This window comes from Nelumbo nucifera, chromosome 1 (assembly GCF_055504915.1).
Source record: "Nelumbo nucifera cultivar China Antique chromosome 1, China Antique-T2T, whole genome shotgun sequence".
In the NCBI taxonomy this organism is placed as follows: Eukaryota; Viridiplantae; Streptophyta; class Magnoliopsida; order Proteales; family Nelumbonaceae; genus Nelumbo; species Nelumbo nucifera.
In genome coordinates this window covers 56,616,483-56,735,276 of record NC_142649.1, presented here as the reverse complement: position 1 = coordinate 56,735,276, position 118,794 = coordinate 56,616,483, and the positions used below count along the sequence as shown (strand labels likewise).

Genomic DNA, 118,794 nt, shown 5'->3' with positions numbered 1-118,794 from the left:
CTTTAAAGAAAATTTATACATCACGTGGTGTCACGTGTGTACGAAGACTTAAGGATACCGCAAGACAATGGCTAAACAGTAAGGGTACCATGTGTCAATTTCGTGAATAGTAGGGGTAGTTAAGAGGTTTACCCTTATTAAAATTCATGGGGGGCATGTTTGATTTGTCAAAGTTCTTCCAGTATATGGTAAGATATAATATCTTACATATATATGGTATAATATATTAATATATACATAATGTTTTCTATTTTTTATAAGTTGATTATAAAATTAAATTAAAACTCTAATTAGTAAAAATCATAATTTTATCAATTAACATGGGCAAACCCAGATGTCCTACCCAGGCCTAGACATATGTTATTAGACTTAGAGTGTAGTTTGGATCAGGCCCGAACAGCCCTAAATATTGTTAATATTAGGCTCAGAGTGAAGCCAGCACATAATGCAGTTTGGGCCCAAGCCAACCAAGTCCTAGACCCAAACAACCTTTCCTGGCCCTCCATTATCAAGAAAATTTGGCAAAAGTTTTAGTGCCAACTACCAAACTAGGGGTAGCCACAAGCCGAGCTTTTCACGAGCTAGAGACCAATTTATAAGTTCATTTGCTAATGGAGCTGAGCTCGAGCCTAATAATGCTTGGCTCATGAGGCTCCCGATCCTAATCGAACTTCTATATATATGTATACATACATACATACATACATACATACATACATACATACATACATACATACATACATACATACATACATACATACATACATACATACATACATAAATATAAAAATATTATACATATATAAATAATATATATAATAAAAATGTTATATATATAATATTTTTATTTTTATATATAATAATAACTAATTATTATAATTCTTATTTTTTAAATATCAAATAAAAATTAATTTTTGTACATAATTTATTATTTTTATAAAACATTTGGCTCACAGTCGAGTTCGACCCAAGCTAAGCTCAAGCTTACAACTACAAGCTTTTGACTCAAGCCAAACTCGACCTCTAGTCTCTAGCTTGAACCAAGATCGAGCCTCATGCTTTCTTAGCAAGCCAAATATCGGCTTAGCTCGAACCCCTATACCAAACTAACACTAAGAATGGCAATGGGGCGGGGTGGGACCGGATTTTACATGCCTTGACCCCAACTCCAAACTCAAATGCCCCACCCCGAACCCCACCAGGTCTAGAAATCCCAACCCCATTCCCATCCCTACTTGCTTCGCTGATTTGTGATGGCTCTGAGCCCATCACATGTTCGTGATGTCTTTGAGCTCGTTGTAGGTTCACGGTGTTTCTGAGTTCATCGTAGGTTCGCAATGGCTCTAAGCTCATCGCAAGCTCGCGATGGCTTTGGGCTCATCGCAGGTCCGTGGCGACCTCGAGTTCGTCATCGGTAGTGTGGCTTTGAGTACATTATAGGTCTGTAGTGACCTTGAGCTCATTGCGAGCTCGTGCATGCTTTGAGCTCATCGCAAGTCTGTGTAGGCTTTGAGCTCATTGCAAATATGTGCCAAGTTGTGAACTCATCAAGGGTGTCTCTGTAGCATTGGTTTAGCACCTTTTGTGCTATTGTAGTCGTGATGGACAACATGTACATACAATTCGCTCCCTTGCTTATTGGTAAGTGTGAGCTTGTCAATAAGCATTTGTGTCGTTGGTTCGTTTTGGGGGTCTGTAGCAGGGTAAGGGATATGTTTTGAGTTGGGGGATTATTGCGCTTGTTAGGGTCATTGTTTCAAGGCTAGAGGATTGGTGTGGAGAATCATGAGTATCGTGGTTTCTTGTTTTTGTGACCCTTCACGATTTCCTACAAGGGGTTTCCTAGTTGGGAATGTATGCTCACTTGGTTGGGCCCTATGAGTGTTCTTGTTCCTGATTGAGGTGCGTAGCGGATTGTGCGTATATTTAATTTTTAATTTGGGTAGATTGTTAACCCCCCTGGTTATTGTTAAGTGTGAGTTTATCGATAAGTATTTCTATCTTTGGTGTATTTTTGTGCTATTTGGGTGACATGTGGGGGCAGTTGTTTTGAGTCTGTCTCCATTGGTTGTTGATTTTATCTTTGAGATTTGGCATTGGCTATTTTGATTATTGGGGTCGATTGCTTTGATATACGTAGCCTCCTGTCTTTTGACAGAGTGCTTTCTGTTGAGGAGCATTTCAATATAATGATCATTTGGCGAAGTTCTCAGCCCCATGCTTCTCGATAGGAAGTAGTTTGTCAAAAGACAATTTCTAGCTAGTGTTTTGATTTCCAGTCCCCTATTTCTCTTGATAGGAAATGTTTTGCCAAAGACAATTTTGGCTATGGTTTGATTTTCAACCCCCTGTCTTTTGGCAGGGCATTTCTATTGAAAAACACTTTAGGCATTTCGATTGTCTAGGTAGAATTTTCAGCCCCCTATGTGTTGGTAAGCATGCTTGGCTTCATGGGAGGACTGCTAGAGGGTAGCCTATATCTTCCTCTTCTTTTGTTATGTTATGGCAGATGGCTGACCATTATGTGTGTGGCATCTTCTTCATCATGCCTCACGTATAACTATCGATTTGCATTCATGTGTAATGGGTCGCGTGTGCATCAGGATTGGAGGTTATCTAATTGAGTTGGCAGCTACACGATGTGGCACTGATTTAAATTTGTTTATCAGGTGTCCTGCCCTATCTTAAGGGCAATAGTGTAATTGTAACAGCCAATTTTTTGGTTGTGCAACGGTGGGTGATTGGTAATCATGTCATTCAGTTTAACACGGCGTCGTTTGGGCTGCTAGGCCCATGTGACGTTTCTAAAAAAGGACATTGTTCGGTCCCTTGTTATGCTTGCCTTTTCATTCTTGTTTGAATCCTGTTAGTGCCTTTGTTTACATTCATTTTCACCTTCTATTTTCTTGTTCCCCTTCATTTTCTTCCACACATCTATATTTGCTAGTAATGGCTCCTCGTAGACAGAAGAAGACCGTCAAGTCAGGATGTCCTTTCCTTGATTTCATAAGGAACGTTGACATGGCCAAGTTGCTTTCAAAGTATGAGTCTACAAAAATGGCTGATGGTGGGAGAGGTTTCTGGCCTTCGATGCCAGTATCTTGAGGGAAGGACGATGAATATGACACCATGGAAGCGAAGGAGCTGATGTGCTTGTATGTTCGTGTGGAGCACACCGTGTCCTTTAAGTGCCACGAACCAAAAATAGATGCCTCCAAGTCACTAGTAAACTACTCAGCGTGGGCACATTTTATACTGGAGAACCCCATGTATTGTTGTTTGCTCCACAACACTGGGCTTCTTCGGTTCATGGATTGCTTTTTGGACCTCCCAGTCCCCAGCAGAGGAGTCAATTACATGATGCTGCTCCTCTTCCACTAGTGCTGTCAAACACATACCTTTGTTGGTGCCTTCGGCGAGTTTGGCATCACTGTGGAAGATGTCACTACTTCCGAGCTATTTGCGGAGTTGGCGGAGGAGATTAGTATTTTCAAGGCACAAGTTGATGAGTCTACTACTCATGGGAAGTGACCTCTTGATGTCTGGATTGCTTTCTAGTTTGAAGGCAAGAGTTCGATTGATGTTATGGTTTGAAAGGCCGACAGCCAATGCCACCTTGAAGCTTTTATCCTCTACATTGTATCACGGTTTTTGTTCCCTGGAAATCCCGACTATGGTCTTTGTATGGTTCTAGCTCCTCTCTCTGTTTTGGCGGCCGACGGTCATCAGCTGCCTTTGGCATCCATGTTCCTCAATTATCTCTACAACCAAATGGATGACATAGTTCACCAGATCATGGACCCAAGCTGCAAGTGCCGCTCATCTTACATCTTTGCCCCATTCTTATTTATGTATCTTTGTGAACGCTTTCAGTTGAGCAGTTAAGCATCACTCCCCACCGATTGTCCTGCCTATTTGTCAGCATGGTGACTCTGGAGGGTGACCGAACAGAGGATGTGTCTCTCAACATTTGTCGTGGGAAGCAGTGGCTCGATGCCAAGAGGTGGAAGCAGTTTGGGATCATCAAGGTTAAACTTAGATTTTCTTCTTTGGATGGTTTTGTTCTACGCTTGTATGCTCATCAAGTCCATTACGCTATGTCGTTCTGCATTGGGGTTAATGTTCCCAAGGGTGGTAACTAGTAGTGTGTTGTGGATGTTGAGAACCCTGTCGTTTGTGTTACGTGCCTAATTTTATGGCCTGGTGTGGTCGCTTATCTTGATTTTGTCGGAGAAGGACAAGTTACAACGTATCACCCTGATCGTCTCTTTCGTCAATTTGGATACAGTAACATGGGTTCGCAATTTTTGAAGTTAGGGTGAAGATGTTTTCTGGCAGCGCCATCACGGCCTGGCATTCCATGGAATTACTCATTTTTTGTAGGCCAGTTTTAAGCATGTAGAGGTTCACGGTTCCATTCACCTGGGCTATTCGAGTGCCCTTCTTGGCGAGCTATAGATGTTCATGGTGACCAAGCCCCGCCTCGGACATGTAATGGCCCCACCACCAAGCCACGCAACTAGGCAAGGTGGAGAGGCCCTTTCGAAAGCTGGTGGTCCCCGTGTAGCCCAGGTGACTATGGAAGAGCAGGGGCCTCTAGGCACCGACCAAGGCCTGCCGGTGATCCGATGGCCATATCTAATGCCATAGCGCCCCAAGCAGAAGAAGAACATGTTGTTGCTGATGAAGGTGTTTCATGGGAACATTCTGGAGATGATGCTCAGGATCTCCTAGATCCTTCGCCTGAAGTGGGGGAGAAGACTGACATGGAGTCGGTACAGTCAGCGGTTCCAGTCCCTCCTGCTACTATTGTCATAGTTCCCATCACCAATGGATAGGTGAAGAAAATGGCTCCCCGTGTTCAAAGAAAGGAGTCGCGGGTTTCTAAATTGGTAAGTGTGCTTGATATTTGATTCAGTATGTGTTTTGATTAGTATTTTCTTTTCTTCTTGGACTAAATGTGCAATTGTAGGCTTTTGTTTTGAAACAGGTGGAAGTCAGGGAAGATTTCCCTGAGTCTGTCACCACTCAAGCACCATCTGAAAGTGTTGTAAATAAAGAGGTGTGTGTAAGTAAGTTGTATGTTTAATCCTTTGATATGTTGTTTTTGCTTGTGTTCATGATGCCCTGTTCATTTTGCCACAGGGAGTGTGTGATGTCGATTTGGCTACCGTGCTTGTGACGCTTGTGGTTAGGTGTTTAATGGAGGATTTGAAATCTCTTCAGCCTCCTGGCGAAGGGAGAGAGTCACCCAAAGAGCAATCATCCAACATAGGTGATACAGTCATTGGCTCAAATGTCAATCTGGGAGGCATTGCTCATGACAGGGATGTCGTACTTGCTGATTGTGAGGGGATATTCACGAAGATGTTCCAGTTGTAAAACTCTCATCGTCTGAAGTTGTAGTGGAGCGTCCTGACCATCCAGAGGTTGCGTCTAAACCAGTTCAAGTGGAGGTTACTGAGTTAGCTGCATAGCTAGGGGATTATTTATCTCATGCCAATGAACTTGCAATAATGCGCCAAGAGTTGAAGGATTAATATGAGAGGGAGGAGCTTGTGCTTGTTGGCTTCTCGGTGTCTGACCTAGTCATGGTTCAAGGGGCGGTTTCCTACTGCTGAGTTCCCGCCTGTGGTCATGAGTGCTTCCTTGAATATAGTGGCAGGTTAGATGAACACCATCATGTCCCAATCTATAGACGAGCTCTCATGGCCTCTGTTTGTGCGATGGTTGAAGACATGTTCATCCTTTGTTGCAATGGGCTTCAAGATGGACTGAATTGAGGAACTGCTAGTTCATATGGAACATGTCTTCCAAAAGGCAGGGTATAAAGAATCCAGCTCGCTGATTGCATAGGCCTCCAATGATCTCTGCAAGAACCTGAAGGTTGTCTAGGCATGTATCACCAAGACTGAAGAGAAGCTAGAGGCTTTAATTGATGAGACTGCTCGGTAGCAGAGTGGTTCGACGAGTAGAATGTTTGTACATTTATATTGTAAAAACAATTGATTTAATGAAAAGAATGATATTCATACTTTTTTGTGAGCATCCTTTGTTATTCAGTAGAAGTATTTTGGTTATTTTTCCCTTTATTTTGATTTTGTGATGGTTGTTGCCCTCTTAGGTTGTATGTGATGGGTTTCGGCTTGAGCCCCCATTGGCCTACCTTAGGTAGTTATTTGTGATTGAGAGACAAAAAACCTACAACTACTGGTTGCCGCCAGTTTAGTTATTTATATTAACTTAATATAAAAGGAATGGGAGATTACAAGTATGCCCCTGGCGGCATTCCCTAAAAACAAACTAATAAGAAAGAAAGAAAATAACTGATTGACAGCATCTTAACACTAACAACAACTATAAAATAACAATTAAATAATCCTCACAACACTCCCCCTCAAGTTGGATTGAATATGTCTATCATGCCCAGCTTGTCACATAACTCATTGTGTCGCGAGTATGGAAGCCCTTTTGTGAGGACATCAACAAGTTGTTCCTTGGAGTTGACATAAGGGATGCAAATTAACCATTTTTCCAATTTTTTCCTTATGAAGTGTTTGTCCACCTCAATGTGCTTGGTCCTCTCATGTAGGATAGGGTTGCTGGCGATGTCTATGGGTGCCTTGTTGTCACAGTAAAGAGACATAAGATTATGAACAACAACTCCAAGCTCCCCTAGAAGAATTTTTAGCCAAAGAACTTCAGCCACCCCATGTGCCATAGCTCTATATTCAGTTCCAGCACTTGACCTTGCAACCACACTTTGTTTCTTGCTTTTCCAGGTCACTAGGTTTCCTCCCACAAATGTGCAATACCCACTCGTGGACTTTCTATCATCCACAACACCTGCCCAATCAGCATCTGTAAAGACTTCCACCTTTAGGTGATTATGTTTACTGAATAGTATACCTGTTCTAGGATACTTTTTCAAGTATCTAAGAACTCTCTCTTCTACCTCCATGTGTGGTTTCTTAGGAGAGTGCATGAATTGGCTTAGAACCCCAACTGAATAGGCAATGTCTGGACAAGTCATGGACAAATAAATCAGCTTTCCCACTAACTTTTGGAACTGTTTCACATCTTTTAGAGGTTCACCATCACAGTCACCTAACTTGTGGTCAACATCCATGGGAGTATCTACTGGCCTTGCACTTAATTTGTCTGTGTCTTGTAATAGATCAAGGGTGAATTTTCCTTTGAGAAATGAAGATACCCCTTTCTGAGCGGGTGACTTCAATTCCAAGGAAATACTTCAGGGGACCTAAATCTTTCACTTCAAATTTAGATGCAAGGAATTGTTTCAATTTTTGTATTTTTGAACTCCAATTTCCTGTAATGATGATATCATCCACATACACTATTAATATAGTAACATGTTCCTGACATCTCTTCACAAAGAGTGTATGATCAGACTGACATTGTTTGAAGCCTACCTGCTGAACTTCCATGTGAAACTTACTGAACCAAGCTTTGGGAGATTGTTTTAAACCATAAAGAGACTTTCTCAGCTTGCGCACCTTATTTTCACTTTCCTTGGCACAAAATTCAGGGGGTTGAACCATGTATACTTCCTCCTCTAGGTCACCATTTAAAAAGGCATTCTTTATGTCCAGTTGATGCAATTCCCAATCAAGGTTAGCAGCTAATGACAGGAGAACCCTAATTGAGTTCATCTTAGCTACTGGAGCAAAAGTCTGATCATAGTCAACCCCGTACACTTGTGTGTACCCTTTGGCTACTAATCTTGCTTTGTACCTTTCAACTGTCCCGTCTGCCTTGTGTTTAACTGTAAACACCCACTTACACCCCACGGGGTCTTTCCCCTTTGGAAGATCCACCAATTCCCAAGTTTGATTTTTATAAAGAGCATTAATCTCCTCCTTTATGGCATATGTCCATTCGGGGCATTTTAAGGCTTCTACAACATTTCTGGGAACAGAGATGCAATCAACTGCGGATAGAAAGGCTCGGTATGAGGGGGAATGTGATCATAGGAGACATATTGGGTAATGGGGTGTTTGGTAGTGCATGACCTGACTCCCTTTCTTTGAGCAATAGGAATGTAAAGGTCATCCACAATAGGAGTAGGGGTATCAGTAGGTGCAATAGGGATTGGACTTACCTTCTGGGAGTCTAACGGTGTCAGTTGCTCAATGTTTGCCTACTCCACATCTCTATCACATTGCTGATCTCTACGGCGTGTGTGTTGGAAGACACGAAAGGGAGCAAGGTTTGGAATAGAAGGAAGAGATACTTGGCGAACCTGAACCTACTTCTCCTCTTCCACACTACTACTCTCCCCCTGAGGAGAAGCAGGGAAGAATGGCTCAGACTCAAAGGACACATCCATAGACACAAAAAACTTATGACCAACAGGATCAAAGCACTGATACCCTTTTTGAGAGGAAGGATACCCAGGAAGATACAAAGAATGGACCGAGGGTCTAACTTACCTCAAGACGGAGACAGATCATGGACAAAGGCACGACAACCAAAAACTTTCATGGGAATGGAAAATAAAGGGGACTGAGGGAACAACAACTAATGAGGGGCCATGTAGTTCAGCACTCTGGAGGGCATGCGATTGATGACATAAGCAGCTGCTAGTATAGCATCCATCCAAAACCTTTTTGGAACATTCATGGAGAGAGAGAGAGAGAGAGACGAGAGACGAGAGAGAAAGAGAACAAGAGGAAGATATGATTGAGAGACAAAAAACCTACAACTACTGGCTGCCGCCAGTTTAGTTATTTATATTAACTTAATATAAAAGGAATGGGAGATTACAAGTATGCCCCTTATGGCACTTCCTAGAAACAAACTAATAAGAAAAAACGAAAATAACTGACTGACAGCATCTTAACACTAACAACAACTATAAAATAACAATTAAATAATCCTCACAACAACAGGCTTGTCATTAGTAGTTGCTATGTTTCCGCCTGCACTGTTAACAATTAGTGCCAAGGTCATTCTTGAGTGTACCACGGTGTGTAAATTGCTCATCGCAATTACAGGTGTGCCTGTTGTATTAGTTTGTTTCATCGCACTTGAGAATACCAAGTTCTATGCTATATACCATCATTCTTGGTGTCGCCATGGAATGTGTCATCGCATCTGGGGTTTCCAAAGTCCTTTTCAAACTGTTGCAGCCTTCATGGGTTTGCCAGGTTATGTCATCGCACTTGGGGATACCTAGCTTTATGCTATATACCATCATTCCTGGTGTCTCCATGGAATGTGTCATCACATCTTGGGTTGTCAGAGCCCTTCTCAGGCTGTTGCAACCTTCTTGGGTTTGCCAAGTTATGTCATCGCACTTGGGGTTGTCAAGGTCTTCCTAGGGTTGCCAGGGTGTGCAGTCGCATTTGGGATTGCCAAGGCCTTTTCCCTGGGGTTGCCAGGGTATGCCATCACACTTGGGGTTGCCAAGGCCTTCCTGGGTTTTCTAGGGTATGTAATCACACTTGGGGTTGCCAAGGCCTTCCTAGGGTTGCCAAGGTATGCCATTGTTCCTGGGGTTACTACGGCCTACCTGGGGTTTTCAGGGCATATGGCATTGCCCCTGGGGTTGCTAGGGTCTTCCTGGGGTTGCCAAGGCATATGGCATCGCTCCTAGGGTTGGCATGGCCTTCCTAGGGTTGTCGGAGCATATGGCATGGTTAGTAGATCAAGATAAATCAAACAATAATTGCATAGTTGCAAAAGGAACATTGTATAATTCATTTATTTGAAATCAATCATATATACAAAAGGAACATAATATGATTCATCGACTTCATATACAAAGGATCACAGTATAATCAGACAAAAATTACATGTATCATTGATTGTACAATTTCAACCAATGACCATTCACTGTTTCATCTTGTTCATTTGTGTTTACATCATTTAATACATAGTACCCTGTTGAGTGAGCTTCTTGGATGACATATGGTCCGACCCAATTAGGAGTGAACTTTCCAACTGACCTTCCTTGTCTTACGTGGAGTGCTATCCTTAGTACCATGTCGCCTTCTTTGAATTTTCAAGGCTTTACTAGTTTATTGAAGTTGGAAGCCATGAGTTGTTTGTATTTAATTTTCTTCTGAAGTGATTTTTCTCAGGCTTCCTCTATGCATTCCAATTTATCGCTAAGAATATGGTTCCTCTTATCCATCTGAAAACGCTTTTCCATCGCGTAAGCTACTCTCGCGGACATTGTTTGTATTTCTACCAGTAGGACTGCTTCCTGGTCATATACTAAAGAGTATTGAGTCTCCCGTGTGCTTTTCCTGATTGTTGTGTGATAAGCCCAAAGTGTTTCAAACAACTTACTAGCCCAATCCTTTTGGTTCTCGGCTACCATCTTCCTTAACATCTTCAACAAGGTTTTATTGGTTGCCTCTACTTGCCCATTCCCTTGTGGGTAATAAGTTGTTGATGTTCCTAGATGTGCCCCATACTGTCCCAATAAGTCTTAGACTTCCTGGTTCTTGATAGATAACATATTGTCTGTGAGTATCCTCATCGAGACTCCAAACCGATGGATTATGTATTGCCTTAAGAAATTCGCAACGCTCTCTACACAAATTCCTCTCAATGGTATGGCCTCCGCCCATTTTGTAAAGTAATTTGTGGCCACAATGATGAAGCAATAACCTCTAGAGGGTGGGTGTATCTTGTTTATCAAGTTTACCCCCTAGGTGTGAAAAGGCCATGCTGTGATGATAGGGTGGAGGTCATTGGCTAGTCAGTGTATCCGCTCGCCATGTACTTGGCATTTGTGGCACCTACACACATGTTTTTGGGTATCCTCCAGTATGGTTGACCAGTAGAAACCTAATTGCAGGATATGATTATATAAGGTTATTTGTCCTTGGTGTGGGGCAGGTTCAGAGCTGCATCCAATGCTTCTTCTATTTCCTCACCGGCTAGGCAACGTAGAGGTTTCCCTGTGTAGGAATTTCTATATAGAATTCCATCTTGCATGTATAATCTTTTGGCTTTGGTTAGGAGTGTCCTTCACAAAGTCGGGTCGACTAGCGCAATGCCATTCTGGATGTAATCTATGTACATGTCTCGCCAATCCACATCACTCACTATAAGGCATTCAATTTTATCTACATCTAGTATACATCTCTCACAGTCATTATGTATCTTGGCCGAGTCTGCTTTCATCTCTGGCCAATAGTATCCCAACCTTTGCAGCTTCCTATAAAGTGTTGTTGTCACATCTCCACAATAGGTTTTGTGATTTTCATTCAGGACCACTGATGCTTCCTTAAGCCCTACGCACCTTGCCCTTACTCCATTTGCCATTATCTGATATAATACCCCTTTCACCAATTGGAACCTTAGAAGGATCTTGCATCGTCACCATCGGGTTACTTAATTTTTGTATTATATTGTATCTCCAGTCTTCTTCTTTAGCATCATCCTTTGTCTCAACCTAGTGCCCCATTCTTTCTGTTGATGGCTCACACTGCATCTGAATTGTTATGGTGATTGGGCTCTCACTCGGTTGTATTTTAGATCCCAGGGTGGCTAGTGTGTCGGCATACCTATTTTTGTCTCTATTCTGGTGCTCATAGGTTATCTCTAAGTCTCTGGTCAACCTCTGGATCAATGTTCTATATGGCAGAATTGTCAACTCTTTCACTGTTGTGCTGCCCTCCATTTGTTCAATCACTAGTTTGGAATCTCCTATTACTTTTACCTTCTTTGCCCCGAAGTCCCTTGCTACCGCCAGACCTAGACCTAGTGCCTCATACTCTATGATGTTGTGCGAGTAGGTGAACTATAATTTAAATGAGTTGGTTCACATTTCTTTGGTAGGCGAAATCAATGTGACTCCGGCTCCTATAGAGGAATTTGTACTACTTCCGTCAAATGTCAAGGTTCATTCTACATCTTCTACTGCAATAAGTGGAAGTTCTCTGAATACCTCTTTAGAGATGAAGAAATTATCATTAGTGGGGAAGGCAGCTAGGAGATCTATGACTGTTTGGCATTTAATTGCTTTTGGCTAGGTATACTCGATGTTGTATTCACTCAACCGCATCATCCATTTCACAAGTCTCCTAGAGAGTGGGGGTTTGTCAATGAAGTATTTAATTGGATTGCTTCTTGAGATCAACTTCACCTTCTGGCCTAGGATGTAGTGTCTGAACTTTTATGTAGCGAAGACTAATGCTAGACACTGTTGTTCCATGTGTGCATAATTCTTTTCCGTCGGCTTCAGAGTTCTACTAGCATAATAAATTGGACATTTAACGCCCTCATCATTCTCCTAGGCTAACAAACATCCTATGGCTTCTGAGTTTGATGCTATGTACACCCTAAATTCTTAGCCATTCTTTGGAGGGGACATGGTTAGGGCTTCAACCAGTGTTTGCTTCAATTGGTCAAAAGCATGTTGACGTTGTGTTGACCGTTTATATTATGTGGACTTCTTGGTCAACTTAAGTAAAGGATTGCTGCGTATGCTAGACCAAGATGAACCTTCTAAGGTAGGAGACTTTCCCTAATAAGGTTTTTAACTGTGACTCATTGCTCGATGGAGGTAAGTCCAGGACTGCTTTAACTTTTATCTCATCTGGGTGGATCCCTATATGGTCAACTCGGTACCCCAAAGACTTTCCTAATTGTACTCCAAACGCACACTTTAGTGGGTTGAGCCTTAAGTTGAAGGCCCTACATCTGGTGAATACTTTTCTCAACACATCAGAGTGGTCTTCTCTTCTCTTCACCTTCACCACTATACAATCCACATAGTACTCAATCTCTGTGTGCATCATGTCATAAAAGATGCTTATCATCACTCTCTAGTATGTGGCTCTAGCAAACTTCAGACCAAAGGACATCATTTTGTAATAAAAGTTCCCAATTGGTGTTTTGAACGTTGTGTGGGGTGCATCTATAGGGTCTATGTATATCTAATTGTATCCACTGTATGCATCTAAGAAAGAAAACAATTGGTTCTCGGCCATTGAATCAATAAGGATGTCAATGTTCGACAATGGGAATTCATCTTTGGGAAAAGCCCTGTTCAGGTCCTTGAAGTCTACACAACACTTAGGATCAGGGTGGGAAGTGTTAGTGCACAATTCCTTTACTGATAGTCATGAGCTAATGTGTTAGGATCGGGGTACTAACCTTAGTTGGCCATTTTTCTTTTTGATTGGGACCACGTTGGCTAACCACTTCAGGGGTCATTCGACCTCCTCTTTGATCTTCAAGGCTATTTTTAACAAAATCCTCTGTGGTTGCTTAAAAGGATTGAACTTTGGATCGATGCAGAGCAAGTGTTTGACTAGTGCTAAGTCCAATCTGGACATCTGGTCGTACGACCAGGCAAAGACATTCTAGAATTCAGTCGATATGAGAGAAAACACAGTTTAGTTTTACTCGTCATGTATTCTAACTTTGCGATTAGGAAAGAGAAGGTTTCTGTACCTCTCAAGAGATCCAACAACTTTTGTCATTCTTCAGGTTCTAATTTGGCCGAGATGTATAGCGGCCTTTTCTCTACTCCTTCAATGGCCATATTAATTTCATCTAGGGATTCTTCCACAACACCATTATGGTCTTGCATGTGCCTAGGGTGAACATGGACTTCATCGTAATATTTCATTGTATCTTTGTTGTTCTCCTGTTATTGATGTAATTTCAGTATTTTTCTTGTTGCTAATTCTATGTTTAAGTATGTTATGTTGTACCTTTAAGTCTGTTGAGTTTTGTTTTGTCTGTTTAGAGTCCGCTTGTGATGAGATCATCATGATACCCTTGTACGGAGATGGCATGGTGTAATAGTTTTGATTGAGGTAAAATTTAGAACATGTATACTTTTTCTTTTCTTTTGTGGAGACATATAAATTACAATGATTATTCAATTTTTGAGAGATATATCATGTAATAACAAAATAACTCATACTTCTGGGATGACCTTTTTGGTGGCTGGCATGTCAGCATCCTCATATTCCTTCACGATCGTGTAGTAGCTCTCCGCATTCTCATCAGTCACCCGTACACATCTAGACCACTTCTTCCTTTTTGCGGCTGATGGAGGCTCACTCGCTAGGCTGGGATTCTGACAATGCGCCCTCTATGCTTAGCCTTTATGCATTGGTGATATGTGTAATGGACCAGCGCCAAACTGTGTATCAGTGATCACCCCAACAAGTTGTCATATGTTATTTTACCAGAAACCACTTGGAATTTCGGGTTGATGGAGAACGGGCTAATAGCCACCGACAGCTCAATTGACCCCTCTGTGATGGATGCATAATCGTTAAAGTCTGTAAGTTCCATGGGCAGCCCTTTAACGGTTTCCTTCTGTATGCTCATCAGCTTCAGGGTGTGGAGGGAGATCAGGTTTACAGAGCTTCCTTGATCGATCAACGAGCGCCACATCTCATATCCCCCTATTTTGGTCGTGATGTATAGAGGCCAGTTGTGATGGGGGTCTGTGGGTAGCATATCATCTGGGGTGAACTTCCACATGGGACTTGTCCATGAAATGAGGTTCAAGCATCCGCCGGAATGCCTCTGTTAGTGCCTTGATGGCAAGTCGCCACGTCGCAGCACTAACTCCTTGCTTACTAAGGAATTGCTACAGATCTGGACTTTGCTCGAACTGTTGGATCAGCATATCCGGATGATCGCCTCTTGATGTTCCTACTACATTGATGTTGCCTCCTTGGGGATGTGCGGGGAGGGGGTTGGCTTCTACTTGGGTCAACTAACAAAATCATCTAGTTTCATTTTCTACACAAACAGTCGTGGAGGGTAAAATAGTCCATCAGATCGTGGTTCAGTGACTGGTGGTAGTTGCACCACCTCCTCCCATGCCTTTCCTGCTCAGGGTCAACTCTGGGTGGTGGTGGTGGTAAACTAATTACATGATCTTCCTCCAGCTTATTCACGATCATGATGACTTCACTTTTGTTGCAGACAAAAAGGGGAAGGGGCTGGTGGTAGAAGGCCATTCCGCCAATATTGGCTGCCAACACGATAATAGGGTCCCAGGTTAGGCCCCTTGGTGTTTCAAGGCCTTCAGTCGATAGCGTACACTTTGTTTCTTGTATACTATGATGTTTCTGGGACTGATTGAAGTGTGGTATTTTTTACAGTGCACGTTGTCCATTCTGTGCACTTCCACAACAGCCTGAAGGTCTCAACTTCAATGTTCTCAACACCTATTCTGTAGGCTAGGTACATTCCTTGCATGAACTATTCAATGAAGCTCTTCTCTATCGTGTGCTCATTGAAGACTGAAATGAGTTAATTTTTGGAACCTCATGACATAAGCCAGAAGGTCCTCCTCGGCACGCGAGTCTGTGTTGCGAAGGTCTGCCATCATCAATCTCCACTCCAGGGTGAACCATTTAGAAAGGAACTTTTTCGCCAATTCTTCCCATGAGTCTATTCTCCCCACGATCAGATTGACGAACCACGTGTATGTTGGCCCGGTTAAAGACTTGGAGAACTCTCTCACCTTTAGATCTCCATCTAGGGCAAGCGATCCCAATGCGTCCTCAAACTTGTTAACATGCTCTTGCGGGCTTCCTTTCTGTCTGTTGTATTGTTGAAAGAATGGTAGGATCCATCGTATGGACGCCAAAAAGGTTGGGGAATGGGTGGGCAAATTTCAAAAAACTTTCCTCCCTTTCTTCCAACTGGGAATCATATTCCCAGATTTTAGAATACAATATTCAATGATCTACTTGAACCAGAACCGAACCAGATCTAAACCAAAAGCAAAAGGGTTATACCTGATACGGAGAATCAGTATCTCCCAACGTCGGCGTTCACACCCAAAGAGAGGTCCAAGATCTGCTCCTGCTGAAGATGACACAGCAACTGTGGAACAGAACCAGCAGAGTGCGTCCTACGAACTGAATCCTTCACAAGAATTCTCTGGAAACAATGAGCACCAAACTGAGTCAGCCTTTCAGCAAAGACTGATATCAAGAAATCTTTCTTGATCTTTCCCTCTCGGAGAAATCGAACTGGTAGTGGATGGCGAAGACTGCTGGAGGAGAAAACTAGAGAAGAAGGTGGTGAACTGCTTTTCTTCTCTAGGGTTTCTGAGATCTAATCTTCAAAATGCAGGTGGGTATCTGCGAAATCCCTTGGGTTCGAATTCTTGTAATTCGAATTTGGGTCTCTCCTCTTTCTTTTTGATTAAGAAACCTCCTAATCCAACTAGGAGTTATCCCAATCCAAATTTGTATTTGGATAAGGGATAATCTTAATCCTATCTGCAGATTAGGTTTGCATACTCCTGATCTTATCAGGAGGTTACCAGATTCAAATCTCATTTGAATTTTGGTCTCTAAGAGTGGATAGGGTGAAAACCTAATTCTATCAGCTAACCCTAATCTCATATCCGCCCCTTAAGTGGGTGATCATATCAGCCCCAGTTCGAAATAGGCTTCAAGCCCAATAAGTGTTAAGTGCTCAATTAATTTCCAATATGCTGCCTAGTTGGGCTTCTTTGTATGGCGTGGGACCCTGGCAGCTGAGACAGGCCACCCCAACACTTGGCAGCACACTAGTGTCAGCCTTGGCAGGATAAATCTCCCCAGACTTATCCAACGGCTGTGAACAATCAAAACTAACACGAGTCTCAATAAGTGTCCAGTTTTAGGGTCTTACACAGAAACATACCGCATAACATGAATCAAACATTCACTTTATTCATTTACACTAAATGTCAAAAGTACATCAAAACTGATTGACGCTAAGGGCATACAAAAACTGTCCAATAAATCCCACTTGCACTTAGGTCCAATCTGGTACAAGCCGGAGTCCCATACTTTCCACGTGTTTCTCAAACACTTTCTGTGCGAGTGGCTTAGTCAATGGGTCTGCCACATTATCTGCTGATGCTACCCTTTGAATCAAAACGTCCCCTCTAGCAACGATCTCCCGCAGTACATGGTACATCCTCTCGATGTGCTTTGACTTCGAGTGGGCTCAAGGCTCCTTAGCCTGGGCGATCGCTCCATTGTTGTCACACAACAACGGGATGGGTGATGTGCTGGATGGAACCACTCCCAATTCGTGAATGAACTTTTTCATCCACACGGCTTCCTTGGCAGCTTCACTTGCGGCAATGTACTCGGCTTTGGTCGTGGAGTCTGCCGTGGACCCCTGTTTGCTGCTTTTCCAGCAAACAACACACGATCTTATCGTGAACACATACCCAGATGTAGACTTTCTATCATCTAGATCCGACTGGAAATCGGCATCAGTATACCCCAGAACTTGTAATGAACTACCATCGAACACCAGACAAAACTCTTTTGTCCTTCGAAGGTATTTGAGTATGCTTTTCACAGCAGTCCAATGCTCCTGTCTTGGATTGGCCTGGAACCTGCTTACCACACTCACCGCCTGAGCAATGTCAGGGCGAGTGCACAGCATGGAATACATGATGCACCCTACGACAGAGGCATAGGGAATGTCTTTCATGCCCTCAATCTTCTCAGAAGTCTTGGGAGACATCTTCTTGGAGAGAGTGACTCCGTGCCTGAAAGGAACATTTCCTTTCTTGGAGTTCTCTATGTTGTACCTTTTGACAATTCTGTCAATGTAAGCAGCCTGGGATAATCCTATTATCCGCTTCGATCTATCTCTATAGAGTTGAAGACCCAGTATATAGGAGGCTTCTGCAAAATCTTTCATGGAGAATTGTTGCAAAAGCCCTACCTTGACCAAAGTCAACATTCCTACATCATTCCCAATGAGTAGGATATCGTCCACATACAACACCAAAAAGGTGACCTTATCTCTACTGGACTTCTTGTAAACACAGGGCTCATCCGGATTCTGCTCAAAGTCAAATGATTTGACGGTTGAATCAAAACGGATGTTCCAACTCCTAGAAGCTTGCTTAAGTCCATTTATGGATCTATTAAGTTTACATACCATGTGTTCCTGACCAGCAGCAATGAGGCCTTGCGGCTGCTACATGTAGATATCTTCATTAAGATCTCCATTCAGGAATGCGGTATTGACATCCATTTGTCAAATCTCGTAGTCATGGTATGCTGCTACCGCTAGCAGGATACTAATGGATTTAAGCATGGCCACGGGCGAAAAGGTTTCCTCATAGTCGATACCCTCTTTCTGAGTGTACCCTTTCGTCACCAGTCGAGCTTTGAAGGTCTCAACCTTACCATCGGGGCCCTTCTTCCTCTTATAGATCCATTTGCAACTGATTGCTTTAACCCTGGAGGGCGGATCTACCAGAGTCCTGACTCCATTGGCCTCCATCGAGTCCATCTTGGCTCTCATGGCTTCCACCCACTTCTGGGAATCTATGTCCAACATAGCTTCCACGTAAGTCACGGGATCCTCCTCACTAGTCAAGGTTTCCACCAGGTAACTATCCTGGTCATAACCATTACGGACTGGTGGCCTGGACGCCAAGGTGGATCTTCTAGGTTGGTCATTACCTGGAACTTGTGGGACACCTCCCACTGCTCCTGAGCTTTCCTCATCAAGAACTATTTCTTGACGATGAGTGCCCAAGATATAATCCGTCTCTAAGAACAGGGCATTTCGACTGCAGAACACTTTCTACTCACTTGGGTCATAGAATAAATAATCCACTGAATCTTTTGGGTAGCCTACAAATAGGCAATGGCTGGTCTTGGATTCCAACTTGTCCGCACTCGTTCTTTTAACGTGCGCGGGACAACCCCAAATCTTCAAGTGTCTGACACTTGGTTTCTTTCCAGTCCAAAGTTCATATGGAGTTTTTGGAACCGATTTGGTTGGAACCCGATTCAGCACGTAAATAGCAGTCTCTAATGCATATCCCCAAAATGATGTGGGTAATTCCGAGCATGTGAGAAGTGACCGGACCATGTCTAACAAGGTCCTATTCCTCCTCTCTGAAACACTGTTAAGTTGTGGTGTGGAAGGAGGAGCTAACTGTGAGATAATCCCATTGGCCTTCAAGTAGTCCCTGAATTCATTAGAGAGATACTCGCCACCTCGATCTGATCGAAGGGCCTTAATTTCTCTCCCTAACTATTTCTCGACCTCTTGTCTGAACTCTTTGAACTTTTCAAAGGATTCAGATTTATGTCTTATTAGGTACGTGTAACCATATCGTGAGATATCATCGGTAAAGGTGATGAAATGCACGTGTTGGTTGCGGGTCCTAACACTCGGGGGACCACATACATCACTATGTATAAGGTCAAGCATGCCTGTACATCTTTCGGGCTTACCATTAAATGGCCACTTTGTCATCTTACCTCTAAGGCAAGGCTCACAAGTGGGAAGGTTTTCTACAGTTAGAAAACCCAAAGGACCATCCTTTACCAATCTTGTGATTCTGTCAACACCAATGTGGCCAAGTCGGTAATGTCACAAGCACGTGGGACTAACTATGTCATGAGTCCTTTTCTTGGGGATTTCGACCGACGTAGTTTCGGTTAAGTTAGTTTCTAGAGAAGGATGTAGAACATAGAGACCGTTCTCCAGTTCCCCGCGTGCGATGAATTTGTTGTTCCTTTTGATAGTAATCACATTAATAAAAGAGACAGTATATCCATCCACACACAGTTTAGAAACAGAAATCAAATTTCTTCTTAGATTTTGTACATAAAGACAGTCCTTCAGTACAAGAATCCCTTCTCTAAAACTTAATTCTACGGTTCCTATCGCCGTAGCTACAACACTTGTAGAAGTCCCCAAGTAAAGTGTCACCTCTCCTTCACTCAACCTTCTGCTTACTTTGTTCCCCTGCAGTGAGTTACACGCATGAGTTGAAGCCTCGGAGTCAACACACCAGGACACAGAAGTCACTAATAAATTAGTTTCCATGACACAAGTTTCGAAAGTACCTTTCTTAGATTCCAAGTAGGCAGGACAATTCCTCTTCTAGTGGTCGGCCTGCTTACAGAAGTGACAGGCATTGGATGCCTTGTCTTTCTTTTGTTTCTTAGATTTGGTGGCCTTATTCTGGGGCTTTCTCTTTGCCTTCTTCTTCTTGCCAGATTTGCCAGCTTCAACAAGCATGGCTATCAGCTCATCCTTCCTTATTAATTCCTCAGCTCTTTGCAACATATTGCTGAGCATTCAGCTTGTTCATATTATAATTCATAATGAACGGGTTGAAGGATGGAGGTAGAGAGTTGAGAATAGCATCGATCTGTGTGACCAGATCTAGCCCGGAACCAAGGGCCTCCAGCTCGTTTATGTAGCCCATCATCCGAAGACAATGGTCATGCACTTGCTGCCCCTTAGTCATCTGCGCGGTCATGAACTGTTTTAGGACCTTCTGTCGAGTAGAACAATTCTGCTCTTCGTACACAGTTTTTAGACTATCCAATATGTCTTTAGCGAGTTCGATCTGATCGAACTGCCTCTGTATCAGATTGTCCAAAGAGGCTATGATATAGTAGCAGGCTAGGGAGTTTTTATCCTCCCATTCTTGGTATTCTCTCCTTCGGGCCTCAAAAGCCCTATCCCCTGGACGTTCCGGAGCAGGATTTTTAGCCACCTAATCTAGTTTTTCTGAAGTCAGGACCAGCATAAGGTTTCTGTACCAGTCGGCATAATTGGGTCCCTTAAGCTTGTTGTCATCAAGCAACTTAGCAAATTGTTCGTTTGCCATTATCTGGTAAAACAACAAAACGTTAGTCCACAACCTTAGTTTGATTCATGTTACCTACATAGATACGGCTTTTAATCTATGTTCCATTTCCATTTGTTCATCTCTGAGATTTCCCTCCTATCTCAGTGATAGAGATGGCAAATTGTCTCTGGATATGCGGGAAATCACATAGGGTGCGTGGAGCCAACTGTTTCAGCTGCATAACCCCACCACCTTTCTGTGACGGATCATATCCACTCATCGTATGAGCCTCCCTTTGGCCTCTGTCAGACAAGGTTCAGAGCCGTTTTCAGGTAAACCTTTCTGTCCAATGAGTGCACACCCATCATATTCAGGTCACGCCAAGGTACTGTGAGAGAGTTCCCATTTTCTGGTGAAGCCCCTCCCACATCGGTCTATGACGCCCCTATCATCTTATGAAACACTCTAACAGACCCAACAGCAAATGGAAAGCCCAATTTTATGGTGCATTTCCTCATTACTGAAGGACCCATCATCTTGCTAATGACGGAAGGCCTTTAGAGAGTCCATCATATGGATCTCCCTATCACATGCACTCATATTACCGGAGGTAACAAAATTACACCCTAGTTTTAATTTAGGTCAAACCAAAGTGGCTCCCACTAACTTTCATAAAGTCAGATTTCTGGTGGGCCTAAATCGGCTAGCGTTTCCGCACGCGACCCCTTTCAGGGTTGTGGAGGCCACCATGAAGAAAAGGGGTCATTCAATGACCGAAAGGGACACCATGGCAATGATGTGCATTCAGCCATGGTGCGCGCAAGAGCCACTATCGAATCACCATGGGCCAAGCACTTATGGCCCACAGTCGCAGCACATCAAACATCCACACATCACATGCAATGGAAGAATTGATCCAATCAATCACTAGCTGTAAAGCCCATTAACCAGCCCACAAAAACACAATATTAACAATTAATATCATCTAGGTATATGGGCTAAATAGCAGTTAGCAGTTCAGCCCATATAGCTTTTCTCACAAAAGTGGGCTTTTGCAGTTTTAACTCTTTAAAACTGGGCTTTACAGGTTGGGTCGAATTAATCCCTGCAATTGAACATCAAGTTTGGGCCAGAAAGTGTGAGAAATCTGGACTAAAAACAATCCCCTTTCGAACCCTAGATTCGGTCCAAACAGATTTGGTCCAATCTGGTCCGAGATGGTCTGAAACTGATTTTCAATTCAATAATTAATTCAGAAAAGATCCGAAATTAATATTTCTGATTTTAGACAATCATAAATCAGACATGGACTGTTCGCACCACCTGCAAAACAGAGGTTAGTCACTAGGGTTGCAATTTCATAAACTACAAAACGCAGAATGTGATCCCTCCATCTACAAATCTTCAATCAAGAAAAAAAAAAACAGAAATCATATTTCTATTAATTAATTACATCCTTGATTGAACCATATACATTCAGTCTAGAAAAATAAAAAAAAAATTATTTTACGGACCCAATTGAATAGAAACTACAAAGAAAGAATGCGTAGACAATCTGCGCCAAGGCTGCACTTCGATCTCCATGTACAAACAGTCCATTAAATCAAGAAATAAATAAAGAACAATTCTAATAAAATTTCAGATTTAACAAAAATTAATTTCAGATCAATCGCCCTCAACAAGAAATAGTTTCTTGAAATAAAACAGCAATTTGCGCAATACCCGGACAGAACAGCTTCTGCCGAATTGCGCAAGTTCAGATCTGATTTCTTGGTTCAAGATTCGAACTTGTGGCTCTGATACCACTAAAAGAATGGTAGGATCCATCGTATGGACACCAAAAAGGTTGCGGAATGGGTGTGCAAATTTCAAAAAAATTTCCTCCCTTTCTTCCAACTGGGAATCATATTCCCAAATTTTAGAATACAATATTCAAGGATCTACTTGAACCAGAACCAAACAAGATCTGAACCAAAAGCAAAAGGAAGGGGTTATACCTGATGCGGAGAATCAGTATCTCCCAACGTCGGTGTTCACGCCCAAAGAGAGGTCCAAGATATGCTCCTGCTGAAGATGACACAGCAACTATGGAACAGAACCAGCAGAGTGTGTCCTACGCACTGAATCCTTCGCAAGAATTCTCTAGAAACAACGAGCACCAAACTAATCAGCCTTTCAGCAAAGACTGATATCAAGAACCCTTTCTTAATCTTTCCCTCTCAGAGAGATCGAACTGGTAGTGGATGGCGGCGGCTGTTGGAGGAGAAAACTAGAGAAGAAGGTGGCAAACTACTTTTCTTCTCTAGGGTTTCTGAGATCTAATCTTCAGAATGCAGGTGGGTATCTGCGAAATCCCTTGGGTTCGAATTCTTGTAATTCGAATTTGGGTTTCTCCTCTTTCTTTTTGATTAAGAAACCTCCTAATCCAATTAGGAGTTATCCCAATCCAAATCTGTATTTGGATAAGGGATAATATTAATCCTATCTGCATATTATGTTAGCATACTCCTGATCTTATCAAGAGGTTACCAGATTCAAATCTCATTTGAATTTTGGTCTCTAAGAGTGGATAGGGTGAAAACCTAATCCTATCAGCTAACCCAAATCTCAGATCCGCCCCTTAAGTGGGTGATCATATCAGCCCTAGTTCGAAATGGGCTTCAGGCCCAATAAGTGTTAAGTGCTCAATTAATTTCCAATCTGCTGCCCAGTTGGGCTTCTTTGTATGGTGTGGGACCCAAGCATTGATCTACACATCAGCCACATGGGTTCGGCCCAACCTTTGTTACAAGGCGTAGCCGAATTCACTGGGAAGCCCAGTGAACCCCTTGAGCCCATCACATGGATTCTATGGGCCCAACACATACACTAAGTGGTCCCTAGGCCAAGCCATCTTATAAAAACCCAAGGACTGTGGGCAGATGCAAGATTAGCCCATCAGGTATTACCCTAAATGGCCTTACAATTAACCTCTCAGCCCATAATGATCAAGCACTGCCCGACAAGAGAGGACCTCTCCCTCGGCTGCAAGGAACAGTGTTGCACTCTCTACTCACATGGATCCTGGGAATTAAAACTATTTGCAAACATTTTGAAACCGTACATATCTATATATCATATATATAAATTTTGCGAAACAAATTCCAACGATTGAAATCAACTACCGGCAGTTTGGTTTCCATCAGAGAGAGTGCATCCCCGATCATTACCTTTGTCCGACAAAGGGGCCGATCCTGTCACTATGATCACTCACTCAGATGAATTCTCGGACTGTCCCAACATACCCAGGTTTTGACCCTCGCTAAGGATCTCACTGATTGGCACATCAAAGACGACCCAATCCGACACCCAGTGAAGTATCATAATCGAGTCTAGGAGTCAGGTGTAACTTTCCAGTTTTGCCCATCAATCTCCAAGGTCCAGGGCAAAACCAGAAATCTGGTCCGGTTCAAAGATTCGAGTAATCCCACACTGCATGTGCCTCGGGTCTCACCTTGGCGGCTGAGACAGGCCATCCCAACAGTTGGTGGCACACCAGTGTCAGCCTTGGCAGGATAAATCTCCCCAGACTTATCCAACGGCTGTGAACATTCAAAACTTACACGAGTCTCAATAAGTGTCCAGTTTTAGGGTCTTACACAGAAACACACCGCATAACATGAATCAAACATGCACTTTATTCATTTACACTAAATGTCAAAAGTACATCAAAACTTATCGAAGTTAAGAGCATACAAAAACTGTCCAACAACTATAGCCACTACTGCGGTGGGACGTAGCCGGAGGGGTACGGTTTGTATAGGATGCAGTTAAAATAGGGATTTTGGAGTACGAGTGCAAACTGGGCTTTGTTGTGGCTCTCCTCCATTAGGCCCTGGATGTATTCTTTCAGTTCGGTGTGGCTGATAGGCACATCTATCACCGTGTTGTCTTGTGGGACCACACGAGGTTGTTCAATGGCAGAGAAATGAGTTCTTTGCACCATGTCTGGTGAAGGTGCGGGGTTGGTTTTGGGTAGATGCTCGTTTATGCCAAGGTTCAAGTTTGAAGGGTGATTAGTGGGGGCAGATGCAGAAGGGCCAGCAAGTGTGAATGGGGAATACTCGGTTGTAAATGTCCTTTGAAGAAGCAGTTGTAAGGTGTTTCTCATCTCAGCCTGCATTTGCTCTAGCTGGTCAAAACGAGCCTCAAAGTCGTGCACTTTTTTTAACAGGATTTCAATGTCATCTTGTTTAGCGGACTCCGACCTCTGGGTTGATGTTCTCGTGTTCATTGGGTTGCTCTTCTGGGACAAGGGAAAGATTGATCCGGTGGGCGACCATCTTTCATGATCAAGAAATAATCAGAGATTTTAATGTAAGTGGTGTGGTAAGGCTAAGAGTGGTGGTCTCCTTGAAAGACAAAAGAAGGATGGGAGAAAAGGGTAGGCTAAGGCTTCTATTGATAGAGAATTTTGTGTTCATTATGATTTATGTCTCCCTTTATAGGGAGAGATCCTAAGGTCCTGAAAGGAAGGAGCCAAAAGAGTTTGATTCCTACTTGGAAAGGGAATCTTTAATTTTGTGTCAGTTGTCAGGGGGACACTGCTAAGGATTCGCCACGTGTCTTATGAGATCTCTCTACGACCAAGGTTCAAAGTATCAAATATGCTTAGCGTATCGGGAAGGCAATTTTAAGATACGAATCGAGATACGCTTTGGATATGCATGCGTATCGAAGAAAAATTAAGTTACTTATAGGAATACTATAAAAACTTTAATATAACATAAAAATGCATCAATAACACTAAATATAAGGCTTTAATAAAATATATACATTAAAATATTAATTTTAATAGAATTTATGAGGAACCACATCATGCTCAACATATGTGAACATCTAAACAATGTTTATTAAAATTGTAATCACATCAATATTTAATAATTCAATTCAACATATACAACATAATTCAACACAAAATATTAATGTCTAAAATTAAAGAAAAAACATTTAGTAATAGGTGCATGGCATGATGCCTCATGGGCCTTACAAAGGCACGCCTACTAAACGATGACGTCACTCATGCCACGTTGGTTAAATCGGTCATGAAAGGAAGTAGCACACACGAATTATGAGAATCTTCAGACGAAAGGAAAGTTCGCCCTGAAGATATTTCATAAGACACGTGGCGAAACCCTAGCAGTGCTCCCTGATAATTGATAGTGAATCCGAGATTCCTTTTCCTAGTGAGAATCAAACACCTTTGGCTCCTTCCTTTCGGGACCTTAGGATCTCTCCCTATAAATGAGGGCCCATTTCATAACGGGATCATCATTCAATCCTATCATCTTATCATCCACATTTGCCCTAGCCTCCAACCTACTTCCTATGTCCAATCTTCCTTTTGTCTTTCAAGGAGACCCCCATACGTAGCCTAACCACCACAATTACAATAGTCATGGTGGACAACATGTACCTACACAAGGTGTGGGTGTGCTGAGGTGAGTGAGAATAATAAGTGCTCAGAGGGATAATAGTCGAGATAATGAGAAAGAGAGAGAGAGAAAAAAAAAATGGCTCGTCTATTTATAAAGGAGAGAGTCATTAGATGTGGGAGCAATGCATCTTGTACCAGCTCTCTAAGTAGGTTAATCTTCTTTGTCCATAACACTCAATTTGGTCATTAACCTGTAACAAGTGCAAGTGTTAATGGTCCATTCAGGTCAACCTACATGTGTTGAGCAGTCACTACTGTTCCATACATCAAATTTAGGTTGCTTAGCAGATTTACCAAATTGCCCTCTCTAGTGAGTTGAATTTTACCATATTATCCCCTCAAGGTGGGACATATGGTGATTTCCCACTGGAATGGATGATTTGCTTGCATCAATTATTATTTTTGCACATGGCAATTTCAAGATTTGTGTCCTTATTAGAACCCATGTGACAAAAACAAATAACGGAAGCATAGTAGTTGATTTATTTCCTTTCAAACAAAGTTCAAAAACTCGATAATATACCTAATATTAGGGGTGTCCACGGTTCAGTTAACCGAATCATGGGCAATTTTTGAAAACCGAATCGGTACCACTGGTTAACTAGTCTGCTGGTTCGGTTCTTCAATTCTTCGGTTTTTATATTTATAATATATATTATATAAATATATAATATTATATTATAAATAATAAATGATATAGAATATATTATAAATATTTTAAAAATATATAATATATATAATATATTTATAAATAGATTATTATAAATATAATATAAGTATATATTTATATATAGTATATAGAAAATGTGACATATATTAAAAATATATATAAAATATACATATAAATATATACCTATTAGTTTGATTAACTGCTGGATTTTTTATAGGTTAACCGAAAATCAAACCAATCCTTTGATTTTTCAAAATTCCAAACCAAAACCGAACCAATCAGTTCGATTAACCGTATTTTATAGTTTGATTTTTCCGATTTAATCCGGTTTTTCATGGACACCCCTACCCAATATAGGGAAATATTGTATTGGTATCCAAATGAAGGGGCATGTGGCATAGGTGGATGGACATGGTTTCAAATTTCCACCCTATGCCCATACAATATCCATTGTACCACGTTGTATCAGTCAATACGAATTGATACTAACTAACACAACACAATACAAAACATGAGTTTTCTGAATCTCTGCTTCTTCAGTTTTTGGCAAACTTTATAACCTTTAGTCATTTCTCTGTCTCCCATTTGTGTCTTAAGCTTAGTTTTGGAGAAAGTCCGTTCACTCCCAAACCTATAAAACTAAGAGAAAGAACGGAAAATGAATTTGGGGGAATTTTTCATTTAATCATTCATGTTCAATTGATGTATGTGTTTCGTTGATTCAAATGCAAAAATATGCTGATATGTGGTGTTTAGTAATTTTATGCATTTTCCCCCAGAAAATAGAATAATCCAAAATTACAAAAAAAATATATTTATTTTATGTCTTAAATGATTTCTATTAATGATTTGTCAAACCCATTGATCCAACAACAATTTATGTTATGTTAAAAATTATTTTTTTCTTAATTTTTGGTAACTTACATAGTGAAAATAATAAAAAATAAATTGATTATTATGTATTTAGTGATTACTAGTTGAAAATTTTGAATAACATATTATATGTATCTTAAAAATTCTAATGGAATTATGGACCTTAATATTTTTAAACTAAATTTATATATAATAGTTATTAACTAATAATTTAATCCACAATAAATAAGCAAATAAATATCGATTATTGATTGCCCTTTTTTTTTACAAAAATGTCTTTTGTAACCTATTAACTCTTCCATCCCCCTTGAATCCGTCTTTCTCCCCTTTAACCACTTTAAGCACCTATTCTAATGGAACCTAGGTCCAGACACAAACCAAGATCAAACCCAAGTTTGCCAACACAAACCTAGTTGGGTTGGGCTCAACTGGGTTAGTTAGGCTTAAACAAGTTGTTTAGGTTTGAAAGTATTCTCACTCATGTTTAGTATTTTATCTTTCATCTTGGCTGAATAGTAAATTCCTTTTAGAAGCCTAAAGGCTAGTTAAAGCTGATTAGTACAATTGGATACTACCATAATTGTAAAACTAAATGTTTTCTTTTTCAGTAGTCAGTTGCTCAAAATGCAAAAGGTAAAAGAAAAAAAAAAAAAAAAGGAAAACCAACAGGAAGTTGCTATACTTGTATAGTTAAACATTAGAAAATTGCAAACCAACTTAACCAATTATGTAGTCAAATTATGTGAATCTTCATTGAATTTACAAAAGGTTGCAAATCAACTAAACTCTTGTATTTTAGAGATTCCCAATTAGAGACAATTAGTACAACAGAGATAACCTAAGCAGGTCAATTTTGGATACCCAAATCCCTATAATAGCCTTCAAATAAATAGAAAGCTTCTCTACATCCAATACTTGGCTTTTGTTAAATTTTGGACCCTTTGCAGGCAAAGTGCCTTTATTATCTCCCTCACAAAAGCACTTTTGTACCATAATGGAAGGGGGATGGAAATGCAAAGGAAGCTTCAATGAACTGTGCACATAGTAGAACTACTCCCCTTCAAGAGCATTTATGTCCAAAGAATTGAGTAAATGACAGACTAGTAGGGGCACGGTAGTCCAAAATTTTTTTGGCCCTCTCTTCTTCCATGTGTTTTGACAAGAATGTCCTCACTGAGATGGAAGAGGAGGTGGGCATTTGATTTTTGTATGGACAAATCAGTTCACATACCATCTTTCCAATAGCTTACGTAATTGGCTTTCACTTGAATTCCAAATCAGTGGCTTCTGCATAGAGTCTATTTTTGTGGCTTTCTGACTTTAATTTTCATTATTTTCTCTCACTTTCAGATATCTGGTCAAGTAGGGAGTCTAAAATATTTTTCTTACTACTTTTTTCTTTATTTTATTTATGTGGAACAATTTTCAGGTCTTTTTTTATTTCAGGTCTCAGGTCTGCTGTGCACAGCTGAGAAGGCACTCTAGAAAAGGGCCTACATATTTCTCAAGGCCACCCAGCTTCCATATGGCAAAGCTTGGCTCAATAGCCTTCTATCATTTGGCACACAGTCATCAGAGTCACTTATTATATCAACCAGTAAGCTGGAAAATGAAAAGTTGACAAGGGCATTTTGGTAATTACATTCTTCAATGTTCTTACCTCATATATCCCTAATCTCAAAGTCCATCTTCAAAAGCCCTAGAACTAGAATTAGTTGTGAAAGGCGTTCTAAACAAGTAGACGATCTAACTTAACCAATCTAGTCTTTATTTTTTTAGTCTAGCTAGAAAAGACAAGGACCGCAGCCAATCTAGTATAAAATGATCATTGACATTGGTGTTAAAGACTTAAGACTGCAACCTGCTAGACCTTCTAAACTGAAAATCAGGGAATGGGGCTCAGCAGTCAGCACCAAATAGAACTGGTTTGTGATTTTGCTCAGAGAGAGAGGGAGAGAAATTTATAGAATAACAATTCAGTTAAATAACTCTTTTTTAGGGTTTCAAATAGCCACATGACCAGTTGATTGGAAAGACATTGGAACCCTCCCCATGACCCAACACCAAACTTACAAAGTTGTGTACAAAAAACAGAATGTGGATTCTATTAAATGAAGTTTCAACTTTTAAATATGGATTAAGTAGTTTTAAATAAGGGCTAACAGATTAGATAATCCAGCAAACTCCACCAGAAACATCGGAATTGAAATGGTTCATTCTGATTCCAATTGTTTAGTTGGGTAGAATTGGAATCCACCTGATTTTGATTCTAATGGTCCCTCTTCCTTGGGAACGAAATCCATTCTACCTGATTCTGATTCTAATTTCAATTCCCGTATGAATCAAACAAGAGAGGGGAATAAACCATTTTAATTTCAATTCCAATAAATTTTGATGTAGATTCCAATTCTAACTATAAACCAAACGGACCCTAAATATATTTAAGAGATAAAAAATGGATTTATTCTTAGTCATTTAGGACATTTGGTCAAATGAAAGTATCATAGCTGATTAGCCCACGAGAAGCAGATGGGCTTCAGTGATTAGATTTCGGATTCACTTTATTCTTAATTATTTTTCTCTAGTCTGATCGGTCATTCTGTCTAAAAAAATAAAAATAATAAAAAAATAAAAGTTGAAAAGCAGTTTTGGGTGGTAGGTGAGGTATAGCTGAATAGCTGATAGAAGATGCCCCCCTCCCTCCCCATCACCACACCATTCAACTTCTGCTTCTCTGGTTTCATCATCATTAATTCCATCATTTTGTTTCCAAGTTTCTATGGCGAGGGGCTGATCAACTTGGATTGCTGTTGAGCACAAGTATTGTCCTTGTCCTTGAGTCCACATCATTGAATCTGCCATCAACCCAACCCAACGGTCTTGATTAAAGAATTATTGGTACGTAGTTGCTGATGTCGGTCTCTGTCTCTCCCATTTGGACTCGGGTATTAGATTTAGATCCATTTAAGATCCAACCCTATGCCAAGAATTCAAGAAACAGTATGATAGCCCAAAAAGGTTGGCATGTTCAAATCAGGCTTCAAAGAAGAAACATTTCTCGTGGTTGGACAGTCCAGATAGACGGCTTCATTATCCAATTCTTAGTACTTTGGTAATGTTTAGGTTATGTTTGGTTTGAAGGAAAAAGTAGGGAAAGGAAAGGAAAGATAGGAAAATCTTTCCTATCTTTGTATAAACTTTGTATAAATTTCTCTACCTTTCCTTATTTTTTCCTTCAAATCAAACACAGCCTAATATTATCCACTTCTCGTGGTTGGACTTGGACCTGACGCATTGGGTTCGTGTTAAAACTTAAAAAGATGTCCATTTTAACCGAATTAGTTGTGGGTGAGCTTAAATACCCTTATATTTAATTTTTAATTTATTAGAAATTAAAAAAAAAATCTAAAATTCTAAAAGGGTTGGAAGCAATATGAAGAGTCTAATGTAGAGAACTAAATCTTAGAATATAGTATTAGAAAGCGCCCAATGCGATAGGGGGAGGTCTTATATATAATAGACAATTAGACAGTACAGGACGTTAGGCCTTAGGCACTGGCCAAACGGCCCATACCACACCTCCTTCATATGTTTTGGGGACTGGTTCGGTTCGAACAGATGGCCTGTTTTGATTTTAAAAAATAATTAAAATAAAAGAAAATAGTCAAAACCATTGTCTAAGTCAATATATCAACCATTCGGCCACTCGGATCAGACTAAATCAACAAATGTTGCCCTAGAAGAGGTTTTAAGGTGAAATAGAACCGGCTGCCTGACCGAATACCGGATCAGCCAGTCTGATCATCCAATCCGGTCCAATTTTCAAAACTATACTTGTGAGATCACACCCCTAGGAAGGCAGTGGAGGGGCACTTAGCAGGGCTGAGTTTTACACATCTTGTCCCCAACCCTAAACACATATGCCCCGCCCCATACCCCACACGGTGCTGGAAATCACATCCCCTTCCTCATCCCTGCAGAAATGAGGATCCCCAAATTTTCCTTGTCCAGTCCCAACCATTGCTAGCCATGCTAAACGGGTAAAGGCATAAAGAAATAGAAACTTTTTCGATATATAAGAAAGGATTGAAAGTATATATATTATATTATATGTGAAAAATAATATACATATTATATATATATATATATATATAAATTTTCAATCCCTTACTAAATATGTAAGGGATTGAAAATTTTTTGATAGGTTATTGTCAAAAAGTATAAAAATTTGACCATATTTTTTATGTTAAATTCTTCTAAAGTCCTAATGTCCTTATGTTTTAATTTTTAAAAGGTATGTCAATGATTTGATTTATCAACTATTAAGTAATTTTCAATATATCCATTCTCAATATATATATATACACTGCCCCACCCTGTCCGCAGGTAGAATAGTTTCATGTTCCCAAGCTTGCCCAAACCAGATCAATTGTTTAAAAAGCCCACCCACCCCGAGCGGGGCTGTCAATTAGCCATCTCTACACAGCCCAAACCTGTCCGCAGCTAGAATAGGCCATCGTGATCCACTTTGAGGTGTGCAAGTCATTTGACCTATGAATAGTCACCACCATTGGATTGGTTTCTCTATGTAAACACATACCAAAATTCAATTACTATTATTTCCTTATTAAAATAAAACTGTTTTTATGCTTATATTTATGTGTTTTGATCCAATCACATCGGAAAACTTCATGCACCTAGCTTGGCCCAGCCCACTAACGCCTGTTAACGTAAGCCAGAGTAGGAGGGAGCCCTGCTACCTTCGTATGGAGCCAATCACATAGCTATCTGGTGTACCGCCAGGGCCTGCAGCCTGACCTCGTACGGATCTCATCCGAGGTGTTCATCTTCACCTATCACCAGCATGCTCAAGTATAAATAAGAAGTAATTGCCCCTTAAAAGGGCCTGGAACGGAGTAACTCTAACATTACTCACTCATTTACTTCATGCACCTACATTGTCTACCTAGCATTAATTCAGTGAGATTTGATGCACCTGAGGACTCTCTCCAGGAGCACTCTCGCACTCCCCCCTGCTTCACACCTCGTACTAACTTGAGCGTCGGAGCCTCTGCCTCGGGTATCCACCCCGAGGTCTCTAACACTCCCTGTCTTGTAGTATCTCAGGTCATCAGGGACCTCGCCTCGACTAGCAGTCCTCGGCTACCATAGTCCTCGGCTACCATAGTCCTCGGAAGGAGTACTTCACCTCGGCTAGCTGTCCTCAACTTCGGTCAACCTCTTCCGAGGCCCCGAGGTCTTCGGCTAACGCTCGAAACTTGAAGAGTGATTTTACCTTGTTGCCCTCAGCCAACCCACGCGGCAACAACTGGCACCGTCTATGGGAACGTGGTTGCTAAGACGACCCCCACTCCAGGATAAACAATAATAATACTCTAGATCCAAAACCCCTTTAAGCTCGGAAGTCATGGTGAGGAGAGCCAGGAACAATCCTAACCTGGTTACCTATGAACAGTTCTAGGCTGTTGGTGGGTGTCGAATCCAACCAAAGATAAAAGTCCTGCTCGAATTAAATATTTTTGTAGATAGTGATGAACAAGTTCGTCTCCACAGGGATTGGGTGGATTTATTTTCAAGTGAATGAAGTAGGGGGTTGTGAAGATAAAAAAATAAGATGAAATAAAGAAAATAACAGAAAGCAAGGATCAAATCCATGGGAGATAGCTTCCAGTTGAAGGGACAAGTTCAGGTTTGATTCTTATCATTGATCCTCGATGCAAGGATAAATTCATATGTTTACAAATAAATTGGTTATAGCCATTAACAAGCTCTAACAGCCAGCCTCTACTCGTATTATTCGACAACCAAAACAAGCTCTTTGATTGCTTCTCTTATTAATAGACATTCCTAAACAAGCTCTTAGGATTTAATCTATTAATAGCATTAAGAGGGGAGAGACCCAATTCTGGTCAGCGATCTCACAAGCTCGGACTGTTTAAATCAGATCATACATTTTCCTAACATAGATCGAAAACTTTTTTGCGATCAATTTCTGTTAGTTGCCACCATGATCAAACCTACCAATCATATACGAAACTAGAGGTTCAATAAAAATAATCTTCACAGTTAATCACAGAAAATATATGAATACCCATAAACAATGAACTGAAATAAAAATCAATTAGATCTCACAATGTTTATAGAATCAAAGCTTCCCTAACCCTTCAACCAGAAATTAAAACCTTACAGACACTCCATGATGAAATCGCAGCTTCCAGATGAGAGGGAGCGAACTCTACTTCTTCCTCCTTGTTTGTTGATTGCTCTTCTTGAAGGCTGTAGCTCTCTTGGAGGATTTGATGATCCCCTTGGGTGCTAATCCGCCCCCTTTATATAGACCTAAGAGGGAGTTGTCTCCTACTCCTCTAAGGAGTTCTTTCCCCATTGGGAGTTCAGTTTTCTAATAGATAATGCCTAGATTAGATCTAATCTACTCCTATCTCTTAACTGGTAACTTAATCTCTTTTATCCTTCTAGAAATACAATAGAAAATTGAATCTGATAGGACTCTTTGATATTTCTTATTCTTGCATTCGAATTGGGCTTCTTCAACGAATTGGGCTGCTGCAAGGCTTCTCTGCGAACTGGGCTTCTCTATGAATTCTCTTAGATTTCGGGCCCGATTTTGACCTTGACGCAATCCGAATCTATCAAAACTCAAAACATAAAAGTTGTATAATTTTTCCTTATCTTTCCAATGCATCTTGAATCATCTCAATTGGAGTCCGTATAGGAGAGTTATGCCCAAATTATCACACGGCGCCAAAACTATGCAAAATTACCTGATTAGCCTTGTTTTTCACCCTACGCCTTCTTTTGTGCCCTAAATCGAAATACAAGAATAGTGAGTCCAATTAGGTACTAATTAAGTATAAAATACTTAATATTGAGGGATAAAAATATGATAATTTTTATTCTCATCAGCCGTCCTCGATCGCTTGGACCGCCTCACCCAACGAATGGAAGAAGTTTGCCCTCAAGCAGGAGGTCCCTCTCAAGGCGACCACCCAGCTGGGGTGTCAAAGGATCAGGGCCGATGCGAGAACATCGAGGTACCGGCCCTCGGCCACAGTAATCCGCTGGCCAAACTGTCAGAATCGGGCAATAATCGCCTCCCCGACTCAGCTCGAAGGAATGTTTGTCCTCCTAGCCGAAGGGAGAGTGTGCCCGCTCAATCCGAAGACAGTCATCAATCTTTGGATCAGCACCACCGCCGTCATAAGGAGGCCCCCCAGGACAATGGCAAGCAGTTCGGTCACCCTGGAGTTCGCTCCCGAGGTGAGAGCCAACGCCATCCCACTCCAACTCCCGTCTCAGACCTCAGGGACGTTCTAAATGACCGTCATGCCCGTAGAAGAGCGCGCAACCCTATCTCAAAGTATTTAGGAGTCCAAGCCGACACCCATTGGGTTCGCGAAGAAAGGAGCAGAGCCCATGCCTGTGCTAACCCAGGGATTACCGAGTTGCGAGCCAAGATTGGGCCCATCGAGGACAAGCTCCGCCAGGTTAAGGAGAGTCGAGCAGACGCCGCAACCGATCACGGCGACTCCGCCGGTGACATGGACGCGTTCACCCTAGAAATCATCTCGGAGCCTCTCCCCCCACACTTCAAGGCTCCCACACTGGATACGTACGACGGAAGCACTGACCCCGATGACCACCTAGATGGTTTCAAGGCGCTCATGATACTATACGGCTATTCCGATGCCTTGATGTGTCGGACCTTCCAGGCTACCTTCAAGGGGGCCGCTGGTTCTCCAGTCTTCCTCCTTGATCAATCAGCTCATGGAAGCAATTTACAACTCCATTTCTCGCCCGCTTCATTAGCAGCAGACGATGCCAGAAGAGCGTAATCTCTCTAATGTCGATCAAACAGGAGCCAGGTGAAAGCCTACGGTCTTACATTGACCGCTTCAAGAAAGAAGAGCTCGAAGTGTGATACCACGACCCTATGGTCTCCATGCACGCGGCCATCAATGGACTTCGCCCCGGCTCGGCTCTCAAGTGCTCGGTTGCCAAGACCCGATCGAAGACTAAACTCGAATTCCTCAAAAAGGCCCAAAAATACATTGCGGTCGAAGAGGCTTCGGCTGGGGACGACCAAGTAAGGGCATCCGAGCACCACGATGGGTCCTCGGAGAAGAAGAGGAAAGGTGGAGACCAGTGCCACCCTGGAAACAATGGCGGCAAAGACAACAAGAAGCCCACCACCGTGGCCTATAGGGACTACACGCCACTCAACTCCACCCGCACCCAAATACTGATGCAGATAGGGGAAGAGAAGTTCGTGAAGTGACCAACGAAACTGAAGCGGAACCGCAAGAGGGGGAACCCTACGAAGTATTGCAAGTAACCACGACACTGGGCACAACACCAAGGACTATTATGACCTAAATAATGAAATAGAGTCCCACATTCGCCGAGGACACCTCAAGCAATTTGTCGGAGGATAGGTCGGCACCTCGTCATCCTAGCACTAGCAAGTGGCAGGCGTCATCGATGTCATCGCCGGGAGCATGGCCTCGAGTAGAGCCTCGGCCTCGGCTCGAAAAGCCTACGCCAAGCAGCTCAACATCCAGGAGCCTGCCCCGAAGAAGTAGAAATACCCGAACAATCCACAGAGGCTGAGATGTCTACATGCCCTCGTCTTCACTGACGAGGACTTAGAGGGGGTTACTGTCCCCCACAATGATGCCCTCATGGTTGCAGCCATCATCTCCAATTTTGTGGTGAAAAAGATCTTAGTGGATAGCGGCTCGTCAGCCAACATCATTTTTTATGACACCTATGAGAGAATGAAGCCCGTGCCAGAGTGACTCCAGCCAACTGACACTCCCCTAGTCGGCTTCTCCGATAGTGTCACCAGGCCGGAAGGAAAGATTACCCTACCCATCACGATAAGGACAGCGCCACACCAGGTGACTTGGATGCATGAGTTCCTAGTGGTGAAAGTCGCCTCTCCCTACAACACGATAATGGGAAGACCAACCCTTCATGCACTATGGGCAGCCATGTCCTCTTATCACCTGGCCCTTAAGTTTCCCACTGAGCATGGCATTGGAGTCGTTCGTGGGAACCAACAGATCGCCCGCCAATGCTACGTGGCAACGCTAAAAGGAAAGAATAAGGAGGCCTTATCACTAGAAGGCCTCGAACCCCAGGAAGAACCACCCAAGGACCTCGTCTCGGTTCTCCTGGATGAGTCAGCCTCAAGAACCAACCAACAGATCTCCAAGAACGCCTCCCCCTGAACGCCTATCTGAACTAGCTGAGCGTGGACCCGAGCTCTAAGCCAGTTCGGCAAAAGAACAGGAACTTTGCATCGAAATGATGGCAGGCAATAGGAGAGGAAGTTGATAAGCTACTCGACGCAGGCTTCATCCGTGAGACCTTAACCAGGCCTTCCCGAAGGATAGTTTTCCGTTGCTGAGGATAGACCACCTCGTCGATGCCACTATAGGGTATGAACTACTTACCTTCATGGATGACTTCTCTGGGTACAACCAGATCCAAATGCACCCTGACGACGAGGAGAAGGCATCTTTCATCATCGAGCATGGCATGTATTGCAACAAGGTAATGTCGTTCGGCCTTAAGAATGCAGGGGCCACTTACCAGCGCCTTGTCAACATGATTTTCAAGAATAAGATGGGGAGGAACGTCAAAATCTATGTGGACAACATGGTGGTGAAGAGTCTGAAGGCCGAAGCGCACACCTCGGACTTGGCCGAGACCTTTGATACTCTGCGTAAATTCAACATGAAGCTCAACCCGAGCAAGTGTTCCTTCGGGGTTACCTCAGGGAAATTCTTAGGCTTTGTCGTCACTCAAAGGGACAATGAAGCCAACCCAAGCAAGGTATAGGCCATACTAGACATGGAACCCCCTCGGTCATTAAAGGAAAATCAGAGGCTCACCGGCAGAATAGCCGCCCTCAACCGCTTCATGTCGAAGTTGACAGACCGCTGCCTTCCCTTCATTCGCGCCATCAAGAAGCTGAAAGATTTCCAGTGGACGGAGGAGTGTCGGCATGCCTTCGACGAGCTTAAGCTATACCTCGCCTCACTCCCGCTCCTCGCTCGGGCGGTGTCAAGGCAAACCCTGTATTTGTACCTATCAGCCGGAGATGAGGCCGCCAGCTCGGTCCTGGTGAAAGATGACGGAGTTCAGAGACCCGTATACTATGTCAACAAGGTCCTCAGCGATGCCAAGACCCGGTACCCCGAAGTGGACTGGGTCACCTGATTAAGTGGACCATCGCTGAGACCCGTATACTATGCCTCCTCCCTACAGAGGCATCGGACTTCAGGATGCCTGATTAAGTGGGCAATAGAACTGTCGAAGTTTGACATACAATACCAGTTGAGCCCACGATCAAAGCGCAAGCCTTGGCTGACTTAGTAGCAGAAAGAACTTTTAGCTGGCCCCTCGGCTGGCCTCGCAAAGACGAGCCAGAAGAAGTACGATCGGTCGAGGAGGTCCCCCCCCTGTGGAGACTTTTTGTCGACGGTTCATCCAACCCCAAGGGGAGTGGAGTGGGCCTCATTCTCCTCACCCCCGACAATGTCGTCATAGAGTATGCGCTAAGATTCGAGTTCCCTACATCCAACAATGAAGCCATGTACAAATCCCTCTCGGCGGGGTTGCAGCTCGCCCAAGATTTTGGCTCCAAGCACGTCGAAGTCCTCAGCGACTCGCAGCTAGTGGTGAATCAAGTCAACGGTGAGTACGGGGCCAGAGAACAAAGCATGGGTAAGTACCCCGCCAAAGTTCAAGAGTTAGCCCGCCACTTCCAACGCCTCTCTCTACAGCAAGTCCCGCGAGCCGAGAACTCCCGAGCCAATGCCCTCTCCAAATTGGCGAGCGCCTCGGATGCGGTCCTCGGCCGCACTGTGCGCATGGAAAGACTAGCCTGACCCTCTATAGAGGACATCCAAATCCTACTAGTGGAGGCCGAACCGTCTTGGATGGATCCTATCATTGACTTCCTACTGGCAGAGAGGCTACCCGATGACAGGAATGAAGCTCAGAAACTCTGACGACAGGCAGCACACTACACCTTACTAGAAGAAAAGTTGTATAGGAGGTCCTTCACCTTGCCTTACCTCCGATGCCTCCGCAGGGAGGAGGGCAAGTACGTGCTTTGGGGAATTCACGAAGGCATCTATGGCAATCACCTCGGCGGTCGGAACCTAGCCCAGAAAACTTTAAGGCAAGGGTACTTCTGGGCGACACTTCACAAGGATGCGACTGAGCTGGTGCAGAAATGTGATCAGTGTCAAAGACATGCCAACCTTTGCCATCGACCAGCCACCACCCTCTTGGCCCTCAGCAGCCCCTGGCCCTTTCCCAAGTAGGGGATGGACCTCCTCGGCCCCTTCCCTTAGGCAACGGGAGGCAGGAAGTACCTCATCATTGTTGTGGATTACTTCACTAAATGGGTGGAGGCGGAACCCCTAGCCACTATCACTGCGTAGGCAATTCATAACTTCTTTTGAAAGAACATCATTTGCCGCTTCGGCCTCCCCCACATGCTGGTCACGGACAATGGAAAGCAGTTTGATGACACTAAATTCCGAGAATGGTGCACCTCCCTTGGCATCAGGCAACAGTACACATCGGTGGGTTACCCCCATACAAACGGCCTGGCCGAGGTCATGAATAGAACCATCCTAAATGGGCTAAAGACTAGGCTAGATAGAGCTAAAGGCCTATGGGCCAACGAACTACACTGCGTCCTCTGGGCGTACCGAACCACACCTCGGACAGCGATAGGAGAAACCCCCTTTGACCTAACCTACGACACGGAAGCAAAGATCCTAGCGGAGATTGGCCAACCAACACTTCAGACCCAAGGGTATACCAAAGACGAGAATGACGAAATGGTCAAAGCGAACTTAGACCTGATGGAAGAAGCCCGAGAACAAGAACAAATTAGGATGACTGCCTTCAGCAGCGATGGTGCTACTCCGCCATGTCTCTTCATCCACCCAAGTACTTCGGCGGTATACTTCGCCCTAGACCTCGACCAAGGTGCCAGGTCTCTTCAGCCCCGCCTGGGATAGCACGGGATTTGGAGGCAAGGCAAGCCCCGCCTCGAGCATATGACTCTGCCTCGCCTCCCAATATCCCGACAAGTCGAGATGAGCGTGGAAATAAACGAATACTACAGCTGAACCGTGTGTGCCTTGTGTATCGTGGTTTCAACCTTTCGGAGGGGCAACAATCTCTCACACACACAAAAAAAAAGGAAAGAGACAATATACACAAAACACAGTATACACAAAAAATGGCTTCATTCACTATTCAATTTGATCTTGTATGGCAAGTATTACAACAATAGAACAAAAAAAAAGAAGGGGGGAAGTCTACGCCTGCACCTCGTCATTGGCAGGAGGGGGAACGGCATCTTCGGTTGGGGGAGCCTCAGTAGGAGCATCGGGGATCACTTGTAGTCCCTCGACATCAAAATTCGGCAACACCAGTAGGAGTGCCTTCTTGGTATCTTCAAAACCATCGAGGTAAGATGATGATGCATACTCCGCCAACGCATCCAGGTAGTCGGAAGACTTCTTGTACGCCTCTACTGCCTTGGCCGCTGCCTTTTTTGACTCCTCTGCCAAAGCTAGGGCTTCGGCAGCCTTCGCCTCCACCTCGGCAGCTCTCTTTTCGGCCCCGGCAGCCCTCTTTTCGACCTCGGCAACTCATCTCTCCACTTCAGTGACAATTCTCTCTAGCCACACCCGCTCCTCTTGCTCTTTGGAGAGCCCTTGACGCGTCTCCTTCAACTGAGCTTCGAAGCGATCCCGAAGCGATTATTCGTCTAGTAGCGCCGTGCGGAATTTCTGGTGCTTCTCCTCGGCGGCGGCGATTACCTTTTAGATCTCTCCTCCGCGGCCCTCTTCTCCTTCTCGGCCTTGTCGGTGCGATCGATGGCCAACCTTGTCTGGTCCCCCAAATCGATGAAGTGAAGACAAGCCTGCCACAAAACCGATCAACGAAAAATAAAAAATAAAACATATATATGATGAGATATTGAAGAACGTCTTACCTCGACCAAGTGGTATAGGCCCTCATCGTAAATAGACTTGGGGTCACTTTGCAGAAGGCTGTAGCGATCCCTCGGCAGGATGGATCTGTTGACCAGCTCCTAGCTGACCCCCTCGTCACGGATGGAGTCCCCCTCTTGGAGCTGCCATTGGGGGTGGAAAGTCTGACCAGCCCCTGCGGTCCTCTCGGAGGTGCCTTGTACTGATGGAGGGGCTGAGGAAGACCCGGATGGGTGCTCCCCAGGCGCGGACCTCTGCACCACCTCCTCGACCTGCCTATCTGTGTTGGCAAGCTTTCGTAGGGGCTCCTCCCTTGGCGTGTCAGTGGCGGGCCTCTTCTTTCCCACCTTGGGCCCCTCCATGGGCCTCCTTGATGCCTCTTCCCGGGTGGTGGGCTTCTTCAGCGCTCCTCCCCCGGTGGTGGGCTTCCTCGGCACCTCCATCTTCCTCTTCGGTGCCACCACTGTCTGCTTCCCCTTCGCAAGTACTTGCGAATCTCCCCCCTTCCCCGGGGCAGGGAGCAGCTTCGTAGTCGGGCCTCTTCGGCATCTGTCCACCGGCCTTCGCCAATAAGCATTCCCTAACGTCCATTGGCACTTCTACGAAACAGCAAAGGAAAGTAGTTAGCACATCAACAAAAAGAAAAAGAAAAGGACGTGGAGGATGCACTAACTACAGAACCTCTCCTACCGAGGGAGGCTGGGCTAATCCCAGCGAAGACTAGGGGGACCTCCTCCTCCACCAACGGCTTCGCCTGGAATGTCCCCATCACAAATAGAGGAGCCATTGCTGCAGCCTCTTCGTCTTGGAGCGGTGGGGGACATCTCTCAACGATGACGTGGGCCTCCCCCCAGTCGGACCTGAAGCGCCAGCCCTCGGGGTAGGAGATGTAGAAGATCTTGTCGTTCCACCCGTGAACGGAAGAGGGGTTGTGCACTGGCTTCCCTCTCCTCGGGTGGAAGTAGTACATGTCAGCCTCGGAAGCGTGCTTCCTCAGCACGAACATGGCGTAGAATAGTCTCAACGTCAACTCCACGCCCCTGAGTCGAGCCCACACCATCATCGCCATGATGGTCCTAAGGGCGTTAAGTACGAGCTGGCTGATAGTGATGTCGTACCACTCCAGTAGTTCAGAGATTAAGGTTGGGAGGGTAAACCTAAGGCTAGACTCTAAAAAATGCTGGTAGATACAAATTTGCCCCTCCTCGGGGGTCCACGGCCTATCGCCCACATTAGGGACCCTCAGGCTGTAAGACCGAGGTATATGGAACCTCTTCGCCAGGGATTTGACCTAGCACACGTTCAAGGAGCTATCAAACTCCGAACATGGGACACCGGGATCAGCAACCTTTCGGGCAACACTCCCCCCTACTGGTCCGGCGATGAGTTCCGCGGCATCACCCTCGGAGAGAGGAGACCCCCCAGGCTCCCTCGGCAACACTGAGGCGGCGCTTTCATGGGGAGAGTCATTTCCCCGGTGACTGCCCTCGGCATCCCCCGAGGTTAACCTCTCCCTCAAAACGGCCACCTCTCGTCGATAGGGGACTACAACTAAAGAACCTAGAAAAGACAAGGGAGAGGGGGTTGCTGGAGAGCTCCCTCCCGAGATATTCGGGAGTTCATGGCACTCAGGACCAGAGTCTGAGAACGACATGTTAAGATTACCTAAAAGCGGGTGGAATGTCCCATAGAAGGAAAGAAGCAAAAAGTTCTGGAGACTTGGGAGTTAGGGAGTTGTGTTCACTCGAGAGCAAGGGCGTCTAAGTTCAAATGGAGAAGAAAAGCACTACCAGGGCCCCTATTTAAAGGAAAATGAACGGCCTGGATTTCTCTAAAGCCAACGGCCGAAACCAATCTGCTCCCACCAACCAACTGCGATGTGCCACCTAGCGCAGGCCCTCGGAAGACGAAACGATGCCCAAAACAACGGTTCAGATCGCAGATCCAATGGACGCGGGAGCCCCCTAGCGCAGTCCCTTGGAAGACGAAACAACGCCCAAAGCAACGGTTCAGATCGACGCAGATCCAACAGATGCGGGAGCCCCCTAACGCAGGCCCATGGAAGACGAAACAACACCCAAAGCAACAGTTCAGATCGACGCAAATCCAACGGATGCGGGAGCCCCTAGCTCCTGCGAACCAGTCTCACCACACCTTCTAATGCATGCCCTCAAAAGGCGAAACGACGTCAGTTGAACCGCAAAGACCACCCGCGGCAACCCGTCGAGTGAACCGAAAGGCCTGCTCGTCACGGACCACCGGACGGACCGTTTAACCCAGAAAACACAGGACTCCTGGGACGGTCGTCCCCTGTACGGTAGCCCCGTTAACATGACCTGTCCGTGCGAGATACGGGACACCCCCGCCAGGCTGAGGCATCCACATCGCTCGCACTTCTGAAACGAAGAGTGACGGTGCGAACAACGAAGACGGCGTCACTACAAGGCATCCCTTAGCTGACGATTCTGAAGGCATAACAACCACTACTCCCAGTGACCGAAGCCGAAGCCTCACATCGATGACCACCCTCATTACGGGCAAAAGCCAAGGCCTCACCTTGGTATCAGGAGTGGGGGCAAGTGATGTGGGTTAGCTTGGCCCAGCCCACATAGGGCTAAGAGGCCTAGCCCACTAATGCTGGCTAACTCAGCCACAGTAGGAGGGAGTCCTGCTGCCTTCATACGGAGCCAATCACATAACTATCTGGCGTACTGCCAGGGCCTACAGCCTGACCTCGTACGGCTCTCATCTAAGACGTTCATCTTCACCTACCACCAGCACGCTCAAGTATAAATAAGAAGTAACTGCACTTAAAAGGGGCTAGAATGGAATAACTCCAACATTACTCACTCATTTACTTCTTGCACCTACATTGTCTATCTAGCATTAATTCAAGGAGATTTGGTGCATCTGAGGAGTTTCTCCAGGAGCATTCTCGCACTCCCCCCTGCATCACACCTCGCACTAACTTGAGCGTCGGAGCCTCTGCCTCAGATATCCACCCCAAGATCTCTTTTACTCCCTGTCTTGCGGTATCTCGGCTAGCTGTCCTCGGCTTCAGTCAACCTCCTCCGAGGCCCCGAGGTCTTCAGCTAACGCTTGAAACCTGAAGAGTGATTTTAGCTTCTTGGCCGCGCGGCAACAGTTACCTTGCCATAGATAAAGTCAACGGTTATTGGCAAAGCGCCCATATACTTGGGACAAGACTTTAGATGATGATGATGCCTGTGTAGAATAAACCAACTGCTTTTATTGTTTAAAATAATGGGCCATCAACCACCTTTCCCAAACACATCTTCCATACTTTAAACAGCTTACCAAACCAAACTAGGCGGCCTGCTAACCAGACAAGTGGTTAATAAGAGTCCCGAGGACAGAGTAGGCGGTGAGCAAGTGGGGATTTCAATAAGGCACCCGTACACCAATCATTAGGATCTTAATTAGTTAACAGGCTTGCTCAAGGAAAATTAGCTGTACAAAAAAAAAATACTCAAATATGAATTGAAGCAAGGCTTTTTTTCCCTTCTTGTGTAATGGGCAATACAACGGGGAGTCGGGGAGTTGTCCTCCCAGAAACCCTAACCCCAGCCCCCCAACCTGCGTGAAGGCACAAAACTGATCCCAGGCCTCCGCTACAACCAGTTACAGACTTTACCAGCAGGTTCAATGGTACCTCCTCCATTGAAGCAAGTTATAAAATATCTAACATGGTAACATGTACATGCATTTCAGTTAAGTGATACTAATTTTTTTCTTTTACTTGTTCACTATTATAATTCAGAGATAGATAACTGAAGATAGATTACCCAGTATTTATCGCATCCGGGTGCCTCAATACTGATTGTCTAAAAAATTGCAATGCATGTCATATGGAGACGTTAAGCCTTCAATTGAAATAGGAAATTTCGTGGACCCCTTAAGTCCATAACATTTGAGCGAAGACAGTTAACATGCAAAATGGTGGAAATACTGCAGAAACTAAAAGTATAAATGAGGCCAACCAAATAGAATAAAAATCAAATGACGAGTCAAAACCACATTGGTCGTTGGTTTGGAAAGATGTGGGAAACTGTGGGACCTGAATAATTCAAGACATGTTGCACTAATGCCGCCTTTGGTTTCTAAGAAATTATTGAAACTGGGAAAAGTTGTGGGAAAATCCTTGTAAGGGATTTCATAATGTATCCTGCACACTTCAGAGAACATGGACTGCTTAAATTAGATGCAAGAGTAAATTAAGCACCTCGAGCTCATTAAAGGAAGTAGAAGCTTAGACAGTCGTACATCAGTTTGTACACTGATTAGTTGATACATTTATACATACAAATTTTACTATACATTCGATAATAAACGAGCAGCTGATGGAATGGAAATAACACTACAAATACAACAATTCCTATTCAATCATAGAACATCAAGAAATGCCTCTGCAGCATCCTTGTATGTTTCAACGGCCATAAGCAACACCCCCAGCCCCCGCCCCAAAAAAACTGTGATTCTGCATGCTCTGTAATATACCTGAATCAGCTAGTATTGCTCATCTTTTGATCATGCTAGGAGTGAACAGCAAGCCTAAAACCCAAGTGACTGTCATGCCTGCACTTTAACGAATATCACAATATTGCAACCAAGTTGCCATTTCCCATCTAATCAAATTTCGGACCACCATAAAACCAACATGAGATATTGATGGCTTCACGCTTCAGCAACCTTATTGATTATAACAGAGGCGTAATTGGCAATTGTTGATTCTGGGGATTGTCTAAGTTGCCCAATAATAGGGAACAGCTCTGAGGAACGGATGGACTGTCTGCAAGGGGCGTGTGCACACATTTTTGCCAAGGAGAAGAGAGCAATCTTAAGAGGTGATTCATTTACTGCATCCCTTCTACTGGGACTCAGAGCCACAACTGAACAGTCAGCGACTAGCTTCAGCAAAGCCTGCAAAGAGAAATCATTTAGGGATCAAAAATAGGCACATGCAATTAAAATGTCAAGGGAAAATGCAAGGCACAATCCCCCTTGTTTGAGTGCCTGCTCATTCTTGATTACACACACAAGATGCAATCCAGCAAATACCTGGGACAACATTGATCACTACTTGATCCACCAACCTTTGTGGACTGTCTGTCACAGTGTCACTTGATCATCCATGATTTCAAAGATTGGATTGTTATAATAATCAACTTGTTCTTTTGGAAGGGTTAAATACTTGCTTGCTCAAGTGATGCATAAGATAATGAGGACAAAAAGCTACCCAAAGAAGTTTCTGGACGATGCAGATATTTTCAACTATAACCCAACCCCATCTGGTTGTCACTGTACAAGTGCTGGAGTGCAATGCATACACAATAAGAAGAAACTAAAGAGCTTAAACAAACCTGCACGGCCCCTTTAGAGACAATATCTTCACAAAGCTTGTTAGAATTGCGGACAAGATTACTGAGTGCACCAGCAGCATTAGCTTTAGTCTTGTCTTCCTCAGCTGAAAGCAGCACACTAGTAAGTTGTGGAATGCACCGTTTGAGCTCCTCATACAACAAATCATTGTGGTAAGCAGCATTGCCAATCTGAACAGAACAATTTCAGATCAGAATCTCCTTTTACAATGAAAAAAACTTCATGTGAACTTGTCCAATATAATGAGTCTCCAAGCTCAATATTAATGGCAGCAAAACCAGGATATTTATGAGAGTGACACAGAGCAAATATTTATATTCTGATAAGTGATTTTTTTTGTACTTCTAACAAGGCACTTTATAAATAAGGAAAACTCTTACAGCAAAGCAAGCAAACTTTCGTGTACGCTTGTCCGGATCAGCACATCGATCAATGAGAAGACTGATGATGCTATGCCTTGCCTGGAAAAATTATTTAATAATGAGTTAAGTGTTTACCCAAATTTATAGCAGAACCAGTAGATGTACCATTCATATCATGAAGAGTACAGAATGATAATGGACAACTCCAGTCTTACCAATGAACCATAAAAATAAGGACTATGTCTACACATGTTGCCAACAGCACTGCAAGCCTTTGCACGTATATTAGAGTCTTCATGGCTAAGGAAGGTCTTCAAGAAACCAAACAAATCTGCTCTATTAATGTGATCATAGAAAACCTACAAAGACATTTTATAGTTAGAAAATAGAAGTTCCCAGTAATATAGTCAAAACCTAGAGACCAGATTATCTCCTGACCTTATCCATCCGAGCTAGGTCAGAAACTATCATCAGAATGTCCAGCACAACCTCCCTCGGACTTGAACCATCAAGAAGCATTCTCACTCGGCTTGGATCCAACATACCTTTGCTCACAATCTGAACTGCAAGTGGTCGATAACCAGCCATTTTGGCAAGAAAAGCTACAATTCTTCCTGAATCCTTCAACTCCACATGTTCCAGACACCTAAGAATAAAAGCAGGAACTCCAACCTACAAATTTCAGCAGACTCAGAAATCAAAATAATGAAAAGAAAAACAAAGTGCCTGAAACCAAGATCAAAGATCTAACCTCCAGTATGATTTGAATATACTTGGGCAAGTTCACCTCAATTGCTTTCACTGTGTCCTTGTCTTCAACACATACTTTTCCACCAGGTGAACCCATATTGAGAAGGAAGCCACTGTTAACAGATGCAGTAGCTGAGGGCAAGCCTGGAACATTCTGCACTGCCACAAAAGGAAATGCTAAGAGATCAATCACTACATTGATTAGATCTCTCACCCCATCCCTGCCACCACCCGGTCCACCCCAGCATTTTAAGATCTTGAGATGTACATCAGATATCAAATCAGAAATCAATTTAACATGTTCACTCCTAACCAAGATCTGACAAAAAGGTAAAGCTCCACCAGATAGACAATGGAATATTGAAGAAACTGTCCATACAACACCTACAGGTGAAAGTCCAACTCTATTTTTTGTGCCATTCATTTCTTGATGAGAAGCATTTCGAAAGCTGTCAGCTAACAAATCAATAAGAAACTGTGGGGTACCACTTGCACACACCTGTTGAACAGCTAATGGTCCCCCCCACTTTAGTCTGGCTTCCAGTAAGCCAATACACCCATCCCGAAGGCCATGCCAGTATGAGAGGGCACCATTCTGGTTGACTACCTCAGTTTTGTCAGATGCTGGGACCTTGAGGTGGTCACATAGTGTAGAAGTCCGAGGAATCAAAGGAACTGCAGATTCAGGTATTGAGGACTCCAAGGAACCTCCATTTTCAAGGGACAGAATGCATGAAAGAGCCAACATGGATGATGCACAATGTGGTTGAAAGGATGTTGGCATCTTCTCATCAGAACAATGGGCTAGGATCGAAATCCGAGCAAGCTGTTTTTTTGGATTAGTTGTAAGCATAAAAGATGGAGATATTCTTCCAGCTGATCTCAGAGACTGTGCAACCGTGGCAAGGGTCAGGCATGAATGAAAAATCACAGTGTGTGGACTAGAAACTTTGCTTTTCTGGTTACTTGCTTCTCCTACTGGTGGCTCTTTGTTTGATGAAGCACATAGAGATAGTATAGAGAATATCTCTGAAACAATTGTACCATCCCCTCCACCACTGACAACAGTAGAAACAGGTAAGGAAGTTGGCAGTCCACAGAGCACAACAGAGACCAATCCACTATGAAGACAGCATCTCTGCATAAGCTGAAACATTGAAGAATAATACATTGCATTTATCAATATGGGGAAAAGCGACCAAGTAGTCAGTACAATAAGAAACTAAAACAATGGCTATACTTAAAAGATCAAACTAGATAAATATCTTAAAGAGCAGTTTCTTACTACTGATACAAAGATGCATAATTTAGAGCTGCAAATGGATTATATCAAATAGGATATAGGTAGTTCCAAACACAGTTCATTTAAATTCAGATTTGAATCAGATCTTATCCACCAGATTTACATTAGATTCGGATTGCAATCAGATATTGATTAGTGTTAACAGTAGTTGTACTATGCTGCAGGGGCATTTTTGTCCCAGTACCTATTTTTATTTCTGAAGTTGGGTCGCCCTAACATGCATAGAAGTGCCGGCGCCACCAGCCTATCTTTTTGACTCCAAACCTTTCTCTTCTCTCTTCTTCCAACTGTTCTTTAACTATTTTACCAAGAAAACATGGTATCAGAGCATTGATTCTGAGATTAAAGGCAGTTCAACCATCTTTTTCTCTTCAGTTTTCTTCTTCTGATTGAAGCCAGTGAAAAAACACATCGACTGACCTGTAAGTGTCTTTTTTTTCTTTTCCTTGGCCATGTGACAAGAACCCCCCCTGAAAAAGAGGATAAACTCATGCTGTGAAAGGTTTTTTCAGTCCTATGCAGATCGTGTGATCTTGTTTTGTACCCTGTAACTGGGTTGTGCTGGTCTGGACGACCTGTGTCTGCTGTAACAGCAGTTTTATGATTTGTTTGTGGTGTTTGGAGTGCCTGTGTGGCCTGAAATAGAGTATAGTGGTCCTTGTGGGGGCTGTCCAGACCAGAAGTATAACCTTCCCTACTCTAGAACTCATTTCAGCAGTGTAGTAATGTGCATTCTTTGGTTTGATCGAAGAGGAATTGGCCTACAGTTATGGTTTATCTGAACCCGAATATTCTTGTGAAAATGGTGAACAGTTTTTACTTACTTCCTGCTGTGTTTTGTGACCGAAGTAGTGTTACCAGTCCTTTCTATTAATGTCTTCTAAAGATTCATTGGTCTCCTGTGGGTCTTCTGGCTACAATGGATTAAGTGGGGCATTAGACAGGAATTTGTGTATGGCTGCAACCCCAAAGGTTATATCAATGGTCGAAGGGGATTAAACTCTACATAACTGTGAAGGGGAAAACAGGTTATATCAATGGTAAGACAAGAGAACCAAGGTCAGGAAGTGCAGAACATTATAGGTGGAACCAAGAAAACAGCATGCTAATGCCATGGCTATCAAATGAAACTGCTTTTGAGATTTGGGAGCAAGCTAAATATACTCATACAGAACATGTGAAGACTTATCAGCTGCAAGCTGCTTTTTCAACTTGCAAGCAACGGGAGAGGAGTCTCTCCACATATTACTAAGATTTGACCTCCATCTGGAAGGAATTAGACCACTATCAAAAATGTGGGCTGGAAATGTGATGAGGATGCTAAGGCCTATAAGTCTCTAGTCTCTCAGCAACGGGTTTTTGCCTTCCTTTTGGGGTTGAACCCGATGTATGAATCTATAGGGTTCAGATATTGGGAAGTAATGAGCCCCATATCAGTGCAAGAAGTATATGCTCTAGTACCAATCAGAATAAAGTAGGAGGAATGTTACGAATTGTTCAGAGGGGGAGCCGGTTGCTCAAGCTGTCAGGGGAGGTGCAAATACAAGTAATAGAAGTTCCTTTAAGAAGATTGATTCTCAAAAAAGGATGGACGACAAAGATAAGTTGTGGTGTACTCATTGTTATCGATCCAAGCACACTAGGAACACTTGTTGGGATCTCCATGAAAAACCTAAGTGGGCACAAGAATTAAGTAAGAAATCAGTTCACGAACAGAATAAGAAACCTATTCAGCAAGGTTAGGAGAAGTACAATTCAACAAAAATGGTTTCACAAGAGCATCAAATTTCAGTTTCCAGTTCCCACTTTGAAATAAGACCGCCCTTCTATTTCTAATCCAAAGGAAGATATCATCAACTCATTCCGTGATCAGCTTGAGCAGTACGGTAGAACACTTCATCAAATGGGTTCTGGCACAACTCCCTCCACTTCTTTTGCGTCTACATCAAGTAACACTGCGGCACTGCCAAAGACTTCTGTTAATGTTGACTATGTAGGGGTATTTTTGTCTCTATGCTTATGTTTAAGTTGCTGATGTGTAAGGTTATGTTAGATCTTATGTCCCTCAAGTGGGGGCACATGTGTCATTTCTAGATTAACAGTAATATAAAAACAAATCTGGTCGAATGGGACAGAAGACTTTTCTCTCTTGTTGGAGCCAAAACTTTCTCTCCCTCTCTTCACTTCTCTTCTTCTCTCTCTTTCTTTTACTTCGATTGTTATCAGTCTAACAGGATTTAAGGGCAGGTATCAGAGCCAAACTAAGCAAATCAAAACTGCCCAGAATTTTGTTCTTTGAGCACGCAGTCTAGGGTTTTCTCTTGTTTTCTTCACCATCAGTTGGAGATAAGGGAAAGGGCTGAAAAGGAGTGATCACCCTCTTCCCTTAGAGGTTTCTATGCCTCCAATTGTGCTGTTCGTGATTGATTGTTGTGGTTTATAAGAAGCCCCCCCCCCTAATCGATGAAGAGAAGAGGGCCGATTCGTGTGGTGCAGTGGGTGCCTTATGTGGTCTGATTTTCGAGTGATTAGGTAAGAGGTTTCTATGCAATTTCTTGTTGTAAATCAAATGATAAGTGTGTTTCTGAATGTATGGTGGGAATTCAGATTGTAGTGTGTTAGGGTTTAAGCAAATTTTGGTGTAATTCGAAGGAGGAGTGATCCTCAAACAGTGTGGTGAGCTTTCAGCTAGTCGTGGGGTAGGGTTTGTGGTGTAAAGAGTGCAGTTTTCAGCAATAATAAGTACTGAAAACAGTGTGGTTCAATGTGCAGTGTGGTTTAGTGTGCAGTGTGCTGAATTCAGCAATAACAGACTTCAGCAATGGGAGACAACAGTGACAGTAAGACTAGTGTGATGGTCCCTACTAACTACCTAAATGTTCAGATGACCTCTATTAAACAGAATGGAGAAAATTATGTACCATGGGCTAAATCTATAGAAGTCTTCCTTAAGGCAAAGAAGAAGGTGAAACACATAAGGGAAGAAAGGCCTTCCACTGATTCTCATGAGTATGATGACTGGAAACAAGAAGATGCACAGATTATCACATGGATATGGAACAATATGGAACCCAAGATTAGTGTGAATTTCATGTTTCTTGATAGTGCCAAGGAAGTGTGGGACCATGCCAAGAAGTTGTATTCGGGTCAAGACAACACAACTAGAGTATATCAGTTGTATCAAGAATACTTTAATCTGCAATAGGGTAATTAGAGTCTTGAATACTATGCTAGTATGAGAAACATTCGTAATGAGTTGAATGTTTATCCCCTCACTTCTAATGTCAAAATTCAACAACAACAAAGAGAACAACTAGATGTGACTCGATTTTTGGTGGGGCTGAAATCTGAATATGAACCAGTGCAGGCTCAGATACTAGGAGGATCAGCTCTCCCTTCCTTAGAAGAGGTGTTTGCTCGACTTAGGAGGATTTTTATTGGATCTACCGAGAACTCTAGTGTTTCCAACAAATCAGCTTTTGCAGTGTTGAAGGGTCGTGGTGTTAGAGGTGGAGCTCGGGGAGCTCAGTCTGGTCGTGGCAGTGGTCGTACTGGAGGTCAAGATTCAGGGGGAGCTCGTGGCAGAGGACGTAGTTCGGGTCCAAGGAGATGTACACACTGTGGTATGGATGGACGTACCATTAATTATTGCTATGATTTGCATGGTCCACCTTCAACTTGAGCCAATCATGTCATGACTAATGACAGTAGCTTCAAACAGGAGTCATTCAGCTGATCAAATGCTCCCTACATCCACAGATGTACCTGAGAAGGAGATGATGAGTGTTCCCCGTGATGAGTATGAGAGGTTTGCCCAAGCCACATCTCAGCAGAACATGGCCACTCTCGCACACTCAAGTATGTCTTGTCTGGCATCCACACCCAATCCTTGGACTATTGACTCTAAAGCCTCCAATCACATGACTGGAACTCCAGGTGTGTTTTCTTCCCTCTCTCATTGCCCAACATCACAATCTGTTACCCTTACTAATGGTTCCACATCCTCCATTTGTGGTGTTGGTAATGTTAACATGGACCCTTTACCCTTATCCTCAGTTTTGTATGTCCCTAAATTTCCGTTTAACCTTATGTCAATTAGTAAGTTGACCAAGTCTCTTAATTGCTCTATTACTTTTTACCTTTCTTCGTGTGTTTTTCAGGATCTCAAGACGGGGATGAAGATTGGTGGAGGGCATGAAGCTGGTTGATTGTATTCTCTTGACGGTGGTGGAAGTACGTCAACAGCTCTCCAGTCATCTCTTTCTCCTCTCTAGTGGCACTGTCGATTTGGTCATCCTTCGTTGAAAGTTTTGAAGTCTTTGGTTCCTTCATTGAGTCATATGTCTGTTTTGGATTGTGAGTCATGTCAGTTGGGGAAACATCATTGTGTTCCCTTTAGTCCTAGGGTTGATAACCGTATGTCGAGTCTTTTTCTTTGGTTCATTCAGATGTTTGGGGTCCTTATAAAGTAATGTCATACAATGGATATAAATATTTTGTCATTTTTGTTGATGATTATTCAAGGATGATGTGGCTTTATTTCATGAAAGAAAGGAGTTAATTGTTTGCCATTTTCCAAAAAGTTTATACTGAAATTCGCAACCAATTTGGTGTCTACATTAAAATTTTTCTTTCCGATAATGGTCGTGAATATTTCTCTACATCATTTCAATAATATTTGGACCAACATGGCATTATCCATCAGACTTCATGTACCTACACCCAAAATGGGGTGGCTGAGGGAAAGAATCGCCATCTTTTGGTAACTGCTCGATCTCTCATGCACCAAATGAATGTACCCAAACCTTTCTGGAGTGATATTGTGCTTACTTCTTGCTACCTGATTAACTGGATGCTCACATCTATCCTTGATGGTCATTCTCCATTCACCACTTTGTTTCCCACCTTGTCTCTATTTCCTCTTTCTCCTCGGGTTTTTGGGTGTGTCTGCTTCGTTCATAATCTGGGGCCAAGAAGGGACAAGTTAGATGCACGATCCATTAAGTGCATCTTCCTTGGCTATTCCTAGACTAAGAAAGGGTATAAGTGTTATCATCCTAGCTCCCAACGTTCCTTTGTGTGTGTTGATGTTACTTTCTTTGAGTCTACTCCGCTTTTCTTGGGGTCCGGTTGCGGATTCAGTTGCTTTTGTTCCAGTTGTGACCAAGTCCATGCCTCCAGTGCCACCACCTGTTGAACGGACACCTATTCGTCTAGTGTATACACATCGCCAACATGTACCGGCTCCTCCTCTAGCTCCATCATCGTCGACAGATCCAGCAGTTGTCCTCACACCAGCCCCAACCCCAGTATCTGATCTTGATCTTCCCATTGCCTTGCGGAAAGGTAAACGCAATTGTACCCTTCATCCTATTTCTAATCATGTTTCACTCACTCACCTTTCTGCTTCCCATCCCCACACCAGCCCCAACCCCAGTATCTGATCTTGATCCAGCAGGAGGTCTATATGGAGCAACCACCGGGGTTTGTTGCTCAGGGGGAGGATGGTAAGGCGTGCCGACTAAAGAAAGCCATTTAAGGGCTTAAACAGTCTCCTCAAGCATGGTTTGGTAGGTTCATTGAGGTGGTAAAGAAGTTTAGCATGAAACAGTGCCAAGTTGACCATTCAGTCTTCAGTCATGACTCTCAGGCTAGAAAGATCCTATTGGTGGTGTACGTAGATGATATTGTTATTACCGGGAATGATAAAGTGGGAATTGAGAGGTTGAAAACTTTTTTACAGGAACATTTTCAGACAAAGGACCTTGGTAAATTAAAATATTCCTTGGGGATAGAAGTAGCAAGGTCTAAACATGGTATTAACTTGTGTAAGAGGAAATATGTCCTTGATTTGCTAGAAGAAACAGGTTTGTTAGGTGCTAAACCAGCTGAAACACCTATGGAAACAAACACTAAGTTGAGCAGTGATATGGGTGAAGAGTTTGAAGACCCTGATAGATACCGACAGCTTGTAGGTAAACTGAACTACCTAACCATTACTCGGCCAAACATTTCATTTGCGGTTATGCGGTAAGTCAGTTCATGCAAAAACCTCGGGTTCCATATTGGGATGTAGTTCTAAGGATTGTGAGGTATTTAAAGGGGCTCTTGGTCATGGTTTGATATAAAGAAGTGGAAAACTTGAAGTAGAAGGATATACTGATGTTGATTGGGTCGATTCTATATCTGATAGGAGATCTACTACAGGCTATTGTACTTTTCTTGGCGGTAATCTGGTGACATGGAAAATTAAGAAGCAGACAATTGTGGCAAGAAGCAGTGCAAAAGTAGAATATAGAGCTATGGCAAATACTACTTGTGAATTAGTGTGGCTAAAGAACCTTCTACAAGAGATGGGATACACTATTGACACTCCAATGAAGCTCTATTGTGACAATCAGGCTACAGTCCATATTTCCTCTAATCTGGTGTTTCATAAGAGAACCAAGCACATAGAGGTTGATCGTTGACTGTCACTTTGTGAGAGAGAAGGTGCTCAGTGGAGTGATAGATACTGCATATGTTAACACAAGAAACCAGTGGGCAGACTTGTTTACTAAAGGGTTGAGTCGGGGAAGAGTGGACTACATAAGTAACAAGTTGGGATTATATGATATATACTCACCAGCTTGAGGGGAGTGTTAATGTCAACTATGTAGGGGTATTTTTGTCTTTATGCTTATGTTTAAGTTGCTGATGTGTAAGGTTATGTTAGATCTTATGTCCCTCATTTAAGTAGGGGCACATGTGTCATTTCTAGATTAATAGTGATATAAAAACAAATATAGCCTAATGAGAGAGAAGACTTTTCTCTCTTATTCAAACCAGAACTTTCTCCCTCTCTTCTCTTCTCTTCTTCTCTCTCTTTCTCTCTTTCTTTTACTTCAACTGTCATCAGTCTAACAGGATTCAAGGGCAGGCCAAATACTAATAACTTCCATGTATCCTCTCTTACTTCAGAGTCTCCCTAGATAATAGACCCTAGTGCATCGAACTATATGATGGGTAAGTCCAATTTATTTCAATCCTATAGTCTTCTTTCTAGGAGAGGTAAGGTAAGACTTGCTGATGGCTCATTCTCCACCGTAGCTGGTCAAGGAACCATTTCTCTCCCATTCACGATTCGGCCTTAATCTTTCAAATGTACTGCATGTACCAAAACTTCCCATAAACTTGTTTTCCATTAGTAGCATTACAAATTCATTTAATTGTTCAATAACCTCCTTTCCTTCCTCTTATGTTATATAGGATTTGACCTCGGGGGAGACGATAGGTAAAGAGAGTATGGTTGATGGTCTCTATGTGTTGGAGAGCAAAGCTATTTTCGAAGCCACAAAGTCAGGGTCTTGCAACTATAGTCTTATGAGTAAGTTTAGTAAGAGTCAGATTCAATTATGGCATAATCGTCTTGGCCATTTGTTTTTTGAGTCAATGAAAATTTTGTTTCCAGATTTGTTTATGTCAGTGTCTATGTCTGAACTGAAATGTCAAACTTGTCAATTGAGCAAACATTGTAGAAATCATTTCCCTTCAAAGAGTAATAAAGCTGAATTTCTTTTTCATATTGCTCATTCTGGTGTTTGGAGCCCTGTTACTTTATCCCTTGTAATAAAGTTGAATTTCCTTCTATAGGGTGTGGTGTGGTTTAGGCCACACCCTTTTTTTAATTCTATGAATCTCGAATACACAATGTGAGATAATCTACGATGTCGATCAAGAGTAATAATTTTTCTTTCGTTTTTAAGCAAAATACGAATTAATAATACAAATCAATTTAACATGTGATTAATTAAACCATAGCTAATATGAATTAATAATTAACTTTCATGCCTTGTAAAAGCATAAAAAGCTCCAAACGTGAAGATAAATATTATACACAAAAACAAAAATTACAGTTTTTGCACTTTTTAATAATAAAATGGAACTCCCCATCTTACCCCTACTTATAGTCCTATTTTAGCAATTTTTGCACAAAGCCTGAACTACTCTTCCATTAAACATTATATCAGTAACTCTCTACACTCCTCCCCTCAAGATGGTGTATATATGTTGTATAGACCAGCTTGGACACAACAAAATCAAACCATGGTCTATTAAATGCCTTGCCGAACATATCTGCCAGTTGTTTTTCTGATATGACAAATGGAACATCAACATCATTACACTGCACCTTCTCCTAGATAAAATGACTGTCCACTTCAATATGTTTTATCTTCTCATAAAACACTGGTTAGACACACACTATGTATAGTAGATAGGGATGGATTCATATTTACCCAAACATTATATATTTAAACATATATAATATCAGATAAGATAGGGATGGATTCATATTCAATAGAATTATAAATGGATTGAATTAGAATCACCCTTAACAGGATTGTATTCAAATTCATATAAACAGATATCATTCATAGCCCGAAAATAATTCACTTTGAAAATAAAGAAGAAAATAAAAAACTAGCATAAGGCACTGTACAAAAGCCCACAATGGGAAAGAATTGCAAGATGGATTAGTACAGTGAGTGTTCAAATACTTGTTACCCAGTTAAAGGCATGAAACGCATAGAATCATGTTAGAAGGCTAAAAAAGAAAAACAGTACAATGACAGAACACAATACTTTTTCAAAATGGTTTATGTATAAAATTAGTGATTATGCATACATCTTTCAAAATCCTTGATCAGTAATAAAGCCAAGAAAAGGAGGGAAGGGGTAGAAGAACACCACACCAAAAAAATTCCCATATATGTATAATTATTAAATTGGCGCATACCCAACCAACTGCTAATATTATAAGAGCCTAGACAGTGAACAGAAAAAGAAAGTTGCATACACATGTAATCCATATAGGAACATGCAAAAATCATTAGTAATCAAAATAAGCACATACAAATACAGACTGCGCTGGTCAAGGATAAGAGAGAAAATAACACCTGAATGGCAGAAGAAACAGCTGACTCCAGACGTTGGTGAAGGGAATAGTAAATAGCAACCTGCATAGCTTTTGATTTAAGGAAAGCTCTTGTCACTGCATCAATAACTTTTTCCAAATCAACCCCAAAAAAAGAACCTTGGTCATGCTCTCTGATGTCAAGTCGATGCAATGAATGGCTCCTAATAGAGTCTAAAGGAAACAAATAGGCATGTTGTTTCAAGGATAGAATTTCCAATGCATCTACCAAAGCCCACATAGCCTTGCATGCTTCACAGGCAGAACGCAGCATTTGTGAAGAACCAGACATGAGACTTGAACCTGAAGTCATTAGGCACACGAACAACAAATCCACCACACCAGATGTCTTAATGTGATCTAAAATTTGTTTTGAAGAGTCATCCAATGGTGAAGGAACAGAAGCCGTCTCAGGAACTGCAGCTGACACAGAATTTCTGAGTCCCTGAGAAACCCTAGATAACATGATTGCAATGCAAGCAGTTGACTCATACAAAATTCTTGCAAACGAATCGTCCTTGTTGTTTATAACCTACAATTTATTAGAATGAGAATGTTCATGATGCAGAAATTGTCGAAAATTCATATAGTCTAATCAATACCATGGCAAGAGTTATACCTGTGAGTAAAGCTCCATTAAGGAAACCCAATGCCTATAATAGGATTTCCCGACATTAACTCCAATAATATCCACTAATTTCTTTAAAATTGATAGACTCTGCATATGTCAGAACTTTAGGACTTCAGCCACCACACAGCATCAAAATGTCATACTAGTTTCAGAAGAACTGAATGCTTTTACAAGGCATAAAAATCTCTATTGGCACACCAATCATAAGGGATATAGGAAAGCTCCAGACATGATTTCCACAAACAAATTACCAATGCATGAGCATACTAGAACTTTTATTCCTGACAAAGAAGGCCTTAGACTTCCAAACTAGTTTCTATAAAAGCAACCAATCTGACTTGGGCAACTAACTCTATCCAAGATCCAACCCAAGGTGCCAATCAAACTCAAAGCCCATACCCATCATTAGTATAATTCCAATCTCAAAATATTCTTAGGCAATATGCCAAAGACTCGGTTCAACTTCCAAAGTTGTGTGACTCAGCTCACTAGCTCTTTTGTTCCCTAAATCTCTCTCCATACCCCAATTTATAATACCTAAATACCAGTATATATATCATGTATTGCATCAGATATTTAAGCTTTTTAGTGCAAATAGTATATCTGACACCTTATCTAGTTGTATCCTTTACATACCTGTGTAATAAGATTCTAACATTCTAATTTACTACCATGATCATCTAAAGATGGTACATCAGTTTGGTACAAAGTCTTCTTCTCACTACTTCACATACAAATAAAAGACGATCAAATGCTAGAAACTTCATGAAGGCCTAGAGTATAATACCTTTGCCGCTAAGTCATTACCATCAGCAGTTTTCATGCCAACTACAATAGCAGTGAATCCAAGGAGTTCAGATACAATATCATCAACCACCACATTAGAATGAAGTGCTCCAGCTGCAACTAAGTTTGAAAGAATTCTTAGTGACTGGTTTACACGAGGAATTTCCTGATCCCTATACAAATTTAAAAAGCAAGTCAATTTGTATAACATGGCATAAAAATATGTGGTTCAATGAGAAAAAAAAGGTATATAACATCCAAGAACCTTAAAAAGGTAGAAGTATTCCAAAGTATATAAATTCAACACTGGAAATTCGTGGAATAAACATGGTTTTTTATCAGTAACAGAACATTTTATTAACTAATATAAAAGTATGCAGGTACATCAAGGGTTGCCTCGGTTACCCCAGCAAATAAAAGTCTGCGATCCCAATAACACTTTGTTTTTACAGTTACCACTGAGACCAGAAGCAGATTTCCCTTTTGAACCCCTGTTTTGCTAGTTGATCCGCTAAATTGTTAGCCGTTCTTGGGATCCACTGAAATTCCAAGGGACTTGTTCATTGTGTCTCAGCCAGCTGACAACTACTTTAGAATCTCCTTCAATAACCAACTTTCTCACACCCATCTCCATTGCCTTTTGCAATCCAAACACTGCTGCTGTCAATTCTGCTGTAATAGAGCCACCCTGTCCACAAGGGCCTGTTCCCAACACTTCCCTTTTTTTTATTTCTTAATACCCCTCCTATACCAGAAGGACCCGGGTTACCAAGACTGCTTCCATCAAAGTACAGTTTAAGAATGCCCAGATCAGGAGGATGCCATGAATCTTCCAGGCTAGGTAGTGATACGAAATCTTCCAGAAATCCCTTTTTCTAATATCTCCAATACTGTTCTGATCAGTGTTTTAGAAGCGCAACGCGCAAAAAAGGTGCAGTGGTCAATTTGCGCCCAAGACACAAGGCGCAAGGCAAGGCGTGTGCCTTCTTGAAGCAAGGGCAAAATTTTTTTTAAAATGCTAAAAAATCAACAAAATGTCAGAAAAATCAAAAAAAAATCAAAAAAAAATCAAAAAAAACAAAAAACATTAAACATAATATTATAAAAAATATAAACTAAAATTTTAAAATAAATATTTTAAAAAACCTATTATCTAAAATTAAAATACATAAACATAACATGCAAAGCAAATTCAAATGAGAATTTAAAAATAAAATCAAACATATAAAAAAAATTTCAAGCATGTAAAACCCACAATCTATTTTTTTCCTCAATTGCATTACTTAAAGTAACTAATGTGATGTAAAACATATTACATTCCTGATTCTACGAGCCACCTTTGTGCCATGCCCCTCGAGGAAAACCCAAACAAGTCCATGTTAGGGTCCTAAATTCTTAGTTCTCACAAAAAATGATGATTTTATAATTTTAATTGCTTTTTAAGAAGATATTTTAGTAATGTTGTTCATTACTAAAATATCTGGTAATTTTCATTCATTAATTCTACTAAAGTATCTTCTTAAAAAGCAATTAAAATTATAAAATCATTATTTTTGTGTGAGAACTAAGAATTTAGGACCCTAACATGGACTTTAAAAGGGCTACGCCTAGGACCTAGGCAAGGCACCTACCCTACAATTCACCTCGCTTGTGCGCCTTTTAAATCACTGTGTCACCCGCGGCCCGACTCGGCACGATGGTTCACAGGTCGTGCCAGGGCACAGCATGATTGTATGGGTCATGCCGGGCTTGGGGTTTCAAGTCCATGGGCCAGGCTAGCACGGCACGACCCAACCCACAGCGGACCGAGCATGGCCCACCCGAAGAACTAGTCATTGGACGGTTGGAGTCTCAGAGACCCCCCCCCAATGGCTAGTTTCAACTTTCAAGGGGGCTTTTTACAGAACATAGTTTTCAAGCCGCCAAGGTGAGACTAGGCATCTGGGGGCGCCTTGTCGCCTAGTCACCTAGGCGATGGATTTTTTTATGTTAAAAAAATAGATCCTATTATTGGTTAAGGTTTTTAAGTCTTTGAGGGTTCAATACAGCATTTAGCAATGTTTGTGTTGATTAAACCCCAATAAATAATAAAATAATAAAAAGAAATTAGTATATAAACACACAAAATGATTATTTTAGTTCAAAAATGTCTATTTTATAATTATAATCTCAAAAAAGAATGAATAAAAAAGTATTTTATAGTAGGAAGTAGAAAACAGCTTGGCGATTAGACGAGGCAAGCTTCAAAGGGTGCCTTGTCGCCTAGGCGGGCACCTAGGCATCGCCTTGACAACTATGTTATAGAAATACCCCCCCCCAATAGCTATAAACAGCTATATAGGGGGTATTTATGTATTTTGGCTTTGGAGACTTGGGGGAGATAAAATAACAATAATGCCCCCCAACAATATAATAGTTAATTTAGGGGGGTATTTAGGTAAAGTGGTAAATGACTTTATAATGACCAAAATACCCCTCCCAATAACTAAAAAACGGCTATTTTTTAGGATATTTTGGGCAATTGAATTATTTTCTATTCCTATAAATAACCCTAACCTCCACACCAATCCACCATTCTCATCACACCAATTCAGCAATTCTCTTCTCAATTCTCGTACTCTCTCAGTCTCTCATCTCAATTCACATACAGTCTCATACTGTCATACACTTGGGTAGTTAAGCAGTTAACAATTTAGCCATTTAGGAGGCTTTGATAGGCTTCAACTATTGAAATCAAGATAAGATTCTGAATTGATAATCCAACCATCCGGATAAGTGCAATTAAATTAATTTTTGTTTTTTTTAGAATTAAAAATAATTGTAGACTTCTCCTCCCGAAACCAATTCCCCAACGATAAGTTCACTAGTCCGATTTGAAAAATATTTAAAATAGAGAAGGTTGAGGGGAAGGGAAAAAGAGAAAGGAGTGGGTTCTCACAAATGTTTACGGACTGAATGACTACAGAAAGATAAAGGAGTTGTGGGAGGAATTGGCGGATGTTAGAGGGTTGTGGGATGGGCCCTGGTGCATGGGTGGGGACTTCAATGTGATTAGATTCTCGGAGGAATCCAATAAGGTTAACCAGAGGGTGACAAAAAGCAAGAGGAAGTTTAACAGCTTTGTGGATGACTTTGAGCTTAAAGAGATCCCCCTAGCCCATAAGACATTTACTTGGTCAAATCTCCAATCTAGACCCATTTGCTCTAAACTGGATAGATTCATGTTCTCTCTGGATTGGGAAGATCATTGGGGAACCTTGGCTTCTAGAGCTCTTCCAAGGGTGGCCTCCGATCATTGGCTCATAGTGTTATGTAAGGAGGAAAGAAGGCGTGAAGATCCTACCCCCTTTAAATTTGAAAATATGTGGTTACTCCACCCAGGGTTTACTAACAAAGTGAGGGAGTGGTGGTATGAGTGTAACCCATTGGTGGAATGGGAGGGGATGAAATTCCATAAGAAACTTCAATTTTTGAAAGCAAAAATCAAGGAGTGGAATCTGATGGAGTTTGGGAGGATAGAAAAAAGAAAGGGAGATCTGTTGGATAAAATTGAAAGCCTTGACTCTAAAGAAGAAAGGGGAGAACTTGGAGAGGAAGACAATGAGCTCAGGAGAGATTTAAGAAGACAGTTAGAGGACTGCCTGCACAAGGAGGAAATTAGCTGGAGGCAAAAATCTCGGTGTAAATGAGTGCAAGAGGGGGACAGAAACACTAGGTTTTTCCACTCTCTAGCAGATGGCAGGAGAAGGAAGAACCTGATCTCCAAACTGGTAGTAGATGGAGTTGAGCTAGTACATCAAGAGGAGATTGTTGGGGCATGTGTGGAGCACTTCAAATCTATTCTAAGAAGGCCTGTGTGTAGAAGGGTGTGGGTAGAAGGATTGGATTGGCCAGATGTAGGGGTGGACAAGAGAAGTTTGGAGAGAAGCTTTAGTTTAGAAGAGACCAAGGAGACTGTATTCTCTATGGATAGAACAAAAGCCCCAGGGCCGGATGGGTTCACAATGGCTTTTTATCAGGACTATTGGGATATTATGAAAGATGATCTTTTGCGGGTGTTTGAGGAGTTTTTCACGAAAGGAATTGTCAATCCGGGTGTGAACTCTACATTTATAGCCTTAATTCCAAAAAAGAAAATATGCTTCCCACCCGAAGGATTTTAGGCCAATTAGCTTGGTTAATAGCTTGTATAAGATCATTGCAAAAGTGTTGTCTTTGAGGCTGAAGAAGGTTTTGCCAGATATCATTGCACACTACCAAGGAGCTTTTGTGAATGGAAGACAAATTACTTATCAGATTTTAATTGCTAATGAGAGTGTGGAGAACTTTAAGAGGGATAAGAAGGGAGTGGTCTATAAGTTGGACTTGGAAAAGGCTTATGACTTGATGGACTAGGAATTTTTTAGGAAAGTTTTGACTAAATTTGGGTTCGGGGATAGGTGGTGTAAGTGGATTATGGGTTGTGTCCGGAATTGTCATTACTCAGTGCTAGTGAATGGGACAGTGGTAGATTTCTTTCCAATCAGTAGGGGTATAAGACAAAGAGACCCCCTTTCTCCTTTCTTGTTCATTCTAATTGTGGAGGTTTTGGGGAAACTGATTAACAAAGCAGATTCTAGGGGGCTTATTAGAGGCTGGAGAGTTGGGAGGGTGGAAACCCCCCTTACTCACTTGCAGTTTGTTGACGACACGATTCTGTTTTGTGAAGGCGGTAAAGTGAGCTTTATCAGGAACTTGAAGTCGATGATACAACTATTTGAGCAAATATCCAACTTGAAGGTTAACCTTGGGAAAAGTTGTGTTGTGGGGGTGAATTTGGAGGAGGGAGAGATCAGGGAGAGTGCTGAAGTGCTGGGGTGTGAAGTCTCAGAGTGGCCTTTGAACTACTTAGGGTTGCCTTTAGGTGATAATCCTATGAGAGAGAGCTTTTGGAACCCGGTGGTGGAAAGGTTTGAAAAAAGTCTGGTGTCATGGAAAAAGAACTACCTCTCTCTTGGTGGGAGAATTACTCTTATTAAGGCCAAGCTTGCTAATTTACCTATCTTTTTCCTGTCGATGTTTAAAATCCCAGTGAAGGTTGCTAATAGATTGGAGAAGTTAATGAGAAATTTCCTGTGGGAACCGGAAGAGGAAAAGAGGGATCAGAGTTAGCTGGGAGATAGTTTGTAGGAGTAAGACATGTGGTGGTTTCGGGCTAAAGAATATTATGAGAAGGAATATGACTTTGTTGGGAAAGTGGTTGTGGAGATTCCCCTTGGAGAAGGAGAAGCTATGGGCTAGAATAGTGGCAAGTATTCATGGGCTGGAGCATAATGGATGGGACGTTGGAATCAGAGCTAGGACCACAAGCAATTCTCCTTGGAAAGCCATTCATGACCTGCTACCAGTTTTCTCCCCTAATATCAGGTATGATTTGAATTCCGGTAACTCCATAAACTTCTGGGAACAAACCTGGGTGGGAAGTGACCCTCTAAAGGATCAGTTTCCTTCTTTGTTTGCTCTTTCTGATCTGAAAAATGAGCCAATCTCGTCTTCTACCACCCCGTCCTCTTCCACTTCGGGGATTGGGTGGAACTTGGGTCTAAGAAGGGATTTGAGGGACTCAAACTTTGACAATATTTTGAGCCTTATTGCAATTCTTGATAACATGTCTTAGACCCCACTAGGGCAGATTCTAGAATTTGGACACCTTCTCCCAACGGCATTTTTTCTTGTGCTTCTTTCTTCAAAGACTTAAGTCAGTCCACCAGTCCTACCTTCCCTCCTTTTCCTGTTGATGAGGTTTGGTGCAAAGCAATACCTCCTAGGGTTGGTAGTTTTTGTTGGGAAGCCTATCTGGAAAGAATCAACACTGGTGATCTACTCCAAAAGAAGAGACCCAATACTTGTTTGTCACCTCAGTGGTGTGTTCTTTGTAAAGCGAATGGGGAGACTAGTTTTCACCTACTGGTGTCTTGCCATTTTGCGAGGTCAATTTGGGAATGGGCTTTGTCCCTATTTGGATGTAGCTGGAATACCCCATCAGACTTGCAAGGACTTTTTCCCCTTCTTTTTTCAGGTGGCGGATGAAAAGGGGAAGGACAATGTGGAGAGGACTAAGGGCTGAAGTATGTTGGACACTTTGGGAAGAAAGAAACTCCAGGATATTCTCAAAAGCTCAAAGAGGAGCAGCAGATCTGAGGGCTATCATTCATATTAAGGCGGTACAGTGGCTGAAATCTTTGGAGCTTTTCACAGATTACACTGTGGATGACATGTTGAGGAAGTGGGGTGAAATTGCAAATTGCACACAGACTAAGTCAGTAATGAGTGTGGCTTGGACCCCTCCACCTAGTGGATTCGTGAAACTAAACTTTGATGGGCGTAGCAGGGGAAATCCGGGACAATCGGGGATTGGGGGTGTTTTTAGGGATGAAAATGGGGTCAATTCTGCTATGTTCTCAAGCCCAATTGGAGTGGGTGACTCCCTTAGAGCTGAGATCTTTGCAGTTATGGAAGGAGTACAGAAAGCTAAGGAGTTGAACATCAGGAAACTCTTAATTGAAGGGGATTCAGAGGTGGTGATAGGGTGGCTGATTAAAGATCACAATGGCTTATGGAAGTACAATAATAAGAGGAGGAAATTCAAGTGGCTGGTGCGGGAGATGGAAGTTAAGATACTTTGGGTTAAAAGATCGACTAATTCCCTAGCTGACGGCTTAGCTAAACAAGGGGCAGAAAGGGATTCACTTTTTTTTGGCTAAGTTGTAACTATAGTGTGTTTTCTTTCTTTTTTTCTTCTCTTGAGGTTCTTTGTTGCTCTTGGAAGATAAGTGTGTTTGTCTTCCTATTGTAAATCTTCTTTTGATGAGTTAATGAAAGTGTTATTGATCAAAAAAAAGGGGAAGGGAAAAAGAGTCGTTTTCCAAAAATGTAGGACTGACTTTAGGTTCAGTAGCAAGGGTGGTACTGGCCACTTGGCCGGGCATTTGCTCTTCCATGAGAAACAAGAAAAAGACATCTACTCTAAAGATTTGTTGGATGTTGAGGATAAATTACAATACAAAGAAGGGCATGACACTACTACATCTGATGAAGCAGATGATTAACGTCAAGGAGATAGAGTAATCTTTTCAATTTTATTTACATTATTTGTTATTTTTTCAACAATGTAACTTTTATTTTTAATTTGTAATTTTTTATATTTTAAATGAAAAAAAATCCTATTTGTTCCAATTTGTTGTCCATTTTGAATTTTGGTAAGTATTTTTTTCATTTCTTTGTTAGATTTTTTTGTTTTTTTCAATTTGTTCAAAGCCCAAAGGAAAGTTAGCAAAAAAACTCTAGGCCTTTTTGGCCCGATTAGGCCTAGGCCCACAGAAAGGGAAGGGCCCACACAGGCTCAAGCCATGGGTCGTGCCAGGCCAACACCCCCCCCCCCAAACTTATACCAAGGGAGGGAAGCACGGCACGGGACACTCTTTGTGCGGGCCACAGGCGAGTTGTGCCATGTTGGCCCAGCATAACCCAATTTACACCTCTACCCTCACCCTTAAACGGTACGTTCACTTCTCTGCACACTTACTCTGCTTTGATTCTCTACCTACTAGCGTCCATTCACTTTGCCAACTCAATATTGACTTGACCATCGAAGTCCCCTCGCCCAAGTCATCCCCTCAAGCTCTTTGACGTGTTTTCGTCTTGAAAATACGACATGCTAATCTCACTCCACATCGTTCGAGTTGTCACTACAAACAAGAACTCAACACGGATTCACCTTTAACAAATTCGATTATGATAAATTTCAAATTCAATTGATGACAGGAGATCCACTACTAAATATTGTACTTTTGTGTATGGTAACGTGGAGGAGCAAGAAGCAACCATGGTTTTCAAAACCAGATTGGACCGGATGGTCGGACCGGAAACCAGGAACCAATCACCTGACTGGTTCTATTTTACCCGAGAATCGTCTTTTTGGCCAAAAACTATTGATTTGGTCAACAGGCCACTAACCCGGGCGGTCGAGCTGTTCAAACCATTCAAATCGCCTAGTGTTTTTTGGTCGTTTTTTATTTTTTTTTAATTTTTTACTTCTTTTGTAAGAACGGGCCATCCATTCGTTTCGAACGATCAGACCATTGGACCCAGGAACCAAACCCCGAAATGATTTGTTGTCCGGTTTGGTTTTAAAAACCATGAAAGCAACCACTAGATCTAGTTTAGAGGCTAAGTACCATGCTATGGCACATGAACTGTGGAGTGGCTAAAATGTTGTGGATTAAGAATCTTCTAAGAGAGTAGGATTCGTTGTTGACACCCCATATCACTTTACAATGATAATAAAGCAACTATTAATATAGTTGCCAATCTTGGTTTGCATGACCAAACCAAACATATTGAGGTAAATAAGCATTTCATTAAGGAGAAAATTGAAAATGATGAAGTTTGTACCCCATATTTTAGCTCTAATCGACAACTAGCTAATGTATTCAGTATTCACAAAAGGTGTGAATGTCCTTGGTCATAATGAATTGTGTAACAAGTTGGGAAGGATTTACATTATAACCCAACTTGAAGGAGAGTGTTGTAATATGTACTATTAGTTGCATGCGGCAAAAGTGTATTTTTTATTATGTTATGTTGCCCTAATAAAATAAGAGAATGGGTAAAAAGGAGGGTCTTCTTTGCTTTCTCTTTTGTCTCTTCTCTTCATTCCAGATTTGATTTCAAAAACTAAGGTTGCATTTGATAAATCTGAAATCTGAAAAGCAAAAATGTTCTTCTTAACCATCAAAAATCTAAAAAAAAAAACCAAAAATATGTTTTTAAAGCCTCTATCATATTAAAAACAAAGGAGCGCATATTTGTCATTATGAGCCATCCAAAACCATTCCATGCATGAGCCATCACTTACAAATCAGACCTTTTATTAGTATTCAGAGGTATAGTTCAGACATTAACACAAACAAGACCCAAACTCCAAGTTCTTCAGATTTCAAACCTAATCAGAGCAATCAAATGCCACCTAAGTTCTATTTAACATTTACCAGCTTCTAAAATTTGGATTGTCATGTAAAAATATGGAATGATGTTGCAATTGTAAAACAATGTAAAGGGAGACACTAATTTTTCCTCTTACCTGTGAGAGTTGGACGAGCTCTGGGACCAAGTTTTTATGGGCAGTAAAATATTTCTTAATGCTTCATTATCTTGGCCAATACTATTTGCACCTTTTACTGTACGAGAATTATTTTCTAACCTATCCAACACTTGGCAACCTGGAAACCACACAAAAATCCAATTAAGTAACTATATTACCAAGGACATGTAAAAGTAAGATAACTAAGCAAATTGATAGCAATAACAAGTAATGATAGGGGAAATCTATGATGTTGTAAAGACGTGATACCGAAAGAGCTTTCACCAATGAAAACCCACCCATGAATTTTATAAATACCACCTCATCGGTTAACATGTTTATGATACCAGTTAGTTGGTCACAAGTTTTTCGGATATCAAGTTTTTCTAGTATCATAATCGAACCCGTAATGATAACATCGAAAATTCCAAATAGGCCTTTATTATGAAACAATGCAGACAAAGTTTTCCAAGTCCAGTGAACAACCATAGACTGATGCAGCCCAAGTGGAGCCTTTGCACAGTTTAGTCTTGACTTTTTAGGCTCTGGGCTGGGCTTGACCTAAACTTAGGTTGGGCTTGGCTGCTTGGGATGAGGCTTCAAGCAGTCCAAAGCTTAATCCCACCCAAACCCTACCAGCATTTTATAATATTCACACCTACATATATGTGTAAATTGTGTATAAATAACAATGTTCTGAAAATCGTAATCATATCATAAATCATAGATAAAGTTGAATCAAATTGAATCATGAATCATACCATAACTCATAAGATTATTTCTGTTTTTACAAACTCGTCAAAAAATTAAATATAGAAATGCTAGAAGGTTAAATATGCATAGAACAATGATTCAACCCTATTTTTAATCCATATCTATCAAATATATGGTCATAAATAAATCAAGTTCATACAAGGTATTTCAGACAAGGCACCATTGACAAAACTAAATATAAACACAAAATGACAAAGTAGATAACTGATTCTTAATTTAATTGATTTGAATCATAGTGAATCACAGGAATCGCATAAATTGTAAGATTTATGGATCAAATTGTAGGATTCAAACAAAAAATCACAAGATTTTTATATAAAATGGTTCAGACATGAGATTTGAATCAAAACCCTTGGGATTCATGATTCAAAACCTGAAATGTATCATAACTTGTAAGATTTGACAACATTGATTTATAATATGTATATATGCATATATATTAGATATTTATACAATCATTTACACCACAGACTACATTTAATTATTTCTAATATGTAATATTGTTAACCTAAACTCACACCCATGCACATAGTTCTTTTAATGGATCAGACCGGGGTAAATCTGAACCAAACGGAATAATAAAATGTGCAGTACCAGTTCAGAACAACACCCTATAGGGTCTATAATCAGGACTATTGAATCTGAACCAATAAGACCCAATTATAATTAACAACCACACTTTTAACCGGTAATTTGACAATAAACCTACATATTTGATAAATTGGCACATTTGGACATCATAATATGATAATATTACAATATACAAGTATATCAAGACAAAAATAGGTTTTTTTTTTGGTGAAAAAAAAAATAGGTAGGAGGCTGAAGGTATCCTTGCAATATATTAATATACAAATACAAAATTATATCTACAATTACATATTATTTCAGCCATGCAGTTTCATAGTCAAACTGAGAAACTGCAACTAAGGTCAGACCTTTGAACTTTGGTCTTATCTGAATTCCTGTGGGTCCCACATCTTACAGACTCCCTCTCACTCTGAAACCTCTAGAAAAGTTGATGCTGTGTCGAATTACTCTAGGAGTCCTAGATGGAACACAACTGCTAAAAGCAGTTATGACCAAATTAGGAAAGTTTATCTCTCCTATCTCTCTCCCAAATCAATTTGGATTTGATCTAAGGTTTTAAAAACTCCTCCATGACCTGAACCACTCTATTATATAATGATAATAGAAGTGTGAGAAGACGCAGCTGCCATTCCAATTCACCTCTTCTCTCTCTTCAATTTGATTGAACCTGTTACAGAGCATTCAGCTTCCAATCCCTGTGATCTCTGATTCCCAATTTGAACCAGCCCAAGAAGTGTGAAGATTTGATCAAATGCACATTCAGCCATGAATGAGTTCACGAAGGTTGAGAACCCAGTAGGGGCGAGCATTTGGTTTATTCGGTTAAAAACTGAACCGAATAAACCAAAATTTTTGGTTCGGTTTTTGGTTATTTCGGTTAAAACCGAATTTTAATAATATATACTCTTATTATATATATTGTAACATATATTTCATATTATGAATTATAAAATATATATTATGAAATCAAATTTCAGTATATTATATATTAATATATAATATATAATATATTATATATTATATATTATATATTATATATTATATATTATATATTATATGTTACATATTATATATTATATATTACATATAATAATAAAAAATTCGGTTAATTCAGTTAACCAAAATTCTAATTCTAAAAACTGAAACCGAAAACCGAATTAGCAAAAAAACCCAAAATAACCAAAAACCGAAAAAAAAAACGAAACCAAAATTTTCGGTTTTAACTGAATAGTGCTCACCCCTAGAACCCAGCAAGGAGATTTCAAAAATAGACATCGCCCAATGCAGAAAAGTTCCAGTAGCTCCGCTTACTGAAACTCTGGTGAGAACACTATAGTGACCCACTGCGTTTGTGGTGGGAAAGCCATTTTTGCAATGGATAAATCTAAGGCTTAACCTAGTTCCCCATACCCCTAATGTCATCAATATAAACCTCGCTGATTACAGTTTAGAGAATTCATGAGCCTAAGGAATAGGGGGAGTATTCAAAATTATGAAGGTAATATATTAGCCTTGTTTTCTGGATACAATGGCCATTGTGATTCAACTCAGGCAGAATTATTTGTAATTTAACATGGGTTAAGACTAGCAAACTCTAAGGCTGTGTTTGGTTTGAAAGAAAAGGTAGGGAAAGGAAGGGAAAGGGGTCTTAGATTTAGGGAGACTCACGGGTGAATCACAGCATAAACTTCAGGGTCTTAGATTTAGGAGAATCACAGGTGATTGTGGGGACTAGGGTAGCTCAAAAGGAACAACACAAGCTCTTGACAATATAGACATCTTACAAGGGAGATTAGAACTGCCTATGAAGATGAGAACAGTTTGCAGATGGACTCTGAGATCAACCAATGATATGGCTGGTGGGTTAGCAATTTAGTAAAAGAGTTAGCAAATAGAAATCAATTGCACTGAGGATTGGTTCCCCAAGATGAGGACTTGTCGCTAGGATTTCTAGCCAAGGCTGCCTGATTACTTAGGCACTTGATACATTAATTTCATATAAATTTAATGAAACTTTCGGACTATTACTAATACAAAATCCCAACATCAAATTGACACTAATACCATTTTCATCATAATCAAAAGCAGAAATTTTAATATACAGGTTGTTTCATTCATATATTGATCTTCAGTAGATCTTAATAATCAAGAAGATATAAAAAAACAAGAAAATCGACTAATCAAGCAACTAACCTGGTTGAACAGCATCAGTTGGACCTACCAAACCTGATGATTCATGTGGTAAATAATTGCCCACAGCTGAGCTAGGAATATCTGACTGGCATTCGTTGGGAACACCACAAACCCTGCCATTATCATGAACAGCAGAAGAATGGCCTTTACCTGAAACATAAATATCTTGGAACAGTTCCTATGAAGCTGACAAATCTGAAACAAAGAAAGTTCTGTTAAACTAAGAAAGGTTCTCACCCTCATTACTGATCGTCACATGTGTAGTGGTTGATACATGTGCATTACTTCCTTCTCCCCTCCACGCTGCATCACACCCCCTGGCTGTAGCAGTTGCAGCACGTAGTTCCTGACCAATTTTACAAGACAATTAATCACTATCTTCATCATAAATGTCAACTCACAGGAGAAGGATCTTCGTGTTACAGCATATAGGTGACCTCCACAAATCTAAGGCTTGAGAGGGACACCAGAAAAAGATAACAGCAATTTATACAAAACTTAAGAAGATTTTACCCTGGCTTCCACCTCATCTGATGATTCTTTGACAAACGGATGCTCAAGAAGTGCAGGCCAAGTCAGTCTACTCTGTGGTACCTGTTGTCCATGATATTTGGAACTCTTTTACAAGCTGAATGAAATAGCAAAAAGTGGAAAACAAAGAGCTTTTGCTTCATCTCAGAAGTAGGACTATAAGATGAAACAACCTTATTGAGCAACCCCTTTAGAAAACTTTTGAAATTTGGACTCATGTTGTCTGGATATTTTACTGGATCCTGTAAAACAGCACAGCAGATATTTTTTCTTGTTCTACAGAAGTACCAAGACAGAAAGATACAAGAAAGGGATTGCAAGTTTGCAATAACATACTTTGATGATATGTCGGATTAGGGCATATACTGAATTTGTATAAAATGGAGGCTGACCAACAAATAGTTCATACCTGGTTATGCCACAAAATCAACTGGGTTATAATAAGTCATAAAAGAAGCATGAATGGAAAGAAAATGGAAAGGTTGTTCACAACTCAAACGAATCATTAATGAAATACATAGAACACTATCCCTAGAAGCAACAGTAGCCAACTGCAGTTTTTTCAGAGAATAATAAGGATCAGAAACCATCGCATCTTTGTTTTCCCATTTCATGTACTCATACTTCTTAAGAGTTAACTTGCAACTAGAAAAAAAAGGGAAGAAAACATGGTATCTATACTTCAGCTTAATTAACCAAATGCACCATAACAAAGGGAGAATTTCCATAACTAATCAGATATTAGAAAACACTATTTTGGGTGGCAAAATGTTTTGCTCGGAATTAATTTAGATAGAAAACAGCATAGAGTCCAGAACAAAAGCATATCCAGGAAAGCTACACACCATGATCTACCGAGTAAAAAATGGAAAGAGCAAGAATTACCAATTCATATCAATGGGGAAAAAACAAAAAAAAAAGGAATGATTTGTCATTTGGGGTATGTCATGATTTAACTATAACAAAAACTAGAATCATAATGTATATGGAGACAAAACAGATAAAAGCAATATTGATACGTACAAAATAACTCCTAGAGACCATAAATCAGCAGTATGGTTGTAGGGTTGTTCACGGACCAGCTCTGGGGCCATATACAAGGGAGTTCCTGATAGACAGAGACAGAACAAGCTAGCATAATTAATAAGAAAATAAGAACCACGAAGCTAGGAACAAATGATAGTCTGGGGCAGGATGGATATATATATATATAGATAAATAGATAGATAGGTAGATAAACATCTGTGTGTATGTATATGATCGCAAAGGGCTTTAGGACTGAAAGTACAAGTCTAAAATGTAATCCTACAAATAAATGCTAGATTTATGCTAGTTAGCATCATACTGCATATAAACATATGCACAAAGTTTGCCAGGTTAGAACCAAAAGGCATTTCCTAAGTGCAAGGAAGCAACAAACTTTGGTAACCAAGTTGAACAATTCTAACTAAAATCCTGCATTGAACAAAAGCCTAAGGCAGGGTCCCTTCAAAGATTAACAAATGCTCAACTCATTACTACCTACTAAAGTGCTCAAGAATATAAATATATCATAAGGCAAAAGGACTATAGTCAATGCAGTTAAAACAACAAAGAAATCTACTGCACAACAAGAATGCTTCAGCTATTTAAAACCACCAAATTGGGTTGTATATCAAAAAAATGAAAAATAAAAGAGCATCATAGTCAATGGAAAACATAAAGACATTATTACGGTCCTTCAAGATAGTAAAAAAGAAATGCAAAATGTACAAACATATTGCTAACCTTTTATAGACCGCAAGACAACAGTATTGGTAGACATCGCTCGTGCAAACCCAAAATCACAAAGCTGCAAAATAAGCAATCTACATAAATGAGTTAAACTCCATTTTCATCATGAGGTTTAAGATCTATGAGCTTTCTTTGTTGTTAAACTTATGATCAACTGTGAGTTGTTGTTTAGTCCCTCTAATCGACGGTTCAAAGAGGGGCATGGTGGTTGACAGTGATGGTACTCAGAATTGAAGGTTTGTGATGGTGCATATATCAGATTGACTAAAGCATTACTGATAATAGTACCATTTGTTTGGTGAAGAATGAAGGCTGGATGTGTCAATCAATAAGTTTGTGAGTGCAGGTTGGTAGTAGGAAGGACTTTAGTATGCTGTATAGTGTAACATGAAGTTTCGGGTCTAGTTCTCAACTGTTTTTGGCTACAGGAACGGGATGCATTAGTTTTGAGTTGTAGTACAGTGAGTCCACATCTAAAGGAAATCATCTTTTGACTTATCTTGTAAAGACATAGCATATTTTAATGTGATTTCGAAACGGGGCTGGTCATGAACCTAGATTATTTCACTGTTCAAATGAAAATAATGTGCCTTGAGCAAAGGCGGTTGGATTGTTTCTCACTGCCCAAGGGAAATCAGGACACATAATAGATCCTACATCTACTGTTGGTTGTCCTGGATATAATTAATGGGTGCAAGAAAACACACAGATTGTGACATGGCTATTTAACAAGGCATCAGAGATTAATATAACACCAAGGCTCTTGAAGCAGCAAAAGAAATTTGGAAACACGTACAAAGGCCACACTATGGCCAGAATAATGTCACTCAAATATATCAATAAAACCAAGACTACTTTTTGACAAGGTACAAGAGTATTGAATATTACTATTCAATTCTTCAAAATCTCAGGAAAGAGCTGAGTGTGTATCAGCCCCTCTCTGCGGATCTAAGAATCCGCATGCAATAATGTAAACATTTAGATGTTGCAAGGTCGCTTTATGGATTCCAATCAGAATATGAGCCAATCAGTGCACAGACACAGAAGTTAGATTAGGAAGTAGTGATCTTACATCATTAGTGGTGTTTTGTGTTTTCTTCACACAGAAGAGTTTCTTCAGTGTAGAACGAAGACATGCTCCTCAAAATGCTGGTTTAGGACGAGGTAGTGGATGAAAGGAGGAAGGTGTGATAGAAGTGATCATGGGAGCCACCAAAAAAAAGAGTGCACAATAATTGTAAGGTCATAAATCAAGCTCCAGCCCCCTATCAGCATATTTACCATTAATAGATGTTGCTCCTTCCCTTCCATTCCCTTTTCTTTCTTTTCTCTATTTCTTTTTTTCTTTCTTTTTGTTCTTTTGTTGTCTTTTTATGTGAGGCATGTGCGAGGCACATGAGGCATAAGCCTCTAGCACGCCTCATGCACAAAGTGTATGAAATGTACACCTCTTGCACTTAGGCATACACCTCAGGGCATTTTGGGGGCACCTCGCCTGGAGGCACACCTCTAGGCATATGCCTCCCACGCCTTTTAAGACAATACTCCAACTCGTTGCAAATATAATCCATCCTACTGCGGCTTAAACTCTTGGTGCACAAATCAGCTTGTTGCAAATACACTCCAGCTTTTTCTTTCACAAAATGACAGTCAACTCCTATAGTTCTATATGTTTGGTCCTCTCATGATAGCTTGTTTGTCACAAAATACCTTAAATGGGTTTGCCTACAGGAATGTCTATCTCTTGGGGGAAATGCTTAAACTAGATTAATTCACAAGTGGTGTGTGTCATTGCTCTATACCAGTGTTTTAAAAGCGAAAGGCACAAAAAAAAGCGCAAGGGCAATTTTGCGCCCGAGGCGCAAGGCACAAGGCAAGGCGCAAGCCTTTTTAAAGCAAGGCGCAAAAATGTAAACTTAAATTTTAAGATAAATTCTTTAAAAAACATATTATCTCAAATTAAAATACATAAACATTACATGTAAAACATATTTAAAATAAAATCAAGCATAACATTCTCTTATTGATAAATCAAGCATAACATATAAAACATATTCAAGCATTTTAACTCTTAATCTCTTTATTTTTAACCAATTGAATTACATCAAATAGCTAATGTGATGATAAACATTATGCATTCTTGAATCTACGAGCTGCCCTTTTACCAAGCCCCCTGAAGCAAGCCCAAACAAGTCCATAATCCATATTAGGGTCTTAAATTCTTAATCCCTACAAAAAAAGGTTTTATAACTTTAAGTGTTGTTTAAAAATATCTTTTATTAGGATGAATAAATGAGCAGCATTAGCAAATATGGGGTCTTTGGAGCTTTGGTGAGTGAGCGAACAACTCACAAAATTATTCTCCTAAGAATCATTGGGTAAAGTTAAGTGTATGGATGACTTAAACGTTATTAATGCATAGTAGGCTAACCATTTGGTCATTATGGCTAATCTAAAACACGTTTGTTTCTTTTCTAGATTAGAACTTAGATGTATCAATTTAGAGAAGTAGAGAACAAGAAGATAACACAAGTTTAGATAAGGAGAAAAATATGAGGCATGAACCTCCTTTTCACTATTTATAACCTTTTGCAATGATAGCATAAAGACCAGTTTACTCCCAAATAAATTTCAACACTAAAGAATCCAAATAATACAAATAACCAAAGTCAATAAGGATAAGGAAAAAATCCACGAGACCTTTTAAACATAAAATTCCCAAAACATAGACCATATGTTAATAAGAATGAGGTTGTGTTTAAAAACGAGAGGAGGAAAAAACATATATTAATTATATAAGATTGATCACCCTGAGTCGCTTCTGTAAAGGGTGAACTAGCTAGCCTAAGGCAAAACACATACTCAACCAAAGAAATATATAATTCATTTCAAAGTGCCTCAAAAATCATGCATGCACCAAAAGGGGGAATATTCTAAAGATCATAAAGTTCATAGTGCAGCCTGGATGCACCTTATGACAGCTTAACAAAAGCAAGGTAGGGTATTTCTCCAGATCAACCAACCTTAACAATGGATCCAGCACCAATGAGGATATTCTGCGGCTTCATATCCCGATGGATAATACGATTGGAGTGCAAGTAATATAATGCCCTCACCTGAAATACCCAAAAAAATTTAAGGAAAAAAGCATACAATTAGTGGATAATGATAAAAGCAAGTATCATATGAAAAACTTTCATGACATTAAACCAGGATTAGATAGGACAAATATTTCTACTGGAAGCAAAGACTCAGCAAGGAAAATACCAACTGTTTGGCAATTGCTTGAACTTGTTCTTCTGGAAGGCACTTATCATCCTCAAGAATCTCAAAGAGTTCACCCTGCATACAGGAAAGTGTCATTGTTGTCCATGTAATTAAGTATTACCCATATTAGAAATTAATTACCTGAGCAAATTCTGTAACAACACAAAATTCTTGTGGGCTTTCGAATGAGTCAAGCATTTCAATTATATTTTCATGCTTCAATTTCCTTAGAATCTGCATGATCCAATAAACCATCAGGAACACAAAAAAAAAAAAAAATTGATATGTGATCATTAATCATGTCATATCCAAAAACAACAATATGTAGAAATAATGCTTTAAAACACAAAGGTGTGAAGTGAACTTTATCTCAATGTTTTAACATTCAGAGGCATGACGAAAGGCATTCCACTATTTGGAGGCTGAGGCATATTTCAGAACATAAGAGGCATAAGACTCCTTAAGAGGAGGATGAGGAGGAAGAAGAGGAAGGAGGATTCTTTATAATAAAGATGTTTCATATTAAGAAGAATTAAGGTGCAAAACACTAGCTGAAAGGGGGATCTTACTCCAAAGCATAAGCAGTAAGGTCCCAAGATTCCCTTCTGATAAATAAACAACCACAAAGAATATAGTAACTACTTTTGTTGACAGATGTGTGTTTATTCTTTATTTGTTATAAGTTATCACTTATAGGGCTTGGGCCATGGCCCATTGTTTCTTTTATTTATTATGTTTCTAGTTAGACGCCCTATTGGGGGTAAATTTGTTTGTCAAGTTTATGGTAAGTACAAATGCTGATGAGATGGGTCAGCTAGGGATCCTTCCTGGGTCCTGGCACCCCTTAGTCTTCTATCTTCTTCTTCCTTCTACTTCTACCTTCAAGAACCCTCCTTTCACTTCTCTCTCATTTTTCTTATCAATTTTCTTTATTTTTTGCTTTCTACTATTTTTTGTATATTAATGATTCGGAGTTTCATTGTGCAAAGTAGGTGAAAGTTGCATTCATCCTTATTGGGCCTGAGAGGTAAGTAAAGCATGAACATACTTGATACTTCTGATCTTTTCTTTTAAATTTTATATTTTTTAAAACAATTATCCACGTCTATGAGACTTACTGTTCTATATATATATATATATATATATATATGTGTGTGTGTGTGTGTGTGTGTGTGTGTGTGTGTGTGTGCTTGCCATACATGATGGATACATTTTCATTGTACATCAATCACAACTCATGGCTCATAAGCAAACTATTCCTCACGTGTGTTGTCTGCACCTTGAAGTATCTCAAACTTTACAAACTAAACACATGTACGGAGAACCCATGACAATGTTAAAATACCAGTGTGACCAGCAAAGCATAACAAAGGTATAAAAAGATTATCTTGAGCTTTAATTTAAGAATAATATCACCATTTACTCATGATAAGACTAAAGAAACTCAATTACAATTTATGAATGGATGGTAATCATGCCTCAATTGGTGAATAGTTGGAAAGAAAAAGACTTGTGATTTGCTTCATAAAGAGAAGATTACATTGGTCCCCCTCTCCCTACATTTCTACCCATTCTAATGCAAGTGGTGGGTCCATTTCCATTTACAAATCTCCTATCCTTTTGTGTCTTGCATTTGGGAGCAGTTTGCTTCTCTTTTTGGATGTGGCTGGACTGTTCAGGTAAGGACTAATTGATTTACCTAAAAGAGGGAAAAATGTGTGGAGGTCCACAAGAGCAACTGTTCTGTGGACTATTTGGGAAGGAAGAAACAATAGACTATTCAAGGAGCAAAATAGCACAAAGGATACAGTAACTGAAAAGCATACATTGAAGGTAGTGTATTAGATCCATTACTCCTTCCTCTTCCAATTCTAGGTTTGGTTGGAATTTGGGTCTGAGAAGGGCTGCGAGACACTCAAACCTTGACAGTATTTCGAGTCTCCTCCAACTTCTTGATGATGTTTTCTTAGACCCTGTTAAGGAAGAGTCTAGAATCTGGATCCCCACCCCTACTGGCTCCTTCTCCTGTGCCTCCTTCTTTAAAGTGTTAAGCCAGTCCAATCCTGTAACCCCCCTCCCCTTCCCTGTTAATGAGGTTTGGTGCAGGCCAATTCCCCCCAAGGTTGGTAGTTTTTGCTATGAAGCCTTTCTGGAAAGATTCAACACTGGTGATCTGCTCCAAAAGAAGAGGCCTAATACTTGTCTGTCCCCTCATTGGTGTGTTCTTTGTAAAGCTGATGGGGAGACTGGTTTTCATCTACTGGTATCTTGCCAATTTGCAAAGTCTATTTGGGAGTGGGCTTTCTCTCTTTTTGGGTGTACTTGGAATCCTCCATCAAATTTGCAAAGTCTTTTTGCTCCTTTTTTCAAGTGGCGTAAGGGTTGTACAGTGGATGAAATCCCTAGAGCTATTCATAGATTTTACAGTGGATGACATGCTGAGGAAGTGGGGTAACTTGCTAGTTGTTCCCAGACTAAAGCAATAATGAGTGTGTCTTGGACTCCCCCACCTGCGGGTTTCATAAAACTAAACTTTGATGGAAGTAGCAAAGGGGGCCATGGACAATCAAGAATTGGGGGTGTTTTCAAGGATGTGAATGAGGTTGTTTCTGCCATGTTCTCAGACCCAATTGGAGTGGGTGACTCTCCAGAGCTGAGATCCATGCAGTTATGGAAGGAGTCCAAAAAGCTAGGGAGATGAATATCAGAAAACTCATAATTGAAGGGGACTCGGAGGTGGTGGTAGGGTGGCTGAATAAAGACGATAATGGTTTATGGAGTTATAGCAATGTGAGGAAGAAATTCAGATCGTTGGTTCGAGAAATGGAAGTCAAAATCAGTTGGGTAAAAAGATCAGCTAATTCTTTTGCTGATGGGTTAGCTAAACAAGGGGTGGACAAGGATTCAATGTTCTAGGCACAAATGTAATTTAGATTTCTTTTTTCTTTTTTCTCTTTCTCTTTTTGTTTCCTTTCTTGGGGCTCAAGCTGAAATTGGAAGATAAGAAAGTTTGCCTTCCTCTTTGCAATTCTTATTGTGATAATTAATGAATTGTCTTATTGATCAAAAAAAAAGGTAGTGTATTGGATCAAGACCATGAAACACTTCAAAACATTCTCAGTGGATTACATTATGAGAAATTGGAAGAATTGCAAATTTGGTGATCCTCACACCTTCTCAAATTGGAAGAATTGCAAAACACCAATTGCAATGTTTTAAAAAGTGTGTCTACCTAAGGCACATAAAGGCACATAGGTGAGGCATACTTTAAGCTGAGCACCTCAATTCAACCCAAGCACGGTCCTTTTCGAGATGCACATCTGGTGATCCTCACACCTCGGCAAGGTTCAAAATATCAATACGCCAATAGTGGCATATCGGGTAGTATTGATAGATTTTTTTTAATTTTTTTTAGTTTTTTTTGAATCTGATTCAAAGGGGCTGGTTTAAGGTTCATCCACCATCTGAACCGGTCAAGACCCTAAAACACCCCCTATAGGGGCATATCGGGAAGCCCCCAATACTATACATATCAATACTTTGAACCTTGCAACTCGGGCCAAGCATGCACCATTTATAAATTTGATTTTTTTTAGTCACTCTTTTATATGATTTTATGTGCTTTATACCTTTGTAGTGGTCTATTAACTTCTAAATCACCTTTTTATTGGTGTTTGCACACTACTAAAGGTATATTGACTATTAAAACAATAAAAATAGGACCACTTGAATACCTAAAAAGCTTGTTGTGCATAGGATCTCAAACAACAAAGTTCCACTAAATAAACTGTGGAGAGTTTGGATGTATGTTATTATAATAGTCCCTGTAGTATCTAGCATTTTTCTCTTAGTCCTTTATCTTTTTCCTCATTTCAGCGATTTAAGGCCTTTCTTGTAATTGTACATATTTTAATATGTACAAGGCTCTTTGGGGTGGGGATCGATTCATTCTATTAACACCCCTTAACTCTTTGTGCTCTCTCTTGTTCAAACTGGTAGAATAACATGGCATCAGAGCAGGTTGGTTCTACCAGCTATTGATCATATTTGAAACCTTGAGTGTTGAAAGGCTGTTTCATGTTTGAGGAGCTTTTAGACTGTCATTGACTTCTATTTGAGGTTTGTCTGAAGGCTCTTTTGATCAGCCAAAGGAAGTACGCTTTCCTGGAAAAGATGCCTGAAGAGTTGGTGTTTCTTTGATTTTTTCTAAACAGTTGATACAATCAGCCTAAGACTCCCAAGTTGGCATCGCCTAGCACTCTCTTATTACATGTTTGGTCTGATCAAGGTTTTGATCAGTTCTTAGAAGGGCTTTGATCCTCTCTTGAGATCAACAGTACTGCAAAATTCCTTTTTTGCACCATAATCATTTCGGCTTTGCTGTTAAGGGCTTTCCTTTGAGGAACCCACTTTGTTTCAGTGTCGTGATATTCACTTTAGTGCTTGGACTGTATCTTGATCTAGTTTGGCTGGTTGATCACCATATTTTTCTCCACAAAATCAATTTGAGTGCCGTCACCTTGTTTTTGTATTGTATTCATTATCTACAATGGCTGAGAAGGTTGATATTATTCCAGTGAAATTTGACAATTAATTACAACATGTGGAAATTCCATTTTGAATTCATTGTTGAAAGAAAAGGATCAAAAGGTTATTTGAATGGGAAGGTTACTCAAACAAATGAAATGGATACCAAGGCTTTTTCGCAATGGAAGCTGGAAAATGAAAAAATATTTTCCTAGATTTTGGGTCCCATTGTGTCTCACATTGCTATACCCATAAAAAGGATGTGAATGGCTTATGAGATGTATGCCTACTTGAAGAAGGTTTACCATTAGTCTAACATGTCAAGACAACATCAAATCAAGTATTGAAGTGTGGGTAGAATATGAACTAGTTAACATCAAGGATTAAAATATTGATACACACCCATACACAATATGGGTTTCAGTGCACAACAATATGGCCAATACTCTTTTTTTTATTTTTTATTTTTTATTTTATAATAAGAAGAGAGTCTCAGAAGATGTCTTAAACCCTTTTAGAGTTTTTAAAACATTTTTGTATCGATGTGTCCAAACGTATCTAGACCAATGTTTTAAAAGCAAAAAGTGGAAAAAAAGCACAAGGGCCATTTTGTGCCCAAGAAGCAAAGCGCAAGGCAAGTTGTGTGCATTTTCGAAGCAAGGAGTAAAAATGCAAAAAGAAAATTCTAAAAAAATAAAAAATGCCAAAAAATTCTAAAAGGTGTGTACCAAGCCCCACGAGGCAAGCCCAAACAAGTCCATATTGGGGTCATAAATTCTTAATCCCTATAAAAAAGCAAAGGTTTTATAACTTTAAGTGTCCTTTAAAAATATCTTTTATTAGGATGAATGAATGAGCAACATTGGCAAATATGGGGTCAAAGCTTCAATGAGCAAAAAAAAACCCCAAAAAAAACAAAAATGCACAAATTTTCAAAAGGCACGCGCTTGGGCTGAAAAGCGACGTGCACCAAGCACGCACCATTTGAAAATACTTGCCTAAGACCCAGGCAAGGTGCATACCCTAAAATGCACCTCGCATGTGCACCTAGGCACGCACCTTTTAAATCATTGATATGGACACACCAGTATCGATACAATACCTTAATCCTTCGTTCACATTGAACATTCAGACTCCTCATAGTGACTCGAGTATCTTTAGGAGCACTATGAGAAGAGAAAGGTGAAGCAATTCCTAATGAGGCTTAGACCTAAGTATGAAATAATAAAATCTAATATTTTGAGTAGACAAACCCTTCCAAATTTGGATTCACTACTGGGAGAACAACTAAGGGAGGAGACTAGACTTATGACTGTTGCTAATATTGATGGAAAACTAGTATATTCCAAGGTTGATATTGCCTTTGTTGCACAAGGGAGTAAGAAGCCAGCAACTAAGGATTTCTCAAAGGTTCAATGCTATGTTAGTAAAGGTTTTGGCCACCTCACTTCCCATTGTAAGAAAACATATGTGTGTACTTACTACAAGCAACATGGTCGTATTATTCCAAATAGCATTATTCAACCACCTAAGGGTGCTCAAAAGAAGAACCAAGCGGCTTACTTCTAATCTCACAATTAGAGTTTAGTGGGAGAGAAGGTCAGAAAATGAGTTGGCTAACCTACTAGCTAAGCAAGAGGTAAACAAGGATCACTTCTTCTTGGCTCAATTGTAATTTTACTTTGTTTTAAGCAGCAACTTGCGCCTTCTCGGGTAACTCTGGTTTGTATGTACTTGTCAGTTTACTATTATTAATCTTAATAAAATACTTCATTATTCATTAAAAAAGAACCAACCTTATGCATACCAGGTGACTAAAGGCCAAACTTCTGAGATCACTTCTACCAAGTCTGATTCTTCTGTTAAAGGTGAATCATTTGCACCTATGAATGAAGAAAAACCCAACAATTGGTATTCTCTACTATCTCTTCTATTTTTTTCTAATATTGGCCTATCTAGTGAGTTTTCTAGTTATTATTCTTCTGCTTCTCCTATTTAGATTATCGATTCTAGGGCTACTAGTCATATGACTGAAGCCTAGCCCAAACCCTCAAGTAATTATATCGAAACTCATCATAAACACATTGCTACTGCCAGTGGTGAAAATTTGAGCATCATCATTGGTGGTAATGATTTGTTCCTTAAGCTTTCACCCTCCATTTCCTTTTCTTTACCAAAGCCTTGTTTGTCCCTAATCTTATCACTAGCCTTATTTTAGATTTTCAGTAGGCCAGCTTGTTAATGAAGGTCAGATTCTTACTTTCTCTCTCGATGGTTGCTTGATCCAGGACCATTGCACTAGTAAGGTGAAAGGGAAGGAGCGTAGGTTGGGCCGCCTATTTGCATTAAAGTTCAAGAAGTCACACACAGCTAAGTCATCAACTTACTTCAGTCCTTCCTCATCTAATTCATTTTTGGGTCAAAGAAATGATGTGTGGGATTTGTGGCATGAACATTTGGGTCATCCTCATTCTAAAAAATTGAAGTTTTCATTTGACTCTGGTTTTACAAGAAATAAAATTCCCTTTCTACATACTTTTGATACTTCATGTGTTATTGTTGTGAGTAAAAGCCATACTTTGCATTTTCCTTACAAATATAAACATGTTACTTCTCTATTTGAAATTATACATAATGATATTTGGACTTCATGTATTACTCCTTGGTGGGGATATAAGTATTCTGTATTATTCATTGATGATTGCACCAAGTAGACATGAATTTATTTTCTTCAGAACAAGTCAAATCTTCCCAACATTTTGGCTATTTCACACCATGATACAAGTTTAATTTCAATCATGTGTATGTATCCTTCATTCAGATTCAGGGGAGGCAAATTCAATGAAGTGGTCTAGAAATTGTGAGGACCTTATTACAACAATGGGCATGTTCTTAGTGTTGTAAGGACCATATTACAAGAGTAACATGCACCATATTCCTTTTGTGTGGAGGCAACTAGTATGGATGTGCTCTTGAACAACTACATTCCTACTTCATTTCTTGCTAATATATCTCCTTTTCAGATAGTACTTGGTCATCAACCAGAACTATCCATTCTTCATGTGTTTGTCATTTATGTTTCATGTATCTCCTTACTCGTGAATGCTCTAAATTGCCTGCTCAATCTACTATGTACCTTTGTGGGTTATAATCCTAACCATAAGGGATTTCTATGTTATAATCCATTTTTCCATTGTATTCATATATCTCAGTGTTTTAAAAGTGCAAGGTGCAAAAAAAGGTGCAGGGGTCAATTTGCACCCGAGGCGGAAGGCAAGGCGCAAAAATCAAAAGAAAATTAAAAAATCAAAAAAATTGCCAAAAAATTCAAAATGCAAAAAATCAAAAAAAAATATTAAACATTATATTAATAAAAATAAAAACTTACATTTTAAAATAAATGTTTTAAAAAACTTATTATCTAAAATTAAAATACATAAATATAACATGTAAAGCATATTTAAATGAAAATTTAAAAATAAAATCAAATATATAAAACATTTTCAAGCAATTAAAACACATGATCTCTTTTTTTCTCAATTGCATTACTTCAAGTAGCTAATGTGATGTAAAACATATTACATTCCTGATTCTACGAGCTGCCTTTTTGCCATACCCCTCGAGGAAAGCCCAAACAAATCCACGTTAGGTCTTAAATTCTTAGTTCTCACACAAAAGATAATGATTTTATACTTTTAATTGCTTGTTAAGAAGACATTTTATTAGGATGAACGGACCAACAACATTACCAAATAGGGGGTTCTTGAAACTTTGGTGGCTTGCCTCGAGGAGCGTGGCACGGGGGTCCGGGGGCAGAGCCCCCAGCTCAGCCACTAGACACAAAAAAACCAAGAAAGCCTCAAATTTTCAAAAGGCGCTCAGCAAGGCACACCAGGCGTACAACTTTTGAAAAGCCTGCGCCTAGGACCCGGGCGAGGCGTCTACCCTACAATATGCCTCACCTGTGCACCTAGACATGCCTTAATTCAATGTATATCTCTTAATGTTATTTTTCTTGAGCACATATCCTTCTTTGTTTGGAGTTGCTAGATTACTTGCTCCACTAGTTTCTGTTTTATATGACTTTGATTTACACAATACCTCCTCTTTTGAAGTTGTCACATCTTCTCTTGCAAGTGACTACATGTTCCAGTCCCTAAGTCTACAACCCCCCTTTGTCCCAATTCAAATCGTCCCACAACTGCTCCTTTATAAGTGATACTCCTTTCAAATATTCCTAATATTTCATATACCCCTCTTACTCATGTTCATCTCCGCCATAGTTACTTGTTTGCTATCTTATCTTCTACAGATATTCCTTGTACCTACCAACAAGCCAATAGCAACCCTCGTTGGAAAGAAGCCATGGATACAGAGGTCCATGCTTTGCACGAGAATGACACTTGAAAACTTGTGCTTGCACCCTCAAATGCCTATATTATTGGGAGGAGATGGGTTTACACCATCAAGTTAAAGTCTAATGGCTCCCTAAATCGATACAAAGCACATCTTGTTGCCAGGGGTACACAAGAATTTGGTATTGATTATAAAGATACATTTGCCCCAGTTGCCAAGATTACTACAGTTCATGTTTTGTTGACTTTGTTAGTTGTACACTCTTATAGTCCATTTATCAACTGGATGGGAAGCAAACTTTCCTTCATGACCAGCTAAAGGAGGCAATGTATATGAAACCTCCTCTTGAGTATTGCAATGATCCTTCTCTTGTCTACAAGTTGAATAAGTCTCTATATGATCTTAAACAGGCTCCTCCAGCCTAGTTTGAGAAATTTTGTGATCTCAATGTTGTTGTTGGATATAGCCAAAGTTCTTATTATTATCTCTTTATTCATAAAAGACCTCAAGGTATCACAATCCTCCTGTACATTGATGACGTAGTTGACTACGGATGATGAAGAGGGAATTAGAACACTTAAATCCATTCTTCATAGTTTGTTTCATATGAAGGACTAGGGTGCTCTCGTAGCAATCTCACTTACTTTCTAGGACTTAAGGACTAAAAAAGTGATCAGGGTCGATCTGTCCACACAAGTATGCTTCTAATCTTGTCAAGTTGGTCAATCTTACTAATAAGCAAGTTGATACCTCTTTATATTTGAATGTCAAGTTATCAAAGTCCAAAGGTTCATTACTTCCTAATGCCACTATCTATCAACAAAGTGTTTTAAAAGCGCAAGGTGCAAAAAAGGCACAAGGGTCAATTTGCACCTAAGACACAAGGCGAGCGCACCTTTTTGAAGCAAGGCGCAAATTTTCAAAAATAAAATGCTAAAAAATCAAAAAATGACAGAAAAATCAAAAAATCAAAAAATATTAAATATAATATTAATAAAAAATATAAACTTAAATTTCAAAATAATGTTTTAAAAAACCTATTACCTAAAATTAAAATACATAAACATAAGATGTAAATCATATTCAAATGAGAATTTAAAAATAAAATCAAACATATAAAACATTTTCAAGCATGTAAAACCTCTAATCTCTTTTTTCACTCAATTACAGCACTTCACATAGCTAATGTAATGTAAAACATATTACATTCATGATTCTACGAGCCGCCTTTATGCCACGCCCCTCGAGGCAAGCCCAAACAAGTCCACGTTAGGTCTTAAATTCTTAGTTTTTGTTAGTGTAGGGGCATTTCTGTCTTTATACCTAGATTAATGTTGTTGATCTGTAATGTTGTGCTGGAACCAGTGCTCCAAACTTAAGTAAGGGCACATAGGTCTTTTCAGTTATTTTTAATAATATAAATACTGCCTGGCCGACTGGGAGATATTATGTTGAGTCTTCCAGTTCGAACGAGAATTTCTCGCTTCTCTCTTTCTCTCTTTCTTCCACCTTTCTCCTTCTACATAACTGATCTCAGACAGACAGAACTCTAAGGCAGAACCGAATTATAACATGGTATCAGAGCAACTTGAATCTGCCTAGATTTCTGCTTGCCTAGGTTTCTATTCTCAGCGCACCCTATCTAGGGTTTTCCCTCTTTTTTCTGCATTCGATTAGAGATAAGGGAAAGGGCTGAAAAGGAGTGATCGCCCCCTTCCCTTAGAGGTTTCTATGCCTCCAGTCAGGTTGTATGTGGTCGGTGGCTGTGATTTCTGAGATAGCCCTCTCCTAGTAGAGGAAGAATAGAGGGCCGAACTGTGTGTGCAGTGGTTGTCGTGTGTGGCTGTTGTGTGTGCAGTGGCTGTCGTGTGTGGCTGTTGTGTGTGCAGTGGCTGTCGTGTGTGGACTGATTTCCTGCCCGTATGGTTGTTACTTCAATGATAAGGTAAGAGATCTCAGTGCATGGTATCTGTTATGAATTAAATAGGAAGTGTGTTTCAGACCATGTGCTAGGGTTTCGGACAGTAATGTGCTAGGGTTTATGCTGGTTTCTTTATGCATTTCGAAGGAAGAGATATGATCATATAGTGGTGAGATTTCAGGTAGCTGTAGGAGTAGGGTTTGTGGTGTAAAGAGCACACTTTTCAACAACAAGTGCTGAAATCAGTGTGACAGGTGTGATCTAGGGTTTGTGGTGTAAAAAGCACACATTCCAGCAACAATAAGTGCTGCAATCAGTGTGACCTAGTGGTGTGTAGTGTGCAGATCTCAATGATAATAGAACTCAGCAAGTGTGCAGAATCAGTGATAACATAATGGGAGATAATAGTGATTATAAACCTAGTGTGATGGTGCCTACAAACTACCTGAATGTTCAGATGACCTCCATTAAATTAAATGGAGAGAATTATGTGCCTTGGGCTAAATCTGTCGAAATCTTTCTGAAGGCAAAGAAGGTAAAACACATCAAAGAGGAGAAACCCTCCTCTGACTCTCACGAGTATGAAGACTGGGAGCAAGAGGATGCTCAGATCATCACATGGTTGTGGAACAGTATGGAACAAAGGATTAGTGTGAATTTCATGTTTCTTGATACTGCCAAAGATGTGTGGGACCATACGAAGAAATTGTATTCGGGGCAGGACAATACAACCAGAGTTTATCAGTTGTATCAGAAGTACTTTAACCTGCAACAGGGCAATCAGAGTCTTGAGGAGTACTATGCCAACATGAGAAACATACGTAATAAGTTGAATGTCTATCATCCTCTCACTTCTGATGTCAAGATTCAACAACAACAGAACTAAAGTCTGAATATGAACCAGTACGGGCTCAGATAATAGGAGGATCAGCTCTTCCCTCCTTAGAAGAGGTATTTGCTCGACTCCGGAGGAATTCTATCAGATCTACTGAGAACTCTAATATCTTAGATAGATCTGCCTTTGTTGTATCGAGAGGTCGTGGTGTTAGAGGTGAAGCTAGGGGAGCTCAGTCTGGCCGTGGTGGTGGTAGTGGTTCTGCGTATGGCCGAAGTGGCAATGGTGGGTCTACTCATAATCGTGGTGGTGGTCGTACTAGGGGCAGAGATTCAGGGGGAGCCCGTGGTAGAGGACGTGGCTCAGGCCCGAGGAAGTGCACTCATTGTGGTATGGATGGACATACCATCAACTATTGTTATGATCTACATGGTCCTCTCTCAACCTGGGCCAATCATGCCGCAACCGGTGACTCAGTTTCCAGCTTTAGACAAGAGAATCATTCATCTGATCAGATGCCTCCTACATCCACAGATGGTCCCGTGAAGGAGATGGTGAGTGTTCCCCGTGATGAATATGAGAGGTTTATCCAATCACAGCAGAACACGGCAACTTTCGCTCACTCAGGTATGGCTTGTCTGGCATCCACACCCAATCCCTGGATCATTGACTCTGAAGCCTCCAATCACATGACTGGAACTCCAGGTGTGTTTTCCTCCTTATTTCATTACTTAACATCACAATCTATCACCCTTGCTAATGGTTCCACATCCTCAATTTGTGGTGTTGGTAATGTTGACCTAGATCCTGTATATCCCTCTCCTCAGTTTTGTATGTTCCTAAATTGCCTTTTAACCTTATGTTTGTTAGTAAACTGACCAAATCACTTAACTGCTCCATTACCTTTTATCCTTCTATGTGTGTTTTTCAGGATCTCAACACAGGGATGAAGATTGGTGGAGGGCATGAAGCAGGTGGACTGTATTATCTTGACGGTGGTGGTGGTAGAATTTCAACAGCTCTCCAATCATCTCTTTCTCCTCTACAGTGGCACTGCCAATTTGGTCATTCGTCGCTAAAAGTCTTGAAGTCCTTGGTTTTGTCCTTGAGTCAGCTTTCTGTTTTGGATTGTGAGTCGTGTCAGTTTGGGAAACACCATCGTGTTCCCTTAAGTTCTAGGGTTGATAACCGTGTGTCGAGTCCTTTTTCTTTAGTTCATTCAGATGTTTGGGGTCCTTACAAAGTGATGTCATATAATGGATACAAATATTTTGTCATTTTTGTGGATGATTTTTCAAGGATGACATGGCTCTATTTAATGAAAAAAAGAAGTGAATTGTTTACCATTTTTCAGAAATTTTATGCTGAGATTCGTAACCAATTTGGTACCCACATCAAAGTTTTTCGTTCTAATAATGGCCGCGAATATTTATCCTCATCATTTCAGGAATACCTGGACCAACACGGCATTATACATCAGACCTCGTGTACCTACACCCCACGACAAAACGGGGTGGCTAAGAGAAAGAATCGCCATCTCCTTGAAACAGCAAGATCCCTCATGCATCACATGCATGTTCCCAAACCTTTTTGGAGTGATGCAGTGCTTACCTCTTGCTTTCTGATTAATCGGATGCCCACGTTCATCCTTGATGGTCATTCTCCGCTTCAGGTCTTGTTTCCCACTTTGTCTCCTTTTCCTCTTACGCCGAGAGTTTTTGGGTGTGTTTGCTTCGTCCATAATCTGGGTCCTGGGAATGACAAGTTCGATGCCCATTCTCTCAAGTGCATCTTCCTTGGCTATTCTCGGACCCAGAAAGGGTATAGGTGTTACCATCCTGGTTCTCGACGATCCTTTGTGTGTGTTGATGTCAGTTTCTTTGAGTCTACTCCGTTCTTTTTGGGGTCCGGTGATTCTTCTTCCTCCTCTTCCACTTCCCATTGTCGACCCTCCTTCCTTTGTTCCAGCGGTGACCAAACCCTTGCCTCTGGTGCCACCACCTATCCGTCATGTGTATACACATCGCCCACGCGCAACAGCTACTACTCCGGCTACATCTCCGTCGACGGATCCAACACCAAACCCGCACTTAGCATCTGAGCTTGATCTACCCATTGCTTTGCGGAAAGGTAAACGTACTTGCACCCTTCATTCCATTTCTAGTTTTGTTTCTCTTACTCACCTTTCCGTTTCCCATCGCCAGTTTGTCACCCTGTTATCATCAGTTGTTGTCCCTAAAGATGTCCAGGAAGCCCTTGCCTCTCCAGGGTGGTGCCGAGCCATGGAAGAAGAACTCTCAGCCCTTCATCATAATCATACTTGGGACCTCACTGCTCTTCCTCCTGCGAAGCAAGTTGTTGGTTGTAAATGGGTTTATACAGTTAAGTATCTGCCTGATGGTAGTGTTGAACGCCTAAAAGCGTGATTGGTTGCAAAAGGGTACTCCCAAACCTATGGTATTGACTACACAGAGACCTTCTCACCGGTTGCTAAGATAAGGTCAGTTCGTGTTGTGATCTCTCTTGCAGCCATGTATGAGTGGCCACTATATCAGCTTGATATCAAGAATGCCTTTTTGCATGGTGACTTACTCGAGGAGGTCTATATGGAGCAACCTCCAGGGTTTGTTGCTCAGGGGGAGGATGGTAAGGTGTGCAGACTAAGAAGGGTATATATGGGCTTAAAAAGTCTCCTCGAGCATGGTTTGGTAGGTTTAGTGAGGTGGTAAAGAAGTTTGGTATGAAACAATGCAAAGTTGACCATTTTGTATTTAGTCATGACTCTCCGGGAGGAAAAATACTGTTGGGGGTGTATGTAGATGATATTGTTTTTACTGAAATGATAACATTGGTATTGACAGACTGAAGACTTATCTGCAGGATCACTTTCAGAAAAGGATCTGGGTAAGCTAAAATACTTCTTGGGGATAGAGGTAGCAAGATCCAAGTATGGTATTAACCTGTGCCAGAGAAAATATGTGCTTGATTTGTTGGAAGAAACAGGCTTGTTGGGTGCCAAACCAGCTGAAACACCCATGGACACAAATACCAAGCTAAGAAGTGATATGGGTGAAGTGTTTGAAGACCCTGGCAGATACCGACGACTTGTGGGCAAACTGAACTATCTAACCATTACTAGACCAGACATCTCATTTGCGGTTAGTGTGGTAAGACAGTTCATGCAAAAACTTTTGATTCCTCATTGGAATGCAGTTCTGAGAATTGTGAAGTATCTAAAAGGGGCTCCGGGTCGCGGTCTGATATACAAGAGTGGCGGAAAACTTGAAATAGAAGGGTATTCTGATGCTGACTAGGCCGGTTCTATGTCTGATAGGCGGTCTACTACAGGCTATTGCACGTTTCTGGGAGATAACCTGGTGACATGGAAAAGTAAGAAGCAGACGGTTGTAGCAAAAAGCAGTGCAGAAGCAAAATATAGGGCTATGGCGCACACCGCTTGTGAATTAGTGTGGCTAAGGAACTTTCTACAGGAAGTAGGGTACAACATTAACACTCCAATGAAGCTCTATTGTGATAATCAGGCTGCAGTTCATATCTCCTCTAATCCAATGTTTCATGAAAGAACCAAGCACATTGAGGTTGACTGTCACTTTGTGAGGGAGAAGGTGTTGAATGGAGAACTAGACACTACACATGTTAATACAAGAAATCAGTGGGCTGACTTATTTACAAAAGACTTGAGTCGGGGAAGAGTGGACTACATATGTAACAAGCTGGGAGTATATGATATATACTCACCAGCTTGAGGGGGAGTGTTAGCGTAGGGGTATTTCTGTCTTTATACCTAGATAAATGTTGCTGATCTATAATGTTGTGTTGGAACCAGTGCTCCTAACTTAAGTAAGGGCACATAGGTCTTTTCAGTTATTTTTAATAATATAAATACTGCCTGGCCGACTGGGAGATGTTATGTTGAGTCTTCCAGTTCGAACCAGAATTTCTCTCTTCTCTCTTTCTCTCTTTCTTCCACCTTTCTCCTTCTACATAACTGATCTCAGACAAATAGAACTCTAAGGCAGAACCGAATTATAACAGTTTTCACACAAAAAATAATGATTCAGTTGTAATTGATTTTTAAGAAGACATTTTATTAAGATGAATGAATGAACAACATTACCAAATTGGTGGGTTCTCGAAGCTTCAGTTAGCTCACTCACCGAAGCCTTGAGGGGTGTGGCACGATGGTCCAAGCGGAGCCCCCAGCCCAACTGTTATGTTCAAAACAAAGCAAAAAAACATCAAATTTTCAAAAGGCGCACACCTGGGATGAGGCACAAGGCGCATGAGGTGCAACAGGCATGTGCCTTTTGAAAGGGTTGCTCCTAGGACCTAGGCAAGGCGCATACCTTGAAATGCGCCTCGCATGTGCACCTAGGCGCGCCTTTTAATAATTATATCAACAATTTGTGGGGTCTCTCATTTATCTTACTATGACTCATATTGGCATCTCCCAATAGATCAAGTAGTCATTTGTCTATGCCCCCCGTCAACCTCACTTGACCACTCTTCATCAGATTATTTGGTATATTCATGAAACATAATCACATGACTATTCTTTTTTCCTTCTCTCCCATTATATTGAGGGTGTATGTTGATGTTGATTAGGTTGGCTTCCCCAACAACCAAACGTTCTACAACCAGGTGGTGTGTCTTCATGGGTGAATGGTGATTCCCTCATCTCCTAGAAACTCAAGAAACAACAAATGGTCTATAAGTCATGTACACAAGCAAAGAATAGAGCTATGTCATATGTCTATAGTGAGATTGTTTAGCTACAATCTCTCTTTAAGGATCTCGATGTTCATCTTCCTACCCCTATTCCTCTTTATTCTATCACCATTACCTTAAATCCAGTTTTCCACAAAAGGACTAAACATATTAAGGTGAATTGTCACTTTATTAGAGACCTATTTCTTGCTAGTTCTATTTCACTTTCTCATGTGGCCACAAATATGCAGATTGCTGATATTTTTAATAAGGCTATGATGAGATCTAAACATCTCTTTCTTGTGAGCAAACTAATGCTTATGACTCCGTAACAATTTAAGGGGGATTGTGGAGAGTTTTGATTTACTGCATAATAATAGTCCCTATTGTATTTTGTATCTTTTTCTTATTTTTTTATTTTGCCCTCCTTTCAACTCCATAAGGGCTTTCTTGTAATGGTATCAGTGTTTTAAAAGTGCAAGGCGCAAAAAATGCGCAAGGGCCAATTTGCGCCTGAGGCACAAGGCGAGGTGCGCGCCTTTTTAAGAAAGGCACAAAATTACAAAAAAAAAGCTAAAAAATCAAAAATTTCAAAAAAATGCCAAAAACATTTTAAAAAATGCAAAAAATACAAAAAATATTAAACATAATGTTAATAAAAAATATATACTTAAATTTTAAAATAAATGTTTTAAAAAACCTATTATCTAAAATTAAAATACATAAACATAACATGTAAAGCGTATTCAAATGAAAATTTAAAAATAAAAGCAAACATATAAAGCATTTTCAAGCATGTAAAACCCACAATCTCTTTTTTTCCTTAATTGCATTGCTTCAAGTAGCTGATGTGATGTAAAACATATTGCATTCTTGATTCTATGAGTAGCCTTTGTACCACACCCCTCGAGGCAAGCCCGAACAAGTCTATGTTAGGGTATGAAATTCTTATTTCTCACATAAAAAATAATGATTTTTTAACTTTAATTGCCTTTTAAGAAGATATTTTATTGCAATGAATGAATGAACAGCATTAGCAAATAGGGGCAGCAAAAAAGCGCAAAATTTTAAAAAGGCGCACGCCTGGGCTGAGGCGCAAGGCGCACGCCTGGGCTGAGGCGCAAGGCGCACGCCTGGGCTGAGGCGCAAGGCGCATCAGACGCATGCCTAGGCGCACAAGGCATACACCTTTTGAAAGGGGTGCGCCTAAGACCTGGGCGAGGCGCATACCCCAAAATGCGTCTCGCCTGTGCACCTCAGGCATGCCTTTTAAATCACTAAATGGTACGTATTGTAAAATATAAAAGGCCCTTTGGGGGTTCTATTGACACCCCAAAGCTCTTGTCATCTTTCTTGTTCAAAATAGTAATATAACATAAACAAGAATAGCACCAGTGTTTTAAAAGCACAATGCACAAAAAGGCATAGGGCCAATTTGCACCCAAGGGCACAAGGCAAGACACAAAAAACAAAAAAAAATGCTTAAAATGTCAGAAAATTAAAAAGTTGCAAAAAAATCAAAAAATATTAAACATAATATTAATAAAAAATATAAACTCAAACTTTAAAATAAATGTTTTAAAAAACCTATTATCTATAATTAAAATACGTAAACATAACATGTAATGTGTATTCAAATGAAAATTTAAAAATAAAATCAAACATATAAAACATTTTCAATAATGTAAAACCCACAATCTCTTTTTTTTCTCAATTGCATTACTTCAAGTAGTTAATGTGATGTAAAACATATTACATTCCTGATTCTACGAGCCACCTTTGTGCCACGCCCCTCAAGGCAAGCCCAAACAAGTCCATGTTAGGGTCTTCAATTCGTAATTTTCACACAAAAAAATAATGATTTTATAATTATAATTGCCTTTTAAGAAGATATTTTATTATGATGAATGAATGAACAACATTAGCAAATAAGGGGTTCTCTAGGTTCAAAAAAAAACAAAAAGTTTTCGAAAGGCACACAACTAGGCTAAGGCACAAGGCGCATCAGGCATGCGCCTTTTGAAAGTGATGTGCCTAGGACTTGGGCAAGGCGCCTACCCAAAATGCACCTCGCCTGTGCACTTAGGCACGTCTTTTAAATCAATGAATAGCACTATTGATTTCTGATCCCTAACACTAAAATAAAGTGGACAATGATTAAAATCATAAAATCAATTCCATTATATGTACAAGCAAAAAAATCAAGCCAATGGCATTGCATCCAAACCCATCACATGGGGTTGGGAATTGCTCCAATAGGCCTTTTTGTTGTATCACCCCAATGGGCCTTAAGAAATATCAATGTAAATGCCCCAACCTCTCAAGATTAGAAATGCAAGGTGTCTAACATCTGAAAGCTACTTTACATAATGCAACTAAGTGGTATAGAAAAACATCAACATTTTCACATGCTTGAGTTGTTGAGTGATTGAAGCAATTTGGATATGTTCCGCATTTATATGCTTTCACTAATTTGTTTTATATTTATACATTTACCTTGATTAGAGACAACAGGCTTTTAAAAATGTCTAATTGCTTTCAAAATTCAAGTTTTCATATTCTTATGTATTAATGTTTTTTTTGTCTTTCTCTAAAATTTGTGCTTTGCTTTGTCAATGTGCAATCTCACCTTGCATCTTGCACATGGGGCACTAGAAGGCCCTTGCACCTCTTAATGCAATTGCCAAATAACTTGCAAAAGAAACACTATAAAGGCACAATCAGCTACTTTTTGGCTTCGAACAATATAGCAGTACTTCTTTCTTAGAGTTTAAGCCATGAATCAATTTCGCTTACACTAACTTACAAATTTCCATGGTTAGGATGGTACTGTTATATTTCATATAAGAATCTAAAAATTAAATTGTCTTCATAAACAGATCAAGCTATACATAAGATGAAGCTCTGAAAAATAAAACCGATCTGGAAAACCAATTAAGGGTCAATACTGCACATTGGCACTTTGACAAGATGGAGTCAAAAAATTGGGATCTCCTACAGATTTTGTGCTTTTTCCATGGAGCATTAGGTTAAATACAAGTAATCTAATATATAACTAATGTTCATTGAACTAGTTATGTCAACTGACCACTCTTATCTGGCTCTCCCCGTCTTCATGGTTAACCAGCTCATTAATTTAGAATGATAAATCCTCAAACAAGACAGCATTTTGGCCAAAGTCTCCGGAAAACATAAAGAAGAAGAAAATACTCTATCAAAGGCACTACAAAAATTACCTCAATTTCCTGCCTTAAGTTATGGATGTCTTTCTCGCTTTTGCCATGCTTCATGATGAATTTCATTGCAACAGTCTGTACGTCAAAATAAAACCAAAAGCAACAGTAGATGAGGATCCTAGAACAACTCAAGCTACACAGCAGAACTGAAAATGCAACCAATACCTGGCCTGTATACTTCCGCCTTCCCTTGTATACCTTCCCAAACGAACCTTCTCCGACCAGCTCTATCACATGGTAGTCCTCGACACCCATCTTTCAACTACGCGAATCGAAGCTTATTTTCCGTCAATGCCTACTAGAAGATTATCAGAATAATGCAACAAATGACGCAGATTTTATCTACTGATGGGGCTTCTTGAATAAATAGAACTACGAGGAACCGACCTTTACGGAACCCTAATATGCAGAAGAGAAAAATCAGCACGAAGAGGATAAATGGCAAATGCCAGCGAGAGTGGACTTGACGAACTCGTAATATCGGGATCTGTGCTTCGAAGGTCCCTGTCGCAGCTTCACGATCTCCTTCGATTTGCAGTTTCGAGGCTTGTAGTGAAGATGGAGAGAGCGAGACAGAAGGATCGAGATGGTTGATTGGGTGATACCGTGATGGCGAGGTTAGAATTCGTTTTTCAATTTTCTTTTTTGAAATTACGAAGCGCGGCCGAAAGGCGCGAATGGGGATGAAAAAATAATAATTAGGATAATGTGAAATTGCGAATGTGGGCGTCATGATCTTTTTCAGCCCGGCCCGGAACTTTCGATCTTGGGTCTAGGTTTTGTACAGTCTCGGTCCGGTCCAAACTCACAAATTTTTTTATACAGAACTTAGACCAGTACTTTAGGCCCTATAACTGACCCCGGGCTTGGAAGTAGGAATGGCAACGGGGCGGGTTTGGGCGAGGACCTCAACCTCGACTTTAAAATAAATGCCCATTCCCAACCCTGATCCTCGCCAACAATAAAATGACCCTCTACCCCGATTCCCAGTTGAATCCCATGAATTTTTTTAATATAGATTTACTTCATATAAGAGAAATTTAATATACTCCCCATCCCCATCCAAGTATCACTATCAATCACCATCCCCACCCTAAGGCAATCTCCATTCCCGACTCCATTAGGTTGGGGAAGTCAGGGTACTCGGTAAGGATGGAAAAATTATGATCTCCACCTGGAGGAGGAGGAATGGAGGATGACATTTATTTGTCATTTCATTTTATTTTTAATATATTACATTACACGTATTTAATGTTTAATAATCATAATCATCCAAGCCTTATCACAACTACATGAGACCGCTACACGAATCCTGTTTTCGCCATTTGGTTTTGTTTAGTGCCACTTCTATTGTTAAATTACGAGGGTTTAAATATTTTTTTAAGCTTTGTGTTCAAGCTCAGAAACTAAGCTTGCATTATGCCCACATAGGAATGGCAATTTTCCCCATCCCCGATGGGACCCGACTTCCCCGACTCCATCGAGTCGGGGATGGGGATTGTTTTGGTGGGGCGAAGACGGGGATGGGGATTAATAGGAATCCCCGATCGGAGTTGGGGTCGGGGATGGGGATTGAGGTCCCCGACCTCGATTATGTATAATTTATATTTTGTATATATATTAAATGTATATTATTATATTATTTATATTATATATATATATATCAAAATATATTAAAAAATTATTTATAATTTAAAATTTTTATTTATTTAAGTATACTTATTTTTCAAATAAATATTATTATCTAAAAAAATCAGGGATTCGGGTCCCCGCGGGGACCAAGGATGGGGACGGGGGTTAATTTCATAATCAGGGTCGGGAACGGGAAATATGACCCCCGCCCCGTTGCCATTCTTAGGCCCACAAATATCAGAGTGGGGCCTAGGCCCAATATTTCAAGCTTGGACCATAGTCACGAAGGCTTGGAATCCCAGTTGGACAAGCCCCAACCTCTGATATAGCCCTCATTACAAGTGCAAGCCCCAGCCCAACCCTATCCATGACTACCCCTACCATTCAACTTACAACATATCACTTATTCACTTCTTATGGTGTTGTCAAAGGTCTTATATATACATGACCAAATCATCTTACTTTACGTTCATTTTATCCCCTTATCCTTTATGGAGTTTTTTCCACTCATCCATCTCAATATACATGTGTTTGCCACACTTTTTTTTGTTTTTTGACATGTTGATTTTGGGGGTGCAAATTGGGCTTGTCCATATTAGCATTTTACAATATTTTGGGCTAGGTCAATTCAAATTTTAACAAAACAAAGCCCAACCTAAACCCACCTAAGATGCATTCCTAATTTCTTGGCTGCCTAATATTTGCCCCATAAACTCCATGTTACAAAACTAGCCTTATAACTAGGAGTGCAAGTTAGGTAGGCTGAGCCGGTTTTTAGCTTGACCCAAGCCCAGCCCTAAGAAGTGGGCCTATAGCCCAAGCCTGAGGTGCAAACTATTCAGCTTGATCCCAACCCACACTAAAATTTGATGCAATAGCATTATGCTCGGGTTGGTCAATTAGTCCATACTAAAAATTGATGTATATGTGTATATGTATGCATGCATGCATGCAAGTATGTGTCTATTTATGCATGTATACATACATACATACATACATACATACATACATACATACATACATACATACATACATACATACATACATACATAGTTGGGTTGGACTCAAGTTAGAATAAGGTCATGCCAAGTTTGGGCTCATAAGGGATAGGCTTGAGTCCAACCTGAAAATTTTAAAAGCCCAAACTTTTGGGCCCAGCCCAAGGACCGAAATTTTTTAAGTCAAACCCATGTAAAATTGCGGACTGGGTTGGTTTGGGCTCAGGTTGGGCCCGCCCAAGTTGCACCCCTAATTACATATATTTTATATAACCAATAAACATGCACATGTGTTGCACATGATAATTTTAGATAACAAAAATAATTTTAACATCCTTATCAATACACATTAACAAAAATAAGCAATCAAATCATGATGTGCTACGGTGTTAATGGATTTAATTTTCATTGCTAATAAAAGTACTTATTCTTTATCATGTTTGTTTTTGTTTAAAACCAATAAGTGTGCAAATGCTTTACACGTGGCAATTTTTAATTATGATTATGATGATGATGCTAATAAATAATATGTTTCAAAAGTTTTCTACAATTTTTTTTTATATTTCTATTTCTAAAAAAATTGTTCTTATTTGTCACACATATTTTGTTTGATATGATGAATATGCAATATTAGAGACTTACCCAAATGTATTCTACATTTTTTTGTATTTTCTTATACTTTTCTGTCCTTTCACCTTTTTTGAACTTTTTTTATAATTATTTAATTATGAAATGTAGGGTGCACACATTTGACCCAATGTTGAATTGTTTACTCGCCACCAAACAGTAAAATAACTTCATTTTTTTGCTAATTTTAAATGTTGTATTTTATTCATATCTTCAACAACAAAAAAGTATTATTCATTGCACTTAATTTTCCTTAATTTTGGTTAATTAATATAGAATTAAACCATGAAAATTAATACTCTAAATATAAGACTTAACGAATGGGGATTTTTTTGTATTAGTGAAAATTTCTTAATATTAACAGAAACTACAGGGGCTCAAGGCCAACCAAGTGGGAGTGTTCTCCCAATACAAAAAAAAAACGTTAGAGCTTTTAGTTTCATGGGCTACCATATGTGTAACTGAGGTCACTTCCCTAGGCCTATAATTAATATTTATAAAAACAAAATCCTTGCTCAAAGATTTAATTTCTTCAAGATATTGCTCCAGACGCTTATCAAAAATTTCCAAAAAGCCATCCAGGGCATCCACTAGCTCTTTTGAGTATGTGCAGATGTTGATACTACTCTATTCATTCCTTTTTGCAAAATGTATACTTTCGTAGATAACAATGCATTCAACTTTCACAAGGCTGCAACTAGAGTAAATTTTGTTGCAAATGATTAGGGGAAATTGTTCTCCTGTCACAAATGATTTTTTCCTGGTGACCATCTCCCAAAGAGAAATGCACTCCTTGAAGGGTACATTGAATTTGGCTCAAAACCCATGAGATATTTTTTAGTTCATTATTAAAAACAAGATCATTTCTTATTTCACAAATATAATACCAAGCTACAATTAACCAAGATAAAACTTGAAGCATGAGTAGCTTATTATTTAGCTTCCTTGCTAAGGCTGCAACTTGGGTCGGGTTGGCCCAAACCCAACCCGAAAAGTCGGGTTAGGTTGGGTTGATGCTTGGGTTAGGGTTGTGGTTTAAATTTATGAACCCAACTTTACTTCGGGTGGAGTTAGGGTTGACCCCTCGGACAACCTGACCCAACCCGAACCTGACTCTATAGTACATACCATAGATAAATATATGTTATATATATAATATATCATACATTGATTTGTTTAGATGCATGATAGTTGTATAGCCTCCACCACATACTATCAATTATTTCTTTTAAGATAATCACTTCACTTAATCCTAATTGGAAATACTAAAACCTTAATAATATATTTTATGTTTTTTGAATATTTTATTCTTTATTTCCTCCCTGTTGCGTGCCACACATAGCTTATTGCCTATACAAGATCTATTATAAGTCAGAAATCATAATAAACTATACTCATTTCAAAAACTTTTTTTTTCTGAATTTTGTACTTACAGAACCAATAAAAATATCAACAAACAAATACTAATAAAACATAGGATTAATATATGTAGTGAAAGTTGTGTTAAGATCTTAGATTAAGAATTTATACAAGATTTTAAGGGATGGGAAGAAGGTTGGGTTGGACCCAACCCGAAGCTGGGTTGGAGGTATTTAGTTAGGGTTAGGATTAGGATTTGGTAGGTGGGTTGAAAGTCGGGGTGGGTTAGGGTTAGGGTTGAGGTTTAGAAGTTAGGGTTAGGATAGGGTTGGCCTCAACCCGACCTAACCTAGCTCGACTTGCAGCCCTATTCCTTGTCGTAAATGACAAAGCCTTTTGGAAGTTTTGCATATTTGAATAAAAAACTATAGGCCAAGTGCTAGCAAATATCATAGCTCTTGCCAAAGGGCACCAAAAGAAGAAGTGCACGAAGTCCTCATCATGACTTTGGCACAAAGAGTAGCTAGTGTTAACGGTGATTCCTCTTTTCAGAAGATCAACTTTGCAAATAATGATTTTTTTTTTATTAATCTCTAGAAGAATAGTTTAAACTTGGGGGGAATATGTAATTTCCATATTACTTTAATCCACACTCTTCCCTCACTATCCAAATAAGGTTCGTGATCCTCCCATAAGGAGTTGTAAATGTGTTTTGTGAAAAAAAATCCATTTTTTGCCTTTGTCCAAATGAGTGTATCTGAATCACCTTCTGTGATAGGAGTGTTAAGAATCAAATTCGCATAATCTGGTAGTATGTCTTGTATTTTGCTAACATTCTTGCCAATGGGATCCTAAGCTATTAGATATTTGATCATCATACTCTCATCCCTTTCTTGAGGAGGTCCTTAAGGGGTTACATGAGCTACATTGTTCTTTATCCAAGGGTATTCTCAAGTGATCTTTTGTGAGGTTTGGCAAGGTTTCACTCAAAGTGAGGGATAAAATGAGTTTTAGGGTCTCAACATTTACTTTTTTGGTGGCTCGCATAATTGCATGAGCCTTTCTAGGAATGCATTCTTTTATACCAAGGTATTTACCTCTTAAGACCTTAACCCACAAGGAGTTTGTTTCAGTCAAGAATCTCCATGCCAGTTTAGCTAGGAGACCTTTATTTCTAAGGTTAAGGTTCCCCAATCCCAGGCCGCCCCTTTATTTAGGCGCACACAGTTTTTGCCAGACAACCCATTTTAAACGCTTTCCACCCTCCTTTTCACTCCACCATAATTGCTTCTAGAAATTTTTCATCCCTTTAATGGGTTTTTGGATAATTTTTGTCACAATCTTGTAATAAATGGGAATAGAATGTATGCTAGATTTGACAAGAGTTTGCTTGCTAGTATAGGAAAGGGATGAAGCTTTCGACTTGTTGAGTTTTGCTTTGAATTTTTCTATGACGAAACCATATGATCAATCTTTTATCCTTTTCCATAAACAGGGGATTCCTGGGTAACGACAATCTAGATTCAGAGAAGTCATTTTTAGTTGCTTTCTTAACAGTTCTGCTCCATTGCTTGGTGTATTTTTGTTGAAAAATAGTCCATATTTTTGAAAGGTGATTGAGAACCTTGAAAGTTGCTAGAAAATCTCAAGCAGGGTAAGGGGGTTCCTCCTTATCCTAAGCTCAAGGAGATTTCCTTTAGAGTTAGCTTTAATTATCAACCTAGTTAAACCTTCCATGGCTAAGATGAAGATGTAAGGGATAGAGGATCCCCATGTCTAATCCCTCGGAAGGGTTTTATGTGTCCCTCAAGACTGCCATTAATGAGAATTGAATAATCAATTGTATTTAGGAATGTTTTGATAATTTCATAACAAGTTTTAGATCCATGTAGCCTGATTTTGTCTTCCTTGATTTTAAATGACGAAAGACCTCTTGAGCGAGTATTATGTTATCTTGAATTAGTCTTCCCTTAATGAAGGCTACTTGATGTAGTGAAATGCATTATCCATGTAAGGCTTCATGCAGTTGGCCAACAATTTGGAAATGATCTTGTAAGAGACATTACAAAGGCTAATTGGCCTATAATAGATGACTATTGAGGGGGATTTATTTTGTAGGTTAAGAGTTGTGAATGAGTGATTCATGTGCCCCACAAAATTCTTATTCCCAAAGAACTCACTAGCAAGCTGATATACGTCATCACCTAACAAGTCCCGAAATTTTTTATAAAAGAAAGCTAGAAAACCATCTAGCCCTGGAGCTTTTAAACTACCCATAGCCACGGCAATTTCTGTAACTTCTTATTTGGTTACGATGGAAACCATTAGGAAGGTGGGGGAAGCTCCACACTACAAATACATACCTAATCCACCTATTCTTTTCAAGGCCCAAAGGAGTTTTAAGGGAGTAGCATTTTTTATTTTATTTTATAATAACACTATGTAGCCTAATGAAGGAAAATGAGTGGAGGGTGGCCAAAAGACTCTTGTTTTCCTATGAGGGGATCAATTTTTTCAAAGAGACCCTCAATGCCTCTAAATTCATTATCATTCTTTGATTGAAACTGCTCCTCAAAATGATCCATGAAACTTTTTGCTATTAATTCAACGGAAGAGATCCATTCACTTGACTCATTTTTTATCCAATATGTCTAGTTCCTTTGTCTCCTAAAGTTAGTTGCTTTGTGGAAAAAAGTTATGTTACAATCTCCTTCTTTCAACTACAGTTGCCTTGATTTTTGTCGCCAAAAGGATATTCTTTTTGAAATAGGAGTTTTTCCCAATATACACTTAAATTCTATATCTCCTGATCCTTTTGACCACCAGAATTCCTGCTTTATAGATCCATTATTTGATTGTTTATTTTTTCCAATTTTTATTATCCCCAAATGTTTCCTTATTCTTGATTTCGAGTTCCCTTTTACTTATAGCCAATTTTTTTGGAGATCTTATAGTTGTCGTGTCCTTCTATTGCCTTGGACCACTTATTCTAAATTATGACTATACAATCGGACTCCATTAGCCATCCTTAAAAAAACCTAAAAGTTTGGTCTTCCTCTCGTGGTCAAGATCGAGGTAAAATTGGATGGCTTTGTGATTTAAACCCCATATAGGGTAGGTTGAAGCTTTCAAATTGTTGAATATTTTAAGAAATCCAATTGAAATATACATTCTACCTAGCTTCTTCTCCCTCATGCCCCTACCCTTTTGTCCATTTGTCCATGTTTTTAAACCCCAACTATGTTCACCTTAGTAAGGTGAAAAAAAATCGACAAAATTCCTTAAATGTTGTACCAAGGCTAAACCATCCATGGCAATCATTAGATCATCTTCCGAACTGTTGTCATAGTTGATATCAATATTGAAGTCTCCAACAAGAACATTGGCATTCTTTTAGAATCATAAACTTTGAAATCCTCAAGAAAAGATGCCCAAAAATCAGAGTTTTTTGCATTTATGAGGCTGTCCATAAATAAAACAAATGATCCAAGGATGTTCCGGTGGTAAGAGTTAATGGAGGTAATTATGTATCTGGGGGTTTTTCTTATAATTTATATGTCTATGTTTTCCTTCCAGAGAGGATGGAGACCCCCTGATAAACCTTCAACTTCTACCATGCAAGCATTTAGGTAATGAACTTTTCGTTGAAGATTTTCCATTTTTTGGAGCATTAACCTTTGTTTCTGATAGTTAAATTAAGTCCAAAGAGTTATGCCTTATATGATTTATGAAATTATTTTGAAAAGGTTTTCCTACAGATGCCTCTACAATTCCAAGAAAAGACAGAAAAAACCATTACGAGAAAACCAACTTAGAGAGGGTACCTCATGAAATAGATTATCCAATTCTTTTGAAGAAGTTGAGGTTTCAAAGCTTCCCAAGATAACCGTTTTGTCAACAACATTATTTGTTTCTACATCTTCAGGCTTCACACATTGGGAGGAAGGAGGTATCTAAACTTCTTGAGTGTCCAAATCTTCGGCAATAGGGTTAGAGTGAATACGAAGGCTGAAAAAGTCTTCTTCTAGAATTCTCTTGGGTCTTTTGTAGGTTTGCTCTAAACCCGAATTCCTATGGGTTCTCCAATAAAGAGACCCAAATCTTCCCTTGAAGTTTATGGGGATTGTATTGGTCCCAGCCTAATACCTGTTGTAGCCATTCTAAATTGATTGAGAATGCATTGGGCTTGATTGATGGGGAGCCATTGTTTGGGGGCTACTGAATCCTACACTCCTTAAGGTGCCTGAACGAGGTGACTCACTTGGACTATCTACTCCACCTAATCCACCTCCAGCTTTCGCTCTTAAGGAGTTCCTAAGACCCCAAGGATTCACCCCTCTCCTAGTGTATCATTCCCTAATAGTCTTTCAGTGGGTTCCTTGCTCTCTGCTTGGCTTCCTCATCTCTCATCCTCTTAATTTGTTCTTGATAAACAAATTCACCAAAGTTAGGTAATATCCAATCAACTCTCATAAGTGTTTCGACTTTTAATTAACGGCCATGAAAATTCATGGGTCTAGAACTGAAGAAATTGTCTTAATTAGTGGGGCTCACAAATCCTCCTACCTTGAAAGGCCTCTCAGTGTTGATAACAACTTTCAGACGAAGATAGTTCCCACAAGTCTCAAAAATTTTGCAGGTAATGAAAGAGGTTCTTATCTATTGGGCTCTTTCTAAGTTAACCATTTTGAAAGGCAGGTTATGGACTTGCACCCAAACCTCAGCCTTACTGATGATTGAGTTACGTTGATCCCTATCTTTTTCTCCATTATTCTAACATAAGCCATTAATCAAAGACATACCAAGGGCCATTATCTTTAACAATATCATAGTCATCTTGATATCTGAATCTAAACTTGTAGTAACTTCTGCTTAAGGGCTGAACAAGGAGACTATTCTCATTTACCCCCAACTACCATAAACCCAGTTTATAAGGTTCTGCATGGGTATGATTGATCTTGGGAAACCTCTCCCAATCATACAAAGACGCTATATATGTATAGTTTCTTCAATGATACTACTTGCAAAGTCAAAAACATCAACACTTACATTATTGTGTTTTGGAGGAGTTCGTTAAAGGCTTCTTCCAGGTTTTGTTGGTCTCTATTTTCTTCACCGTGCCTTTCTAGTTGGTTTTCATTGTCCATCCCAAGACAGAAAAAAAAGAATAGCCCTTAAACACAAGCTAAAATCCCTAAAAAACGGGTAGAGCAAGGGAAACTTACTTGATATCTACAGAGCTTAAACACTTCAGGAAGCGAACAAGAGAAAGATGAAGGCTTTACGATGAGAGATGGAGATGGAGGGAGGAGACAAAAAGAAAGAGCTAGACTTGGAAACTAAATAGGGGAAAGAAGAAAAGCTATCTGCTTAAGGAGAAAGACAAACAAGACAGCTTAGAGTTGTCAAGAAACTATCTAGCATGTGTCACATATCATTAATGAAAGAAAATCCATCTTACTTATCATATCATAGATAAAGTTAGTGAATTCAAATAGATAATTAATAATTCATTTTCTGCATAATCCTTACTCTTCATCTCCCAAACAATGTTTAGATTTCAAGGCTCTCAACGCTTCATTCACAAGGGGAGATGAAGGTCCTCTGTTCATGCATGCTAGGTTGAACTTTGTCAAGGAATGAAAGGGAATTTAATGGGGAAAAATATAGTAGTTTAAGTTACATTTTGTGCCCTCACAATTAAAGAGGGACCAAATTCAAAAATAGAGGTATATTAGTCATACAAAAGTTCCTCAAAATCTTTCATACTTTTTAATAGTAACTAGTAAGGGTACATGTGCTTTCCACGTGGCAATTCTAGGTGATGATAGTGATAGTAATGATGTATAAAAAAATTCTATAAATATGTTTTTTTTTGTTTTTTGTTTTATTATTAATCGGGTGTGCATTGTAAAATCCAAATTTGATTACATACAATCATCCAAATATGTGAGAATTGGATCGAGTTGCGAAGTTTCAAGTATCATTGGCAGGCCTACCTACTTTATTAGATCATTCTTTTTGTAATGTTTTTATCTTCTTGGCGTATCTTTTTTTTTGTTTATTTATCAGAAAAATGTAAAATTAAAATAGAGAGAATTGAATGGTGTGAAAAGTAATAGTTCAATTTACAATTAAACCTCATAATTAAATATGGACTAAATTCAAAACATGAGTATTTTAGTAAAAAGGGAAGTTCCACAATCTTATTCATATTTTTAATAGTAGTGTCAACATACAATTATAGATGTCTTCACTTTTTTATTTATATTTTTTGTATTTCTATGTACAAAAACAATTATCATATGTCACACTTATTTTTATTTAGTATGAAAATTATATAATAGTATACATATAATATTATACATGTGCCTCAATTTTTTTTGAAACTTTTATGTACTTTTCATTTTTATATTTTTTATGTTTTATCAATTTTTATTATTTATTTATGACATTAAATGTTGACACATTTGACCCAGTAGTAGAATTATTGAACTTTTCCAAATAGTAAATAACTTCATTTTTTATTAGTTCTAAATTATGTATTTCATTTTCATTATCAACAAAAATAATTATTATTTATTACACTTAATTTTTTAATTTTATCAACAAAAATATCATAAACGTGTTTAATTTTTCTATATTTTTGCAATTTTCTATTTTTATTTATATTTTATAAATTTTATTCCCTAACTATGACATCATATGTTCATCAATTTGATTTAGATGGTTTAATTGTTTAACCACCACTTGGATAAAGAATGATTTTTTTTGTCAATTTTAAAATATATGGGTTTATATTGTTAACAATATTACATAGATATGATTAGTAGCATTTATTAGTAAAAAATAATTTAGTTATATGATTTAATAAGAGAATATAGGAGTTAATATATTAAGTATAAGACTTAATGAGAGGGGATTAAATGAGGTGGAAAGCAATAATTTAAATTACATTTTTAACCCTTTACAATTAAAAATGGACTAAATAGACAAATATGGGCATTTTAGTAGCCATTTAAGCCAATATTAAAGTTGTAATAAAATGACTTTCATAATAAAGGATAATTTTTGTCCAGAAAAACTTATACTCTGCATCCCCACTTTTATATATGGTATAGGTCTATATGATAAAAACACATACATTTTGTGGCCTCACAATTGGAGAGATAAAATAGGGGTACATTAGTTACATCTATTTTTCTTTAATATGGTTAATTAGTATACATTTGATGCCCTCACAATGAGATCATAACCAAGTTCAAATATAGGGGTATCTTCGATACAAATTCAAAACTAGGGGTATCTTACTCAGACAAAAGTTTCACACTATTATTCATACTTATAATACTAGTATAGATGATAAATGTATAATATCAATGCATTTTTTTTTTAATTTTATTTTTCTCTCTTTCTTTTTTTTTGTGTTTTATCATATAATTACGCCATTATGTGTTAACTTATTGACAAAGAAAAAAACAATCTTATTGTTTAACACACTTATATATTCCATTTCCATAATTATTTAAAAATAATTATTGTTTAACTCACTTATCTTTGTTCAATATGAAAATTTATAATATTTTAGATTTGCTAAAATTTTATATAACTTTTATGTATATGTTGTGATTTTTTTTGTATTTATATTTATATTTATTTTAATTTTTATTATTTGATTATGACATTAGTAGTTGACTCATTTTATCAAAATAACTGGACAGTTATGGTACAAGTCAAATAGATTGGGCAAAGTTTAATCTTGACCCAAGCGTAACCTTGTGCATTAAGCCTAAGCATTAAACACAAAGTTAAGCCTAATTTGTTCACCCTAGGCTCAAACCAAGTTTTAAAATTTTCATTGGGTGTACCACATCATATCTTTGAATAACCAATACATGAAACAATAAAATGAGGCTTCTAACCCCTGAAATAAGGTTTCTTTCACCCCAAAAGCCTTCGGGATAGCAAATCTCATTCCTAAAATGTAAGATTTGAAAAAAAAAAAAACAAATGCCAATCATCAATGAATATTTTTCAAAATTAGGAAAATATTACAATTTTTTTTTTTTACATTGTTCTCATAATGTATTACGATGACAACTGATAGCGTAGAGATTGTGAAATGGAACAACAAAATACTAGATTGTAGGGGCTTTATATGGAACATATATTAGTGTCAAAATGCCTAGAAAGGATAAGCCTATATATTGAATGAGAATTGACAAAATTGCAACAAATGTCTTAGGTGTTTGCTCCCCAAAATACGCAATCCATTTAGGTTTATTTGGCTTGAAGGATCTACCCCTGACACTATTATCCTTCATGATGTCATTTAAAGGATAAATGGTTTAAAACTAATTCAATATAAATAATAAACTCTAATAAATAGGATAAAAGAAAAAAGAACTAATATTGGTGTTTAATAAACTAATATGTGTCATCATGTTTGTTTAGGTTATTATTATTTGTGTGATGATAGGTACCCCAATGGTAAAGGATTCCTAGCACGTTATAGGGGTCAAATACATCACCTAAACAAGTAGATGCAATGGCACAAACCAAGCACCCTTGTTGAGATATTCAACATGATGCATTATTAGGTATTTTGCAGCTATGAATGTAATTGAATAGAATTTGGCCTCTTAAAAATAATGTGGGTTATACTTGTGACATCGATTTGGTATCCAATAAAGACTTGATGTAGAATGATTAATACATGTTGACTCTTGAACATCTATATAAAAAACGTCAGTTGGCCCCATGGAACCTGGAATTAAAAAATTCATAGCTATGGATGAAAGCTCCTAAAGTGTAGGAGATGTTGATGAAATTCTAGAGAGCAATAGTGATATGGGTTACATTTAGATAAAATTTGGCAAATAAAGCATGGCAACAATAACTAGTGCAATTTCTTATTTAGTTTATTGAATTAAACGCATTGGATCTTTATTATGCTTATTATGAAGACAATATATTTATTAGTTTTATGTTTTATTCAATAAATTTTGAATTGTTTGTATTAATTTTGTTACTTATTTATTTATGGATTCATTAATTATTTTCATCTATTATTTATTATTAGAAATAAATAACATGTGGGTTGCTTTTAACAATTGTTCACTTATTTGTTTTTGCCTTTATTGTGCTTATCTATTACTTGTTGTTAGAATTGATTGGGAATGATTAGGAGGAGAAATAATCAAATAGGAAAAATAAATTAATAGAGTATGGACAAAGGCAAATGATGAGAATTGATTGATGGCCTAATGATGTTGGCTCAAATTGAAATGTGGAGATTGGATAATGAGACATTCAAGTCATGGCATTTTGCTTACTTGGAAAAATACATGAAAGAAAATCTCCTTTGACGTGGAGTGAAGGCAATACTCCATATAGAATCTAGTGTGAAGCACATGAGGAGACAATATGGGGTCATTTAAGAAATGTTAGGCCCCAATTGTTTAGTATTTAGGTGGGATGACATTAAGAAATGCATTATATGTGAGGAAAAAGTTTCAATGGATGGGTTAAGATAATTGTAAATTATTGTATTTTATATTTTTTACATGACATCCAAATTTGTTAACATGTTTTTGTGTTGGTAATTGTAGAACCATCCATATGCCAAGGGATTAAGGAACAAGCATTTCCCAATTTTTGATATGCTTCCTATCATCTTTTGGAGAGATAGGGCAAATGGGGAGCATGCAAAGGGCCCTTCTAGTGTTGTTGATGTTATTAATAGGGAAGAACAATCTAACTATTGTCTAATGGAGGACGAGCCATTTAATGAAGGACAAGCTTAACAAGTTGGATTAGAGTTTATCCAAGAGGATGACATAGTTTTACAATCTACACATAAAGCAAGTAATAGGTGAAGGAGTAACATGAATGATGACCTATTGGTTAGGGTGCTTTTGATGGATAGGGTTGAACAACAATTTTGTTACAAATAGTGATAGGCTCACACAAGTGATGCATTGGATGTGTATAAAGAGAGCAGGGAAATGAGAATGAAGGTGTTTGAAGAGGATGACTGTGTGTAAAGTGAGTAAGATGTTAACTAGTTTCAGTGAAGAAGTTGAGTATTTTTTGTTTGCCTACCACCTCACTTTAGAAGTGCATACATTTTTTCCTAGCTCCTCTTTGATTAGTAACTCAATAAAATAATGCTTTTCTATTTTTTTTTATGATTATAAAATGTTCAGTTGATTTTTAGTTTGGTTTTAACATATGCAAGTTCTACTTGATGATTTGATGCTATGAACCTTTGCTTTCTATTTTGTATCATTTGCTCCATTTAAGCTTTGTATGGAATTATTAAAGATGATGTTGCAGAGGGTTATTCTTGATTTCAAGCCTATTGGCATTTGGTCTAAAGTATTTATTTTGGAGGGGTTGTAATGAGTTATAATTGATAAATAGCTATATAGGTTTTATTTCAAGTGCTATTTAAGTTTTTTTATATAAAACAAATAGGTAAAATAATGATAAAACTGCAACTATTTTCATACAAGTGATATTTATATTATGATTTTGTAAATTAATTATATACTTATAGTATATATCCAATCTATTTAGAAATTACTTGCAATTTGCATGTTTAATCATTAGTAGCTTTGGATGAAGTGCCCTTTAAATCTAGGATCACCTATGGAACATAATTACTTGAATCACTTTATTTTCAACACATTTAATGTTAAGATAACCATGAGAAGCTGCCTTTGTAGACAATAGACGATAAGATAGTCACTTCTGATGTAGGTAGTTAGAAAATCCAATAAACTTGATCCTTTTGGAGGTTCTAATTATGAGTATAGCTAACTATTGCGCAATAACTTCCCCAATATGAAACAACCTATATAGTAATTGGAATTCTAGCATGTTGCGACTATTTGATAAACTGCACCACACTTTTTTTTTCTTTTGAAAATCTCTATGGAAATTCAATAAGGAATTGTAATTGTTGCAACTAAAAATTGTGTTGTTCAACTTCTAGAGTACTAAGTTGCAATATATTTTTTTTTATTAACAAACATTCAACTAGTCTATTATGTGGCAGAAACTGGAAAAAAAACAAAAAAAAAACAAAATTGTTATGACATAATTATAAGCATGATGACAATAATCCTCAGGGATTTGATTTATTGGATAAGGTTTTATTTAGAATGGTACCATTAATAAAAGGTCCAAAAAGTTAATTTGGGATTAAGGGTAATATTTGTAATATAGGAGAAAATGCTCATCTTACCCAACAAAGTTGGTGAAACAAGAGAATATGTGTAAGTTAAGGTATCTCATTTACCAAGGTAAATTTCACAAAGTTTCTAAGAACCTAAAAGAAGCATGGTAGGGTTGATTTTAGACAGAGTTCTGAGAAGTCCAAAGAAGCACAATATGGATTTGCCTCAACAAAAAGAAAGAGATTATGATAAGCACCCAAGGAAGTCGAGAAGCATACTTGGAAAAAGAAAAAAAAATAGATGGGAGCTGAAAGAGGTATTCGATAAGACCAAAAGAAATGCACTTAGATTTAACCACTATAGGGTTTCAAAAAGGTTAGATGAAGAATAGTATAGGGTTTCACCTTGAAGAAAAAAAAAAAGAAAAGAAAGAGAACCTACAAAATGGTACATGGTAGAATTCTAAGAACACAAGTGGGAAAAGAGTGTTCACATGCCAATCAAGCTTCTCATGTGTAGACATAATAAACATAAGCGAGTGACCTTGCAGCTCCATACCCTTCTTATGTGTGGATACCATTTGCCGTAAGGAGAGCACACCACTATACACCCATTTTATTGTTTATAGTATAAATTTAATATAAGTATTTGTTCAAATTATGTTTTTACCCTCGTAATAAAGAGGAATCAAATACAAAATAAGGGTATTTTTGTTTGGAAGAAAACCACAATCCATACCTCATTCCCACTTTTAATATTAGTGTAGATAGATATTCCTTTTAATCTAAGTGGTATTTTCCTATTACATTAGATTTTGATGTGCCCCTCCTACTCTAATTCCATGGGTGATATCATCCTTAACCTTCACTTTGATATGAATCATCAAACTAATGTGCCAAAAAAGACAAAACAATTAAGTAATTAAGGGCCTGTTTGGCACGTCTGTTTGGGAAGATCTTCTAGTAGCTCTGACATGCAAAAGACACATTGAGCTTTTGCATGAAGATCTGAGAAGCCCAAAACACGTTTGGTAGACACACGTTTTTCTGTGTCTTTCTGCATGAGAATAAAACGCGAAAGACGCGGAAATCTTCATTTGAAGCTTCTCAAAATCAGCCCAAAGTGGGCTTCTCATGTCTTTTTAGCGTTCCATCTTTTGGCAGATAGATCTTTCATGAGCCAAACGGGAATAGACCAAAAATCAGTCTGCCTGACTTGTAAACAACTGAAAGACACGCCAAACAGGCCCTAAGTTCAGTCATGCCTTTTATTACCAAATGCCACCCAAAGTCAATGTTTAAGACGCATTCACATAGGTTATTCAAATCTAAGAAAAATGAGGTACAAAATTCATCTTTCTATTTTGGAGCAAAAGTTTTTAAAAAATTTTGCCTAGGTTCTATTTAGGAGAGCTTAAGCTGCTTTGAATAAAGTATGTAAATAATAGTTGGGTTGGATTTCCATATTTTCATAGAAAAATTTTCATGGATGGATGCTTCATAACACTGTTGATGGATATACCCATTGTACTAAGGGAAATTCTATGATGCCAAAAAGACCCATGCGAATTTTGATAAATACCACTTGATTGGTGACCATTTTATTATACTGGTTGATTGGTTATAAGTTATTTCCTAATACCATAGTTGAGCACTTAGCCCTTGTACTAGAAGTTGGATTTTTTTAGGCCTCATTCATTTGGCAATAAGTTACTTATCTAAGTAAATGCATTTGTTAAGTGTTTGTTGCTCGAGAAAGTGTTATCCAAGTGAATGCACTTGCCAATTTTCTTTTGCCATAAGATATTAGTTGGGTAAGCGAGAGAAATTCCTAAATGAGCCCTAACTTTTATGTGTTGGTTGGTGTAGACACCTCATTTTTGCACTCTTTAGTCTTTCTGCAACACTTTGAGCTCTAAGCATGCTTCAGCTAACCTTGCGGTCGACCTGGGGGTATTTTTAGAATTTTACAAAAGTTGGGGCCTCGAGGATCCAAGACCATATGTATGTAGAAACTAGAAACCAAAACCCAATGACAACAAGATCACCCAAATCCAACACCGTTTACCCCTTCATCCTGATACCCGAAGCCAAAACCGATTCCAATAATCTGATCGGAGTCATTTTAATTCTAATCCTCATTTCCCATCAAATCCAAAATCCGAGACCATAGGTATGTAGAGCCCAAAAATCCGAATCCAATGACACCAAGATCACCAAAGTTCGACATTGTTTTCCCCATCATCCTAAGACCCGAAGTCGAAACTGATTCCGAATGTCCGATCGGAGTCATTTTGATCCCAATCTTCATTTCAAATCATATCCAAAATCTGAGACCATAGGTACATGGATCCCAAAAATCCAAATCCAACGACACCAAGATCACCCAAGTCCGACACCATTTACCCCATCATCCTAAGACCCGAAGTCGGAACCGATTTCGATCGTCCAATCAGAGTCATTTTAATCCTAATCCTCATTCACATAAAATCCAAAATCTGATACCATAGGTACATAGAGCCCAAAAACCCGAATCCAACAACACCAAGATCACCCAAATCCGACACCACTTACCCCTTCATCTCAAGACCCAAAACCGGAACCGATTTTGATCATCCAATCGGGATCATCTCTGATCCTAAATCCTAACTCCCCATAAAATCTAAAATCGTCCGATTCCGACACCGTTAGCCCCTCCATCTTGAGACCCGAAGCTAGACTCGATCCAGGCCCTCCGTTTAGAATCTTCTTCACAATAACTTCGAACATAGGGCATTCCACAACCCAAAGTTCCCTTCAGCCTCTAGAAACATCTTAAAAATCTAAGATTTGACTAGCTATGGCTTCCAATCAATCAAGACAATCACCTAAACTTGGAATGTCCAGTTTAGGTAAATTGGTGAAATCTTTCACTCTTTGTCTTGATTGAATTGAAAGAATCTCTCACAAAACTGTCTTGACAGCCCATTCTCTCAATCAATCTCCCTCCAAAAATCATTCAAACATCAGCCATTGATCTCTCTTATGTTTCATTTCAACCCTCCATTCCCCTTTCAAAAAATCTATAAATACCACTCCTTTCTCATATCCAAAATAGACAAGAAAGCCTAGAGATCCTACACTAACTAGTGTAGGGAATACCCCCTTCATGTCCCAAGCAGCCCCAAGCTTTCCTAACCCATGTCCTACGCTCTTTCTCCACCATCTCTCATGCCCCTAGAGTCTCCCATATCAGTGTTACAGTCTAAGAACTCCCCAAGTCATGTATACATCGAAGAGACGAAGCTGAAAGCATTATTGAAGCGCAGTGAAGCATACACATTTCCAATAGTGTTCTCTACACCTTGGGCAACATATTACACAAGTGACAACTCAGAATTCCAATGAATTTCTAAACAAGAAGACTCAAAGAAAGAGCAGTCGTTGCAAGAGACAGACAAAGGACTACAAGAGGAGGTGTCAAACATGATCGAGGTTCATAAGCCGTAGAAAGTTAATTACTTGTAAGTTAGTTACTTGTTCTTCTTTAAGCATTATAATCTTTTGCTCTATTCCCATAACAGATCAGATCAAGATGATATTGTTCATTTATAGACATGATTTTGCTAAATAAGTTTACAAATTAGTTTGTGTTTCATTTATCGTTACCTCCATTAGTTAGTGCCATATGAATAAGTTGAATCTTTCTTTTTTTTAATAAATTAGAACTTTAATTTTTTTTTAACTTTGATTAGTTTTTTGGATTTTTTTTATCAGTAGTCAACTAGGATCAGAACGTGACATTATTAGAGTTCTTAATCATTTACATGTGCATTTCCATCTCATATCTTTTACTAATTTTTATTAATCTAGAAATCATTTAACGTTTATTTTTTTAAGTTTATCTTTTTCATTTAATTCAGTTTTAGTTCAATTTTAGTCACAATTGTTGCATTGTAGTCGTTAGATTTTCACCCCAAGCATCTAGTATTCTTAAACAAAAAAAAAAAGCATTAGAATTTAGGGTGCACCAATAATGTTTACATATACATGTAGAAAGTTAACTTGGTTTTTGTTATCAATCCATGCATTTAGTTCATTTAATTCTAAAATAATCATAGGCCATCTCTAGGCATCACGTTTGGGTATTAGGTATTTTTTAGAGTAATTTCCTAGACATTTCATTAATTAATGTGTTGGTTTTGGCAATCACTCTTAGCACCATTATCCACTTTGTTAATTTAGTACATTTTAACGAAGTTTTTCATTCAATATAGTTCTTTTTTTATCTTCTTTTTGTTTTCATAATTTGATGGATTAGTTTTAGCTCCCTTACTCATTAGTTTTACCTCTTTTAATTAGTCTCATCTTTCATAATTACTTGTTTTTTAATTGAATTATTTGTTATGTTCGATCATTTACTTTTGTTCCTCTTAATTTAAGACAACTCATTGTCGTGCTTTTTACATGTTGATATTCAACGTCCTAAAATTATTAAATGTTCCTTGGAACTTTGGTAAAGTAGAGGCCGGTTTAACCGGGCGAGTGTGGGGTGCCTAACACCTTCTCACACCATACCATGGTCCCCGGACCCTAAGAATTTCATCCCCATTGGGCAGCGAGTCACTAAGAAAACCAAAATGTTTTTCTTGAAAAATCCCAGGTTTTCTTAAATTCCCAATTCCAAAAGTTTTTTTTTCATGGGTCCCAAAATTGACCGACTCCCTTCGCCCTAAAAGAAATGGCAACTGAACGAACAAGGCCTTATGTTGATGTGACAATGGCTTATGTGTACACAATTCTTGGAATGATGCAAATGTAATAAGTAGGGGTGTAAATACATATGTGTAGGGTCGAGTTTAGGGTCAACCTAGGCGAAACACCAAAGGTGCAAACCTTGGGGCATGGGCCTTGGGTGGATTGGTCGGGTTTAGAAGAATTGGCCTAATTCATGACTAAAATTGATTTTTTTTAATGGAAAATGGTGAACTACACAAGCTTGGGGGTAGCTCTTCCTCTTACATCCACTTCACAAATAAAATTAAAATCACATGTCCTAAACTCATTACTACCCTCTTGATTATTAAGAGCTTTACGAGCTAACCAATCAGCCAACTGATTTGCTTCCCAATACATATGCTTGAATTTGATATTAAAGTTAAAAAACTCAACAAGGTTTCAACACTCTCTAATGATACTAGCCAATTTCCACGGGGGTGAGACTCGACCATTGAGACAATTTATAACCAGTTTAGAGTCTCCTTCGATGGTGTTTGTTGGTCCCTGAAGTTAATCGCGATGTTGATAGCCTCCCATGCAGCCCACGCTTTCGCAAGTTTGATCATCGTGATACCAATTCCAATCGCTTTGGTCTCGAGGACATAACCTTGATGGTTCCTAGCAACACACCCAATGGCACAATTGCCATTTAATCAAACATGAAGCATCAAAGTTGATTTTGATGCAATCAGTCTTGGGCTTATACCACTTAACAAGATTTAAACTTTTAGTGTTAGTGCTACCTATGCAAGAAGAAACTTCTTTAATTTCATTATAGTAAGCAAAAGCTCTGCCAATGATATTCTCTGCATTACTAAAACCTCCATTAAAACATTTATTATTTCTATTATTCCAAGTGAACCAAGAAACACAAGCAAAATTGATTTAAAACATGTGCAATTTTCATTTACTTACCATATCTACATGTATATATAATTAGAAAAAACATGTTTTAATATAAATAAAATGCATGCATGCGTGTATTCGTATGGGTGAGCTTGGATTGGGTTAGGTTGAGATTTGGGTTACTCAAGGTACCCAAGGTTTCAACCTAAGCCCAACCTAGGCTTAGGTCAAGCTCAAGTTCTTTGGTTTATGTCGAGCCCACATCCTGGAAATTCAGGCCCAATTCATGCAGAAAAATAAAAGGTCAAGTTGGGCTAGGTTAGGATTCAATTAGGACTGCCTAGGTTGCAACCCTAGTAATCAACTATGCGGAATGCCCTCCCAAACGAGCACTAAAGCCCATTTGGGAGGGCTATGATTTGATTAAGCATTTTTTACTAAACTTCTTTTAAAAAAGTTACTAAGAGCCCATTCGAGAGGGTTTGAACTCTAAGTTGCTTTAAATAAGCTAGTTAAATTAGCTTCACTGGAAAGTCAATTTCATGATTGAACAAAAGCATATTAGGGTGTCCTGGGCTTTTCACTAAACATAGTGCCCATTTGGGAGGGCTTTCATGCTAGTGACTTCTCACATTACATGAGATGAGATACTCAAAAAAGCCAATAAGTGATGTTTGGTAAAAA

The 118,794-nt window shown here is 39.6% G+C and overlaps 1 protein-coding gene across 3 annotated transcripts; it reads right to left on the bottom strand.

Annotated features, from left to right (window-relative positions):
* Window positions 1-44,901: 44,901 nt before the first annotated feature.
* FU (kinase family with ARM repeat domain-containing protein) lies at window positions 44,902-97,300 on the bottom strand. Of its 3 annotated transcripts, none has more exons than XM_010247691.3 (23): window positions 97,096-97,300; window positions 96,874-97,003; window positions 96,709-96,783; window positions 77,247-77,339; window positions 77,106-77,180; window positions 76,862-76,954; window positions 73,833-73,896; window positions 73,089-73,173; window positions 72,402-72,474; window positions 72,239-72,307; window positions 72,048-72,128; window positions 71,772-71,880; window positions 71,535-71,684; window positions 67,977-68,115; window positions 58,857-59,028; window positions 58,058-58,156; window positions 57,422-57,970; window positions 47,184-48,329; window positions 46,871-47,104; window positions 46,648-46,791; window positions 46,451-46,531; window positions 46,052-46,240; window positions 44,902-45,611 (listed from the first exon to the last, which is right to left on the bottom strand). In XM_010247691.3, exons 2-23 carry the CDS (start codon window positions 96,961-96,963, stop codon window positions 45,366-45,368), a joined length of 4,056 nt encoding a protein of 1,351 aa, XP_010245993.1. In that variant the 5' UTR covers window positions 96,964-97,003; window positions 97,096-97,300; the 3' UTR covers window positions 44,902-45,365. The 3 variants fall into 3 exon arrangements, with proteins under 3 accessions (XP_010245993.1, XP_010245992.1, XP_019051883.1); XM_010247690.3 differs by having other exon boundaries at window positions 96,874-96,970; window positions 97,096-97,235; XM_019196338.2 differs by having other exon boundaries at window positions 96,874-97,006; window positions 97,096-97,234.
* Window positions 97,301-118,794: the final 21,494 nt, after the last annotated feature.

What these genes read in the sequence shown, in the direction of transcription:
- FU (XM_010247691.3), bottom strand. Translation starts at nt 96,963, where the DNA reads ATGGGTGTCGAGGACTACCATGTGATAGAGCTGGTCGGAGAAGGTTCG. An exon ending in GTGCTGGATCCATTGTTAAG is followed by an intron (nt 73,897 to 76,861) that starts GTTGGTTGATCT and finishes CTTATTTTGCAG; the next exon opens with CTTTGTGATTTTGGGTTTGC. An exon ending in AGCTCGTCCAACTCTCACAG is followed by an intron (nt 59,029 to 67,976) that starts GTAAGAGGAAAA and finishes AAATTTGTATAG; the next exon opens with GGATCAGGAAATTCCTCGTG.